Raw genomic sequence first — 144179 nt, 5'->3', positions numbered from 1 at the left:
CCGCATTATTCGTAGCCAGTACTGAACGAGCACGTAAACCGCTTATATTTTTTCTTCGCCACCTCTGCCGCCCCGAAAATCTTCTTTCTGGTCGCTTGGTATTGTTGCAGTTTCACGTGCAATGGCCTCAGAACTGAAAGCATTGGTTTCCTGGACACAATGAGTGCTGGAGTTACATCCAGGTAAGTCATATTTTAATTAGCAGACAGCTTGAACACGGTAACTTTCGGAGTTACCTTGGAAGACTTCGTAATAACTACACAGTCATGTTTGTCCGATACAGGAACGCCCTGGTGACTAAGGCTGGGCTCTGGAGCTCGTGTAACGTGTGTTCGGGATCCCATAACCGTAACAGAGGAGTTTGACTCCCAATTTCGAACAAATGCCCAATCTGCTGGCAATTTCAGCAGACTAAAACAGAACCACAATCTTCAATCTCAGACTAAGGATATGCTGAGATGCACTTTATGTCCACCTCCTTTCCAGATTCAGCACAATAACTGTGGAATTGGTTAGAAAGCCTGCTTGAGAGACGCTCCTCTAAAATTTCGCTCTGATGTACTTAATTACGCAGTTCGCGAACCGTACTAGCCGGAAAATAGAGAAGTTTTCACAGGACATTGGGTCTCAGCCCACACGTAGCAACTCTACCAATTTACCTCTCGTTAAGGTGGTCAAAGGGTAGTATAGGTCCCAGGGCGAAACGTGGATTGGTACCCACGATGCAGCATAAAACCTGGGAAATGCCTGCTGAACCAACACCAACAGCTCTACTACCAAACCCTATCTCCACCTCCACGTGGTGACCGCTGGGAGCTCTTTCTTAACGAAAAGCTGCAGACGGAGAAGGATGAAGGCGAGTCTCCCGCGCCTAAAAACGGGACAAATTGTACCAACTGGTCCTCCAGGTTGGGGGTTGGGTAGGGCTGACAACCCTACACGGAAAACAACTTGTTACGAAGCCACAACAGGAGCCTCGGACAGGACGAATTTTAAAACGACGGACCCGGCAACGACAACGGAATAACGATTTGCGCATTTTCTCATGGAACGTGCGCTCCCTGTACAGAGATGAAGCTGATGAGCAGCTAGCCGATACCCTGTCCCAATATAGGGCTGATATAACAGCGTTGCAAGAGATACGATGGACAGGGACCGGTTTCCTGGAGAAGAGCCACTACACCATATATTATAGCGGTCATCCAGTAAATCATGTGCTCGGAGTAGGTTTCTTAGTCAGCCAAAAAATGAAACCTGCTGTTATCGGCTTTGAAAACATAAGCGAACGGCTATGCACTCTGCGCTTGCGAGGCAAGTTTAGAAATATAAGCCTCATAAACGTTCACGCCCCTACAGAGGAGACTGCAGAGTCGGAGAAGGATACCTTCTACGAGGCAGTAGAACGAACCCTCGAAGCCTGTCCCAGATATGATATCAAAATCATACTTGGGGATTTTAACAGCCAAGTAGGGAAGGAGCCCGTATTCAGGCGATACGTTGGCTCCCATAGCTTACACGAAAAAACAAATGATAACGGACTGCGGATTATTCAATTAGCAGGGTCTCACGAAATGGTTGTTGAAAGTACCTGGTTTGCGCGGAAAGCGGTCCACAAACATACGTGGGCCTCTCCAGACGGAACCACTTTCAACCAAATTGACCACGTGTTGATCGAACGCCGCCACCGCTCAGCCTTGATGAATGGCAGAACATATAGGGGGGCAAATATAGACTCGAATCACTATCTCGTTGGCATGGTGCTCCGAGCTCGAATAACAATACCACCTAGAATCCCCTCTGACAATCAGGTGAGAGTGAATACTGAAGCCATCCACAACACAAGTGTGCCGCCACACCTATAAGAGGGAAATAGATGCCGCAATAACTGCAGTCAACAGAGGACCTGGAGATGAAGCATCAACAAATGATCTTCACAATGACCTGAAGAACGTTATCATGGATACGGCCACAAACATACTTAGCCTCAGTCGCAAAAGGAGTCGGAACGGCTGGTTTGACGATGAATGTAAGCTAGCAATGGAACGGAAGAATCCCGCATACCGAGTAATGTTTCATTCTCAAAGAACGCGGGCACGCGCAGAGACTTATCACGAACTCCGTCGAGTAGAAAAGCGACTTCGCAGACGGAAAAAGGAAGTCTGGGAGAACCAACAAGTCCGTGAACTAGAAAAGTACAGGGAGCAACCGCACCAGGCGCGGAAGTTTTACCAACAAGTTAGCAGGATGAAACCTTATACACCTCGATGCTCATCCTGCCGAGACAAAGAGGGAAATCTGATTTCCGACAGAATGGGCATGTTAGAGCGATGGGTTGAGTACTTTGATGAGCTACTGACCAACCAGAACATCGGCGACTTGGAGGTCCCGCCAACTGAAGACGACGGACAAATACTGCCACCACCAAGTTTAGGAGAAACAGTTCGTGCAATTCATCAGCTAAAAAATCATAAGTCGCCAGGAGCCGATGGAATTACAGCCGAATGGGTTAAATATGGAGGCGACCAGTTACACCAAGTGGTTCATCAACTTGTGCTCAAGGTATGGGACAGCGAATCAATGCCTGACGATTGGCAACGAGGCATTATATGTCTCATACATAAAAAGGGAGATATCAGACAGTGCAGCAATTATAGAGGTATCACGTTGCTGAGTACCATCTATAAGATATTCTCCACTATCTTGCTAGGCCGGATAGCCCTATACGCCCAGAACATCATTGGCTCCTACCAATGAGGCTTCACTCCAGGCAAATCAGCAACATATCAGATTTTCTCTGTGCGGCAAGCGATGGAAAAACTGTTGGAATATGGACAACAGTTGCACCATCTGTTCATTGACTTTAAAGCCGCCTATGATAGCATAGCCAGGGTAAAACTGTACACGGTCATGAGAGAATTCGGTATCCCGACGAAATTAATAAGACTGACTAGGCTGACCCTGACCAATGTGCGAGGCCAGATGAAAGCAGCAGGATCACTCTCAAAACCATTCGACATCAACAACGGTCTAAGAAAAGGGGATGCCCTATCATGCGTCCTCTTTAATCTGGCCCTCGAGAAAGTGATCCGTGATGCTGAGGTAAATGCAAGAGGTAGGATCCTCTTTAAGTCCACCCAACTACTGGCCTATGCTGACGATATCGACATCATGGGAAGAACCACCCGAGACGTACAAACTGCCTTCATCCAGATCGAGCAGGCGGCGATTATCGCGAGCTCTTGGGCTGCACATCAATGAAGGCGAGACAAAATATATGGTGGCAACGTCAGTACCGAAGACGAATCAACCAACAACATCAAACCGCACTGGTCAAACACGAAGAAGAATAAGGATAGGAGAATACAATTTTGAAACCGTTGACAATTTCGCCTATCTAGGGTCGAAAATCACAACCGATAACAGCTACGATGATGAAATCCGCGCACGGTTGTTGGCAGCCAGCAGAGCCTATTTCAGCTTACAAAGACTGTTCCGCTCGAAACGTCTCACCATAGGGTCAAAGCTCTTACTGTACAAGACTATGATCTTGCCAGTCCTCATGTATTCCTCGAAAACTTGGATTCTTAGCAAGAAGAATTGCGAACTCTTTCCCGCGTTCGAGAGAAGAATCCTCCGAAGAATTTTTGGCCCTCTACATGAGGATGGACGATTCCGCAGCCTACACAATGACGAAATCTATGACTGATACCATGACCGTCCGGTTGTGGATAAAATCCGGTTCAATAGGTTACGGTGAGTGGGTCACTTAATCCGTATGGATGAGGATGATCCCACCGGGAAAATCTATAAGGGCAATATCTATGGAAGAAAAAGAAGACGAGGCAGACCCTGCCTAAGATGGAGCGATGGCGTAGGTCAAGACGTCAGACAGCTTTTAAGGATATCGAATTGGTGGACCTCGGCGCAAAACCGGGATGTCTGGAGTTCCTTATTAAGGCAGGCCTAGACCGGATACCGGTTGTTGCGCCGTTGATGATGATGATGATGTTTTCCCCAAGCCAATATTACGATTTATCCGATAGACATGCTATTGAAGCGAACATTGCCACCTCGGTGACATCGGGCTTTAAAGTTCCGTTCACTTCAGTCAGAAGAGGATGCTTGCAGAACAGCATTAGCTAAAACAGGCGCCCATAGTTACTTGACTGGTCTGATCGAAAGTAGCTTTTCCGAAAAAATTTAGCGCCCCAAACCGTTATCAACAAGGTCAATGTTTGAGCTGCTTTGACAATTGTCGGCAACCAAAAGCAGGGTTAAGTGCATATACTCCTTTTGAGTTTTCGAAAAGTGCTACTGCAGCTCAATGGACGGTCAGAGTACATATATAACCAATAATCAACAACGATCTCACTTAGGCGGTTTGAGCGGTTCGATCCCTCACGTGGCATTTTTACAAATTTTCACGTGTCCTTTCCGGTGTGTGGGCCTGCATCGGATAATGAAACATACTCAGTCATGGGAGTTCGCGTGCACCTATCGAAATGAACAACATGCGAGCTAAATCTGGAACTGAAATACAAAAAAGACGGTTCGTGAGAGATCGACGAGTTCAAAGGACCCTCCTCCATATTCCCGAACCTGGCTAGCACAAAGGTGAACAAGCACGTGCTGACGGAGTACTTCAATAGAGCTTCAATATTGACAGGTTTTTGGGTTAACTTTCCCCTCTTGGTCGTCTCCGGGCACTGAGGATGGTGTTTTGACCATCACAATCTCTATTTGTCATTTAAAATGGTTCCTAACGTGGGGTCCGAACAGAAGACCCTGAGATAAAGAGTCTCATGCTCTACCGACTGAGCTAACCGGGCGAAATCAGAAGTCGAACAACTTACGGTGGTTCCGTGACCAATCAGTCCTGAAGCACGTTCATTCAAAACTGTGACATCCGCATACGGGCGAATATCATTACTGAGTTGATTTGTAAGAACGGCTGAGTAGTAGAGATGAGAGAGGTTGCGCATTACTTTTGGAGTTCTGTGGAATGCGTGATAGTATCTACACAGTCACTCGCCCTATACAGGAACCCCCTGGTGATTGGGGTTAGGCTCTGGAACTCGGCATTTTGGACATAGATCTGACGAGTAAGTGTGTTCGAGAGCCCATAACCGCAAAAGCCTACGAAGAAATGCCGATTCTGGTGACAAATGCTGAAATGCACGATATGCTGAAATGCACTTGATGCCCACCTCGTTTCAAGATTCAGCAGAATAACTCTGCTATTGGTTAGAGAGCCTGCTTTAGAGAGGCTCCTCTAAAATTTCGCTCAGCTGCTCTTGATTATGCAACTCGTGAACCGTGCAAACGCGTACTGGCCAGAAAATAGAGTAGTTGCCTCAGAACATCTTGCGTGCGGCCTCACATCAGTTCAAGGATGTTTTAGTCATCTAGAGAATCCCTAAATCGCTGGCGAATAGCTTCACATAAAGAGGTCCATTCGATTCGTCCGACAGACTGGTTGTAGTCCCAGTGTCAATCTGCTGCTCTGTCTTTGAATTGGGTGTGTACATAAGTGAGTGAACTGGTTGATGGAAAGAGATGTTGGTTTGCTATCGAACACCACATCCTAGGATGCCATGATAGTGTAGACACGATCCCTTGAAAACTTATTAAACGGTCATGCCTGACATTCAAAAGGCGAATCGTCATTGTCAGAGTCGTCATAATTATACATGTAGTCAGGTCCGCACCAGTAGTCATGTCCTTCTAAGTTATCGGATTCGTACCTATCGTTAAATCTGTAAAAAATTACGTTATGTTTGTCGTCCTGATTTTAAGTTATGTGTATTTCGTCCATCCTCACGTTTTTGTCCTAAATACGCGACACGATTTGAAGCAAGCTGATGTTATGCATATTTCTTTTCGAGACTCGAAGTGCAGAAATTCGCTCTTGAACCAATTCTTCAACCAGTGAAGCGACATATGAGTTCGCCGTCCTTGAATCCTGCGTGAAAAGATCAAACCAACCTATAGAATCTCTCCTCGTGGACTCATGACACCTTCAATCGTTGCGGTGCGGTGGCAGGTCTAGCTCAGCTGAGCTCCATTAACCTGGAGGCAACGTGAAGGGCAGGCTATATGAATTTTTCGAAGAATAATCACGATATTGAGACATACTGAAGATTATTTAAAATCGGAAGTGACCGAAAGGGACATCCTCCAGAATCATGGCTTGAGTATATCAAGGAAGGGTGGGAACCTAAGAGGCCTTCACGATCAATTTCCACATCATTTTAGCTTTTTGGGTTTGCCCTCCTCTCTTGGTCGTCTCCGGGATCTTAAAATTGTCTTTTGACCATCATAATCTTTGTTAGCCATTGGCCACTGTGCAAATTTAGCAGAGAGATCGTGAAGGAGACCCAGGTGAAGTTCAACGAGGTACTGAGTCAATGCTTTCGGCAATCGAATTCTCAAAAGAATGTGGGGAGACAGTGACTGCTCAATGAGATGTTAAAACGAGTTGTATGTATTATATGATGAATTAGAAGGCGCCACCCATAGTAGGATTCGAAGGCTCCAGGCAGGGCAGGCATTGTAGAGCAAATGAACGTCAAAAGAATTCCTAGGCGCCTACTCAAAAACAGGAAAACTCCGAAATAGATGGTCTGACTCAGTGGACAACCTAAGTTGAACGCTGATCGGTATGCGGTCATTGGACCGAAAGAATGGAGATGAAGACTTCTGGAAGTCAAGTGCTGTAGCTCCATAGAAGAGGAACATGTACTCAGAAACACTTTGACTCGATTGGCGAAATATGCTAGAAGGACGAGGAAAAAAATTGGAAATAAGTGGGATGACAATTTCAGGAAAAATGTATTTGGGGTAAGTATCTCTCTCCGAAGAAACATAAAAACATTCTGACTGGGCCTTTTAATAAAAGATAGTAAACTTCTTAATTTTCTCTCCTGGAGTATGGATGCGTGGTTAACTGCTGATATCAAAGTATTTTTCATATATCATTACCTCTTGATTACTCCGTCCCTTATCCGTCATAGGTACTATGGCTACCGATAAACTAGCTCTTATAGCATATAAAATTGCAAGACACGCAAATAAAAACACACACTGCAAGTGACGACATCCTATGCATACTGAAATGAATAGAATTAGCTTAGCTGATGATTATATAATATTTATTTACCCACCCCGACTACAAATTTGACCGATTATAGGCATAAATCTAGTGTAGAATTAAGAATTTATTTTAAAATAATTACATGAGCTACAAACAAAAACGAAAAATTTAGTGCAAACATCTAAAATTTGGTTCTTTAAAATCTAATTATTGCCGCATTTTTTTCCGAAGTTTAACTAAAATCAACCAGATGAAACTATGCTGTCAAAATTACTGACTTCATTTTTTGACGCAGTTTCCAAGGGTGCAGTTGATAGGTCACATTTTATTTTTTCAGAGTAGCATTTCAAAATTGAGGACGTCTCAGATTTTTCTTATTTTAAATAGCAACATAGATACATTGGTGGTCAAATGATGTGATCTGGTATAGCACAAATCCTGTGAAACGTCTCAAAAGAGGGTGAAGGCAGGCTTTCCGCAACTTAAAATTGGAAAACTATCCAGACCGGTACTGCTGCTAGGCGAAACGCTGACAACGCTTTTTCGGAAAATATCAAAATGTTCAGGAATCCAGGATACATCCTAGGATTAGACGGATCAAAGGGGAACGACTTCGGCAACGTAAAATAGACTACTTTTTTGGGTCTTGGAATGTGGGTTCCCTTTTTCGAACGGGCGAACTGCGGGAGCTTCTCCTAGAAGTATCCCGTAAGAGCATTAGCATCCTCGCGCTCCAAGAAACGAAATGGCTTGGAAGCGAAGCAAATGGTTGCCGATCTTACACAATATTTACCAGCAACAAAGAGTGACGAACCAGAACACATTTAGGGAGCCGGTAACTGATTTCAGACCGATTAATGAACAAATCTACTTAATCCCCTTCAATATGAAGTTCCTCAATGTATGGTATATCAACGGCCATGCACCAACGGAGAACAAAGATGATGCCATTAAAGACGAATCCTACACCCGATTGGACAGAATTTTTGCCGGGTTGCACTTCAATGACATCAAAATATTATTGGGAGACTTCAATCCTAAAATTGGCAATAGACCGTTTCATAGAGGCTAAGCGCCACTTGCTTCCCTATAAAAACATACACGAAATGACGTGGACATCACCAGACGAGCAAATCGACTATGTCCTCGTCAAAAACAAAACGAGCTCCTACAAACATATTGGATGTGAGGACGCTACGAAGTGCTAACTGTGACTCGGACCATTTCCTGGTTAGAGGGAAATGCCGCTGTCGAATAGCCAAAAATAGTCATAGCCACAGGAGCTGGAATTCTAAGATCTGTCAAAGTTGCTTATATATCCACAATCAAGGCTTATTTCAACGCACTACCTCTTCCTCGTCCAAAGAAATTAGTGAGAAAACGTGGCGAAAAATTAGGGATCGTATTCAAAGTGCAGCTAAGGACACGCTAGGGCATGTAGAACGAATGGTGCAATAATGCTTGCCTGGAAAGGATTAACAAGAAAACCGAAGCCTACGGACTACTAATTAAAAGACGAACTCGAGCCAGAAAAGACAAATATCACGAACTAAGACGACACGCTTAGAAGATCTGCAGACGAGAACAACGACTTACGCTTGAAACAGATAAGGATAGGTTTCAAGCCGCGAACCACCCTCTGTAGAGACCAGAATGGAAATATAATCAGCGACGCGACTCAAATAAAAGCAAAATAGGGTCAGTATTTTCAAGACTTCTCAAACCTAACGACAATGCATTTCCACCCCTTGGTCATTCCAGATGATCCAAACGGGGAACAGGTGCCCACATCTTAATCTATGACACCCCAGCCGAGCTTTTAAAAATAGGGGGAACAGAACTCATCAGTCAAACCTAGAAACTAATAAGTAGAATCTTTATAACCGAACAAATACCTGACGACTGGAAGAAAAATGCAATTTCAGGGTTCAGTGTACAAAAAGGTGGTAGTCTGCGTTGTGAAAACTACTGGGGGATCTCATTACTGTGCATGTCCTACCAGGCGCTGATGAATATAATCGAATGACAACTGAGAGAGTATACAGACAACATCATCAGTGAGATACCTAGACTTAACCAATTACCAACAGAGCGAACGCTAGGTGACCGTGTACCAAGTCAACTGCTGAAATGAAGCAGTTAGATGGTAACAAAGTCGGCACCGAGCTGTCACAATCTTTATGGCTGCGGAGGCTCCTGAAGAGAACATAGGCTATCCTGGCATGTGCGGATTCGGGGTCTCTGAACACAAAATCGACGAGGTCTACTCAGGGTTGGTGAGGTGTTTCGCGACAACTCAAGCCAGGTGGCACCGTCCCTGAGTGCGCAGAGGCCATCGGTGCTTGAGCAGAGGCCTCTGTCAAGAATTGATTCCACACTTTGGTGTGCCGGCAATTATAATCAATGGGATACTCGGAATGTAACACAGGACACTGAAAACCGCTATAATGGCCCAAGATGACCCTTCTTGGTCGCAGGTTCTGGTACTCGTTCTACTTGGCCTTAAGACAGCCAATCGAGAAGAATTGGCTGCAAGTCTTACGAAGCTGGTATAAGGGGAGAACATGAGGCTCCTCAGCGACCCTGTTTTTGACATCAGGACGGGACTGAACGCTACCGGTCTTTTGCGACTGCTGAAGGAAGCAATGCCAAAGCTGAAGCTGCACCACGTGCCTAGGGATCTCGAATCCTGCACGCCTCTCGTTCCTATTTTGGATGGACGACCTTACGGGGGCCCCTTCGAAGTCCTCGAAAGCCGAAATCGTTATACCCTCAATATAAGCGGCACGGCTGGCCTTCGTCCACACCATTCTGGGGAATACGAAGGTGGCTTCAGATGGGGATAACCGACAACGAGGTGCTTGAAAAGTGCTAGGAATATGACGTCGATGTGGACCAACTGTTCGTTAACTTCTGTCAGGTGTACGATAGTGTAAATCGTGATGCTCTAGAGAGAATAACGATCGAGGTAAAAATCTCACCGAAGCTAATCCGGCTAGTTAAAGCCACATTGGCTAACATCGAGGGCCAGGTAAAAATCCCAAATTAACTGACATAAAGCTTGCCTATCGTGTTAGGACTTAAATAAGGGGATGGTCCCCACCCCTAAAACTCGGTGCTCGAATCCGTCGTCAGGAAGGTGGCTTAAGTTAATGCCAGAGATAAGTTACTGAGAATATCCGCGCAACTGGTGGCGTACGCAGAATGCGTAGATATTCTTGCCCTATTGATGCTTTGTGCGAAGGACGCAGGAGTCAAGGAAGCAGCGAGTGAAGTGGGGTTCAGGGTTAATGAATCCAAAACGAAATACTTATCCACAACATTGCGATGGACGGACATAATTTGGAACAGGTGGACCAGTTCGTTTACCTAGGAGCTCTATTCTCGAAGGACAGAAACGAAAAACACGAAATCCAAAGGCGGATTACCACTGCTCATAAAGCATTTTATGCGGTCCTCCCCATAATGACATCAAGAAAAGTCTACAAACAAAATAAACTACGCATCTACAATACAAGATATTAATTCATCCCGTGTCTCTGCATGGACGCGAAACGTGGAACTTGATGCAAATGTCGGAAACGAAGATCAATGTCTTTCGGACGAAAGTCATCCGAAAGATTCTCGGAGCCGTAAAGAAAGGAGACGCCTGGCAAATCAGATACAATCATGAATTGTATGAGTTATTTGACGGCCCACCAGCATCGAAACTAGTCAACATCCGGAAGTTGCAATGCGCTGGCCACATCGAACGAATCGACGAGAAATGATCCCTTCTTACTGTTGGGATCCAAACCGACTTAAATACCACACCACGTTGTGGTAATACTTCAATCTTTTTGAACATCGTGACGGCAAACATTTGCCAGCTTTGATACCAACCAGAGCGTCCATGTTTCCTAGCATACTTCAAAAGCCAGGCGAGGCTAGCTGGGGGCCGACGGTACTCCGCATTTACCCCTTCATAGTAGGATCGCAACTTCCCTCTGAAGACAGTACTTTCTCTTGGTATGCTAGGGATTAGCCGAAACAAAAGAAATCCTGAATCTGACACCTTCTACATCACCATGGAGTTGATTACATCCCAATCCTCCTGGAAAGCTACCATTCTTCGGCCAAAATTTCCAGAGAGAGAGAGAGAGAGAGAGTTTTCTCTAGGTTCCTCTTTTCTACCACGAATCTCGGACATTGATGGTATAAGTGCGCACTTTGGACAATCAGGTGAGGCGTCCAATTCAAAACTATAGAGGTATTGACCATATCCTCCATGGGAAATGAGGGTCTGAGTGAGATTATAATTGATTTCCCCATGTTTTCTCGCGAGTCACTCCCCAATGGAAGGGATCACCCTGTAAGTCCAACGACTCTTTTCTGATTATTCCCATCTTTGTTGTCATTTGCTTATGGATATCTCCCTTTCGCCATTTATTCATCTGCGATAAAGAACAGATGCACTGGATGTTATATATGTTCATCGTTTTGTCTGTGAGGATGTTAAACGGAATCAGTTCCGAGGTGGGAAACGCTCCATCATTTGACGTGGTCCTGAAGGCAGAACGCATGGTTAAGGCTGTTCTTCTGTAAATATAGGTATGCCGCGATATTCCTGCGTTAGGCATTAATGTTGCCAGAGTCATACTCGTGGTGGATGCTTTTTAGCAAGTTTGCTCTATGTGTTGCTAATGATACTGGAGCCTTTGCCGATGGTTGGGACAGGATCCGAGCTTGAAGCAGGCATTCTAAACAACAGTCAAGCGACCATTAAGCCTTTAACTTGGTGGTGACCTTCTCCAGGCTGTTGGCGCAGTGGAGGGATTTGCTGAACAGTCTGATCGACACGCTTAAAGTCACCTTTGGTTGATTCTCAGTCATAGGAACATACAGGTTGATGAGCAGGCTTACCGACTGGTTGAAGCAGTTGGCGTCCTGCTGACGACTATAAAGGGTGAAGTCTACTTGCACTGCTTCACAGCCTCTGACTCCAAACAGCAAAGGTTTGACATTCGCAATGTCAAAGAGAATTTGGTCCTCCTGTAACAGAGCCCCCAAAGAGGAGGGAGGGGTCCTTAACTATTTCCTTTATGATAGCCCAGTCCTTCTAATTATGATCGATCTGCGGAAGCTAAGTAGGTAATTCTTTGGTGACCTAAAAGAGATCTCTAATTGTAGGGCCCGGAAGCGGCAATCATTTATGAACATAACGGGCTAGCTCTGAAGGTGTCGCCTCGTCATAAGTGGCACATTGTCCGAGTACAGAGCCTGCCATAAGGTCTGAACTGATCGATGCCATACGAGCAATCAGATGGACCACTTCGCGGTCAATAGTAGATTTAGTAGTTGTCTAACAAGAGAGACGCTGACATCGGCTTCGAAAAGGATCACCATCTGATGGTTGCTTATGTTCGCCACTTCTTGCAGGGTTGTGCAGCTGTGACCCCCTAATGTCAACATAGACCTATCTTGATGATCAGACGTAGATGTACTTAGTAACTAGCTGGAGAATATAGATGAGCATTAAGCTGCCATCCAAAATGCTCTCTTTCTCCGGGTGCTACACAGGTCATCGATCACGTTCCGAAGCGGCGTCATAAGATCTGGCAGACTACGTAATTGTAGAAGCGGATCGATGAATGGAAGTGGTTGACTCTACTGATGCGTGATGTGCTCGGACTTCGATACTGAACAAAATCCCCAGAATTTCAGCATAGTATGCACTGTGATAAGAGCGAATTTGCTCTTGCGCTGATTAGGGAAGCGGAAGATGCGCCAGGTAGCAATGATTTCAGAATTGTATACCGCATCAGGAAAGAGCTTGCAGATGGTCCCAAATCTTTCAATGGTCCTGTGAATGACGTTAACGGACAACATCTGTGGTGATAGACAAGTGAAGAGGTGGAAAGAATACTTCCCCACGGTTCTTAACTGTATCATATTCGGTGAAGTTCCTTTCCTTGTGGATGAAATGGCTAGTCCCGGAACATGTGGTTATGGATTATTCCTCCAAGCAGAAGAGAAATCATTTCGGCCATCGGTGCACTCAAACAGAGTAAAGCTTTTGGGCTTGCTGATCTCCTCCGCAAAGATATTTATCGCTCCACCTGAAGTTCCTGCAGATATGCTACTTTCCCTGATACAGAAATCTTGGGAATCAAAGATCTTTTCCAGAGACTGGAAGAACTAGATGATCGTCAAGATTCCAAGGAAAGGGACCCGTTTTGAGGTATCTGTGTGCTCCTTGCCTTCGCAAAGATAATACCTTATCCTTCGGAAGGATAATAGTCAATCCTGGAACGCAAAAGAGAACATCTTGAAAGCATTATGGACAGCGATCAGGTTGGTTTCCTCTCCGGCTATTCCTGTATTGACCACATCAACACGTTTTCCTCAAACACCTCGACTATCGGTTCATGGACCTTGGCCAAATGACTCTGGATTTAGAAAGAGAGGCAAGTAAGATAAACGCTAACAAAACCAAGGTTCTCAATCTCACGGGCCATAGCTCTCTTCCTGTCTACATTAATGCGAGAGCAATAGAAGGCGTCGATTTGTATATATAGGAAGCGTGATTTCTGCTGATGTGCTGGCGGCGGTACCGAATAAGATACTGCGCGACGCATTAATAGCGCAACACCCGCGATCGCTGTCTAGTTTAACATCTGGAAATGTAGTTATCTTAACGCTAAAATCAAGTTGAGACTGTTTTATGCTTGTGTTCTTTCTGTCTTGCTTTGCGGGAGTAGCTCCAAGTTTTCAGCAATACCTGTCCGCCTCATATTATCGGAGTACGCTAGCCTGGCACTATTCCAAACGAAGAACTTGGTTGGCGCACAGGTTTGGCACTCGTATACGATGTGATCGGAAGATGGAAGTGGCAGTGGATAGGTCACATAGTAAGGGGATGCGACAATTGGATTCCGGACTATGCCAGGCAGTGGAATCTACTCTCCCAAGATAGCGGACGAGTGGATCGCACCAAGGGAACTCAGCGCAGAACAGTAGAGGACGCTTGCGAGCGTCTCGGGAAGTCGTAGAAGGGAACTGAAGCGCATTTCAGGAAATCTTGAACGATGGCGCGGGAGTGTTGTGGACGCGCAATACCCAAGGGGTGAAGGGCAGCCATATATGTCTAACTCGGCTAGATTCTACTGCCTTTGCCCATAGAAAAGGGACGCACCCTTTATGAACTGGGATTCTCGAAGAGGCCACTTATGCCTAATCATCTATCCATGACATTCCTGGAATGAGGTCAACTTTGCATTGCGTTTATGTCAAAAGGGACTGAATTTTCTTTTCTTAATAGCTATGTGGGGCATTAACTAGCAGATTCTTTTTAAACTGAATTATACTATAATCAATGATTGAGAAGAACAAAAGAGGGTAATTGAAAAAGAGACAAGTCTCATCGTCGCCATTGTTTTACTCCGAAGGAAATAAATCGCATGTGACAATGACTCTCTTAATGGAGAAGAAGATCAAAATCATAGGATCGTGCCTGTAACCATATAATAGATAATATCTTTTTTTTTCGTGCGTACACGGAGGTGGAAAATCTTTGAAAGACACGTCCGCCGCAGCTCCGCCGCCTGAACGGCGGAACTACAGTGGGCGCATGTGGGATTCACACCCACTAAAAACCACCCCCGATCTCTCCAGCCCCAGCCCCGCGGGACCACCATTGAGGTATTACTTCGCGGGGTAGGTTTGCTCTTAGGCACTCATCCTTCTCCTATTTGCAGCTTTCCTCCTTCTTTGTTCCTTCAGCAACTCCTCCTGCATTTGGATGATTGCGGAGCCAACCGCAAGCCACTTCTCATCGGACTCCAGCATCTCAGTAACCAAGCTCTCCGGCGTCCCGCTCCTGCTCAGCACCTGGTTTAAGCTCCTTCTCTCCATCGCAAATCGTGGGCAGTGAAACATCACATGCTCTGGATCCTCCGGTATGCCATCGCATCTGGGACAGTTCGGAAAATCATCCAACCCAAAGCGGTGCAGATACTGCCTGTAGCAACCACCGTGTCCCGTGAGGAACTGGGTAATGTGGTAGTTGGTCTCCTCATGTTTTCGCTCAAGCAACACCCTAATGTTGGGAATGAGCCTGTGCATCCACCGACCTTTCGCAGACTCGTCCCATCTGCGTTGCCAGAGATCAAGCGACTCTGACCGTGCCGCACTTCTACGCTGTGCATGCCCCTCCATATATCTTGCATTGTACAGGACACTCATTTCTTTGGCCAGAATGTCAACCGGGATCATGCCTGCCACCACCAATACTGCCTCATCTGATGTGGTTCTAAAAGCACTGCAAACCCTCAAAGCCATCCGCCGGTAAACCGAGTTCACCTGCTTCAGTCCCTGAGAGTTTGCAAGCGCCTCTGCCCACACAGACGACGAGTAGAGCAGGATGGAGCGCACCACTCCGGCTAGCACCAACCTCCGGCAATTTTTCGGTCCATCAATATTTGGCAACATTTTTGCAAGTGTCGTGGTGGCACTGGCTGCCTTTTGGCATGCATACTCTAGGTGTTCCCTAAAACTCAATTTGGTGTCAATTATTACCCCCAGGTATTTGATAGCCGGCTTTGATACGACCGTATGTCCACCGACCTCCACTTTTACAGTGTTATTTTTCCTGCGTTTCGTTATTAAGACCGCCCGTCCTTTTCTAGCCAGGTCTTTACCGCTCTCACTGTTTCCGTCGCGTAAACCTCCACATCTTCTGGGTGTTTTGCTGCAACAACCACAGCTAGGTCAGCAAAGCCGACAATCGTAGTCCCCTCTAGGACGGGAAGAGCAAGCACCCCATTATACATGATATTCCACAATAGGGGACCAAGTACCGATCCCTGTGCTACCCCGGCTGTGACAATGTACTCTTTGGGGCCCTCATCCGTCCCATACCAGAGAGTCCTCTCTGAGAGGTAGTTTTCCACCAAATTCGTTAAGTATCCGGGGACACCTTTGTCAGCCAACGCCCGTTTAATTCTATTCCAGTTGGCCGAGTTGAATGCGTTTTTGACATCCAACGCCACCACGGCACTGCAGCCGCCAGAAATCAGTGCACCTTTTGCCAGGTTTACCACCATGCCAATTGCATCCACCGTAGAGTGGGCACGTCGGAAACCAAACTGGCGTTCCGACAAACCATTGCTGGCTTCGACGATGGGCAGGAGTCTGTTGTAGATGACTCTCTCCACCATCTTTCCCATATCCCATAGGCAGATAGGACGGTACGACGCTGGGTTTCCAGGTGGCTTGCCAGGCTTCGGAAGCAACACCAACTTTTGCTTTTTCCACTGGGTAGGGAATATTCCTTCTTTTAGGCACGCCTCGAAGGTGTTGGCGAAAAGTTCGGGCCTAGTCTTCACTGCCAGTTTCAAAGCTCGGTTGGGGATGCCATCCAACCCTGGGGCCTTGTTGTCACCGAACCTACCACATATTTCCCGCAGCTCCTCCACAGTTACAGGCGGTATTATGCCGTCATTTAGCTGGACAAAAATTTGCTTTCCCCTATTTTCGTGGTGAGGGAACAGAGTGGTAACAATCTGTTTCAGGAGGCGCGGACAGGTCACCTGGGGTGATTTCGGCAGCCTTTTCATCCCCACTCTGTAAGCCTCGCCCAAAGGGTTTATGTCGGCATGGTCGCACAGCTGTTTGAAGCAGTTCTTTTTGCACCTCCGAATGGCTTCCTTTAGGCGGCCACGCAATTGCTTGTGTGCCTCCTCTCGACCGTCGCCACCGGGTTTTCCCCTGAGCCTCTGGCAAAGCCTCCTTGCCCGAAAACATGCGGCTCGCAAACTTGCTATTTCGTTGTTCCACCAGTAGTTGGGTTGCCTACTGGGGAGCAATCGCCTTCTGGGCATGGTAGCATCGCATGCTTCCGTCACCCATCGAGTGATCTGAGTGGCTTTCTCTCCAGCCGTACCATTCAGGGATATGTCGGATTTGAGCACCGCGGAAAACGTGTCCCCCTCGAAAGTTTTCACTGTCCAGCTAAGCATACCACCCGGCATTCTGCGAAAACTCTTTTTCGAGCTCGATCCGCCCTTGATCTCTATGCAGATTGCCAGGTGGTCGCTGTGAATATAGTCCTCACTGACATGCCAAGCGATTCTACTGGCTAAAGTGGCACTCACGTATGTCAGGTCCACTATAGACCCCAGGCCCCTTCCCGGAAAGTGTACGAAGACCCAACATTCGCCAGTACCACGTCCAGCTCCGCGAATGCTTCGAGGAGAACACGTCCCCTGACATTAGTTACCCGGCTGCCCCATTCAAGAGCCCACGCATTGAAATCGCCTCCTATTATGATTGGCCAATGTCCTCTTGCATCCAAAACAAGAGCAGCAAGCATCCGCTCATACTCGACGAGTGTAGCGCTGGGTGGAGCATAGCAGCTGTAGATGTGGATCCCCTTCACCTTCGCTCTGATGAAGCCCTCCTCCGAGTGCTCCATTATTTCCTGGAAGGCTTGTTCTCCACAAGTCCACAGCGCTGCTTGGCCCGTTTGGTCTTTGACCCAAACGCTACCACCGCGGTTTCGGTATGGTTCACTTAGTATGGCCACATCGATGTTTTTCTCGCGGATGGTTTGCGCGAGTAGATCCTGCGCCGCCTTGCAGTGGTTGAGGTTGATTTGTATCAACCTCATCTGCGATTTGTGCTAAGGGCTCTCCTGTATTCCGGGCACCTGTTGCTGCCCCCAATGTGTCGATGGTCCACACCCTCCTTTCCTTTGCACAGTAGACAATTTGGGTCAGCTCCGCAGTCCTTGCTGATGTGGCCTTCCACTCCGCATCTCCTGCATTGCTTTGACCTGTCATTTGGGTTAGTGCATGACTTCGCAATGTGACCAAAGCCAAGGCATCTAAAGCAACGCTTTAACGCCACCTGTTCCCTAAGGCGACATATAACCCAGCCTATTCTCACTCTCCCTGCTGCTAACAGTTTGAGTGTGTTCTCCACTGGTAGGCTGATGATGGCGGTTTATGTTCCCCCATAGGCTTTCCTTAGCGTTTTCACCACTGACTCTTGTAGTCCGGCAAGATCGAAATGTTTCTCCAACGCTTCGCGAACCTCCTCCTTTGTCGTGATTTCATCTATATCTTTGCAGATTATAGTGATCTCCGGCCTGCTAGGTCTTATGTCGGCTTCCTGTCCTAAAGTCTTCCCGATTTGGCATAAGAATTTGTCCGCGGTTACATCCTTGGATTTCTTAAGTTCCAACATAAGATCTCCCTTCTGCGACCGTCTAATACGGCTGACGTTGTCTCCCAAATTGGTGAGTTCGGGGTCTGCCTTCACTTTCCTGAGAATGTCGGCGTATGACCCTTCGCCTCGTTTGGAAATGAAAATCACCTTCGGTCTAATCTTCCTCCGATAATTTCTTTTCCGCGGTTTTACCTTCCTCCAAGCTTCCGTATCCACCTTTGAAGGTTCGATCTCTTTTCTCGAGGTAGCCACTGCCGTATTTTCACTGGTAGCTTCAGACGTACATTTCATGAACTCCGCCTTTTTGGGAGTTGAGTCCTTTTCTCTTTTCGGGGTTTGCTGGCCTGTTGAGTCATTCAGCTTCTCGCGCAGCCTCTTTCCCGGTCTCTCCCCTTTTGTGTTCTGAACCGGCGTTACTTGAATTGCCTGGTTCACTTTTCCAATCGGCGACTTCCCTACTCGTTCATCCTGGGCCTTGCCGTGCGTCAAACGGATGCCTCTTATCATGGCCCTTATATTTTGGTGAATGTTCCTGCGCTCCTTTATAAACTCACACAGCTCCATGATCTTTTTACCGATGGCAGTAAAGGCAGCTCCAGACTGATCATTGCCCAAAACATCGCTCGGGTGAATCGGCGTCAGTGATTCTTCCTCATCGAAGACTCCCGCTATACGCTTACCGCTGGGGGTAGCGATCGTGGGGGCTTGTGCCCGTGTGGGAGGGGATCTGCGAAAAATCGAGCTCCTTCTGAATGGATCCATCACTGGAGCCCGTTCAAGTTCCTCCCGTACGCTTGTAACATTAGATGCCACAGTAGCCAAGGTTCCCACTACTGAGGCACTGCGGTCGTTGGATATCGACGGCCGGGAACCCGCTTGCTCACTCCCAAAAACCGCCGGCACTGGGTTTCCGAAGCCCTGCACCGTAACTTCATTCTTCTTCTGCTCCTCCATGTTTGGTTTTATTTTTGGGTATCCTTCCCATAGCCAATTTTTATCCGCGGGTGGGCGTTTACTTCCCACCTACCCGGCCTGCGCATAAACATGCCCATACACGCACATCTCCGGATGCGTGCATGTGCATGGCCATGACACATTCGCCGAGCATTCCCTTATCCGCACGAAGGGACGCGCCTGATAGGAGATTTGGCAACTCCACACATAGATAATATCTAGGATAGCGTTTAGGGTACTTACTGCAATAATAAGCATTAGGTGAAAAAGAGCAATAATGGGAGGCTAGTCATCGAAACTACCAAAGGAAGACCCCGTATTTTTTCAGGATACTGATTTAATCAAAGCAGCTTCAAAGAGGGTGTCGCAGATTGTCCAACGAATATATCGGTGTGTGATACTTTCAGTGCCAGTGCTTAAGGACTAAATCCAACTATTTGTGATACACGGAACCCAAGCAGTGCGTGAAATATTTGCCTGCAGTTTAAAAGGACACCTTCATAAGTTCAAATATACTTGTACATGCAAGAAGTTGTGATGAACCATTGAAAGGAGTAAATAGATTGCTTCAAACACTTTTGTGAAGACGCAGATTTCATCCGATATAGAGAGGCACATACGCGTCGCAATCTATAGGTCAACGGTACGTCGCAGCAATGGGTTGAACGGTAGTTCCAATAGGTAAAATGAATGCTACCTCAGCTGGGTCTATTCGAAGCGCTTACAGGTTTCTGCCAATCTATGGACGCCGCTTGAGTGATCATTTAAGATACAATGATCCACCAGAAGACTTATTCACTACTAGCCATTGAAGAGTGCCATTCTAGATACCTCCGAATTGTATAATGGGGTGCTTGCTCTTCCCGTCTCTGGCCAAAGAAATGAGTGTCCTGTACAATGCAAGACGTATGGAGGGCATGGGCAGCGTAGAAATGCGGCAAGGTCAGAGTCGCTTGATCTCTGTCAACGCAGATGGGACGAGTCTACGAAAGGTCGGTGGACGTACAGGCTCATTCCCAACATTAGGGTGTGGCTTGAGCGAAAACATGGGGAGACCAACTACCACTTTACCCAGTTCCTCACGGGGCACGGTGGATGCTACAGGCAGCATCTGCACCGCTTTGGGTTGGATGATTCTCCGAACTGTCCCAGATGCAATGGCATACCGGAGGATCGAGAGCATGTGATGTTTCACTGCCCACGATTTGCGATGGGGAGAAGGAGCTTAAACCAGGTGCTGGGCAAGAGCGGGACCCCGGAGAGCTTGGTTACTGAGATGCTGGAGTCCGAGGAGAAGTGGCTTGCAGTTGGCTCCGCAATCATCCAAATGCAGGAGGAGTTGCTGAAGGAACAAAGAAGGAGGAAGGCTGCAAATAGGAGAAGGATGAGTGCCTAAGAGCAAACCTACCCCGCGAAGTAATACCTCAATGGTGGTCCCGCGGGGCTGGGGCTGGAGAGACCGGGGGTGGTTTTTAGTGGGTGCGAATGCCACACGCGCCCGCTGTAGTTCCGACGTTCGGGCGGCGGAGCTGCGGCGGACGTGTCTTTCTAAGATTTTCCACCTCCACACAAAAACAAAAAAAAAGATACCTCCGAATCCTGCACTAAGATACACTAACATAGCTAAAATAAAACAGAAACTGGGAGGAGCATTCACATGCAATCCGATGAACTGTACAGTCAGTGTATAATGACTCTAAACTACTACTACTAATACTAGGTGTACCCTTTGAGGTTAGCTGGTTCCACTGGATATGTTCTTCAAAATAAAAAATAAATTGTAACTTTTCGAAAAACATCTTTCATTTTTAATTAAAAAAGGAGGAACTTACAAGAACAGTGTCCACTAATTTAGGATGACCTTATTTCTAGAAAAATGACTTTGCTAGCAACGACCTACTATACTTAATGAGAATTATTTGCTTCCTCGCTGTCAAAATTTGGAACACCTTTGTCCTTTCCTGGAGAATTTGGTTGTGCAGTTGTTTCGACCCAATTTTGATTTTCAAATCGACCGAAGAAAGCGAACACAAATGTTGCAAACGTAAAAAGTCCAGCTCCAATACCGAAAATTATCTGCCATTGCTTCGGATTTCTCTGAAATGAAGTTCAAGTTTTTATGTCCATCCACCGAGCATTCAGCCTAAGGGAGCGATACTAACCTCATCTGTTACTAACCATCCAACGGCCAAAGTTGAAAAAATCCCACTTGAGGTCCCGATGGTATTTGCAACTGCCATGAGTATGCTAGCGTGCGTTGGGCAAAGTTCCATATGATTTACATAGTAACCGAAGAATATCGCTGAGTTAGCTCCATAAGCAACGGTTAGGAGCGATATAGCGACAATAATCGAATGGTCTTGGGTGACGAAACCAAGTATAATCATAGCAGTGGCCGGAACTTCGAAGCCGATTGTGTTGAAAAGTATCCGAATAAATCGTAGCGATAACTTGAGCTGGTTCGTACAAAATTTGGCAAGCACTGCGAAAACGTGGCTCATAATGAAGACTCCAATAGAGGGTACCGCTGAAAGTAATGCGTTCTCTCGGATATCAACCCCAAAAACACCTTTCAAGTAGGTTGGGGTGATTGTATTTATTGTCCAGAAGCTGTAGGTGGAGCAAGTCTGAGCGATCAATAACGCGTAAAACGGTCGAGATCGAAGCATCTTCTTCCAAGGAGTTGGTAGTTTTATCGAGTGCTCATCTTTTGCTTGTAATATGTAAGCTCGCTCTTCAGTTGAAATAGTTTTATGTTCCATAGGACTGTTTGCACCGAAAATCCACCAAGTTATGCACCAGATGATACCAATTGCTCCCCAAATGTAGAAAATCCCTGGCCATCCCAAGCTAGACGAAGCAATTTGTCCACCAGTTGACATCGCCACAACGGTTCCAAGTTGTGCTCCTGGATAAACCAAAACGCTAAATCTCGACCGCTCGTTTACTGGTGCCCAGTTCGCAATAAGACCATGTGTTGCCGGATAGAAAGGTCCCTGGAAGATCCCTTGAGTAATACGAATAGCCAAGAGCGCGTTGGCGCCTCCCCAAAATACACAAGCAGGAGTGAGTAGAGTGAGCAGCGCATTCATGGTACATCCAATTAGTAATATGTTTTTGCAACCAAACTTTGTTATCAGCGTGCCAGCTGGTATTTGAGAACATATGTAGCCCCAGAAGAAGCTGCTAAGGATGGTGGCTCTCGTTTGCTCATTCCATTTGAATTCCTGTGGGTATATGAGACAATTGAAAATAATTTGCAGTTGAGGTCAAAAAGCTGAAAAATAAGCTACTCATGCCACCAGTATCTGTTCCATTGGAGCAACTGGGAAAATCACTGACGACAGTCCTTAAAAGTTGAAGGGTAGTGCGAATCTTAGTGGGTTGGTAGATTTTCAATATCATCGTTTTGCTTCCCTCACCGCATTATCCACAAGAGAACGTGGACCTCACCAGAAGAGAGGACGTTAGTCAGATTGATCATGTCCTCATTACGTAATGAGCTGCATCTACCTTCCTTAACGTACCGTCCACTATTTCGGCAGAGCAAGATATCGATAATGGAACCGGACCCAAGTACCGTGATCGAAAGGGGGGATCCACAACAGATCACATCCTCAGTCGATTCTTCTTCTGCCTCAGACGTGCTATGAGGCGTGGTCTTTGAGGTTCACGGCCGGTCAAGGGACATACTCCAATAGAATGGCCCCGCCTTATAATACAATTGAGGGGGGAGAAGCATCGATTGATCCATCGAGGATCCTAGCTTTTGAACACGGCTCGGCATGAGTGCGGAGTTTTACGGATCCACGCGCGGTCGAGCCGTTATTTTTTTATTTCCAATTCATATTTAGCTCGCGTGTTGATTCATTCGATAGGTACATGCGTGATTCCGCCTATTTCATCAATTTTCTAGTTCCGCTACGGACCCACGCATCCGGAAGGACACGTTAATTTTGGTATAATGGCACGCGAGGGGTCGAAGTATTCAAAGCATCACCACCCCTATTCAGAGCACCAACACTTCGATGGGGCGTCAATATTTGCAGGCGGACCTTTACGGTTAATTTTGACATCTTTCTAGGTTTTCGGGATAGCTCCCTCCTCTTGGTCATCAACCATGATGACTGGAGTATATAATTCGATGCCAGGGCAGTAGGCTAGTAGTGTATCAATCATCCCAGATTGTGGCTTATATGGATGATATAAATATATCGGAACGATCGAAAGGGAGCAGGAAGTAGACTTTGGTGAAGCTTGGCGCGTTACGGCACCGAGATGTGAACAATGAACCACTCTTCTATTTCTTCAGCCTTTGTGGGGTTCACAAGCGGAGCCGGCTCATTGTGATCGGATGCGCTATCTTGTTTTATCAAAACCCTGATCTGGTTGCAATCGAAAGGCCTTCAAATTCGTTGTTTCGGCCGAAGTGACAGTGCCTCTTTCATGGGGATCGGTCGTCAAACGCTTCCACCAGATCCAGAAATTCACTGAAAATTGGGTAATGTTTTTCACAGTATTTCTCCATGAGTACCCGCGTAGCATGTATTGCGGCAATAGTCCCGCAGTTCTTGACAAACCTGGCTTAATTCACTGTCATTTCAATGATTTCGCGAATACGGTTATCAAGAATGCGTTCAAAAATTTTCATGGAGTGAGAAAATAACCGGACGGTAATTTGAACATTTTGCTGGACTCCCTTCTTTTCCATATTGGAACAGTGGTACTTCCTTGCCAGTCAGATAGTGTTCAACCTTCCTCAATAACTCAATTGAAGAATCCACACCACAGTGTTGGGTCCCAGGTCTTCACTTTCCAGAGCTCAGATGCAATGTCATCCAGTCCTCATACTTTCCTCAATCTCATTCACTTTATTTCTTCCCCGACATTGGTTGTGTTGACAGTCACAATTGCTCCAAATGCTTGTGATCAAATTCTTCCGTTGAAATCTGCTCGAAATATTCTCGCCATCTACCCGTCGACTCAACGGTCTGTCAGTAAAGTATCGTTCTTGTCATTAACGCTGCAGAAGTGTTTTGATATTGTGCTTTTGACAAGTTAATACAGATGTTACTCGCCATCCCGAGTGTCCAGTTTATCGTAAAGATCTCTGTAATGGACCGCCATGATGACGGCGATTGCTTTCATTGATTCCCGGTTGGCATTCTTATAAACTTCCAAATTGGTCAGCGATTTATCGTTAAGAAACTTGTGGTAGATGCGTTTCTTTTCACGGAACTTCATTTCAATATCGTCATTTGTCAAATGACAAATGTTTCCGTTGATGTACCGGTTTCCTGCCTTGGATACCTCGAGGGTTGCATAGGCCGCTTTGTGAACCATTCTGAAGAGCAACAAGTCTGTATTTTCGAGCATCGAGTTCCCAGGAGAATTTTAGGCCCAGTTAGGCGACTAAATACTAGAGCGAGTTGTACTTTTTATTCGACGAATCAGAAGCCGCCTTGCATGTTCATAAGCTCAATAAAGGCAAAGTGTGAAGTAAACCCTAAAATAGAGGGAAGAGCACATTGGATGACGCAAGTCAGTCAGTTCCTGAAATTGGAGGGTAATGTCGCTCGACCGCAAGAATGAAGACGAAGACTCTTAGTTAAAAGGTTGTTTGTTAGCTTAGGGTTAAATAAAAGTGAACAGGTTTTTCATGAAGACAAGTTAAGAAAGGCAAATACCATATTTCGGAAACCAACAGTCCAATAACAAATGTCGTCTGACAATCAGTTGTACTCTATTCCGAAGTGGAAGAAAATAGGTAAATGCCCTTTTCCAGGAAGCAGCTATCCCCTATTCAATGTGCTCTTCTCCGGAGAGGAAGAAGAAAGACATGTACTGAATTTCGGAAGCCGGAAAAACTTGCGGTTTGCGCAGATCTTAGATATAATCAGAGGGCAAGGACGAATTACTGGAACTCAATAGTTTACCTAAAAATTAAAGTTAAATCACTTCCAGAACCCGGTCGGTCAAAGTATTATCCAAACTCTAAAATTGCATACCGAACCCCTTGCCCCTTATTGCCAGCGTTTCTTTGTCTCTACAGCAAACTATAATCCGTTATGACCTCAAGAGGATACCCCTTTACCCCCCTACTCTGGATAACTAGCCCAGAAGAGCCTTTGTAGTTGGACTTAAATAGTAATGTCCTTCTGGTGTCGGAGTGGAGCATTTTGATTACATACTCCAGTGCAAAGGTAAAAAGCATAGTGGTCAATCCCTCGCTTTGCTTTATCCAATTTGAGTGAGAAATGGTAAATTGACGTATTCTGAACCCGCACTTGCACTATCGTCCCCGTCATTGCCATTTTATATACCGGACTAATTTCGTTGGTATATCAAATTGCCTCAATATTTTGTACAATGCTGAACGATTAATGTCGCTGTAAAGGTCCTGAAGGGTTCCTGGACTGGATATAGCGCGATATGGACTATCGGAATGGTTTAACCAAAAATCAGAACCGAACTTATTGGGTATAAATTTCACACGTCCGGTTCAAAAAACGTATTCCACTGAAAAAGGAACAAGACAACAAACCTTAAAACTACTGCAATTACTTAATGACACCGTTATTATTTTCCCTGAATCTCACCTCAAAATCAGGATTGGCTTTACTACTGTCTGTCATGGCGACAATAGCCAAAGAAACATTCAGCACTACTGTGTACATCGCAAACTGGCAACTGAACAGGAGAAGGCATTGCTTGTAGCGAACTCCAAATCGAGGGCCTGGAAAGATGCTAACATATAGTTCCTGGGATTCGGCACTCACTTCTATCTATTCACTCACCTGAATCTTCCTTTGTGTCAGTACCCATTGTTCGATACTTCAAAAAGTCCCAATCACGAAGACTGAAAATAAGACCTGAATTAGCCTCGCCTTCTTCTATCGTAGAGTAGTTCCTCTGTTCGAATATTGTTAAATGATGTATTCTGTTGCTAGCTATGTCTGCCCAGATTAGATAGTGATAAGTGAAGCCGTGAAAATTCAAGCTACCTGAACATATTTGACTATTGTTTATGAAGTCACGTATGTACATAGATGCTCATCAGCTTAGACATATTTTCTGCGTGCTCTTAATTTATGATTTGTGCTTTATAAATATTGCACGGGCACATAAGATTTACGGAGGTCTAAACAACTGTAGACTTCATAGACTTAGACTCCCAACGAAGTGGCATGTTTTGGAGGGGTGTCAGCCTAATGTTTACCAAGCCGTTCTTGAAGATTTTTGTTTAATAGTTGATAAACGGTCTAATCGTTAGGAAGATTAAGCACAATTGTTAATGGAAAATTATGAGCTCTCTGTCACTGTAGAGAACATAGAAGTTCCAACCTTTGGCAGTTTCACTAGCACTTTTGGAATCAACTTCCTGAAAGAATTATGCCAACATGTAAATTTATTACTTTCAGTAAAAAGACCCAAAGTTACCGCAATGTTTTCCGGCCTGTCGCTCTCTATGGTTCTGAGTGTTGGCCAACTATAAAATACAATGAACGGCGTCTTGCGGTAATGGAAACGAAGATGTTACGTTAGACTAGTGGCGTGATCCGATGTTTTGATCACATCCGAAATGAGGATATCCGCGATCGTTATGGGGTTGCACCGATCGTGGAAAAGTTGCGAGAGAGGCGTCTTCGATGGTATCATCATCATCATCATCAACGGCGCAACAACCGATATCCGGTCTAGGTCTGCCTTAATAAGGAACTGCAGACATCCCGATGGTATGGTCACGCAATTCGTGCTAACAAGAATTCACTTGCCAAGATTGGTCTGAACATCGAAGTCGATGGTAAACGACCAAAAGGCAGGCCTAAACAACGGTGGCTTGATACGCTGGATGGGGATTTAAAAGCCTCCAGATTACACCCAGATCAGGCATTTGATAGAGCCAAATGGCGAAACCGATCACGACGAGCCGACCCCGCTTGTGAACGGGACAGAGGCTGAAGAAAAAGAAAGTAAAAAGACCCAAAGTACAACAAAAAAAGTCCGATTATTTCAAATCATTTATTCCCTGGAAACACAATAAGATTACACTTAGATTGAGAAGCTATTCCCGTAGAAGCGAAGTGGAGCTGGATCCGAAACGCCTGCTGCTGGATCGTATGAATACTCTAATGGTAAATGTATAGAACAATCTTTTTATTTGAAAAACAAAACTTGTTGTTTCTTTTTCGTTGGTGTGAATATTTATTCTTGCAAATATCGATATTTCGGGAACCACTTGTTCCCTTCATCAGTGCTAACTGATGAGGTTAGCAAGTGGTTCCCGAAATATCGGAATTTGCAAGAATAAATATTCACACCAACGAAAAAGAAACAAAAAGTTTTTATTATTTCAATTAATTAATCGTTGGAAACACCGCATAGCTTCACTCAGAATCTTTTTATGTCTGACACGCAGTATTAGACACGCTAGCTGCTGGATTGTATGAATATTTTCTTTTGTGCTGGATACGCTTGCTGCTGGGTCGTATGAATAGATACTATTTAGACCTTATTACCAAGTTCTGAGGCAACATCGACAGCGAAATACTTGGGGAAATCTGGAAACTCTTTTATTCCCCGTCTTTTAAAGGTGCAGAATGTTCATCCTCCGAAAAGACTTTTCGCGGTATTTCGGTTTTATACCGGAGGAAGTCGCGTCACTGGTTTTTCTAGGCGGTAGTGTTGGGTTTGGGTGTCGTTTTTAAGGTTTTGTCTGAAATGAAACCATATTAGAATCGATTGGTTGGTGGAAACCTTCTAAAGCTACCACTGACTTCTCTGACAGTTAGGTGGGACTACTAAAACCGCCTTTTTCATCGATTCACCTCCGCGTGACTATCATATGGTATTACATCGCGGGACTAGATCAGTATTTATGTTATTCGTGATAGTGTTTCTCTCCCTCTCTTTATACCTTCTAAACGTCTCCTGGCATAGTATTCTGTGGATATTCTTTATTTCTTGTTCCACCGCTTTTCACACTTCAATCGAACTCAACATATCCTCCACGATCCTTTCCGCTACTAAGTGGGTATGGGCTTTGTTCTGTATGACACGAATCGCGGGCAGTGGAAGAGTACATGCTCCGTAACGTACTCACATCTCGAGCAGTTCGAAGAATCATTATGACCAAGTGGGTGAAGGTATCCTCGACAACTTCCATGTCCGCCTAAAAACCGAGTCAAATCATAGACCACGTTACCATGCTCCCGTTTATTCCAGCTTTCGACGTTCGCATCAATCTATGGGTCCAGCAACCTTTCTTGCTTTCGCCTCATTGTTTCTGCCATTCTACCAGTGATAGATCCCTTACCGACTGTCGTCAAACGGCGTTAGGTTTACCAGTTTCATAACTTGGTTTTTGATCCTGTAGGGTTTCAGTCGCTAAGATATCGTCAGGCATCATCCCAGCTATTATACCTGCTACGTCGTCGGATGTAGTTTGGGAAGCGCAACATGCTGGAAGAACCCTAAGTCGATACGTCGCTACTATTATTCTTTAGTGTAATTTAGTCTCCGACTTCATTCATCATAAGCGTATTCTTCATGACCTTAGTGATCAGCACTAATTCTGTTTTGTGTTCTGGAAGAGATAGTCCAGCATTTTCCAACCGCGGCTTTATCTGCCAGATTGCTTTGTTGGCGTATATTTCGACGTTGTCAACGTGACTTACTGCGGTTATAGGTCCAATGTCACCTGCAAATTCAATGGAGGTAACGCCACCCAGCAAACACAACTTTAGCACCCCTTTATACATTATGTTCCACAATAAAGGAGAACTGATACTTGTGGTAGACCGCAGGCCCTCATCTGAGTCTCAGAAAACTCGGCTTACTATCAAAAACTTGAGAACCATACGTATAAGGTACATTGCGGCACCCAACCTGGCAAGCGCCTCAATATTTTTTCATCTCGCCGAGCTGAAAGGGTTTTTTTCCTCGAGGGTTACAATCGCACAACATCTATTTCCTTCAATAGCCCATTTCGCCAGATTTCTCATCAAATTGACGGAATCGATCGTTGATTTCGCTTTCCGAAATCCAAACTGCCTTCCTGATACTGACCGCCTCCCCTTTTTACAATGGGGAAAGGCTCGCTTAAAACCTTCTTTGGTTCCGGGATGAGTATCAATTTTCATTTCTTCCACTGTACAGGGAAGATACCTTTTCTCAAGCATGTAGTAAATACTTGTGTAAAAGTTTTTGGTAATATCCCCATTGCCTATTTGAAAACTACTTTCGGTATGCCATCTAAGCCAGGAGCCTTATTGACTTTCATTTTCTTGATTGCTTTCAATACCTCGTCGTCGCTTATCTCTGGTCCTTCATCGGGGTTGATTTGTACGCTCGGTAGGCCGCCATTAATTTTCTAAGGGAATAGGACGTTAAATTATGTCATTCAGTGCCTTGTGACATATAATGACAGGTGGGAAACACGTTGCCTTGATTGACGTCATAACTGTCATATGTGCGCCACCCCAAGAGACAGAGTCAGCTTCCCTGCAGGGCTGTTTGAAATACATGGTTGTACTCATTGCCATAGCGGTTTTGAATTTTTTTCTAGCAAGCTTGTATAGTTGGTGTAGTTACTCATATCCTGGCCTTCTTCTGCAGCGTTGACTTCACCGCATACTTTGCGATATTCATTGATTTCAGCCTTCCACCAGAAATTTGGAATTCCCTTCAATAATTGCACAAACCACTGCATCTGTTCTAGAATCTATACAGCCATACCCATTGCAATCCCTGATGAATTTGTACCTTGCAGCAACATTCTTGTTTGTTCATTGGAAGACCATCCTATGTCTGGAGTTCTACGCTCCTTTGGTCTAATGATGCACCCCATTTGAAAGACAAACGCTTGATGACCACTATGCATGTAATGCTCGTTAACATGATATTGGAGATCTAGTTAAGTACCTCAGGTATCCCTTTCTCCTCTTTGGAATGTGTTTGATTTTCCTGTCTTTGCCAAAATGATGTTCAGGCGCGTTTGTTTCCCGGCTACCCCTTGTCCAGCCCAGGCATTGAAATCACCCGCTGTAATTTCCGGGTGATGTGGTTTTGCCCATCTTTCGATCAACGATTTGTGCTCATCTCGTGTGAGGCTTGGCTTGCTGTCTTACCTAGAGTAAATCCGTTTCCGCATTCCGATTTGTGTCCTCTCTAGAACGGTTTTTACCAGCCCAAATTTCAGCTTTTCCACTCTTTTCGCTCGTCCATATTGCAGGTCCTTATATTGTTCACAAACAATCGCAACGTCGATCTTGTCTCCATTTATGCTCTGGCTAAGCAAATCCTGTGCCGCTTGGCGATCGTTAAAATTAAGTTGTCTGAACTTCATTTCCGCATTGCATGTAGTGCCTACTTAAACACAGAACTCTTGTCCCTGTGACATGAGTCATTATTGTTTGAGCTTCTACAGAGCAGACTCTTCGTAGTCCTTGGGAAAATGTCCTACTCCTCGCCAGGTTTCTTGCCTTTCTTGAGGTGGCTTCCCTGAGAGTTTTTCAAGCGCTTTTCTTTTTTTTCTCTCCGAAGAACGTTGAGCTTTGTCAGTAGCCTCCCTAATCGATTTGCGGTACTTTGATGTAAGCTTATCATTCTGAGGCCCTTCTTCGACCGCATTATCGAGGAAGAGATTTACTTTTTTTGTTTGGGTTACGGATTCTACCGTCTTCCGCTAATGCTTCTCTGCTTATCTCTTTGTCTGTCTGCCTATCTGTCTGTCACACCGATTTACTTTCAAACGACTCAAGCTATTGTCAAATCTGGTTTATGAGTGGCATCATGTGGCGCTAGGGGGTGTTTAATTTTTTTTTACAGAATGTGTCCTTGTGGGGTATGAAAGGAAAGGACTTGATTCGTACTTGTCGAAACTGATTTTATTTTTGATACCGAGTGAAGCGTGGAGGAGTGAGAGCTCAAAATTTATGTGCGAAAATTGTAACACATCCCGTTCTCAGAACGTATCCAACCGAAAAATCTGAAAAGGTTCACAATTCACAAATCAAAGCCTCAAAGTACATCCTATTCCAATATTATTGCCTGCAGACAGTAGTTCAAATTTCTTCATTTAGTCACGTAATTTTTTTCGATTGTGCTCTGCAGAACAAATTAAACAGTGGGTAGACCTCTCTGGTCCCACCGTTTTGAAGCCAGACTTCAACTTCCTAATTTATCGGCTTTCATTACCAACGTAGCAAACGGCATTTATTATATATCAGGAATATCTTTTTGGATTAACCGACAATTCCGTACCATCTAGCTTGATATTTCTTGGGAGTAGGGTAGGGTAGGGTACCAACTAAACACCTCCCTGTCATCAGAGAATTAGTCCTCCCGCTATCAATGCATTGGGAGCCTTCAAGCAAGGGAATTCCTTTCACCAAGGGGAGGGGAGGCACGGAGGGGGTTGTTAGTTCAGAGAACCCCTTGCCATCCGGTCCTTCTGCCGGTTGAGCTCAATATTCTTTGCAATAGAAGAGCCAGAACATAATGCACAACACGACTCCATGTGCCAGCGCTCCTCAACATCTCTCTGACAATGTTGTCTGGAGAGAGCTCCCCTGTGTCTGCATAAAGCTGCTGACAAAAGCAGTCCTACCTTTCACAACAGAAAAGCTGTATTCATCATCGTGTGCGACTCCATTGCCGAATGCACAATCAGGAGAACGTGCCTTTCCAATCTTATGCAGGTAAGACCGAAAACCTCCATGAACATCCCAAAGGCTGAAGAAAATGAAGAAGGATTCTGCTATTCGCGCCCTAGCGCTTCCTGGTTCCGCCCAAAAAGATTGAACACCGTCCGGCACCCACATTGTTTGCGACGCTCTCACTAGACACGCCATGATCCCTGCAGAGAACGCAACTTTCGCTTTCATTGCAGGTCTTCGCTTGGTAACCCACCTGGCCGCATCTGCGGCATGCCGTCCTCCTGCTGGCTCCCTTGCAAGTTGCTGCACTTGATCGGGATTATCCGAATTCGTACCCTGGATAATACCCATCCAATTTTGATTTTCCCGTTGCCAAGGAGTTTCCTCGCATATTGCTTGGGGACTCCCACCATAGAGAGTTTTTGGCCTCGTCCATTTATAGAGCGGATACCTATCCAAGCATTGGTTACCTCTGGACATTCGCGGTTTATGGCCTCCTCCATTTCGACGTTTTGCGTGAGGCAGTCAATATCTTGGATTTCTAGAGAGCACATAGACGCTAGACTAGAAACGAGAGCCTTCTCACCCAGTAACCCCTTGACTGCTTTGCAAAACGTAAGAGTACGTTCTCGGTTGTTTTCAGGACTCCGCCAACCTTCGTTTTCCGTATGGAAGAAATCTAGTTTGATATGGTGTTGGTACTTGGTGCAAGTAACTCCACTTGATTTTGGAAAGTGACACGTATGGTCTATTCCACTAGTTTTGCCTCAAGCTTTCTTCTGCTGCTTTTAAAATGGCATGTGTTTTTGCCAAAAACATGGTCATTTTTTTCCTGAGGACTGATTCAGGTTCATATTCGAAGTTTCTAAAAATTTCTGAAAGCAATCTCCTTCCACGACTGAAATTTTTGTGTCCATAACTCCAAAAACTTCTGTGACGATTAGTCCTTTCTCTCGGCGATTATTACGGAGTATATTCTCTCAAATTTGAATCTGGAAACCATGTGATTTACGGACATCAGAGCCACCCAATCCTTAACCAGGTATTTCTAAGTGGATGCTCGATTATATGTTTGATTCGGTTGTCTCCCTAAGTGTCAATAGTACTCAGTTTGCGTGCATTTGTAACTGCTTTCCGTGTTACCTCCAAGTGAATGGGGGATGGATCTGGGAGAGTTTCGTGTGTCGCCTTTCTTCATGCATGCATACCTCAAAATGTAGTCCATTAAAAATTTGTACATCCACTAATCGGTTCCAATGAATGCCCCAGGTTTTCCCTATTTTTTTTTTTTTTTTTTTGGGAGTAGGGTAGGTGAATGCGTTTACGCACAGAGTGTTGGACTCTCGCAACAGCACGCTGGTGGACTACCAACTAAACATCTCCCTGTCATCAGAGAACTAGCCTGGAACCGTTTGACACATTACTTCGGGCTAGCCCTCCCGCTCTTCCGGCTTTGGGAGCCTTCAAGTCAGGGAATTCCTTTCACCAATGGGAGGGGAGGAAGGGAGTTGTTAGTTCAGGGAACTCCTTACCGTCCGATCCCTCTGCCGGTCGAGTTCAATCTTCTTCGTAGTAAGAAGAGCCCGAACATAATGCGCAATACGATTCCAGCTGCCAGCGCCAGAACACACAATCAGGAGATCGCGCCTTCCCAACCCTGTGCAGGTAAGACTGAAAACCTCCATGCCCACTTAGAGTTGTGAGGGGAAGTTGGGTAAGGAAGTAATCAATCTCACCGTGCTTTCTGTTCAGCCATAGGTCTAATTTGTCGATGAGCCGCGCAGTCCACTTGCCCCTTGGCTCATTTTGCCAAGAAAGTTGCCACTCGTTAAGGGTGCGTTGACGTTCCTCACGGGCAACCACTTCTCTTAAGTTAAGACTCGCAAAGCTCCCCGCCTCTGCACTTGAGCGAGGCGTTTATGATGCACCTCCTTGTCAAGGGCATCAGTCCATACCTCCGCACCATAGAGAAGGACGGACTGCGTTGCTCCCATGAGGAGACGTCTCCTAGTTGATATAGGGCCGCCGACATTCGCCATTAGCCGACTCAATGCCGCGACTCCTGCTGCAGCCCTGTTCGCGGCTGCTTTGATTTGCTCAAAGAAGCTCATCTTCGAGTCGAGCATTAAACCAAGGTATTTAATCGCTAGTTTTGACTCTGTAGTCAACTCGCCGATCAATATGGGACGCAGGGTCGGGATTCTCCTTCTGGTCAGGATGACTACTTCGGTTGAAACCGTGAGCAGTCATCCATCCGCTTACCCGTCGCATCAATATGCCAAGTCTGCTTTGCGCCTGTTCAACAGTGCGTCCGGCAACAAGTGCCGCAACGTCGTCTGCATAACCGACCAGGCGCGACTCTTCGGGCATATCGAGTCTCAGCAGACTATCGTAGTAAGCGTTCCAGAGGTGCGGCCCTAGGATGGATCCCTGCGCTACTCCCGACGTGATTTCCATCCTCCTCTGGCCCTCTAGCGTCTCATAGAACAGGGAGCGGTCTTTCAGATAATCCCTCAATATCCGGAAGAGATAGCTTGGCACGTGAAAGGAGTTCTCTAGTGTGCCTAGCATATCTGTCCATCTTACGGAATTGAAGGCATTTCTGACATCAAGCGTTATGAGGAGCACTATCCGTCGAGATCGGTGGCTGTGTGCCCCGGCTCGATTAAACGCATCTACGACCTCCGTAACAGCAGGTTTTACCTATAGCAGTTCTTAATTGCCACAGCTTTCTAAGCTTAATGCCAATACGGTAATGCAAGCCGAAGATATTGATCTGGGACTACAACGCTTTCCATTTGTTACTATGTAGATGCCAAGTAGATTATGCAGAGATGTGTCATGGCAACCATTCTTTTTCTCTAGAAGATGATCCTTTCGGTGAAAAGCCATAAATAGTATCAGAACTGTCAGCATAATCTATGTATACTCACTCCCAAAAGGAAAATATCTATTTGATAAATCTAATCTTCCGCTTAAAAAATATTTGTTCATAAATATTATAAAAACGTCAACATATCACATTACATAGCAAACATTTCACTTTTCATTGTTAAAGTTATCTGAGTCTTGGATTCTCTTTTGTGTGCTTGACGCTTTTATTGTCGTCACCCAATTTTGATTTTCGAATCGGCCAAAGAAGGCAAACACAAATGTTCCAAGCGTGAAAAGTCCGGCTCCGATACTGAAGATTATCTGCCAATGTTGTGGGTTTGTCTGAAATTAACAAAATTAGTCGTAGCTGGTCAACTACAGACGCCAATGCTTCACAAACCTCATCTTTAACAAACCATCCAACTGCTAGGGTTGAAAATATTCCGCTCCCTGTTGCGACTGAATTTGTCACAGCCATTAGTATACCAGCGTGCGTAGGACACAGGTCCATGTGATTTACGTAGTACCCAAAATAAATTGCAGAACTCACACCATAAGCAACGGTTAGCAAAAATATCGCCAAGGCCGGGTGATTTCCGGTTACAAAACCCAACCCAATGAGAGCTGCAGCTGGTATCTCGCTTCCCACAGTATTGAAAAGTATCCGAATAAATCGTAATGGCAGCTTGAGGCGATCCATACAAAGCCGAACTAGCATTCCGAAAATATGACTCAAAACAAACATCGCGATAGGTGGTATAGCGGAAAGTAAGGCATTCTTCTGGATGTCTAGCCCGAACACGCCCTTCATGTAAGTCGGGGTGACTGTAGTTATGGTCCAAAAGCTGTAGCTGCAGCACGCATGGGTGATTGTCAACGCATAAAATGCGGGCGACCTAAATATATTTTTCCAAGGCGTTGGCAACTTCTCTGTATGTGCATCCCTGGATTGTAGAATATAATCCCGTTCTTCAACTGAAATAGTTTTGTGTTCGCTAGGACCATTCGCTCCATAAAACAACCACACTATGCACCAAACTAAACCACCCGTGCCCCATATATAAAATATCCCAGGCCATCCTAGACTCGATGAAGCGATTAGTCCTCCAGTTGATAGCGTTACAACCGTTCCAATTTGCGCCCCGGGGTAGACCAAAACACTCAGCCTTGACCGTTCACTTAATGGCGCCCAGTTGGCGATAAGACTATGACATGAAGGGTACAAAGCTCCTTGAAACACTCCTTGCAATATGCGAATAGTTAGCAATGCAGTCGATCCTCCCCAGTGGGTACACCAAGGAGTAATTAGGGTGAGTATAGCGTTGCTTGCACATCCAGTTAACAATAAATATTTACTGCCAAAATAGGTGATCAACGATCCACAGGGTATTTGGGAGACTATGTATCCCCAGAAGAAACTGCTGAGGATTGTCGCTCTGGTTTGTTCGTCCCATTCAAATTCCTGCATGTGTAATTCAGCGGTTAGTTTGCGGTTGTTGGTTTCTTGTCACTGCATCTCACGGCAACTCACCTCGAAATCAGGATTAGCCTTACTCCTGTCTGTCATGGGAACAATAGCTAGGGACATGTTGATCAACACCGAGTACATCATAAATTGGCAACAGAAGAGCAGAAGGCATTGCCTATGACGTACTCCGAATCGAAGTACTAAAGAAACAACATTGTCAAGTATTTTCCAATAGTTTTCAATGGAATGTATCTGTATCTACTTACCTGGATCTGTCTTGATAGGAGTGAGCATCTTGATCGACAATGGAGTTCTGGCAAGCGTACGTGAAGCGCCCCATCTAGAATCACCGCGGAAGCAGTCTCAACTCTTCATAAACGGAGGCGCTTGTTTAGATTTAGATGGTAAATTATTTGCTTCCAAATTTGAACAGATAAAATTTAAGATAAGTGGGGGCAGATTTTGTATCTGCTGGATAGCGGCGTTCTAGCGTTGAATGAACTCGGATTCTCCTACTCACTGTTTCGGTGTATTTCATTGCGTTCTAGTAATGGAAATTTTTCATTGCGCATTTACCCCACTTACAGTTTGCTAGTGCAAAATATCTCAAAGTCTCATCAATTCGACCCACATTCCCGAAGAAAAAATCCATTATTCATTGATTTCACTTTTTATTCAAATCGCGGTTTACATATCGAAATCAATTTGGGTGAATCTTTGCATCTGAGTGGAGCGCAAAGAAAAAGTACACAATTCCCTTATTAAGGCCAGTGTCTGGCAGGATAATATCCTCGGTACGTCTTATGACCTTGATCATTCAGAATTAAATCCCCAAAAAACAAACTTAATGATTGATTCTTGGACGATTTTGAAAATAGAATCCCTTACTCCTGGTCACCCCCTCAATGAAGTAACAATTGGGAAGTAGTGGCCATCAGCAGGGTTGAGGCTGTCAAAGAAGTCTTGGGTTCCTGATTCTGAGGGATCCCAAGACCACATCTACTTGATATGGACACTAACTTACCCTCACGTTTTATGGTCGAGGTACCCCCCGTTTGGGCAATAGCACCCAGTTTAGTTTAGTTTAGTTAACTGGGGGGAGCCGAAGCTCGGAGCACTCAGGCCATTATTAGGCCCATTGTATTATACCCGTAAGTTGCCTATTCAATGGCTTCCCGCCTACGATGTTCGCAGGCTTTAGCGAATCTGAGAACATTCTCAAGAGGCAGAGAGTGTGCAGATTCTTCATTGAAGAAAATCTTGCCAGGGTGTCTTCGTCTGAGATCTGAGGATGCTACTAGGGTTTTCATGTCCCTCTTCTTAAGGGACAACAAAAATGCCGCTCTAGTGGCCCTAGGCTCCTTCACAAGGATTTTCGCTTGCCGGCAAGAGTCCAAATTTCTCCACTCAGTTGCGTGAATCCTTGCAATTTCACCCTTCAAAGTAGACTTGACAATAGATGGTCGCATTCCAAGAGCTGATTCTGGCCCCCCATTGTGGATCCAGACCCTCGGCGAGCCAGTCTATCAGCCTCCTCATTACCGGCGATGTTAGAGTGCCCCGGCACCCACATCAGGAATGTTTCGTTCAGTCGGCCAAGTTTCAGCAGCACCTGATGACAACTCCACACCAACTGGCTTGCTATGTCGTTGCCATTTAGTGCTGATAATGCCGCCCGACTGTCGGAACAGATTCGAATGGTGCGACCCCTCCATTTTTGTCGCAGACATTATTCTGCTGCCAATGAAATGGCATATATCTCCGCCTGGAATATGGTCATGATTTTTCCGAGGGGTCGGGCCACTTCTATAATCGGATTCTCCGAGAGTACACCTGCACCCGATCCATCCTCCGTGACTGACCCGTCGGTGAAGATTATTAGGTCTGTAATCTGAAAAGACTCATGGCCAACTTGTCGACCATTCTTCTCTTTCGGTGATTACGATAGTGTATGTCTTTTCAAAGACGTATCTGGAAACCATATGGTCTGTCGGCAACAGGGCTACCGGATGTTTTTCAAGGAATTTCCAGATAGACGCATGACCGTTGGATTGGCCGCCTTTCCACGCCACAATGGTATCGAGCCTATATGCGTGGTTGGCTGCTTTCCGTTTCACCTCCAAGTTAATGGCGGGTAAATTTAGGAGAGCTTCAAGGGCCGCAGTCGGCGTAGTACTCATTGCTCCAGTAATACTTAGACAACCAAGTCTCTGAATCTGCGTTAGTAGCTTCCTGTTGTTAGCAAAGTTCAGTCTTGGCCACCAGACGATGCATGCATACATCAAAACGGGTTTTATTCTGGATGGATACATCCAATATATCCGTTTGGGTGAAAGTCCCCAGGTCTTACCTATCGCATTCCTACAGCACCAGAGCAATCTGCAGGATTTCTGATATTGTTCCTGGATATGATGCTTCCACGTTAACTTGGAGTCGAGATGTACTCCTAAATACTTGATTGTTTGTGCCAGCTTGATTTCCGCCCCTGCTAAGGTGGGTAGCGTATAGCTGCCCCACCTAACGTTCCTAGTGAACATAACTAGTCCAGTCTTCCTAGCGTTCACCGTGAGTCCATTGCGGAGGCACCAGATTACATGCAGAGTTGCATTCAAGCGGTCACATACTGTGTCCGCAAACTTGCCGGTAATTATTACGGCTAGGTCGTCCGCAAATGCTTGCGCGAAGACTTTTTTGTCCTCCAGGAGCCACAGCAGGGTATCCATCACCAAGAGCCATAACAGTGGAGAGAGAACCTCTCACTGTGGGCAGCTCCTGAGACATCCTGCTTCAATAGACTTCTGGCCGACCGATATGTGGATTTTTCTCCACTTTAGGATGTGAAGGATCCAACTGATTAGCAGCGGTTCGATTCCATGCTATCTTGCCGCATCACAAATTTCCGCAAATGAGGCACAATTGAAGGCACCTTCGATGTCCATGAATGCGCCTAAGGCGTATTCTTTTTCGGACATCGCCTTTTAATTTTTGCCGTAAGTTCATGGAGTGTTGTCTACGTGGATTTTCCTTTCCGGTAGGCGTGTTGCCTATGGTGAAGTGGCCACTTAGGAATGTGTGTGTCCCTTATGAACCGATCTACTAATCATTCTAGTCCTTTTAGCAGAAAGGACGCTAGGCTGATGGGTCGAAAGCTTTTTGCGTCTGTGTAGGTGGGTTTTCCTGGTTTGGGAATGAACAACACCTTCACATCCCGCCATTTAATTGGAATATAAGCATGTGCTAGGCATGCACGACATATATTCCGAATGTGTAGACCTAGGGCATCCATTCCTTCTATTACTAGCGCAGGAATGATGCCATCCAGACCTGCAGACTTGTATCTATGGAACGAGTTAAATGCCCATTTCACTCGCTCTAGTGATACTACTTTGCATGCCAGATTCCAGCCTCTCGGTTGAGGGCTGTATGCACCTGTTGGCCCCGAGATTAGATTTTGGATGCTGCCTGGGAAGTGTACTTCAAGCAAATGATTTGCCGTTTCTTCATCGCTTTCTGTGTACTTCCCATTCTGTAAACGTAAATAACCCAGTTTCTGGCTACGTTCTTTGACCAAAACCCGCTTCAGCTTTGAGGTTGCCTCAAGAGAGTTAGTCTCTTCGCAAAAGCGTCTCCAAGATGATCGTTTAGCCGATCTTATGCTTTTTACTTTAGAGCCTTCTGTGCCTCTTTATAGCGATTCCAGCTAGTGCTTGATTCACCCTTCAGAGCACGATTAAGCAGCATCCTTGTCGTTCTCCTGTGTTTTGCCAAATCCATCCATCCAATCCATGGTGTTTTACCCTTCTTTGGCATCTTGAGTGGACAGCTTTCTTCGAAAGCTTCTCTCATGCTAGTTGTGATCATCTGGGTTGTCTTCTCAATTCCAGCAATGGATTTGATGCGCTTCCCAGGGATCGTGACTCGGGCGCTCAATTCTGTTTGATACATTACCCAATCTGTCTTCCTCGGATTCCGAAATGGAGTGGGTGGAGGTGGATCCATGCCCATAACGAAATCAATGCGTCTGTGATCCGAGAGTGTAATATCGTTTGATACTCTCCACTCTCCGATCAGAGCTGCGATGTCAGGAGATGCCACCGTGATGTCGATGATCTCTCGCCTGACCACGTTGGAGAAAGTGGGTTCATTACCCACATTTAGGATCTGCAAATCGGTTTCTACTAGATACTCCAGTAGTCTCGATCCTCTTGCATTGATGTTCGAACTTCCTCAGCATATGTGGTGAGCGTGGACATCACATCCTGCTGCTACCTCCATGCCTCTACTTTTGGTATATTGGATAGCTCTGATGAATGTTCCACTGGGAACGTCTTCTGCGTCGTAGGGGAAATATGCAGAGCACCATAGTATCTCTTTATCTCCCTGTTGACTTTTTATGGTTAGCTTAACCGATGTGGTGTCGCCATCACATACGTCGTTAACTAGGTTAGCCTGGAAGTCTTTGGAGACTACCATGTAGGTGCGGGGTCGATCTGACTGCCCCACCAACAACCCACGGTTCTTGTATGAGGTATATAAATGTCTAGCAGCTATTGACCCGACGACTGATAAGTGCAGTCGCCGCTTTACAATGCTGCAAATTTACTTGGGAAATGTGGCACCTCATTTACGTTTCAGATGAAGATGCCGGGGGCTGCATGTCCCCTTCAATGGTTTTAGGAGCCGACACTTGTAACGTGACGGTCCCCAGCCCATAGTAGAGCCGGCAACTCGATTTTTCCCGAACTTTCTTAACATCAGGTTCGGGAACGCCGATAGTGAGAAAACTTCCCGGCCTATCGGTTCACTCTCCTGTTTTGCTGCCTAGCAGCAACCAGGTGGAAGTGTTAAGGTTGTTCTGTACACCAAGTTGTTCCAGAACCTCGACACCATTTCGCTCTTCTTCTCGAAGCCAGAGAAAGCTCTTTTTGATCGATGGTAGTTCAGAGACCCTTTTCAAGGTTAGTCGCGCATCCTTCCACACATCGGTAAGGGAGGGGTAGTACTGCCTGAGCCACTCGTTCGTGTCTTCGTCGGCAAAGTTCAGCCGTAACATTTTACGGTATACACCTACCGACGCAAAGCAAAGCTTAGTGCCTTGCGCGGACGCAGCCCTTACAGCTAGGAGGAGTTTCCTCCTAAGCTGTTCGCACTGCTCAGTATCGTAGCCGGATGGATTAGAGTCGTCATATAGGACCATCCGTCGGCTTCGATAGCCTTGACTGCAAATGAAGGCCTAGACGTTGCCGGCCGAGCCCTCTTTGCCGCCTTTTGTGTCGAAGAGTTAGGATCGTCCGAGGACCGCTGCCGCTTCGGTTTCCCCTTAACCGCAGGTGCCCCGAACGTTCCTTTCCCTTCAACCTTGGCACAGCTCTTTGGTTGTTCGTTGCCCGGAGGTGGTTTACCCGAAGGCGGTTTGCCCGTAGGCGGTTTGCCCAAAGGCGGTTTGCTCGGAGGCTGTTTGCCCGAAGCCGGTTTGCCCGAAGGCAGTTTGCTTTCCGTGGACAGGTGCTTACCCATGGGCAAGACTTTAGCCTCAGCAGGTGGCGCCGATTGGAGCCTGGGGTCAAGAGTATTGACAGAAGGGGCCTGCTTCGGCTCGTCCGTTAAGGACTGGGTCCCAATTGAATTGGTTCCCACTTGAATAAGTGAGGAATCTGAGTCTAGACTCAGCTCATCGATGAGCTCAGAGTTGCCCCTTCACTCGGGGTTGGATCGTCTCGATCGAAGTTTAATTGTGATTGCTTAGTAGGCTTATGTTTTTGTTTTTTTGTTTTTTCATAGTTGGCTGCCATGGCCTCAATTTTTCCGGGGAAAGTAAGTCGATCTCGGCAGATCCCCTTTTTGCCGAGGCAAGGCTAGTGGACACTGGGGGTGGCCTGGTACCCAGAGTTCACCGTTTACGGCCACATCTTAACCCCTGTGACCATTCAGCTCTCGGCACGGTGGTCACACCTTGGCTTGGGGTTTTGATTACCGCTTGGCTTCAGGTGTCACCTCCCGTTTCCTGGAGGATCTTCTTTACTGAGCTCCCTCACCACGTCAAGGTAGGTAATCGTCGAGGGAGGCAATAGCACCCAAGTATACAAAACAAAGATGACTAACAGTTTTGTCAGGGCAACTCATCAGACCTGCCTCATCTCTGTTCTGGTAACTGCGTGACCGACAGTGGCGACAGGTGAAAAACGCTCCTTTTTATATAATCGCAAACAACATACTTGGGTGCTATGCTCCAAACGAGGGGTCCGTGGACCATACAAGATGACAGTAAATTGCTCTCCATTTGGTCTGCTCCAATATCAGGTAAATGTAGATTTAGGATCCCTTATATTCCAAACAAAAATCTAAAAATCTGAAAGATCTAAAAAATCCCAAGATTTTCTGAGAAACATGCAATCTCCTTTCGCTGTTCTGCTTTGAGAAGTTTTAGTGTGGCCCAATTATCTATCATCTTGTGACTGTGAATTCCAGCGGATGACATAGTTAATAATTGAAACACCACCGATCTCCAATGGTTGACCTATTCATTGCTCCTCTCGATTTCAAATTAACATGTCCACGAGTATCTGACCCATACACTGGCTTAGTTTTCCTTCCCCTTTTCCTCGGCCTAGGTAGCCGGTAAAATAAAGGAAACACGAATCATTTGATAATACCTTGGTCCTCTCACGTGACAGTGTTTCAACTTGATATTGCAGTTGTATTTCCAATGTGTCAATGCGGTGAACAACATAGAGTTCGGTACCGTCGCCGCCAAAGCCTACACCCGTCGGTGCAGATGAGCATGACGATTTGTCAGACATAAAATCCGACACTTCTTGTCTCTTTCTCTAAACGCAGAGCCATTTACGAAGGTCCAGAAGTCGGTATGAGTGCAAGGAGATGTCATCAGCATACTCGAGGTTTTGGAAGAAGTGCATGCGTTTATTAGGAACTTCTCCACTTTCTCTGACTAAGGCAGCATGGTCGGTTTTTGATTAGTTTCTGGAATGTGCGAACGCTCCTCGAAAGCCCCAGAAGGATCGTAGATATAATCAGATTATCGTCAACTGGCAGATTTTTTTTTTTTTTTTTGGGTAGGGTAGGTGAATGCATTTACGCACACAGTGTTGGACTCCCGAATCGGTACGTCGTCGGACTACCAACTAAACACCTCCCCATCGTCAGAGAGCTAGCCCTGGAACCGTTTGTCACATTACTTCGGGCCAGCCCCCGAACTCTCCCGCCTTGCGGAGCCTTCAAATCGGGGAATTCCTTTCACCAACGGGAGGGGAGAATAGGAAGGGAATTGTCAGTTCAAGGAACCCCCTGCCATCCGGCTCCTCCACCGGTTGAGTTCTATCTTCTTAGCAACGAGAAGGCCCCGAAGGTAATGGGCAACACGGTTCCAGATGTCAACAGTCCTCAGCATCTCTTCCACAATGGTGTCTGGAGAGAGATCCCCTGTGTTTAAATAGAGCTGCTGACGAACCCCATCCCACCTTACACAAGAAAAAAAAGTGCGGTGGGCATCGTCCACAACTCCATTGCAAAACACACAATCCGGAGAACGCGCCTTTCCAATCTTGTGCAGGTAAGACTGAAAACCTCCATGCCCACTTAAAAATCGGGTAAGGAAATAGTCAATCTCACCATGCTTTCGATTCAGCCACGCACTTAAGTTGCCGATTAGCCGCGCAGTCCAACAAGCGCTGCGACATCATCTGCGTAGCCGACCAGACGCGACTCTTCTGGCATGTCGAGTTTAAGCAGACTGTCATAGGTAGCGTTCCAGAGGTCCGGCCCTAGGATGGATCCCTGTGCTACTCCCGACGTGACCTCCATCCACCTTTGACCCTCTAGTGTTTCATAGAGCAGGAAGCGGTTCCTCAGATAGACCCTCAAAATCCGTAAGAGAAAGTTCGGCACGTTGAAGGTATTGTCTAATGTGCCTAGAATGTCTTTCCATCTTACGGAATTGAAGGCGTTTCTGACGTCAAGCATTACGAGGAGCACCACCCGTCGAGTTCGGGGGCTATGTGCCTCTGCTCGTCGAACGGCGTCCACGACCTGCATGACAGCATCAATTGTCGATCTCCCTGCCCTAAAACCAAACTGCCGGGGAGATAAATCTCCGGCAGCGCGTATCGCTTCAGCGAGTCTACTTCTGATGAGCTTTTCGAGCACTTTCCCAGCAGTGTCAAGCATACACAGTGGGCGGTATGAAGACGGCGATTCGGGATCGCCTTTCCCTTTACGGATCAGCGCAAGCTTCGCAACTTTCCAACGAGCAGGGAAAATGCCCTCTTTCAGGCAAGCGTTGAATACGCCGAGCAATAGGTCTGGCCGGTGTTGGAATACCAGTTTGTACACCTCTGCTGGAATACCATCGGGTCCTGGCGCCTTCTTGTTTTTCATAGAGAGGATTGCCTGTTCCAACTCTTTTACAGAGAAAAGTGGACAGTCCTCTGCGCTCTCCGCGCCGACGTCATCATCCCATACGGGGTGTACAGGGAAGAGTGTCCTCACGATGCGGTCCATCTGTTCGGCCTTAAGTGAACAGGGTTTCCGCAGAGCCCCGATTTTTCGGGTTACAAGTTTGTAACCGAGTCCCCACGGATCCCCATTCACCTCGTCGATCAGATCTTGCCAGCAGCGAGCTTTGCTCTTGTTTATTGCGCTGCGGAGTATCCTTTTGGCTGATTTGTACTCCATCATTATGGTACATGCCTCCTCCCGGTCGCCTAGACATTGTGTTAAGCGGCGGAGCCTGTGACATTCCTTCCGGAGCTCTGCGATTTCCACTGTCCACCAATACATGGAAGGTTTGCCGCGCCTCGATGTCTTCCTGGGCATGGAGGCTCCGCAGACCGTCGTTATCAGGTTCATAACTGAATTTACGACAGTGTCAGCAGCGGCGCTTGTCAACTGGCAGATCGGAAACATATATCATGCAGAAAGATGGCCCTGGTAGGATTCTCTGGGGGACATCTGCTGTGATAGGATCATCTTTGGATGTGAAGCTTAATCGGAACGACCAACTTTTTATATAGCACTTGAAGATATCATACATATTTTTCGGTAAAATTTTTTTTGATCTTGTACAATAGTTCTGTGAGCTAGACTCTGTCAAAAGTTTGGATAATATCGAGAAAGACGGTGGAACAACAACATGAACAAAAATTCCAGGAATGAAGACTGGACTTTCTGGGAAACCTCAGATGGTCAGAATCCTCTCTCTTACAGCACTGAATTTTTTGTTCTCAGGAAAGTTCATTGATAGTAAACCGGAATCCCTGCCGGATTGTTGCTTACCGCTCTCGGATGACACACTCTGATGACCTGAAGACCGATGTTTTATAGGATATTGATTGGGAAAATCCGGTCTGGGTTGGAAAGCATTACAATTTTGCGCTGTTATTCCCCATTTGAGATCCTGGATATAGAGTAGAAGAATACTTTCTGTGAGTAACTGCTTGATTTTCTAAAGATGACATTGGGATCGTTATGGTTGATCTGAATGCCAAGTTTAGCCCTGGCAACATCTAGATCAGGCATATAATTATGAGGCACAATCTTGGGAACAGCATTAACAAAAGAGAATAATTTCTAGATTTCCGTAACTTTCACAGACTCGTCGACCGCGGTACACTATTTGAGTACAGTGAGTGTGTGCGTATGAGATGGGGGGGGAGGCAAGATCGCTCAAATTCCAATGGAGCATTGTACTGTAGCATGTCCAGGTAATGAATTATAGTCAGTCAGAATTGCATAATACTTCTGAAAATCGCACTGAGTTTCGACAGGTTAAACTTTGCAGTATGCTTGTTTGGTGCTGACAGGAAAAGTTTGGTGTGTCTAGCCCCACTAAGGCCACCTGTCACTATGGAGAGCTTGTTTCAGAACTAATCAATGCTACTGGCACTCCAATTGCTAACTCCGGTCCGGACATAGGGGAAATCTTTTGCTAAGGCACTCCTTATTTTATTTCCCTCTACACCAGAGAGACCAGGTACTCATAGTAGTTCCGACGTATAGAATCTAGATATAGGGTATCGATATCACCCCTTCCAGAAAGATTTCTGTCGTCTTCAAAGCACTGCTAAATGCCCTTGGTGGAGCTTGGCTATCGTTGCAGGTTACGATACGCTTCCTCTTCAATGACATCCTCAACAATCACCCAGGTTACTGCCAATCCAGCCTGAAAAACATTATTCCAAAGGAAAAGTGATCTGTCAGTCAGTCCCCTATCAATTCTGATAACCTTGAAGTGGATTGTTAGGTCCACTACTTCACTTCTTCTTGACCTCGCTCGCGATCATCAGCCCAGTGGAAGTGATCAAATCAAATAGATTCTCTTCTCTTGGATTGCATTTGCTACTGTCCCAACGAATATGTTAAGCGGTCGCATTACAACCTATTAAGAATTCGAGGCCGCTTGGTTCTGCAAACACAGCCAGATTTCTTAGTTCTTACGTGGGCGGAGGACAAAAGAATCAAAGCTAACTTGGTTTTAAAAGATGAACGAAACTAGGTCCTGGAAATAGAATTATCTCAGCATGCTTGCCTGTTACAAATTTGGTATCAATAAGCAGGTTCTCGATCTCGAGGATCGCTCTTCGTCAAAAAAAACCCCAGTCCCCTTTGCTGATTCAATACCACAGATTTTGTCAAAACGAATCCATGGTTCTTGTACCAGAAATATATAGTGGTAGTCCTGTAGCTTTGCGGCTAATAAAAAGGGAGTGGCTTTGGTATGCTACAGGCTAAGTTGACCAACCTTTATGTTTGTAGACAAAAACGTAGTCTAATGTCTAATGTAATCTAACCGCTACCTGAAGAGTCTGCTGCGTGCAATACGGATCTCATCGGGGGTAACCAATTTGGCATCATCTTTTGGTGAAAGTTCTGTGTTCTTACGTCCCATTCATCTGAATATTGCACACTTGGTGGTGCAGCAATGCCTATATCCCCATTCCCAAAAAGTTGAGCCTTTTTTCGCAGTACGTACCACTGTCATGAATCCGTTTCCACATACCGGTATTAGTTGCAGTAACGTTCACATCACCAGCTTCCCTTTTTTCCCTTTTCCCGGTAGATGCAGAAGAGAAGGCTCTGACAGCCAACATTTAGTCTGTATTCCACTTTCCTTTACCGCTGAAGTTTGCTTCTGTTGGGTCTTCCTCTCCCTTCTTCTGGAGGAATTAGGCAAGAGTGGCACCATCAGGCTGGTCGTAGTCAGGTTTCTGCATCCTCTCTTTTTGGGAGTGGCTAGAATCTCTGAGTGCAGGTCCTTTGAAGTGAAGAGCAAGTCTTACATTAGAGCACAGAGATTTCAGACAAAATTGTTTGGATTTCTACTGGCCAGCGAGAAACATCAAATCAGGTCGACCATATAGCAATCAGCGATAGCATTTTGAATATGAGCCCCTACACATTGTTGTGAGAAGTGGTTAGACATCCTTCTTGCGCAAACAATACAAATTCTAAACCATCCACCCGAGAATATTGACTAGCACTCTACGCTGCTATATGAGGTATCTTGTGCAATGGAATCCACTATGCCACTCTGACCTATGAGTCGACCAACCTAGAAACAAGTAGTGTAGAATAGTCAGCCTGATCGTGTTTGGAATTCCGTTATTTTTATTCCCTTCTCTTTTGCTGTTTTCAATTTCCTTCGGATGTCAGCATCTCTGAGACGACATTTTGAGAAGGCACTGGGGGAAAATTACTTAAACTTCTAAAAAATGTGCTCTCTAGGTCTTCCAACTTGCCTAAGTATTTTTGGAAATATCCGAGCCTAGAAAGCAAAGTCGACTTCGCCAGAGGTCCTGCTTATCCCGCTGTACAGTTCGAATAGGGTAAGTAGGTATATAGGGGACCATTTTGGGGAGCGCAATTAGTGCTGCGGTGCGCAGATGGCACAAACTCTTAAAACTGCGACTGATATGGAAGAACTAGGAAAGCAGAATCCAGTCATCGCGGATCTTCGGAACCAGTCCGTAGTGTTCGCGGGCACAGTTCGCGTCGCTGACGGGGAGTGTGTTTGGACTAGTAGTTTCAAGGTCTCACCAAAAGTTTCCATCCAGGACCTCTCCGATTTTTTAAGAAAGGATGGGCTCTTACATGTCTGCAATGGCATTCAAACTGAGAAATATCTAGTTGTGATCCGAGAGTCCCTAATTAGAAACTTTCAAGTCCTCTACCCCGAAAGTCCTATTGATGGTTAATAGGCTCGTCCTTATTCGTGCGGATCTTCTGCAACCAGATTCGAGCAATATGTCTTCTCGGAACCTTGTCATATTGGATAATCTTGAACTTTACACCTTTCCATTGGCTAACTCAAGACCTTTGTGGTGGTGCATGTGACCCCATATATAACCCATATATATATATGTGTCAGGAAACTTGGATCAGTGCTATTAATCGACGGTAAATAGCCTTATAAAATTGCTTCACGCAACAGCGCCGGTCAGATAAAGTAGAGTTCCACAACTACCATTCTTTGTGATCGACGTATCAACGATCGTTTTAAATCCAAAATTTATCGTAGTGGCGTCCGTCCTGTCACCCTCTATGGTTCTAAGTGTTAGTCGATTATAAAAGCCAATGGACGGTGTCTCGCGCTAATGGAGGCAAAGATTTGTTATACGAGGATATTTGTGGTCGACGTAGAGTTGCGCCGATCATGGGAAAATTCCGAGAGAGGTGTCTACGAATTTATGATCATGTAATTCGCGCTGACAAATATTCACTTGCTAAGATTGGTCTGAATATCGAAGTCGATGAGAAACGACCAAAAGGCCGGGGGAAACAGTGACGGCTTGATACGTTTGATGATGATTTAAGAATCCATCCAGATCTGGTCTTTGACAGAACAAAATGGGGCGACCGATCAAGATGAGTCGACCTTGATTCTAAACGGGATAAAGGCTGAAGAAGAAATCAATTAAAATGTCAGAAGCAGCCTTGCCAGGTGTTCTACTTTGTGAGAGATGAAGCTTTCCCGCTTGAACATAATATAATTCGGCCCTTTCCAAAAAGAGTATTAAATGATGTTAGAAGAATATTCAATTTTCAACTTGTATAGGGCAGAAAAATGTGGAACGCAGTTTTGGTATCAAAACGTCAAAATTTCGACAGACTTTTATTTTAAAATTAAGAGAGCCCTAAGTCCCCCATCCATTTGATAGCGGACCGAACCTCTCCCTTCTTTTGGCCAAAGGACCCCTCTTTTTGGGCTACGACCCAATTTTTAAAAACAAACGACAAAGGCAACTCATCAGAAGCGGTCTTATTTGAGTCCTGGGAGCAACGTGACCAAGGTTATTCCTAGAAAAACAACAATTTTTTTCGAAAAACAACAATTTTTTATTTACAAAAAGGATGACTATAAACTTATGACTAATCTTAGAAAGACACGTCCGCCGCCCGAACGGCGGCACCACAGCGGGCGCGTGTGGGATTCACACCCACTAAAAACCACTCCCGGTCTCTCCAGCCCCGCGGGACCACCATTGAGGTATTACTTCGCGGGGTAAGTTTGCTCTTAGGCACTCATCCTTCTCCTATTTGCAGCTTTCTTCCTTCTTTGTTCTTTCAGCAACTCCTCCTGCATTTGGATGATTGCGGAGCTAACAGCAAGCCACTTCTCCTCGGACTCCACCATCTCAGTAACCAAGCTCTCCGGGGTCCCGCTCCTGCCCAGCACCTGGTTTAAGCTCCTTCTCTCCACCGCAAATCGTGGGCAGTGAAACATCACATGCTCTGGATCCTCCGGTATGCCATCGTATCTGAGACAGTTCGGAAAATCATCCAACCCAAAGCGGTGCAGATACTGCCTGTAGCAACCACCGTGTCCCGTGAGGAACTGGGTAATGTGGTAGTTGGTATCCCCATGTTTTCGCTCAAGCCACACCCTAATGTTGGGAATGAGCCTGTGCGTCCACCGACCTTTCGTAGACTCGTCCCATCTGCGTTGCCAGAGATCAAGCGACTCTGACCTTGCCGCATTTCTACGCTGTGCATGCCCCTCCATATGTCTTGCATTGTACAGGACACTCATTTCTTTGGCCAGAATGTCAACCGGGATCATGCCTGCCACCACCAATACTGCCTCATCTGATGTGGTTCTAAAAGCACTGCAAACCCTCAAAGCCATCCGCCGGTAAACCGAGTTCACCTGCTTCCGTCTCTGAGAGTTTGCAAGCGCCTCTGCCCACACAGGCGACGAATAGAGCAGGATGGAGCGCACCACTCCGGCTAGCACCAACCTCCGGCAATGTTTCGGCCCACCAATATTTGGCAACATTTTTGCAAGTGCCGTGGTGGCACTGGCTGCCTTTTGGCATGCATACTCTAGGTGCTCCCTAAAACTCAATTTGGTATCAATTATTACCCCCAGGTATTTGATAGCCGGCTTTGATACGACCGTATGTCCACCGACCTCCACTTTTACAGTATTATTTTTCCTGCGTTTCGTTATCAAGACCGCTTCCGTTTTCGCGTCCGCCAAGGTCAGCCCGGCCTTTTCTAGCCAGGACTTTATCGCTCTCACTGTTTCCGTTGCGTAAACCTCCACATCTTCTGGGTGTTTTGCTGCAACAACACAGCTAGGTCATCAGCAAAGCCGACAATCGTAGTCCCCTCTGGGACGGGAAGAGCAAGCACCCCATTATACATGATATTCCACAACAGGGAAACAAGTACCGATCCCTGTGGTACCCCGGCTGTGACAATGTACTCTATGGGGCCCTCATCCGTCCCGTACCAGGGAGTCCTCTCTGAGAGGTAGTTTTCCACCAAATTCGCTAAGTATCCGGGGACACCTATGTCAGCCAACGCCCGTTTAATTCTATTCCAGTTGGCCGAGTTGAATGCGTTTTTGACATCCAACGCCACCACGGCACAGCAGCCGCCAGAAATCAGTGCACCTTTTGCCAGGTTTAGCACCATGCCAATTGCGTCCACCGTAGAGTGGGCGCGTCGGAAACCAAACTGGCGTTCCGACAAACTATTGCTGGCTTCGACGATGGGCAGGAGTCTGTTGTAGATGACTCTCTCCATCATCGTCCCCATTGTATCCAACAGGCAGATAGGACGATACGACGCTGAGTTTCCAGGTTGCTTGCCAGGCTTCGGAAGCTTTTTCCACTGGGCAAGGAATATTCCTTCTTTTAGGCACGCCTCGAAGGTGTTGGCGAAAAGGTCGGGCCTAGTCTTCACTGCCAGTTTCAAAGCTCGGTTGGGGATGTCATCCAAACCTGGGGCCTTGTTATCACCGAACCTACCACATATTTCCCGCAGCTCCTCCACAGTTACAGGCGGTATTATGCCGTCATTTATTGGTGGTGAGGGATTTTCGTGGTGAGGGAACAGAGTGGTAACAATCTGTTTCAGGAGGCGCGGACAGGTCACCTGGGGTGATTTCGGCAGCCTTTTCATCACCACTCTGTAAGCCTCGCCCCAAGGGTTTATGTCGGCATGGTCGCACAGCTGTTTGAAGCAGTTCTTTTTGCTCCTCCGAATGGCTTCCTTTAGGCGGCCACGCAATTGCTTGTGTGCCTCCTCTCGACCGTCGCCACCGGGTTTTCCCCTGAGCCTCTGGCAAAGCCTCCTTGCCCGAAAACATGCGGCTCGCAAATTTGCGATTTCATTGTTCCACCAGTAGTTGGGTTGCCTACTGGGGAGCAATCGCCTTCTGGGCATAGTAGCATCGCATGCTTCTGTCACCCATCGAGTGATCTGGGTGGCTTTCTCTCCAGCCGTACCATTCAGGGATATGTTGGATTTGAGCACCGCGGAAAACGTGTCCCCCTCGAACGCTTTCACTGTCCAGCCAAGCATACCACCCGGCATTTTGCGAAAACTCTTTTTCGAGCTCGATCCGCCCTTGATCTCTATGGAGATTGCCCTGTGGTCGCTGTGAGTATAGTCCTCACTGACATGCCAAGCGATTCTAAAGTGCTCCATTATTTCCTGGAAGGCTTGTTCTCCACAAGTTCACAGCGCTGCTTGGCCCGTTTGGTCTTTGACTCAAACGCTACCACCGCGGTTGCGGTATGGTTCACTTAGTATGGCCACATCGACGTTTTTCTCGCGGATGGTTTGCGCGAGTAGATCCTGCGCCGCCTCGCAGTGGTTGAGGTTGATTTGTATTAACCTCATCTGCGATTTGTGCTAAGGGCTCTCCTGTATTCCGGGCACCTGCTGCTGCCTGCAATGTGCCGATGGTCCACACCCTCCTTTCCTTTGCACAGTACACAATTTGGGTCAGCTCCGCAGTCCTTGCTGATGTGGCCTTCCACTCCGCATCTCCTGCATTGCTTTGACCTATCATTTGGGTTAGTGCATGCCTTCGCAATGTGACCAAAGCCAAGGCATCTAAAGCACCGTTTTAACGCCACCTGTTCCCTAAGGCGACACATTACCCAGCCTATTCTCACTCTCCCTGCTGCTAACAGTTTGAGTGCTTTCTCCACTGGTAGGCTGATGATGGCGGTTTGTGTTCCCCCATAGGCTTTCCTTAGCCTTTTCACCACTGACTCTTGTAGTCCGGCAAGATCAAACTGTTTCTCCAACACTTCGCGAACCTCCTCCTTCGTCGTGATTTCATCTATATCTTTGCAGATTATAGTGATCTCCAGCCTGCTAGCTCTTATGTCGGCTTCCTGTCCTAAAGTCTTCCCGATTTGGCTCAAGAATTTGTCCGCGGTTACATCCTTGGATTTCTTAAGTTCCAACATAAGATCTCCCTTCTGGGACCGTCTAATGCGGCTGACGTTGTCTCCCAAATTGGTGAGTTCGGGGTCTGCCTTCACTTTCCTGAGAATGTCGGCGTATGACCCTTCGCCCCGTTTGGAAATGAAAATCACCTCCGGTCTAATCTTCCTCCGATAACTTTTTTTCCGCGGTTCTACCTTCCTCCAAGCTTCCGCATCCGCCTTTGAAGGTTCGATCCCTTTTCTCGAGGTAGCCATTGCAGTATTTTCCCTGGTAGCTTCAGACGTAGACTTGTGACTAACTTAGGGACTACCTTAACAGTTAAGCTTAATCTAAGGTATATCATGTACCTTAACCTAACTTATCACTAATGAAATAAATGTGTGAAAATATTTACAAATCATTTTCGAGGAAAAGTCGAAAAAAACCTCCACTCGTTGAGCATATTTAAAAACAGGGTGGGACGGGGAGGAAAAGAGGATTGGGGTAGGATGGGTGACATGCGGGAGAGGGATGGGAATTAAACGCTAGGAGGGGCGCTAATGATGGGTAGGTTTAAAAAATTGGGAGTCGGAGAAATTACCTGTGTAGAAGACTACTCTACCTTGGGGATCGAAAAGACGGTTCTGTGATTGGAGGGATAAGAGGATCTGGGGAAACGGATGAGTCCGGAGAAGATTATTTTCAACGATCTCTATCTGCATGACTTTGGAGACAAGAGGATTGGGATGGGATTGAGACTTGACCAGGAAGTTGAGGGCATGACGGGCGAGGAAGGCATAGATACGTGCAGTTTGGCAGGACTCGTAGAGGATCTGGTTGGAAATGTACTTGGAGCGGTCTTCTTTTTTAAAAATGTTGGCGCAGTGGCGAAAGATCCAGCGCTCCTTAAGGCGGAGTCGTTCCATTTGGGATGGGGAGCAATCAGACCAGAAAATTTATTTATTTATTTAATTAATGAGGACAATACACAGAAAGCAAATTTCTTATTACATATTGTCCTCAGAGGGAGGAGCAAGTAAATGGCATATTTTGCGCTTAAAGCTAGAGAGGGACATAGAGCCAAAGGAACCAAGTTGTAGGGCATTGAAGGACCGGCAAAACCTCGGGTGAAAGTGAAAGTAAATCTCGAGCTCGGCGAAGGGTACATCAAAAATGTCCGCATTACGTGTGTTATGAGACGAGGCGATACGGAGAGTAATATCCGAGTTGGCGGAGCAGTCCATCAAAGCATTGCAGAGTTTGAAAAGAGTACACATATCAAGGAAAATACAGCGTTGCTGTAGGGAGGGGAGATTGAGGGTGCGGAGTCGTGACGGACAATCAACCCGTGGAAGGTTCTTTTTGTAAAAGAGGGTCTGAGTGAATTCGCGTTGTATAGCTTCAAGAGTGCGCCCGTCACGGATGCGGTAGGGGGACCAGACTACACAGCAATATTCAAGGATGTTTTTGGCGAGGGAATTGAAGAGTGTTAAGGAGGGCTGGATTGAGGTAAAGTCGGACGAGGAACGTAGGATAAAACCAGACATTTTGGAAGCTCTATTGATGATGTCAACGAAGTGGGAATTGAAACGAAGTTTGTCGTCGAATATTACACCCAGGTGTTTGAAGGAGGTCAGTAGTGAAAGGGGTTATCCACTGAGAGAATAGGAAAAGGATGATGGGGAGGGTTTCAGGGAATAGCGCATCCAGTGGCATTTGTTGACAATTAGTTTTAGGTTGTTGACCGAACACCAACGGGCTAAATTATCAAGGTTGGATTGTAAGAGAGCACAGTCCAATGGAGACGAAACAGAGGCAAACAATTTAAGGTCGTCTGCGTAAAGCAAATACGGACAAGTGAGGATGGAGGCGAGGTCATTGATAAAAAACAGGAAGAGTAGAGGGCCAAGTGTAGAGCCTTGGGGAACACCAGAGGAAGGAGAGAAGGAACGAGATGAGTGACCATGAAAAGAAACTTTGCAGGAACGGTATGAGAGATAGGAGGAAAGCCAGGAGATGACTGAGGGAGGGAAGTCTAGCGAAGAAAGTTTAGAGAGGAGAATGTTATGGTCAACGGTGTCAAAGGCTTTGGAGAAATCAGTATAAACAGCATGTACCTCCTGTCGTGAATTCAAGCGTTTAGCAACAAAGTTGGTAAAGACCAGAAGATTTGAAGCCATTGATCTATGTTTCACGAAACCATGCTGCTCTTTGACAATGAGGTGACCGAAGTGCGCGGTCAACCAGTCGTTGACGTATCTTTCTAGGATTTTGGAGGAAGAGGAGAGACGGGAAATGGGGCGGTAGTTCACAACAAGGGAAGGGTCTCCGCTTTTGAGGATAGGAATGATAAGGGCCTCTTTCCAGAGACGGGGAAAGTAGCATTCGTCAAGACTTTTGTTGTAGATTATACACAGGGGGAGGGAAATGTGTTTTCTGCAGTTAAGGAGGAAGAGATTAGGAAGCGCATCGGGGCCAGGTCCGACATTGGGGTCAAGGTTACCAATGAGGAACTCAACCAAGGAAGGCGTAAGGAGAGGAATGGTTAGTGATTCGGGGGAGTCTGTGGTTATGAAAGGTGTAGAGGGTGAAGAGCTCGAGGGAGAAAACACTGAAGAGAAGTAGGTGCCGTCGCAGGATTGTTGTGGGGAGTTGGCAGTGGAGTCAGTGAAACTGATAGAAGAAGGGACAGATTGAGTTGGATTACGAGAGTCGCGAGCATGAGACCAAAAGGGTTTTAAGTTACCGCGGGCAAGGGCGGCTTCGACGCTCAATAGATACCTTTAACGCGCTTTTCTGACCATTGACTTCACAGTAGATCGTATAGCCTTAAAGTGAACAAGGTCGGCGTCATTTTTAGAAGCCCGAAACTTCTTCCGCAGTGTATGTTTCAAGCGAATGTTAATATGAAGTTCCGTTGTGAACCAAGTTGGGTACGAACGTAGGCAGGGAGGGGAAGAAGGGACATAACAGGAGAGGAGATCAGAGAGGATATTGTAGAAGGTGTTAAGAGCTTGATCACACGATGAATTACTTATTATATGTACCCAGTTGAAAGACGCTAAAGCTGAGTTCAGATCGTCAAAATTGGCTTTGCGGAAGTTGAACTTAGTGGGTTTACGCTTGGTTTTGGGTTTTGAACAAGGGAGTTCCGCTTCAAATTCAACCGCGGGATGGTGAGCGTCGGTTTTTACATACGGGGATGTGCCAGGAAATAAAGAGAGGTAGTGCTCGGGGAGGTTGGAAAGGAAGAGATCGAGAATGGGGTCAAGGAAGTTTTGGTGGTATTGAAATTCAGGGCAGAGCAAGTATACATAAAGGAAGAAAGTGGGGGGAAGAATGGGAGAGGTTGTTGGAAAGAAAATGAAGCCGAAAATGAGGAGCGGGCGGATAAGCTGTTTATAACAGAACAGTTTAACTTTTTTTGAAGTGGCGATATTGCATTTAAAGATAGGGTACAAGGACATGAAGGCACCAGTTGCACGGCCTAGTGCCGTCGTTATATGAGGGACGTGGAAGAGGCGGGCGTTCATTGTCACTCCGAGGTAGGTGACTTCCTTCACAGTAGGAATGGGATCGTCGTGGATTGTAAGTGATAAAGATCTAATGTCGCTCCACATTTTTGGCGTAATTCTCATATTACCATGGAAAACAATGGTCTCGCACTTGTCAGGATTTAAGGAGAGTTTCCAACGGGTGAAATAATGGTAAAGTTCGTCTAAATAAGCATTCAGACGCGCTTCACCGCGGGAGATGTCTTTGGTGGTGTTATACAGGATTAGGTCATCCGCGTATTGGAGGATCCGGACAGGACACGGGTGGGTAGTTGGCTTGGGGATGTCTGCGGTGAACAGGGAGAAAAGGGTTGCAGAAAGGACTGAATCCTGGGGAATGCCGGCAGGGTAAGTATAGGACGCGGAAGATGCTGTTGGATGTTGACTGAGGATTTCCGCCCATCTAGAAAGCTAAGAATTAGCTTACAGAGGTGCGGATGGAAATTGAGGATTTCGGAAAGCTTATACGTAAGTCCATATTGCCATATGGAGTCGAGAGCTTTCTTAAGGTCAAGGAGACAGGCAATGGTGGGTGTCTTCCGATTGATACCTAGAAGGATATCAGTCTTGAGGTCAAGAAGTGCGTGCTCAACCGAGTGTTTAGTTTGGTTGGCGAATCGGGACTCGGGTAGAGTATTGTTGGAAGTACAGTGCTCGTCTATGAGGGATTTGATGACCCGCACGAAAATTTTTGTGGAGGAAGATAGGATAGAGATAGGCCTGTAGCTATCGGGATTAAGTGGATTAAGCTTCTTCTTTGGGATGGGTACAATGCGAGCACTTTTCCACTCGGTGGTGAAATGAGCGTTGAGGAGGCAGTGGTTAATGATAGAACCAAGGTTATTTCTAGGGGTTGATCGCTCCATTTTATAGAGCCACAAACACCACAAAGGAGCGAATCATTTTAAGACAAAATACCACCTGGTAGATTAGGCCTAATTCGGAAGAAGAAAAACTGATTTTTGTTTTAAGTTTGACGGAGTCGTGTGTTCGCGAGGTGAGGCAGCATCTGAAGAGTTACCTTTGCCCAGGACGAAACCGCAACTAGTCTTTCCTTCGCCGACTGAGCTTAGAACTATCTTTGATACTTGCAGTAGGTAAAGATAAGTGTAAAGATTTACGAAATGCATAGTTCGAAAAGTGAAAGTTTCTGAGTTATTACTCGAATTTCATCTCTAAGCGTGCACAAAATATATCTAAGATAAACCCAGAATTTATTATTCCTTGATAATTAGTTAGAAAATATTCTCGTGGGTGTAAATTAATGACACTGTAATTGTAAATTTATGGAGATTGTTTACTCCTCTTAGTCGAGATTTATGGATGGGATGCATATGCAAATTTCAACGTTTTACGATGATGTTCTGATCGTATTTGTCTAGTAAGCTACATGTTTTTGCTCAGTAATTTTTATGCCTGTTAAAGATTTCCCTGCAATTAAATGATCTCAGCTATAATTAATTAAGTGTCGCTGCATAATGGAAGGTATTAGGTATATCTCAATTTTTAGAAGTTCTGGTCGCTCAGGCAGCTATGTTTCGCGTGCAGTTATACAAACAATATGAACTTGAAATAAACATTTGCAGCTTATCATTCGCCAGTCATCGCTTTCCAACTTATCATCTTTCTTGACAGAGTTCCTTGAAGTCATCTACATTGCAACACGACCTTGAAAGTTCTGTTTTCCGCGATATCAGCCTGGTTGTAAGTACAACATGTATGTATTTATTACATATGCCAATTACCACCAAGTTCACTCAATGGCCTCAGATATTCCCTTCGATTTCAATGACAATCTTTCTTTATTCATACAATCGTTCCTAGAAAATTACTAGATATTCTGGAAGTCCCCATTGCTAGAGAATAGCAATATTGCACCAAGATAAAAAAAAACCATTACGTAGGCAGCAAATGAATACCGAAATCATGTGCATAATTGAACTTTCGCACCTGAAGCTATCATGCTCAAACCGCATTTCCTGATCGGGGGAAAACTGAATTGCATTAGAAGAAAATTAGTCATATTCGTTGCAACTTCCCAACCGTTCATCTATGGTGAGTTTTCACATTAAGTGCTCCCTCGATTTATCATATAAAGTTCAGTATATATTATCAGTAGGAGGCATACATACAATAAATGGATTCATTCGTTGTAATTGAATTTTTTTATCCTTAATCAGAGACACAATCAGAGCCCCGTCATGACTGGCACAGCGGTACTGTTTTATGCTGAGTGCAGGCTCAGCATTCATACCAGTGGATGCAAGGCCTATCTAACACATCTGCCGCAACTAAGGAGTACGGCACCCGAGTAGTACAGCGCAACTCCACGCGATGAAGACATAACCACAACCTCCATGAAACTCGCACAAGGGAGGCCAACAGCAAATAACCGGGCCGAGAGCACATCCTCCAATTTCCTGGAGCATATGCCCTCAGAGGGCCATCCTGGTTCCCATGGTATCAGGTAACTTCCGGTGAGCCTTCGTGCAGGAGCCACTTCAGATGAGTCCCTTGCAGACTCAGGTCTGATCACCCTGCTTGTGTACGTGGGGACGGCACTCCCCAACGGGCTGACTGGAATTAGCTCGAACCTTTACACCAGTCAACTAACGCTCTGCGTACAATGCAACACGAAAGACGTCACAAGACAATACTAGCACAAAACACACAGGACTGGTGGCTGTCCACCACGGCCACCATGGCCATTCACCCATCATACTGCAGGTGAAACAGCGTCGAGGAACTCCCTCCTTCGTAGTAAGGCAGCACGCGCGAATTCATTAACGCATTGAAGTGTATCATTGCTAGCAAGACACTGACTAAAATCAAAAATACCGTTCGCCACGTGAACATCCATGTCGTCTAGATTACAGATTTGTACGCTGGACAGACACCGGGGACATGGAATCAGTCCTCTAAGTCTGCCCAACACAGAAGATAACCCTGATTGGAGGCAATGTTTCGCCAGAAGAGAAACTCATTCAACTCACCATGCACCGTCAGGAAGAAGCCCATCTCAAGTCCGAAGTTCACAACAGAATTTCCTTTGGCAGACACATTTCTGACGTACTCATACGCGACTCGACCTTTCCAACATTCGGTCCATACAAGCTACCACTTAGATGTTACACTCTCGTTTAACACCCTTCTGGCCGCAAGCGGTACTCCTCTCCTGATCCTATAGGCCGTGGCATGTATCCAGATGAAGGGGAGGAACACCCGATACTAACGCTAACAATGCTGCTCGCTGACAAGCGTAGAACCCAATGCCGTCATCGCAAAATCATACAACATAGGGATCCGTACGTAGAACATGCAAAGAAGAGTCCCAAATATATGGATCCAGCAGCTTTCCTGCTTATACCCCACTCACACCTCATCACACGTCTCAACATACACACCAATTTAGTCAACCCTGTCTTGAGCTCGCGCAGGATCCAAGGACACACACTCCGCGATCGTGACTCCCAGATATGTCACTTTCTGCCGGTATTTCAAGGAAACTCCATTTAATTTAACAAAGGGCGAACAACGTAGGTAGCCTTTCAGCATTATCGCGACGGTTTTATCCGTTGAGACCGCGACACCGATTTTAAGTGATCACGCGTTAACGATGCGCATGTACTCAGTGCCCCGCTGCTCGAGCTCAAGTCGACTGTTCCCCTCAACAAGAATAAGGAGATCATCCGCGTAGGCAACACATTCAGCAACGATAGGTTCCATATAAATGGACCTGCGATAAATATCTGTGGGAAGCCGCGCCCCACATTCGCCTACACACGCTCTTCTACAATCTAGCTCGACTAACCCCCCCCCCCCCCCCCCCGCCGCCGGTGTCGTATCTAGAAGCCAGGTTGATGTCGAGGTTGAGCTTGTTTGTCAAGGCGGTGTTGGAGGAGGAACATCGCTTTTCCACTTTTAAAAACCCTCTGATGATGAATCGACTCCAAGCTCCTGTGTCGCTTTCGTCGCAGTTGCCTACTTTGACACTCCGAGCCAGTTCGACGGTTCGTGCTCGAGGCCTGGCAAAATATCGCATATCTTAAACTCCTTGCTTTTTCGGATCCTTGACTCGACAGGGGAGCTTTACTTTATTATTGGAGTATACGTACATACTGTTTGCGGGGGAAGCGGCGGACTGGTACTGGAAGCACCGACACCCGGTGGCCGGATTTGCGGGAAGCTCTCCTGGATCAATTCTGCAAATCTCTGCGAGCGCATCCGAAGCCGAATCCAAAATGAAAGGGAATATTTCGCGGATTTGTATCGCGATATTCGCCATTTAGTGTCAAGACTCCAGTAACCGCCGAAGTAGGCTCAACTAGTTAAGACCCTGCAACGCAGGTTGTGATCGAAAATCATGCGGGCAAGCTTCCCCATTCATATAACTACATTTCGTGAGTTACATGGATGGGTCGAAAAATTTGACAGCCAACAAGACTGCTTGGCCGTACGTTAGATGGTTAAAATTTCGGGTCTTAAGTGTCACTGATTGGAACTGGACGTAGTAGAAACTTCTGGCCAATAGTTCAAACAGAAACGTCATGACATTCAGGAAGCGGAGAACGAAGCAGTTCAGCCTCGTGGTGTGGTTGCTGGAACTTCAGTAATCTGCGCCGCCAGTGGCAACATTACGGGGGGGGGGGGGGGGGGGGGGAATTACGTCGTTTTTGATACGGCTGTTGAACTTCAAATATTATGAAGCCACATGGCCGGGGGCCGCCAAACCCAATTGCTACCACAACCCTAAACGCCCCGACTCTCAGTCCACCTCTTATGTTAAAGCGGACCGACAACTTAAAATTTACCTACCCGGATTTGACCCCACCACTTATTGTTTCTAAGAAACGATGCTTTCGGTTCTAAGGCTGGTGGGACCTGGTAAAGTGTGGCTTTGCCTTGATGCGCGTAAAGTGAACAGTGTCACCGTGAAGGACGCTTATCCTTTACCTTTCATCGAGAGGATTTTCAGTCGTCTCTCGAAGGCTAAATTTATTACGAATCTAAATCTGAAGGATGCGTTCAAGCATTCGTTCGTAGCCACGCCTTTTAGGCTCTGTAATGCACTTCAAACCCCTTCAAACCGCCTGATGGACTAATTCATCCTTGCTCACTTGCGCTTTCAAGACTTTATATATTTAGATGACTTTCATCGCTCTCTGCGCAGAACCTGCAGACAATATCGGCAGCTATCGCCAGTGTCTGGATTGGTGGTTTGAACGCTAGGCTGTCGGACGGAAGGGCGCGGTTCAAATCTCAGTGATAACAGTGGGATTTATATAGTGATTGGAAGCAAATACCAGTCGATTCAGCAGTGAGGTGACACAAAATCAGGGTAATATCACGGGCGGGCGCAATGCAGGCCACATTGTTTTCTACAGGGAATTGTAGTCTCTAGTGTACCATTTATGGTCTTGAATGAACTGCTTTAACACACTTCAACTCCCAGATCCAATTGGATTATCGCGGGAAGGATTATTGTTATTATATTATCTCCAGCATTCCGAGGTGATAATTTAGACTGCAGTGTCCCAGTATATTTTCCCCAGCAATTTCTCTTGTTTCCCTAGTGTTATGGGAATAAACTTCTTTCTTACATTGCTGGCCAACTCACTGTTACCTTATTGTCCTCTAACCCAACATGACTTGGAACCCAAAGTGCCTATGATAGTAAAGTAAAGACGTCAATTGTCGGTGATGACCGAATGAAGTAGCTGCCATGAACCAATCAATCGCCTTACCCCAAGTGGATCAAACAATCTGCGTCCCGGCAAGTTGTTTTGGTCAACCCCCTTCGAGACCCTGTAACATCAGATGAGATATTACTCGAAATCGCAATCGCCAAAAATAATATTTTTTATGATGAATTTGACTTGCTGACAGGAATTTGTGTCCATTGTCGGTTTCTATAATTCTTCCACTGAATGACCGTTCTCGCCCAGAGCCCGAACCGCCTTAATTTTTACTGGGGTGGAAACATTTAGTTATACAGGGCGGCAGATGACCAACGACCGGACAACAGGCTTACTACTCCGTTGGCACGGTGGACAGTTACAATAGTTACAAGTTCAAAAAATAAGTCTATATAAAATGGGAAAACACCTGATCATAAATATTCAAGAAATGTATAATCCATCAACTTAAATCACATGAACTATTATCTTCTTCCATTAAGTTTTATTAACAAATGTTCGTATTGAGGAACAATTAGTTTCGAAAGAATATTGCTTAAACCGCTGCGTAATAAGTTAATAAAAATTTAATGGTTCTCGTTTTTCGTACGTATATACATTGGTGTAATACACGATGTGCTAGATTTATTTATTTTTGTAATCTCAACGTGTAATAAACACTGAAATAAGCTGGATACAGAATCCACTGCATCTTCTGTCTGCCATATCCAATTTACTCGAGAAAGGCGAAAGCTAATATCGTAAAAGCTCTTTATACTATATACTTTACACTAAACTAGACCTCCTTCTCCCTCTCACTTCGTGAACGCCCATATCGTTCAGATTACTGATCTCCCAGTACGCTGGAAAGACACAGAGAGCATGAAACCACACCTTAGAATCTGCCCACAAAGAACACAACCGTCAAAGGAGGGATGGTTTCGCAAGAAGAAAAACTCATGGAAGTTGCATGCCCCGTCAGGAGCAATCCTATTTCAAGTCCAAAGTCCACGACGGAACTTCCTATTGCAGATACGCTTTTAACGTACTCGTATGTGACCCCCCATCTAAGCTGTCACTTAGATTTACACTCTTGTCTAACAACCTTTTGACCGCAAACGGCCCTAAACCCTCAACTTGGTACACCGTAACTAAATCAGTTTGCAGCGATGGTATGCCTCTTTTGATACTGTAGGCCGTGGCAATAATCACCCAACAAAGCCTGCATGACGCCGGTTGAAACCATGGGACACACAGGAAGACACGCTACTCGCTGGCAAGCGTAGAGCAGTTTCCTATTCTGCAACGTAGAACATGCAAGGAAGAGTCTCATATATGTATCTAGATGCTCTCCTGCTGATACCCAGAACATAAAACCACCATGGAAGACGACAGAAGGAGGAAACTTACGGTGCAGGGGCTCGGAACCCCAGTACCGGCAGCTTTTGGGAGTGAGCAAGTGGGCTCCCGGTCGTCGATATGCCTCGACCGCAGTGCCTCGGTGGTGGACAACTTAGCCACCTTGGCATATAATGCTACAAGTGATTTGGATCTGGAGAAGGAAGTATTCAAGCGATGTACGACTTTACCGAGAACACCAATAACAAGACCAAACAAAGATGAACTAAAAGCAGCTTTTTGGACAACAAAAACCGTGACAACACCCACCGCACATGTTCAAGATACTTGACAGCAGGAGGTGCTCCAGGAACAAGGAAGAGATCCATTCAAAAGAAGCTCATCAACTTTGAAATCTCCACCAATGCCAAAGACGATGAAAGATAAAGCACAGGCCAAAACTGAAGGACCATGTAAAAGGAGTAACCCTGCCGGGACTTATAGAGAGCAAAGTCCCGATCCGAAGGAATTACCCTTCACCCAGCTTGGGGCAAAAATAGTGGAGCTGTCCGAGTTTATCAAGGACAAGCACAAACGTGCCCCAAGCCATAAAGAATATGGTGAGGGCTATTAGAGTCCTCTATAATAGATCACAGATGGAGGAAAAGAATAATAAGAACACGCCGAACCCCGCTGTGCCAACAGTATCACAAGTGACCCAAGTGACGCCTACTACCATCGAATCCCAGCGAAATAAGCGAGTACGTGAAAAAGAGGGGATCCTTTAAATAATCAGCAGGCGCCTAAGAGAAAAAAAGGAGGACAGGACATCCTGAATTTCAGCACCAACAGCTCAGAAGGAGGAAAGCATACAGCGAATCTAGGAAACTCGACCAGCGTTGCGAAGCCCAAGACGAACGAAAACAATGGATGGACTAAAGTTACCAACAAAAAAGCGAAACGAAAAGCAAAAGTACGAACTCGTCCAGATACGATTGTTATCTCCAGTAAGGGCAATCTGTCCTACGCGGAGATACTCAAAAAGGTCAAAACAGATTCCGACCTAAAAGATCTGAGCGGAAATGTGAACAGAATCCGAAGAACCCAGAAAGGGGATCTCATTTTCGAGCTGAAAAGATCCAGCGGTGGCAAAACTGATGACTTTCGCACTCAAGTGAAAAACTCACTTAGGGAGAATGTCGCAGTGCGTGCCCAAAAACATAAGATATATATACAATGTAAGGATCTCGATGAAGTGACATCGAAAGGAGAAATTTGTAATGCTCTGAAGGAGCAATTCAAGTTGAAAGAACTTACAGAGGAGTCTGTTGTCGGTCTACGGAAAGCCTATGGTGGCACTCAAATGGCCACCATATGAGTGCCAGCGGAGGCAGCGCAGATGTTGTTAGCTGCCGGAAGAGTTTGGATTGGATGGGTTGTCTGCCGTTTAAGAGAACAAACTTCACTAAAGAGGTGCTTTAAATGCCTCATGTTTGGGCACTTCGCGAAGGCATGCACCAGCAGCATTGATCGGTCCGATCGATGCAGGTGTGGGGAGAAAGGCCATATTGCCAGAGAGTGCAATAGGGACCCCAAATGCCTATTGTGCGAAGCAAAAGAGGGACAGGATAACCGGCGCATTGCCGGAAGTGGCAAATGTCCGGAATTTAGGAAGGCTCAGTGAGAAAATGAGGTTTATTCAAATAAACCTCAATCATTGCAGGGTCGCTCAAGATTTACTTCAGCGGGTAACCATCTAAGGTGAGCTTCAAATAGGAGCCGGGCACCCTTCTGGGTGAACTGTAGTTATACCAACTAGTTCTATGGTTAGAGGAGCAGCTAACACTATACCCGACCAAAGTCTCCGTGCCCAGACAATTGCCAATCCTTTTCAGACGAGGAGTAACGTCTGACCAACCGATGACCGCAACTCTCCTGCAGGCAGCGGGTGGATCTCGTTCAAGGACAGTCGTCACCTTGGCCCAGTACCGGGCCCGATATCTCACACTCGGGCAAACCTCACTGGTAAGTGGGGGGAAGGACCGCAACCTGGAGGAGGCCGAAAGGTGCGGCAACGACTGGAGGGGCGCATACCCCATCTATTCCAGGAGAACGCGTCGAACGGAGAAGACAAACAGCAGATCGAGCGGGACTTTCATGAGGTGAAGTAAAGGCAGAAAGCAGGAGGACTTGCAGCAGTATTGTAGGCATTCTGACAGGCCATAATTCACTAGCTGGACATATGTTCAGAATAGGAATTATTCAAGATGATACGTGTCCCTCTTGTAAAGAGGGAGCGGAATTCTAGGAGCATTTCCTATGTGAATGTCCCGTCTACGGACGTATCAGACATCAGATTTTTGGTGCCGATGTTCTCCAGATGTTACGACTAGCATCACATCCACTAACGGAAATTCTGTGATATGTTAACGAATCCGGAATATTCTGTTGGATCACCATGCACTCAAGCTAAGCTGGTGTTGACATCTCGGAGGAACCGTATGGAGTAAAACCCAGATGATGCTAGTCGCTAACCGTATAAACTTTTAAGCTGGAGATCTAGCAACGATTGATGTACTCCTATGTTTTGGGAAATAGGTCCTGAACTGCATGACTTCAGTACAAAACAATGGTACAATATTAGTTGAAAAACATATTTATTTTTATAAAACTAAGTTTTTTTGAGTGGTCCACACATCGACGTGTACAATAGAATCCGAATAATTCGTACGGTCAAGGGACCGACCGTTTGGTTCGCATTATCGCTATCTGATAGTTCTACCATCACTTTTGAGATTAATCGTAGAGTTTCCGCGATTTGGCAGCTTCCCTCTTGGTAGCTGCAATAATTAGCTGGGTGCTGAGTCTGTCCACCGTCTTGTATATTCCTCCTGTCGATGACTTTTTCATTCGAATTGATAAGTTGATTAAACGTATTTACACTTACGACTTTAGCGCTAACCTTACTATTTATCTTCCTCTTCTTTGGTTTACAAAGTTGAAGGAGTTGCCGTTCCCTGCTTCATCCTTCTGAGGAACATCTTAATGGCACATGTGTTTAAGTGCTGATGTCGGTTATTGTTGATTATTACTTCAGGTGCTTCATGCTCCTCTTCAAGGATCCTTAACTTCTCTTGTAGAGCTACTATGGTGCTCAGAGGCGGCGGCGAGGAAGATGGGGCGGCAACCCTATCGGCCAAACCAAACACAAGTGGCCGAGGAGAACCTCCATAGTGATGGCACCGGGAGACGCTGTAATCACTTTTGTTTGCCGGCCGTGATTCAGTAGGCGAATGCTCCAAAGACCTAATCAGGGCGATCAGACCCGAGTCTGCACGGGGACTCATCTGAAGTGGCAAATTGGTCACGAAACCTTACCAGGGGTATACTGGTACCATGGGAACCGGGAAAGCCCCTGGACTCACATACTTCGGGTGAACTCCTGTTGTATGTGAGGACAGCTCGGTTATTTGCGGTTGGCCCCCCTAGTGGGAGTTTCATGGTGATTGTGGTTATGCTCAAGCGAGAAGAGACCTTCGGGCCTCGACGTGGTGTTGCGTATTAACACGGGTGCCGTACTCCATAGTTCGGTAGAGATTTAGGTAATTCTTGCATCCACCAGTATGAATGCTAAACCATGCACTTGGTATAGACTGGTACCGTTGTTGCTTGTCTCAGCGGGGCTCTGCTTGTGGATTAAGTCTCACGACAGGTGCCTACGTAAAACACTATGGGCTTCACTGTAGAGCTACTATGAGTATTTTCTGTAAGTAGGGTGTGCAATGCTCGCTCACTTAGAATAAAGTCCATTTTATCTCAAGTTCGTCTTTAGTTATCGCTGCATAGCCTTTGCCCTCTGGTTGATTATTTTGTAAAAAGTGCGTGCTTTTTACTTTAGAAATACAGTCCCTTAACAATTTTGATTTTTTTTTTTGGAATAATACTTCTTTGCAGTGATTCTCAGATTATCGTTCTCTCTCATTTGTTTTTTTTTCTTTAATTTTCTAAGATAGATTTTGCAAGTCAAATTCAGAATTTTCCAAACCAATTCAGAAATTTCCAAACTAATTTAAGAATTTTCCATTTCAATTTCAGATTTTTCAATTTCAAATTCGGTTTCCTAGTTAGCCGGACGTAAGCGAAAGGTTAAATACTCTGCGTCTGCGAGTCAAATTTTCAGATATCAATATTCACACCCTTACAGAGGAGACTGTAGAGCTGGAGAAGGATATCTAACATGAATTTCGTTGAGCGGGGAAGTGTTCCCACGGACATAAAAAGGATAATTGGAAAAACCAATAGATTTTATAACTCGAGAACTACAGAAAACAGGCGCAGCAGAGGGTGAGGCGATGCTGTAGGACACCAAACAGCTCTAAGGGCTTTTTTTACAGACGACTACGGTTTCGTCCAGGGCAGAGACAACGACTGATGAGTTGCAGCAACGGCCAATTGAGAGAGTTAATTGCCAAAAAATCATAGATATGCATCAAATTTGCATTAAGCTAGAATTAGAAAAAGACATGGGTTCCAAATGAAAGATTTTGGTAAGTGCGTTAGGCGGTGACGGCTTTACAGTTTCTTACCAGGGCAGAGGCAAATCGTTAGATGCTGCCTCACCTCTGCCCTGGGAGCAGCGTCACCGAAGCGGCTCGCAGATGTTAAATGCTCCTTTATAATAACATTCCTACAAATTATATTGAGCGTAAATCCGCCGTATTGACCAGAGCTTGGCCAGAGCTGAAAATAATTTTTTGAGAATTGCGGGGTCCTAAGTCCGCATCAACTTGATGCCGGACCGGACCAAGTGGAGAGCAACTTACTCCCTCTTTTTTTTGGTTTACGTACCCCTCGTTTAGGGCTCAGTACCCAAACTTTCAAAATTTTAGGCGATGACGGCTTTAACATCTACGAGCCGCTTCGGTCACGCTGCTCCCAGGGCAGAAGTGAGGCAGCGTCTGATGGCTTGCCTCTGGTAAGAAACCAAAAAGCCGTCGTCGCCTAATATTTTGAAAGTTTGGGTGCTGAGGGGACGGTGGATAAAAAAAAGAGGGAGTAAGCTGCTCTCCATTTATTCCGCCCGGCATCAAGTTGATGCGGACTTAGGACTCCGCAATTCTCAAAAAAAAATCTTGATAAGTGCTTTCCAAAGCTGCCATCGATTTTAACATTTAATGGAAGGGGGGAGTACAGGGGCTCGAAAGTGATCATTTCTGTCACGGAGCCATTGTCCAACTGAAAACTCGGAAATCTAGGCTCCGAATCTGCTCAAATTAAGTTAACAATAGTATTTCACTAAATTTTTTAGAAATTGACTAAGACGCCTCAAAAATGAGGTGCAATATATTTTAAGTTTGCTTGCCTCAATTCTCGACAAATTTTAAAAAAAAATGTTTTTATATGTGCCTTCCTTTTCTTTAAAAAAAGCAGCAAATTTTTTTTAATTTTTTAACATTCATAGTTTATCTATTCATTCTTTATCCATCTTTATTGTTTATGGTAATATTTTTATAGATATTCAATTTTATTAAGGACAAAGAGTGTTGTATTCAAGACAATTAATTTTACTATTTCTTAAAAGTTCATCAATTCCCGAAAATGAGTTTTTTTTAAAAACTTTAGTCTTACCCACGTTATTAATCAAAAATTTTTAAACCCAACGGGTTGGAGGTTGCAAATTGATTTTTAAGATTCTAGACGAAGAACCCCCTTAAATCATTCGAATTGTTTTCTAAGCTGTGCTATTGAAGCAGTGATTTTCAGTTTTGCTTCTCAGGAACTCTCCTTTCAAGTGCATATTTCCTGACTCGTACTTTCATTGTCCGTGATTTTCCTTTTTTGTGTGACTCATATCGCATTCATTTCCAATCACTGGCAGATAAACAATTATCTCAGTAATTTCCCATAGAATCGCTAACGCAATTATCAATATATCGTATCGGATAAGAGAATATTTCCACAAAACCTTCGGTTACCCAACGCTCGTAGGCAGATATGTACACTTACGTGCATTTGTCCGCCAATCATTCTAATAGAGATAATAAGAATCTAATCAAGACGATTCTCAGATACTATGTATTTACCAAGCAATTGACGGGTTTACCTTATTCATAAGCACCTTACCAGTTTATCCACCGAATATGAATATCTTTAGTCCGTTGAGAAATCGGGACCAGATACTGAACATTAGGATAAAGCGCCTATTTATGCCCCTAGCACCTTTCAATCATTTTTCCATCCCCACACTTGCATAACTTGCTGGTGGCGCCCCGCTATCAAACCTCACGTGAATGTTTTCCCACTTATACATCTACATTTATTCTATTATAAAAATTAATCTTTTTTAGTAAAATTTTAGAAAGCCGCAATCGACAGATTCAGGTTTAAAAACAATAAACGCGACTGTGGAAATCTTCAGTCAGTTTTCAGAATGGCGAAGAACAGGCGGAACAGTGAGCCGGGTAAAGCACGATTTGTTCAGTTGTTTTATTCATTACTTTATTATCAGTTATTTTACTTAAGAATATTACGGTTGCATTGAGGCCTATATGTCATAAGTTTTGTGAGCGTGATTTGTGGATAATATCAATAACGTTTTCAGTTGAATGAACTAGTGTGTGTGAAATGTATCTTTTTATTCTAGATACAATTTGAAAATTTGGCGGCCAGAATGCATCCGTTCAATTGTATTCTGAGCATTTATCAGAATTTAATGCAATTGTGGTTTAGATAAACGGAGTAGTGATGTTTTTAATAGAGGTTTTATCTATACCAATTTACTTTATTCGAGATCAAACTGCTGGTGTGAATAACCTAAACCTAATTACATACGTATATTACGCAAATTGTTCATATGATCTATATTTGCTGGGGCTTGCGAGTGTAATAAGCTAACAACGCGTAAATTTGTACTTCGCAGGTACAATCACTATATTCTTCGGGCATATTTAATATCAAATGCAGGTCACTTTGATGACCCGCACATTCCAGAAAGTATCTCCGATTACCAAAAATCAAACTTTTTTAGACTTTTTAATTCCTCAGAGGTACAGATATGGCTAGTGCTGAGAATCAGAAAACATGTTTGAGTAATACCAATAATTTATCAATTTTTTTGAACTCCTAAGTTGCATTAATATTAACACTTCCACTGAATTAGATTGGGCCTATCTATTCATGGTATTACGTCCTGAATAGATTGACATCTTCCATCAAGTAATTTTGCACTGATGAAAGAAGCAACTGGTTCTTGAAATATAGTATTTGTAATAGTAATAATCAATGACCCAAAAGCCCAACTTAAATTTTGGCGAAATAAAATCATTTATAACCAAAAGAAAGTGATGTTGGTAAGAGGTGGCATTCGATTTGACTATCACGAAGGTAGTGGTATCTTAAAATTTGGAATGGAGGCGAAAAGTAACCTTGAAGGTTCACCAGCAAATAGGTGTAGATCCACTAAAATGATTGATCATCATCAATCTGAACCATCCATCCATCATTCTATCTAACCCCTACTAAAATATTTATTACAAACGGCGCCCAACGTGGGACCCAAACGTTTGATAAGTTTCGGAACAGTGAGCACCTTAAACTTTAGTTTTGGCTCGCCAGATAGAAGAATACCATTCCCTGAAGTTCGTTCCTATTATTATTATTCTGTTAAGGGAAAGTCGCACCGCGTCCTTGAAGAACTATTGTGCCCCTTTTACTGGTTATAGTGTACCTATTGATCATAGTATCTCAAGCAGGCCTGTAACCGTTAGGAACTTTAGTATGCTCCCCACTTCTAGATATTTCGGCTTTGCATCTGGTATTAAGTGTTCTCCCAGATGTTTCGACCTACTTTGCACAAGTGCCGGACACTGTCCCAGGACGTGCATAGAGGTTTCGTCCTCCTCCTCACAGAACCTGCAGGCAGTGTCCGTAGATATCCCTAGCTTCCCTAGGTGATAGTTCAACCGACAATGACCAGTGGGAATTCCCACTATGATTCGGAGGTTCTTTTTGGTGAGGTTTAAGCAATCCTTTGTGCGCATGGGTTCGTATCCCCCAATAAGCACCCTGGACTGCTCCATCCCTGGTAGGCCCGCCCAATATAGTTCCTTCTTAGATTCATGGCCATGAAACCGTTTCCGATTCCACAGAAGGGTTCTGGCCGGTGTAAAGGCATCCCTGTTCCCTTCTTGGCTAGTTCATCCGCTGCCTCATTGCCTTCCAAACCAGCATGGCCTGCAACCCAAAGTATCCACACCTTGTTGGACGAGCCGAGTGTATTCAGTCTCTCAAGGCATTCCCATACCAGTTTAGAGTTCACCTGGTTGGACCTAAGTGCCTTGATCGCTGCTTGGCTATCGGTGAAAATAGCTATGTTCTGCCCCCTGTAGTTCCTTTGCAGATTAAAGGAGGCACATTTGTCTATGGCGTAAATTTCTGCCTAGAACATGCTAGTGTACCTGCCCATTGACTCAAAGTACATTTTCCTTGGACCAATGACACCGGCACCCGCTCCCTCTGCTGTGAGGGATCCGTCAGTGTACCAAGTAATCAGTTGCTGGTTTAAGTCGATTGTCGCAGCCACGCTCTCCCAGTTTACCTTGTTACTCCAACGTGTTTCAAACTTCTTATCGAAGTGAAACCTCATTGTCATGTTGTCCCTCGGTATCAGTAATTCGGGATACCGCCTAGAAAGGATATCAATCTTCCTTCGATTTAGGCAGCCCCCGGCCTCACTCATACTACCGGCCGTCCTGAATATTGATCTCCTTGCCTGCACCTGTATGTGCAGATGGAGAGGGGTAATCCCAGAAGGACCTCCAGGGATGCCGTTGGGCATGTCCTCATTGCCCCATTGATACACATGCCAGCCAGCCTTTGGAGCTTATCTGATTCCCTGGCTTGTGTGCTGAGTTCGGTTCTTTCTGCCCAGATTACCACTCCATAGGTAATCATTGGCCTTACTATTGCAGTATATATCCAAAGTAGTATCTTCGGGGTGCAACCCCATTTTTTTCCTGCTATGGATCTGCAAGTCATCAGAGCCCTCGTGGTTTTCCGACAAGTAATTTTTTATCTACCATGATTCCCAAATATTTGACCTCTGTTTCTCGTTTCACCTCCATATCATGTAATGTTATGGCTTTCAGGTGATCCAGGTTACGTCTCCTAGTGAATGGTACTATGGTGGTTTTGGTTGGGTTGATCCACAGTCCCACCTTCCTGCACCAGGAACTAGTAACCCTTAATCCAGTTTGGATTCTATCACATAGGGTATCTTCATATTTGCACCTACAGATTAGAACAATGTCGTCCGCGTAGCCCTGGACTTGTATTCCAGTATTAGTTAACACGTCCAGGAGTTCATCCACTACCATACTCCACATCAGCGGCGATGGTACTCCACCCTGTGGACAGCCTTGAGTGGTGTTCATGATAATAAAATTTGTACCTGTCGGTACCTCTATTTGTCTGCATTCTAGTATTTTGCCCATCCACAGTGCCAGGGTGTTTCCCACTCCTTTGCGGCTCAGGGTATCCTGTATCTCTGTGTGCGATGTATTGTCGAATGCTCCTTCGATATCCAAAAACGCGCACAGTGCAATTTCTTTTATTTCTATGGCGTCCCGTAGTACCTCTGTCAGCTGATACAGAGCAGTTTCAGTTTACCTTCCTGCCCGGTAAGCGTGTTGACAGTGATGTAGGGGGTTATGCTTTAGAACGTTAGTTCTAATATAGTTGTCTATGACCTTCTCCACCATTTTGAGTACGAACGATGTTAGGCAGATTGGTCTGAAAGATTTAGGGTGAAAAGGATCCTTTTTACACGCTTTCGGAATAAAGACCACTTTTACCCGTCTCCATGCCCTTGGTATGTAACCCGGTGCTATGCTCCCCCTTACCACCCTCAGAAGAGACTCTAAGATAATTCCTAGGCCTCTCTGGATAAGTGCTGGGAAAATGCCATCTACTCCGGAAGATTTCATTGGTTGGAAAGTTCCCACTGCCCATCTTAGCCTAGCTTCTGAGTATACCTCTTTTGCTAGTTTCCAGCTCTCTTTCCTTCCTCTTTTATTCGTTGTTGGGGTGTCAGGCAGATTATTGTCGCCTGCCGGTTCATCATACACCCTCCAATTCCTGACCATCCCGTTCATTAGGATATTTCCTAGAGTTATATCTAATACCTCTTGTCTGGTGCTGGTCACAATTATTGGAGTGTTTCCTACTTTGTATATTTCTAACTTATTACTAAGAATAAATTCGAGAAGGTACTCACCTCTACGATTAGTGTCGCTGCTTCCCCACACTTCGTAGTGGGCGTTGGCACCGCAGCCGAGAAGAAGTGGTAACGCCCTCTCCTCGCAATACTCCGTCAGCTTTGCGAGTTGTTCCGGTGGAGCCCGGCTCTCGTCTCCTGGGAAGTAAGTAGGATGCTACAACTACCTCTCGAGTGCTCCTCCCGGCTTCCAATGAGACTTGGATAGCCACAAGGTCCCCGGTTAAGAACTCTGAAAGACATATGTATTTTAAATTACGTTTGAGAATTATGCAAGCTCTTGGTTTTTCACAAGAGGAGTCCCAAATTACCTGCATGTCTCCTCCTTGCAGACCGCGAATCTGCCCCCGGTACACCCAGGGCTCCTAAGCCAACACTATTCCAATGTTCTCCTTGGAATTTACCCTTGCAGTCACTGCAGATGCAGATCTCGCATGGTGGAGGTTTACCTGGGCTATCGTAGTGCTGGCCATTGGCCCCGTTATTGTTTGGAGCTGTTCTCTACTGTCGGAGTGTCACCCTCCTCCTCCGACATGGCGCTTTCCTGCGCGTCGCTGTCCACCCCGAGCCCTAGGAGTTCTAGGTCTAGGTCGTCCAGCTTCTGTTCTTCACTGGGCAGCAGGTCGATTTCCCTGGTTGATCCAGTTCTTTCCGCCTCTATGGCTTCCGCGACTTCTTCAGGGACCTCGGTAAGTTTTCCACCCGATGCCTCCTCCGAGGTCTCTTTCCTTGGCTTTTCCTTGTGCACATGCACGGGTATGTTGCCAAATCGGTAGTTGATATGACAACTCCGACGTTTAATTGCCTCTAGGGATCGGTCATCTACCCCGATCGTGAGGAGTTTACCCTTTCCCTCCACCTTGCTTCTGAAGGCTCTCCATAGTCGAGTATGGAGATCTTCGTTCTGAGCAATTAGGAGTCTCATAAGGTCTTCTGTTACTATTGCCGCGGCCTTTGGGAGAAAAACTGTCCCCATGTGGGCTCCGGATATATCATCTCCAGCACATGTTGACAGTTCTACCCCTTCCCAGCCTGGCAATCTAGGAATTATGGTTCTGAGCCATTCTGCGGTACCTTCCGTCGCGCAGTCCACCAGTATAAGGCCTGGTCGAAAGCGTATCCCGGTGAACACCAGTTTCGACGTCCAACCCTTGATCATCTTCTTCAATGATTTCCTGTTCTTCCCGAGTGAGTATTTGCTCGGGAAACCTTTTTGGCAGTATGGCCAGTCGAATGCCCTTGACCGCACTAGCATAGCTAATGCCGGGCTTCCTGGGTCCTGCCTTCACTCCTGACCTGCCCGGGTTTTCTCCTCCCGTGGGTTCAGGTCTGGGTTTTTTGGGAGCATTCCCTTCATGCTGCTGCTCCCCGCTTTCTCGGCTCCGGCAGAGATGGCTTAGGTCTGTCCTGAGCCTTCTTAAGGGCCTCTTCTGGTTTCAGGCCTTCCTTCAGATAGCGCAGGTACCATTTAACCCCGGCGCCACTGAGACCTGTCTCCTTCCTGACGTCTGTTATATTTATCTCAGACGTGCTTTTGCTGGTCCCTGCTCTTTGAGCAGTGGTGTTCGTTGGCTGTAGTCCATGCAGTATACCAATGCTCACCTTGGATCCACTGCTTGACGTCCCAACTTCTCCCTTCTTGGGTGTAGTCACATTCGACCATATGTTTTGCCACCATAGATTTAGTGGGTTTTCGGGAGTGCTTTACAGCCAGCTCTGCCTCCTTCATGTGCTCCCTAAATCTGGTGGTCGCCAATCTTTTTCTTTGCCCGATATATCATCATCATCAACGGCGCAACAACCGGTATCCGGTCTAGGCCTGCCTTAATAAGGAACTCCAGACATCCCGGTTTTGCGCCGAGGTCCACCAATTCGATATCCCTAAAAGCTGTCTGGCGTCCTGGCCCACGCCATCGCTCCATCTTAGGCAGGGTCTGCCTCGTCTTCTTTTCCTACCATAGATATTGCCCTTATAGACTTTCCGGGTGGGATCATCTTCATCCATACGGATTAAGTGACCCGCCCACCGTAACCTATTGAGCCGGATTTTATCCACAACCGTACGGTCATGGTATCGCTCATAGATTTCGTCATTGTGTAGGCTACGGAATCGTCCATCCTCATGTAGGAGGCCAAAAATTCTTCGGAGGATTCTTCTCTCGAACGCGGCCAAGAGTTCGCAATTTTTCTTGCTAAGAACCCAAGTTTCCGAGGAATACATGAGGACTGGCAAGATCATAGTCTTGTACAGTAAGAGCTTTGACCCTATGGTGAGACGTTTCGAGCGGAACAGTCTTTGTAAGCTGAAGTAGGCTCTGTTGGCTGACAACAACCGTGCGCGGATTTCCTCATCGTAGTTGTTATCGGTTGTGATTTTCGACCCTAGATAGGAGAAATTGTCAACGGTCTCAAAGTTGTATTCCCCTATCCTTATTCTTGTTCGTGCTTGTGTTTGACCAGTGCGGTTTGATGTTGTTGGTTGATTCGTCTTCGGTGCTGACGTTGCCACCATGTATTTTGTCTTGCCTTCATTGATGTGCAGCCCAAGATCTCGCGCCGCCTGCTCGATCTGGATGAAGGCAGTTTGAACGTCTCGGGTGGTTCTTCCCATGATGTCGATATCGTCAGCATAGGCCAGTAGTTGGGTGGACTTGAAGAGGATCGTACCTCTTGCATTCACCTCAGCATCACGGATCACCTTCTCGAGCGCCAGGTTAAAGAGGACGCATGATAGCGCATCCCCTTGTCGTAGACCGTTGTTGATGTCGAATGGTCTTGAGAGTGATCCTGATGCTTTTATCTGGCCTCGCACATTGGTCAGGGTCAGCCTAGTCAGTCTTATTAATTTCGTCGGGATACCGAATTCTCTCGTGGCCGTGTACAGTTTTACCCTGGCTATGCTATCATAGGCGGCTTTAAAGTCGATGAACAGATGGTGCAACTGTTGTCCATATTCCAACAGTTTTTCCATCGCCTGCCGCAGAGAGAAAATCTGATCTGTTGCTGATTTGCCTGGAGTGAAGCCTCTTTGGTATGGGCCAATGATGTTCTGGGCGTATGGGGCTATCCGGCCTAGCAAGATAGTGGAGAATATCTTATAGATGGTACTCAGCAACGTGATACCTCTATAATTGCTGCACTGTGTGATATCTCCCTTTTTATGTATGAGACAGATTATGCCTCGCTGCCAATCGTCAGGCATTGATTCGCTGTCCCATACCTTGAGCACAAGTTGATGAACCACTTGGTGTAACTGGTCGCCTCCATATTTAACCAATTCGGCTGTAATTCCATCGGCTCCTGGCGACTTATGATTTTTTAGCCGATGAATTGCACGGACTGTTTCTCCTAAACTTGGTGGTGGCAGTATTTGTCCGTCGTCTTCAGTTGGCGGGACCTCCAACTCGCCGATGTTCTGGTTGTTCAGTAGCTCATCAAAGTACTCAACCCATCGCTCTAATATGCCCATTCTGTCGGAAATCAGATTTCCCTCTTTGTCTCGGCAGGATGAGCATCGAGGTGTATAAGGCTTCATCCTGCTGACTTGTTGGTAAAACTTCCGCGCCTGGTGCGGTTGCTCCCTGTACTTTTCTAGTTCACAGACTTGTTGGTTCTCCCAGGCTTCCTTTTTCCGTCTGTGAAGTCGCTTCTCCGCTCGACGGAGTTCGTGATAAGTCTCTGCGCGTGCCCGCGTTCTTTGAGAATGCAACATTACTCGGTATGCGGCATTCTTCCGTTCCGTTGCTAGCTTACATTCATCGTCAAACCAGCCGTTCCGACTCCTTTTGCGGCTGGGGCCAAGTATATTTGTGGCCGTATCCATGATAACGTTCTTCAGATGGTTGTGAAGATCATTAGTTGATGCTTCATCTCCAGGTCCTCTATTGACTGGGGTTATTGCGGCATCCATTTCCCTCTTATAGGTGTCGCGGAGGGTTGTGTTGTGGATGGCTTCAGTGTTCACTCTCACCTGATTGTCAGAGGGGATTCTAGGTGGTATTGTTATTCGAGCTCGGAGCACCATGCCAACGAGATAGTGATCCGAGTCTATATTGGCCCCCCTATATGTTCTGACATTCATCAAGGCTGAGAGGTGGCGGCGTTCGATCAACACGTGGTCAATTTGGTTGAAAGTGGTCCCGTCTGGAGAGGCCCACGTATGTTTGTGGACCGCTTTCCGCGCAAACCAGGTACTTCCAACAACCATTTCGTGTGACCCTGCTAATTGAATAGTCCGCAGTCCGTTATCATTTGTTTTTTCGTGTAAGCTATGGGAGCCAACGTATCGCCTGAATACGGGCTCCTTCCCTACTTGGCTGTTGAAATCCCCAAGTATGATTTTGATATCATATCTGGGACAGGCTTCGAGGGCTCTTTCTACTGCCTCGTAGAAGGTATCCTTCTCCGACTCTGCAGTCTCCTCTGTAGGGGCGTGAACGTTTATGAGGCTTATATTTCTAAACTTGCCTCGCAAGCGCAGAGTGCATAGCCGTTCGCTTATACTTTCAAAGCCGATAACAGCAGGTTTCATTTTTTGGCTGACTGAGAAACCTACTCCGAGCACATGGTTTACTGGATGGCCGCTATAATATATGGTGTAGTGGCTCTTCTCCAGGAAACCGGTCCCTGTCCATCGCATCTCTTGCAACGCTGTTACATCAGCCCTATATTGGGACAGGGTATCGGCTAGCTGCTTATCAGCTTCATCTCTGTACATTGAGCGCACGTTCCATGAGAAAATGCGCAAATCGTTGTTCCTTTGTCGTTGCCGGGTCCGTCGTTTTAATATCCGTCCTATCCGAGGCTCCTGTTGTGGCTTCGTAACGGTTGTTTTCCGTGTAGGGTTGTCAGCCCTACCCAACCCCCAACCTGGAGGACCAGTTGGTACAATTTGTCCCGTTTTTAGGCGCGGGAAACTCGCCTTCATCCTTCTCCGTCTGCAGCTTTTCGTTAAGAAAGAGCTCCCAGCGGTCACCACGTGGAGGTGGAGATAGGGTTTGGTAGTAGAGCTGTTGGTGTTGGTTCAGCAGGCATTTCCCAGGTTTTATGCTCCATCGTGGGTACCAATCCACGTTTCGCCCCGGGACCTATACTACCCTTTGACCACCTATATATACCTTCGGGCAATCTGAGCAGGCGATTTTATAAATGCCGCTCATCTCTTCTACCGTTTTTTGATCTTTTTCCCCCGCCAGCTGGATTTTTATCTGGTAGATACGGCTTGATCCTACCAGTTGTATGTCAAACCTTTTCAATGTCCTTTGTATGTGTTTGGACATATTTGAGAAGGTGACACTTGATCTTTTTTGAGTAGTTAAGGTTAATTGTTGGCCATAGAGTGTAGTAAGATTACTACGTTCTAACCTTCGGGTGTGTTTCTTAATCATTGTTTCTATGGTGGCGCTGGGGTACCCGTTCTTCATAGCCGTGTCCAAAATGTAGAGTTTTTCGCTCCGGTAGTCCTCCTCAGTGAGCGGAATTGTTAGGAGGCGGTGGATCATGGTGCCATAAGCAGCCATTTTGTGTTGGTAGCTGTGGAACGAAGTGGCCGGGATTGTACGTGCTGGTCAGTTTCCTGAAAATAGAAAAGGTAACTTGTCCGTTTTGACGTTTGATAGTCAAATCTAGGAAAGCCAATTGATTATTCGCTTCAATCTCGTGAGTGAAGGTTATTTTAGGGTGTAGCGTGTTGATTTCATCCAGCATATTTTGGATATTTGTGTCCGGGATCACTGCCAAAATGTCGTCCACGTACCTGAACCATTTATTTGGCAATAATCCATCCTCCTCCATTTTTTCCTCTAATGATGCCATGAAAATTTCACTTAGGAGTGGGGAGAGGGGATTGCCCATCGCTACACCTGAGGTCGTTTTGAAGTATTTTCCCCTGAATGTGAAATAGTTCTCACTCATGCAGAGGGAAGCCAACCTCGCATATTGTTTAGCCTTTTTCCTCCATTCTGGTGTCGAATCAAAACGTAGTAGCCACTCTTCAAATTTTGTTATGGTTTCTTTTACAGGCGTGCTTGGGAATAGAGCTTTGACGTCAAATGACACTAGTCGTTCATTATCCGCCAAAGCCCCCACTGCACTCAATCTACCAATCAATTCTTTCGAGTTTTTTACGGATTGGTTTCCGTTAATGGATCCCAATTTTTGGCATCCATCGACTAACCATTTAGCAATGTTGTACGTAGGGGAGTTAGAATCTGCAATGACCTCCCTCATCTCATTGCCTGGTTTATGAATTTTTGGTTGGCATCTAATTCTAGGTAACGAGGGGTTTGGCATCCGCAGCCTGGCGGGGTTACCAACCACTAGAGAGCATTCTTGGAGGGCCTTCTCTACTCTTTTTATAGATCCTGATAGCGGGTCATTCCTTAGTTCGAAATAGTTTCCACCAGTCAACTTTTCCATTACAAGGTTATCGTAATGTTGCTTGTCCATAATTACGATCATGTTACTCTTATCCGCTTTTAAGTAGTATACCGGCTTCTTCTTCAGTTCTCGTACGATCTTGATTTCACACTGGTTAGCAGACTTCCGAATCCTGTTCTGGTGAGCCATGGCTTTTGACATTTCATGCCGGATTTCCTCCTTTGCTTCATTGCCCATGAATTTTATAGCTCCTTCTACATCTACTACAGCGTGCTCAACTGGCAGGTCGGTTTTTACAGCGTAGTTCCAACCCTTGTTTAGGAGATCCATTTCATCCTTGTTGAAACTAGTAGAGGATTTGTTAATAACTTGATTAGGAATAGTACTTACCGTTGGTTTTTCATGGCTAGTGTGCGGGGAGTTTTTTATCAACAGGCTTCAGTGTGGTAGAGGCTAATTTTGCATGAAGCTTTTTAACACTAGTCCTAATTAAGGTTTCTTCTACTGATCTAGTAAGATTAGAGGGTAAACTTAAACCTGACTTAATACTAACCACATGGGACTTAGGCGTGACACCATACTTCAGGCATAGTTTGAGAAATTTGATGTCTTCACCGCATAATTTCACTCTGATGTCATACGCAGTTCAGGTGCAGTAAATTTGCGCCAAATTGCTAAGCTTGAATTTTGCGCTAATGGCCGGATTTCCATGAAATTTAGCATGTGTATGCGAGATATTGTAGTACTCCTAGGGTGAACTCAAGGGGACTTTTTCAGTCAATTTCTAAAAATTGTTAATATACTATTAGTAAGTTAATTTGAGCAGATATCGAAATGGGATATATTTTGAGGCCTAGATTTCATAGAAACCACCAAACCGTTTTGATTTTTTTCAGATTTTTGGGTTGGGTAGCTTCCGAAAATGAGTCCTACCTCGCTTTAAGTGTTTACAATTTGACTCCTTGATGATTTACGTTAAAACTAAAAGCAAATTCGGAAAGTGCTAATCGAGACTTTTCATTTGATATCCCACATTGCCATATTTAAAGAAAAAAAATTTACAGCCCCCTCTTTCATGTATGGACAGCCTTTCTTTAAAGTCCACGTAAATTTATGTCACTCACTGTATGCGTGGGATTTCATAGTTCCCATATGTCCACCAAATTTCGTTCGGATCGGTTTAGCCATTTTGGAGAGAAGTGCGTGCGACAGACAGACAGTAAATCGATTTTAATAAGGTTCTGTTTTGCACCAAAATTTCAAAAGATAATTAAGCTTATAATTAAGCCCGTTGAGGCGGTTGGCCATTTTTTACTCCAGGTAGCTTTGAATGCGTCGAGAGATATCAAGTTTTCTGTAGCATGTGGCAGAAGCAATGCTACCTAGGTATTCAAAGTTGTTGTTACTGTTCAAACTGCGACTCCTTGTTTTACCGATGTTCATTTTAGACCAACTCTGTCTGCTTTCCTTTCCAAATTTAAACCCATTCTGCCAAAGTTTAGGACTCGTTGATAAAGCAAGCATATGTTATGTCATGACCGTAGCCGAGGTGTCTCCCGTCATTCTTCAGCCAAGATGACATGTATCGGACTTTTTTTCATAGATTGCCCTGATAATAGATACTTTGCTTCTCTGGAATACGCCTTCTGCATACAGCATTTGAGATACATGTCCTGTTTATGAAAGTTTTCCGATATTCTATACAAAGCAGGCGAAGGAGACATCCAAACTCAGCATTCTGTCCAATTATGATACGGAGGTTGGTAATGTAGTCGATACTGGAGTATCAAGAACGGAAACCTACCTGCTCTTTGACATGTTTCAGGATAATTTCAGTTAATATTTTGGAGACAGCAGGAAACGCTCAAATACCCTTTCAGTTGTTGCAACTTCAGACAGATGCTTTTTTTCGGAATTCTGACAAAGATTTTCGTATAGATGGAAGTAGCAGCGGAGGATGCAGGGGCTACAAGTAGAAGTTTCGCAAAGATACCATCAAGGCCGGCGGCTTTCCTCCGGTTCAGCGCAACGGCGGAAACAACAATTTATGTTTGGAGTAACAGTATGTATCTGAATCTTATGGTAATTTGTTGGAAGTTTGCTGCTACTTCACTGGATGCTAAGTGAATCATGGTGAAATTGTCCTTTCACCTTTTCAGGTGCTAATTATCGTGAATATGAAACCTACTATCATACCATCAATCAACCAACCGTGCTGCAATATATGGTTGCGAAATCAGTCGCTATATTCAACAGTGTTTGCTTTCCACACGCTATGGTGAAATTCCTTCACCCTCCGTACTTATCAACGAAGATTTCAGCACCCTATGTTCATGGATTCTCCCCCACGTTTTCGTACTCATGCAGGTCCTCTAATATCCTTTTGAGATATTGCTGATAAGATAAACACACTTTTGATGGCGGCCTATTTTTGCCACTGCTGGCTGACTGACTGATCGTGGAAACGTTCCATCGGAGCTCACCATAGGCATTTTAATAGGATATTAATCTTTACCCAATCGTCGAAACATATAAAAGTCAAGGTTTAATTATTTGCGATAGTTACAGCAGAATCACATAAAATCACCTAACGGACGCATCTCAATAATGTTAAGGGTTAAGCAAGTATCGCTTTGCTTCATTTCCATCACAGCAGGTAGAGTTTTTTACAACCATAAAGTTTCGCCACTTTCGATGTTTTGTCTTCATTGTTTCTCCAGCACAGAAGATTGAATTTTAGCTAAACCTTCCTTTTAAGGGTTTGACAAAATAAAACCTTATTAAAATCGATTTATTGTTTGACCGTCTTTTTTTTTTGGCCGAAAGGAAATTCATCATGGGTACCCATCTACAATCGAGGGTGCACATATCGCACTGTTACTGACTAAAACCTCCCATATATTCTCCCCACTCTCCCTGCGGAATCACCGTTCTGGGATTGCTTCAGGTGGCTGTTCAGTTGTCAACAGTAAGTACTAGACGAATTAGCGGTGAAAGATCCTTATTTTAGGAATCTGTACGAACATGCTTAGTATCGTGTTAATTACCAGGTACAGCGCCTTGTTGAGGAATCCATCAATACCTGGGACTACGGACTCTTTTCGCTGTGTTCAGGACTTTGCCTGCGGTTACAAACTCGATCTTAAATCCGCCACCTAACTTTTCAAAGGAGCTGACGCTTTCGCACATAATACAATCTGAAGTGACCAGAAAACGAATCGTTGGAACATCAGAAGTGACGATACACAAATGTGGTCACTCCATACTTTGTCCTGCGGTAACATCCCGTGGATTAATTAAAAAAGCGAAAAAATTAATGATTTCAAAAGAATTACCGAGTGATCACTCTACAGTAAACAAAGCTCTATTTCTAACCAAAAATTTGATACTAATTTTATGAACTTGGTTTAACTCATACGGGACCCTTTTGGGCCTTGTTCCACTTATTGATTTTTAGTTAGATTCATGACAAGTCTAGATCTCAAATATGCTTTCTGGCGAGTCCCTCAGGATAAGGGGTTCAAGAATATGGAAGCCTTTGCAGTTCCAGAGCACCAGCTCTAACAGTTTTTGATCACGCCAGTAAAACTTAGAGAATGTAGTAACGTACGGGCCAATCATCCCTATAATTTTATCCCCTCATGCTGCTCTTAAGTAAAATCGTTGGACTGATATTAAACATCCGCAGTGAAGTCCTCGGTGTTTTACGTAGACACCTGTCGTGAGACTTAATCCTACGGTCCTCTTCAGACATGGATTGATTTTGTGACCACAATCAGAGCCCCGCTGAGACAAGCAACAACGGTACCAGTCTATACCAAGTGCATGGCTTAGCATTCATACTGGCGGATGCAAGAATTACCTAAATCTCTACCGAACTAAGGAGTACGGCACCCGTGTTGAAACGCAACACCACGACGAGGCCCGAAGGTCTCTTCTCGCTTGAGCATAACCACAACCACCATGAAACTCCCACTAGGGGGCCTACCGCAAATAACCGAGCTGTCCTCACATACAACGAGAGTTCACCCGAAGTATGAGAGTCCAGAGGCTATCCCGGTTCCCATGGTACCAGTATACCCCTGGTAAGGTTTCGTGACCAATTTGCCACTTATGAGTTCTCGTGCAGACTCGGGTCTGATCGCCCTGATTAGGTCTTTGGAGCATTCGCCTACTGCATCACGGCCGGCAAACCAAAGTGAGTACAGCGTCGCCCGGTGCCACCACTATGGAGGTTCTCCAGGGCCACTTGGGTTTCGTTTGGCCGATAGGGTTGCCGCCCCATCTTCCTCGCCGCCACCTCTGAGCACCATTAAACATCCGCAAAAGTAAGTCCGTATTGAAAGAGCGCATCATCGGAAATGGAATGATTTGTGCTGATCACACTTCGGATTTTCCGCCGGAACTATGCCGATTCCTCGGAAGGTGGTATCAGCGATCTGTATTTAGGTCAGCTTCGCTAACTGTACAATGGGCAGTCATACTTCAAAAGAAGCTCTAGTTTTACTAGTCTCAAAAGGCTGTTTCACCATGCCATTTTAAAATCAGGTCTCCCTTTGGCTCCGATCAACGCACAATCCCAACATCTCTAAACTTGGAGTGATGAATACAAAAGAGGAAGATGAGATTTCAGTTCCTTACTCAGGCTTAACTAAACTACATGGTTGTTGAACGGGAGTCCTTAGCAGCGGTGGGACATTGCTTAAATTTCGAGCGCAAATTGAAGACATACCATTCGAAGTGGTAAGGGACCATTTCTCACTCAAATGGCTGGTGAATCAGTCAGACTTCCACGGCAAACTTTCCAAACGGATCCTTCAGCGAAAATCCTTAGATTATTCGTTCAAAAACTCAACATGTGCCAAATCCTCCAGCTTGCATGTGTTTAGAGAAAATCGAAAAAGGACTGGAAACTGAACGCGTTATAATATTTCGATGTTGTAATTTACGTTGAATTTACTGCACACTAAGGCATTATATGACTTTACCTATGTAGTCTTCTTCAGTATTCGATTTTTTATGATCATATAATGTGGAAGAGGTTGCTCCCGAAATATCGAAATATGCTAGAAAATAATCACTACTAGCGACGGAGAGGGTGTTACGTTTTAATTCATTTGACTGTGATTACCGGAGTTCGAAAAGAGATCATTGAGGATAAGCGTTCTAAAGAGTTATTAGTTTTTAGATGGGGAACACGGGGAAATTTTGTTTTAATTTCATATCCGTTTTAGTTAAATATGGAATGGATTCATACAAAATCCTACTATTATTAGCGAATTTATCGTTTAGCTTCCTAGTACACAGCCATCTGTTTGACAAATTGTTTCCAAGGACAATTCACGTGTTTACCGCTCTTGGTATGACTTCACCCCATTTAGAGCATTGAAAGATCGGTCCTTTAAGTCAAGTGGAGTTAGCCCACATTCTGCTGTGGAACACAAGCGCGTAGCGAGTCGACTTAGTGGTGATGTTATGCCGCCAAGTCAACTACGCCGAAATTTGGAGATAGTAATCCGTATCCGCTGGAAGTCTTCCTGATCGGTGTTCATCTACGGCAACATTACGAATGGATATCCCAATGAAGGGATAGTGAATATATTCAATGCGCTTATTTTGTTCTTCCCCGAAAAATGCAATTTCAGTGCCAGCGTCACACATCTCAGGAATTTGGACAGCAGAGCATCCTTCAGATTACCAACTCAAGCTTGGGTTCCTTGCAGAATTCCTAGGTATTTGTAGAAGTCTGTCTCGGTTATAACTTGGACGTAGAGGTCACCAATTCTATGTCCGGCATTCGACTCGTGATGACATTTCCAGATAGCCCGGTTTCGACACTTGTCTAATCCAAATTCCATCCGAATTACACGGCTGAACATGTCTACTATTCGCAAAAGACTTCTAAGGTTATAATGACTACCAGCATACAACTTGAGGTCATCTATGTACATCAAGGGTGTCAGCTCGTATTTAGCACCTAGGCCATATTTGATTGCGAAGCCACATGCTCTAGCATCATTCAGTAGCCATGAATGTACCACGCAGAACCAAAGGGGACTCAACGAATCCGCCTGGAAGATTTAATTCGGTATAAGGTACTGATATCCTTCCATGACGGCCGCCAAAAACTTTATTCGTTTTCAGATCAATGTGATACAGACGTAGGACATCGATTAGCCAGGTATGCGGTGCGCTGTAGAAAGCCTTGGAATAATCGATTTAACAACTAAGGAGGTTTCGTTGCTCTCTTTTGCTGGACGAACAACTTCCGAGTCGATAATGTGTTACTCTTTGCGACCCCTTGATCCAAAACTCGGTACCCCTTCTGCTCCTCCCATTGAATGTTGTTGGTCTGAAAGTGCACATCAACCCTTCCACTAATAATGGACAATACCAATTTATAGAGGGCTGGTAAGCAAGTAATCAGTGTTATATCCGCAGGCTGCTGCATTGTGTCCTTTTTAGGGACAAGGTAGTTCATTGCCGCCGTGAGGAAGGGTAGAAAGTCCTCTGGCCGACTGATGACCTGATTTATGATATGCGTCAGCCGGCTGTGTATACTGGTACCGATGTAGTGGCGCGACGGGTACCTTCGGCGGTGATCCACTCAGCATGCAGCCAATGCCGCTTTGATTCAGCCAAGTCATGCCCCGCTTTAGTAAGTCTAGCCTAGGTTCCAGACGAATTTTGCATGCCGGATCTCTTCGATCACTCAAACCGTACAATCTGACAGCTGTAACTGCACCACCATATACAAGTGATTGTATGATTGATTAGATATAGAATTCTCGGAGTAACTGAAGATGCTTAGAGATTGGGAGTACTCAGTTTATGTAAAGAATCCATTTCCGAAAATTCTGCACGCGCTTTTCGAAATTTTTCCCGGACTTCAGCGGGGACTTAAGCTGAACAGTGAAAAAAAGTGCTTTGGTGAGTACTGAAACAGTTGCCAGCAGTGGGGGGTGATGCCTCTGTCCCATCGCCTCTCGGTCACCGGTGTCCGTGGTGACTTCAAGTCGATCACGCTCCCTGATTATGGCCGGGATTTCGATGCTGTGCTGTCCATTACGGGAGCCCGACCCAGCCACCAAGTCAGACGACTCCCACCTGTTATCCGTACCGGATTTAAGATTTCTTTTTCTCCTCATCTAATGGGTTTACATTTAATCCCTAACTGTCAGGTGTGGTGATAGGTTCCTCTGCAAGGTCCCTGCACTTTCCTCATCTATCGCCTGAGACGCTGCCGTGGCGTACAGTCATTCAGACTGAAGCTATCCATCTTTCCTCTTTTCACAACCGGGCTAGGGGCTACAGCGGAATTATATTTGATCAAGGTTGTCTTCCCATCTGTCTGGGGTAACAGACGAGAACGTTTTATTGTCGTTTTCAGATCTGTTGTGGCTAATTTAAACAAGTCGGAAAACTGGAAGTTAGACGCTTCAGGTATGAAAGGTTTTGTGTATTTCTTTTATAAAGAGATTTGGGTGTGCATTTGTCCCATTAGCATGTAGCACGTAAAATATGCATATATTATGTGAAAATAGCCACTTTCAAGTGATATTGACATTCACAGTCTTGAATTTGCAGAGGAGCGCAGATTTGACCTAGTATAACTTTGTTAGTAATAGTGCGATTTTCACCAAATTTGGCAGAATCATGATCTATACTGTAGCCTACATTGCTGCATTTTGTGATTCTACGGTGAACTTAAGGGGGGTTTTCCTGTCAATTACTAAAAATTATGGTAATATACTATTATTAACTTTATTTGAACAGGTATCGATATGGAGGGTATTTCGGAGCCTAGACACCATATAGTGGCAGCCCCCTGATTTTTTCCAAATTTTTCGGTTTGGTAGTTCCTGAGAATGGGTTCGTTAAAAAAATGACCACTTTCGACCCCCCGCACCTTTTCAGCAAAAGTCAAAACTAATACCGGCTTCAAAAAGTACTAACCGAGACCTTTAATTTGATACCCCACATGACTATATTTGATGAAAAAAAAATGTACACCCCCCTTTTGCATGTATGGGGACCCCCCTTAAAATCGTCGTAAGAGGATGTCACTCACTATATGCGTGAGCGTTCACAGTTCCCACCTTTCTACCAAATTTGGTGTCAATCGCTATAACCGTCTCCGAGAAAAATGCGTGTGACGGACAGACAGACAGACAGACAGACAGACAGACAGACAGACGGACAGACGGACAGACAGTAAACCGATTTTAATAAGATTTTGTTTTACAAACAAAACATTAAAAAGATTAGATACTCGAAGAGGCCTCAATTGAAAACAAGGACGGCATATACATAGGCGAGTTTCATGTCCTAGGGGGCGCCAAATGCTGGAACTGGAAAAAATGTTTTTGTCAAATTTGTCGAAAATATATTTCCAACAATATTTTTCTAGCAAATAATTGTTGGTAACTTTTTTTGTAAAGCTCCAGTAGACGAAACTTCTCTCGATCTACAAGGGCAACGGCATACAAAATGAAAAGGAGCTTATCTAGTCGAGATAACTTGCAGCTCCCATTTTCAAATTCCATTGAAGCTTTTCTTCAATAATGGAAATAATAAAATTTATTTGAAATAGAAAAAAGCAATGGGAAGACCTAGTAAAATTTTCGCTCTTCCTTGAAGCAATCCTGATCGGATAACAATTGGAAGCAATAAAATAAATATACAATTCTCTGACTCTAAATTGCATAATTTCCGCAGAAATCGTGTTGATGTGGGCGAGAGGTTTGTCAGATAAGCAACGATAAGGCCATTTACGATTCTTTCTACATTTATTAACGGAATAAAAAAGTATCTCAAGTTGAAACTGCCTCTATAATTTTTAGTAGTCTAAAAAAAATATTCGCTTATTTGCTAAAATTTTCCAAATATGAGTAAACGCGTGACTGGATCCATAAACTCAATAACATTGAGCATGTTCGTAATAAAACTGTATGAAATGCACGTGATAAAAGCTATAATATATATAATATATAAAAGAATCTATTTATAGCGCCAAACCGAATTAGCGATTATAATAGTAAAATCTTTCATTACGATTATCATGGATGATGGAAGTGTGCAGTGTTCGAGAGCCATCATTGGTAGATTGCAAACTCAGAGCTTCATACTGTTAGGCGCGTGTCGCGAGTTGTGGATAATGACATGACCCATAACACATAGGATCTGCTACGAATATCGCAAGTATATTTTGAGGGTAAAGCTATATTCATACTTAACAACACATGCTGTGTACAGTACGTAGCGTAGTGGACATGTGCACATACAGCCTTCTATACGACGTTCTTCCTTTCGAGGTCAACGCCCAAATTAATTTAAGCAACGCGACACTCTATGTCAACAGCTCTTTTGTAGATAGTTCCTTGATTGGTCTCTATTGTCAAGCAGTACTCAAGACCATTTAGAATTGCTCGACAACATCAACATGCCTTTCCCGCCTTAAAACTTTTGACAATTATACCATCATAGACATTATATGGCTTCAGTGAACTAAGTCACAGATTTAGATCGGAACCCCGGAATTAAGTCATCTTTTAAGACAACGCCATCAATATGGAGGATAGTGAAAAATAACAGAATTACCATGCTAGAGAACACATTTTTCATTTCCCTCCAATATTTTTGAAAATGGCATTGGAAGCTCGTGAAAGGGCAGGATGGCACCAGGAATTTGCACAATTGACAATTTCTAACAATACCGGTTCAAGAGCGCTCACAGGTCTTTGGCAAATCATTTGAATGAGATGATTGTTGATCCAAACCGGGTTCTTGTAAAACTAATCTTATAACCAAGAAGGAAAGCGATCATTTAAAAATAAATACGAAGGTGGTTCCATCCAGGACAAAGGCAAATCATCAAATTCTGCTGTAAAGTATACTGTCTGCTCAATATCTTGGGAGAGCACATCAATTATAAATCGACTTTTGATACTTTCAAGGAAATTACGATTATTACACTTGCACAAAGTCATCCCGAATGTGGTATTTCCTTATCCTCATAAATATCAGGAGAAATCCCAATTATCATCATCAATATGTGTTATATTGAGCAGCAGTGTTCTATTGATCTTAGGTGATTTCACGTACCATTCCTCGAAGATTACGACACTCCACACTGGTGACACCTGATCCTTTTTTTTTTCCGATGGAAGGTGGAAAGCTTCAAAAAGCTACCGCAGGCTCCAGCCACACGGTTATGTGGGACTCCTACCCACTAAAACCACCTCCTTCTCCTTCTACTCTCCCCGCGGGACTCACATTTGGTATTACATCGCGGGGCTGGATCAGAATTTATTCTGCGCTCATGTCAACATTCGTGTTCCTCTCGCGTTCATTCTTTCGGATGACTTCCTCCTGCCTAAGCTTCTTTCCGATGGCTGTAATCACTTTTCCAACTTCGGTCCATATCCCCTTGACTTTCACCATAGCTCCATGATATTTTCGGGTGTAAAGTGCTCCCGGTTGTAGCTTCTAATGGAGCCCTTTGGGTTTCGAATCTGGGGCAGTGAAAAAAGACGTGTTCTGCGTCCTCTGGAATGTTTGCACACTGTGGGCAATATGGCGAATCATCACGCCCAAATCGATACAGATATGCTCGATAGCCTCCGCGTCCGCTCAAGAATTGAGTTAGGTCGAAACCTATTTCGCCGTGAGATCGCTCGATCCATTTCCGGATATCCCATATGATTTTGTGAGTCCTACGGCCTTTTTCTGACTCGTCCCACTTCTCTTGCCATTCCGCGACAGTTTCAGCTCGTGCGAACTGCCCATACTAGCGCTGCATACAGTAGGATCGAACTAACCACCTTCGAAATAAGGAGTCGACGGCTCGGCATTGGGCCACCTATATTTGGTAGAATTCTCGCAACCAGCGCTCCGATGTTATATGCCTTGGTTGCTGCACCCTCCACATGCAATCTGAAATTCAACCTCTGGTCAATCATTACACCTAAGTACTTAAGTGCAGGCTTGGAATAAATTGTTTGCGTTCCAACTTTGATCTTCATGGAAATGCACTTTCTCCGCTTGGTAATAAATACTACTTCCGTCTTATGCTCTGCGAGCTGTAGACCAGCATTCTCTAACCAGGATTTAATCTCATAGACTGCTTCATTTGCATAGATCTCGGCTTCCTCGAGAAGGCGTGCAACAACCGTCACACCAATATCGTCCGCGAAACCAATGGAGGCCACACCAGTAGGGAGGTCTAGGGTCAGTACCCCGTTATACATAATAATCCACAAGAGTGGCCCTAGGACAGACCCTTGTGGAAGTCCGCATGTCGTTTGGTAGGATTTCATTCCTTCATCTGATTCGCAGCACAGAATCCTATCGATTAGGAAGTCGGCAAGGATACGCACCAGATACTTCGCTACGCCTAAGTTAATTAGGGACTCAAGTATCTTGCTCCATCTAGCGGAATTGAAGGCATTCTTCACATCAAATGTAATCACTGCATAACATTTGCCCTCGTCAAGTGCGGTCTTAGCTGCGTTAGCTACTAGGACAAGTGCATCCGTTGTAGACCTCCCATTTCGAAAACCGAACTGATTTTCGGAGAGACTGCCATCCTTTTCGGCAATTCGAATTAATCTGTTATTGATTACTCGTTCGAATAGTTTGCCAGTATTACTTAGAAGGCATATCGGCCTATAGGACCAAGCTTCACCCAAAGGTTTGTTTGGCTTGGGACTAGAATTAATTTCTGCTTCTTCCATTGTGTAGGAAATACTCCTTCTTTAAGGCATGTGGTGAACGCCTCGGCAAACATATTTGGAGCTATTTTGACTGCTGCCTTCAGAGCTTTATTGGGGATGCTATCCAAGCCAGGTGCTTTATTTCCAACAATTTTATCCGCAGCTTCGAGGACCTCCTTTTCGCTTACCATGGGAACTTTGGCGGTGTCTATCTCGACAGTGGGAAGGTTAGCGGTACTCACATTATGTGGGAAAAGATCCGTTACTATTATAATATATTTCATCAAGCAGAGTAGGGGAAGAGATCGGTGGGGAGCGTTTGCCTTTAAGTTTTGATATTACGGTTTTATAGGCGCCACCCCAGGGGTTCGTGTCGGCTTCATTACACACTCGCTTAAAGTGTTCGCTTTTACTTTTCATGATGGTCACATGTAGTTGCTTCCGAGGGTTTTTATATTCTTCATGTAATTGCTCATATCCAGATCGGTTTCTATTTCTCTGACTGCGCCTTCTGGCCTTGAGGCAGGCCTTGCGGCATTCTCCGATTTCAGAATTCCACCAAAAGTTCGGAACTCGCTTCTGTGATACAACGTACCTTGGCATGGATGCGTCACATGCTCGTCGCAACTTCTCGCCAATCTGCAAAGCTTTATTTTCTGCGCTTCCTTCAAGCGCTGTATTTTGCTGCAGAACCTGTCCGAAAATCTCCTCGTCAAGCCTATTAGCTGCCCACCTTTCAGCTCTCGTCCGAGACCGTTTCATTCGTTTTCCATGTCTGATTTCAAAAATGATGGCCTGGTGGTCGCTATGTGTATATTCGTCACTGACATACCACTGCAGATCCTTAGCTAAAACATCGCTAACAAAAGTGACATCTATCACGGACCCCATTTCTCTCTTACGGAAAGTGTTCACGCATCCAGTGTTAGCCACTATAAGATTCAGACGAGAAAGAGCTTCGAGTAATATTCGTCCTCTTGCGTTCGTTTCTCGGCTACCCCATTCTTCAGCCCATGCATTGAAATCTCCAGCCACTATCTTAGGACTATGGTTTTGTGCGTCTGTTGCTAGCCTCTCCACCAAAGAATGGAACTCCTCTGTCGTAAGGCTTGGAGCTGCATAACAGCTGTAAATATATATTCCGCCTATTTTTGCTCTAGTGAAGTCATTCTCGAGGATCTTGGTGGTTCCTTCTATGGTCCGATTTCCGCATGTCCATATCGCTGCCTTTCCGCTCTTATCCGCGCCCCATACTCCACTGTCTAGGTTTTTGTACTGCTCGCAGATAATAGCAACGTCGATTTTGTTTTCGAATATCGTCTGGGAGAGCAGGTCCTGAACCGCTTGGCAATGGTTCAGGTTTAGCTGTAGGAACCTCATTTGCCTATAGTGTTGATCGCTTTCCTATACACCGGACATGTGCTGCTGCCTGTGACATTGGCGCTGTCAATGTCGTTTATTTACCTGCAGAACAGACAATTGGGTTTTTCTTCGCAGGCTTTTGCAATGTGGCCTTTATTTCCGCATTTACGACACAGGTCGGACCTATCGTGAACGATAGTACATTTCTTCGGGACGTGCCCACATTCCAAACACCTGAAGCATCTTTTCAGAGTTATCTGCTTTCGTAGTCGGCAGACGACCTAGCCAATCCGAACTTTACTGGCTGTGATAGCCCTTTTGGCCGCTTCAAGTGTTAGGCTTATGGACGCAGTTTGTGTGCTGCCATATGCCTTCGTCAGCCGTAGAATATCTCGCTCCTGGACCGATCGTAGCGCTTGACAAATTTCTTCCTTCGTTGTGATCTCGTCCAAGTCTTTACACTCAATAACCACACGATTTTGACGGAGCTTCACTTCTGCTGCCTCACTCAGTGACGACTCGATTTTTTTCTGCAAGTCTTCTGACTTGTTTTCGCCTGGTTTGAATTCCAGCAATAGGTCGCCCTTCTGTGTTCGCCTTATGCGGTTCACACTTTACCTAGCTCCATTAACGAGGTGTCTGTTTTGATCTTGCACAGAATATCAGCGTACGTAAGCTCACTTGTTTTTGTTATTATTAGTGCATCGGGCCTGCTTCTCTTCTGCAGCTTTTTCTTCTTTTCCACCTTAATCCAAGTGGAACCCTGATTACAGTTACCGTCTTTCGCCGTAGGGTCTGGTAGTCTTTCGCGAATTTGCCGTGGAGGCGTTTTCTCCATTTTGCGTTTTTGGCTACGTCGACACCTGATCCTGTACACCACCCTAGGCTGTAGTCATGACTACCAAATGGTATCTCCTGTTCGTTGCCTTGATGTCCAAGTGTTTGTTGCGTTCCTTAATACATCCTCAGTATTCCTTCCTATCCGGGGTGTATATTGCGGGTAAGAGGGCCTATTTTAGTAAAGCTACCAAGCATACGGTCCTTCGTTATCAGAGAGTTCGACACCATTGTATTGCCTTCAATCATGAAGAATACCCGCACGAAATGAGAACTACATGCATCCTATCGTCGTTATTCTCAGAAAGCAGTTTTGTGTGAAACAAAACCTCATTAGTACTGAGTCAATGTCTGTCTGTCTGTCTGTCTGTCACACACGATTTATTCGGAAACGGCTAGATTGTCACGAAATTTAGTGAGAACATGTGGTCTTTGCATTCTTTTACATGCAGCAAGTAGCGCTATTTTATGTTCAGTTTAAGGCGGGCACAATTTTTTTCACAGAAAGTGACTCTGTGGAATATTAGAGGAAAGGGCTCAATTACTACTTTTTGAAACTGATTCGTTTTTAGCCATATACGAATGGCAAAATGTGCGTAAAAAATGTCTCACATAAGATAAACCTTTATACCTGAAGCACAAGCTTGAAATAGATCTTGGCAGACCTTGCATAGCCAGGATGTTTCCGTGGTTTGTTCTTACAGTATTTCGTAGTTATTTCGGCCATAATGTTGATGTCCGTCGTCAGAGCATTGAAGGGCTTTGTATCTCAGTGCTCCTCTTAGCTAAGCTGTAGTTTCACCAGGGGTCATTCCTAACCTGCAATTTTCTCCAACGTTAGTTTATGATAAAGAAAGAAACTTGTTTTCGAAAGATAGCCAATTTACCTCTGCATCATCATTAGGGATACTAAAAGAAAATATGTACTTTAGGCCTCGTAATAAAAAAAAATATAATTATAATAATAAATTAGCTACGGACTGTTCCTATCTTTCGACCAATATACTGGTCCTTTTTCAACAAAAAGTGTCCAGTCTGGTGTTGAAAAAATTACTGAGCTAGGTTTTAAGGTCTTCTGTTCGTTATTCTTGGATCTATAGGGAGCGGGAATGATGTCGCAAGATAGATGCTTAAGAACCTCCCGTTCGAGCTCTTGAAGTACGCCTTTGACGACTTGGGCATCAAGAGCCTTACGGTTGTCGTGAAGCAATATGGTTTGACCTTGTCGATCGGATCTCTCCAGGTGAATTGCTTGGCAAATTCAGAGCTAATTGTTGACCTCATGGTTTTTTTCCAATTATTTCCACGTCCTTGCACGCCTCTGTGCTAGCCAGGCTCGGGAATGTGTGGGGGCTGGGGTCCTTTGAGCGCTTTGATCCCTCACGCTTCATTACTACAAATCAACGTGCGTGGGTCCGCACTGGATTCCAAAATAGACATTAATAGGGACTTCGCGAGGGCCTATCGAATGAAAATCAGAACGCGAACTAAAATTGGAAAGTAGAAAAAAAAACGGCTCGACCGCGCGCGTGGAGCCGTAAGTCTCGGGACCCGAGTGCCGCGATCAAGGAGGTGAAGATCCACGACGGATCACAGTCTCAATTATTGCCTCTTCCGCCTCAGATCTTGTATGAGCCGCGGCCCTTGAGGCTCTCACCCTTCCTTGACATCCTCAGGCCAGTTTGTCATGTTTGAGGATGTCCCTTGAAATAGAGGTTCTGCGGGAGCACGGAAGAAAAAAAAGAGGGAGGAAGTTCTCAAATCACGCTTGATTTATACTCGATTCATTTTATATTAAAAAGAAAAATAAATTATAAATATGTAAAAATAACATTAAATTATTTAATTATTTAATTTAAATTATTAAATATATTAAATTATTTTTGTTTTTCTTTCTTATGGTCTCAGTTGTCCTTCCGATTGGTTAGCGTGTAGTGGCGGGCAAGACTCCCCGCAAATTTCACATCAAATGGAGCCGCTTTTATTTTTTTGACTTTCTTCCACTGTTCTCTGCCCAAACAAAGACTTCCCAGCCTTCACTTCCCGTTTCTTTTTTTTTTTAATTCACTGGGCATTTATCCGTTAGTACTCTTGTGAAAGATTTGAACTAGCCTTACTCGCGGGCACCCTTCCACTCCTGCTCTTTTTCGCCCTTTATAGCCGGGCAAGATTATTCTATATCCTTGAAGGCGAACCGCGCACTATATAAAAATAACTTTTATAACTTGACGATTCCTTATCGAACAAAATATGTAACACTTGGCAACAGGCAGGCGTATTGCTTAAATTCTTACAGAAACGATTAATATATTATGCTAGAATCCGCACGTTTCTTAGTTGTTCAAAATCCGTCGTTTCTTACGAACGAAAATTTTTCCGGAATTTCTCCCCAACGTTCGAAGATTCCAACAAATACCGTCTCCAAAAAAAACAAAGCACTCTCGTTTCTTCTCTGTTCCAAAACTCTAGTCCTCTACAAACGACAATTTTTCCCGAATTTGCACCAACGTTCGAAACTTCCAACCATTCCAGTCCCCCAAAAACAAAGCATTCCCGTTTCTTCTGCCCTCCGTTTTTTTCTTTCGCACCGCTTCGCCTCTTCTTTGTTCTTGCCGCAACGCTTCATTTGTCGCTACATTGCCTTCAACTCTCTCTAGGCAATGTTGCGGCAACATGCGCATGCGCCTGCGGATGCGGCAAATCATTCGCCTCTTGTCAAGATCAGTTCGCCCGAATGCATTCAATAATGTACAATCTGCGGCGAACATTAGGGCAATTGCACATTATTAAATGCATTATTTAAGCAAATTAATTAAGAAAGAGTCGGATGAGATTCCGCTCCTGTCGCGCAGCCGCGGTCACTATAATAGGTAGCAAATATATCACTATGTACACTATCCTTCGGCCTCAATAAGCTTCGCAATATCTTTAGGGATCACGGCACGATGTACTTTTCAAAGTATATTTCTCTCATTCTCCTTGAGCATGCCCAATGAACATACCGAATCTAAGATGACGCTTAACTTATTTTACTTAATTGCATCTAACGACAGGTCATCCTCCTTGATCTTGAGAAATTTTCCTTCTCCCTTTGGTTTGTATTTAAACCTTCTCCTCAGTCGCCAGCAATTATGAGGTTTGGAAACTCTTCTAACTCCATCGCTGTGGCTCTGGTAAACCAGACTATTACCGTGTGTACTTTTGGTACTGCGTCTTGGCCTCACAAATTAGAAAGTATTGTGGTAAACCATTATGGGGTGTCCTCCGTCGCACAGTCTATCAGTATTAAACCTGATCGAAAACATATACTGCAGAATGCATGTTTGGTATTCCATCTTTTATATTTTTGCTGAAATATATCTTTTTGTCCTTCAAAAGTGAGTATTTGCGCCGGAAATGACATGGGTAGAAAAGTCAGTAGCCCGTGGAGGAGCATTCCCCTTTTGTGGGCGCATTTACATTTGTTTCTCTTCCTATGATTGACTGCTGAACGCTTGATTCTTCCCTGAGCCTTGCTGGGGTCTTCTTTCAAATAGCATAGATAACATCTGCCTCAAGCGGCTCTGAGTTCTAAGGTATGGTACCATTCACTAGGAGGCGTAAGCTGGATCACCTGAAAGCCATAACATTACATTATATGGAGGTGAAACGAGAAACAGAGGTCAAATATTTGGGAATCACGCTAGACCAAAAATTACTCTGGAAGACACATGTCGGAAACACTTGTCGAAGAGCCAGGAGGGCTCTGATGACTTTCAGATCCATAGCAGGAAAAAAATGGGGTTGCAGCCCGAAGATACTACTTTGGATATATACTGCAATAGTAAGGTCAATGATTACCTATGGAGCGGTAATCTGAAAGAACCCAACTCAGCACACAAGCCAGGGAATTACATAAACTCCAAAGGCTGGCTTGCGTGTGTATCAGTGGGGCAATGAGGACATGCCGAACGGCATCCCTGGAGGTCCTTCTGGGATTAACCCCTCTCCATTTGCACATACAGATGCAGGCAAGGAGATCAATATTCAGCATGGCCGGTAGTATGAGTGAGGCGGGAGCTGCCTAAATCGAAGGACGATTGATATCCTTTCTAGGCGGTATCCCGAATTACTGATACCGAGGGACAACATGACAACGAGGTTTCATTTCGATAAGAAGTTTGAAACACGTTGGAGTAACAAGGCAAACTGGGAGAGCGTGGCTGCGACATACGACTTAAACCAGTAACTGATTACTTGGTACACTGACGGATCCCTCACAGCAGAGGGAGCGGGTCCCGGTGTCGTTGGTCCAAGGAAAATTTACTTTGAGCCAATGGGCAGATACACTAGCATATTCCAGGCAGAAATATACGCCATAGACAAATGTGCCTCCTTTAATCTGCAAAGGAACTACAGGGGGCAGAACATAGCTATTCTCACCGATAGCCAAGCAGCGATCAAGACACTTAGGTCCAACCAGGTGAACTCTAAACTGGTATGGGAATGCTTTGAGAGACTGAATACACTCGGCTCGTCCAACAAGGTCTGGATACTTTGGGTTCCAGGCCATGCTGGGTTTGGAAGGCAACGAGGCAGCGGATGAACTAGCCAAGAAGGGAGCAGGGATGCCTTTACACGGGCCAGAACCCTTCTGTGGAATCGGAAACGGTTTCATGGCTTTGAATCTAAGAAACGAAGAGAAAGGGTTAAGAGAACTATATTGGGCGGGCCTACCAGGGATGGAGCAGTCCAGGGTGCTTATTGGGGGATACGAATCCATGCGTACAAAGGATTGCTTAAACCTCACCAAAAAGAACCTCCGAATCATAGTGGGAATTCTCACTGGTCATTGTCGGCTGAACTATCACCTAGGGATATCTACGGACACTGCCTGCAGGTTTTGTGAGGAGGAGGACGAAACCTCTATACACGTCCTGGGACAGTGTCCGGCACTTGTGCAAAGTAGGTCGATACATCTGGGAGAACACTTAATACCAGATGCAAAGCTGAAACATCTGGAAGTGGGGAACATACTAAAGTTCCTAACGGTTACAGGCCTGCTTGAGATACTATGATCAACAAGTACACTATAACCAGTAAAAGGGGCACAATAGTTCTTCAAGGACGCGGTGCGACTTTCCCTTAACAGAATAATAATAATAAGGTATGATATACCCACCTCAGAAATACTTTTGCTTGTCCCTGCCTTCTATTCACTGATCCTTAGGGGTATTCGATGCTGAGCTTAACTTTTCAGCTTCTCCCATTATAGGGAGGCCATCTGGCTGTTAATATTCCGGAGATATGCTTCCATCTAACAACATAATGCACCAGTTTGCGTGCTAAGTAGGGTTTCACTTTTTTGTTGATTTATTATTATTTTGACTCTTATTTAATATAGTCATTTGGTTCCCAAGAGTAGGGAGCCACCACTTGCATAGTAGACTAGGCTTATAGAACGACTATGTAACACATCCAATTACCCACGACTATAGACTACCCAATGGGCACAATTCGCATAACAACCTCAATTGGGAGAAGTATTTTTGGACTCCTCAGAGAAGATTTAAGGTGTTTTATTAAAATGGGATCACCTTGTATAGAACTTCGCTTATCACCAATTCAGTAGCAGTTTTAAATGACGAGAATATTTGGCTCCTGGAAAGGTATATTTCGAATCAGCCAATCCTCTGGTTCTCTATTTGGCCTTATCTAGGGGCCATACTAGGACCCCAAAATAAAAACCAAATTTCTTTTGTCTTGAGATATTCTGGATTCCCCACTGCAGAACTGGGTTCGGATTGGATTTGGGTGTGGAATTGGTTTGGGTAGGTCTGCGGTGAACAGGCAGAAGAGGGTAGCGGAGGGGACTGATCCTTGAGGGATGCCAGCCGGACTCGTATATGGGGAAGAGAGGTGTTCACGGAGTTAGACTTGGGATTTCCGCCCATCAAGAAAGCTAAGAATTAGCTTGCAGAGGTGCGGATGGAACTGGAAAGCTTGTAAGCGAGTCCTTATTGCCATACGGAGTCGAAAGCCTTCTTTATGTCGAGTAGACAGGCTATGGTCGGTGCGCTTCAGTTGAGGCCGAGGAGGACGTCCGATTTGAGCACGAGTAGTGCATGCTCAACCGAGTGTTTGGGTCGGTTGGCGAATTGGAGCTGTGGGAGTGAATGTTTGAAGTCACAGTGGTCGTCGCTAATGAGTTTGATGATCCGCTCGAATATCTTGGCAGAGGATGAGAGGATTGAGATAGGCCTGTCGCTATCGGGATTTAGAGGATTTTGGTTCTTTTTTGGGATATGAACAATTCGAGCATTCTTCCAATCTGTTGGGAAGTGGGCGTTGATAAGGCAGTGGTTGATGATGGAGGACATAGTGGGAGCAATGCTTGGGGCGCATTTCTTGAGGACTAAGGAGGGGATTTTGTCAAGTCCAACTGATTTCTTGTTTTTGGAGGCGGCGATGGCCGCCCTGACGGAGTCTGGACTGACAAAGTGAATGGGGAGGATATTTTCTCACTGACTTGGGTCGGCGAGGGCGTGGGTGAAGGGATTTTGTCCGGGTTGGTGAATGTGGTAGAAAGGGTGGGCTAGGAGTTGAGAGATCTTTCTGCTTACCTCGTTATCGAAACTTGGTTCACGGAAGTGGAGGGTGTAGTGGTGGGCTTGGAGGAAGTGGTGAGCGAAGACGTTCACTTTTTCTGTGGGAGGGGTATTTTGGGGTTGGATCGTGTTCTATTGGACTGATTTGCCTAAACGCGGCAGATTCTCCTGAGTTTCTTGTATGTACCAGGGTTGAGTTCGGTGTTGGAGAGGCAGTTCTGGAGATATTGGGTGTATAGGGTGAGGATTCTTTCGCGAATGGACTTGTCCAGTTTTTATAGCGGATATCGGTTAGGATGTCTTCGGCCAGGGTGATTAGGTTGCGAGTTCAAGGGACGGGATGGGATCAGATCGTCCCATACTTGTAGAATTGCCTCGGTGTATTGACGGACTAATAGGTCAATGGAGTCGTTGGGAACTCTACAGTTGGATGGGAGTGGGAGGAGCTGCCTACGCCCTGAACGAAACCGTCATTCAACTCTTTCGTTCTTTTTATCAACAGCATTATTATTATTACCCATTGAGACACAGTTTTCACTCTTTCAAATAACCTGGCTGAAGAGATAGTAATAAACTATCTAAATACACAAGCCTTGTTATCGAAAATACATTTATTAGCACCACACTTAGTAAAAAAACTAATGTAATTTAATCTGATTATTTTTAGGCACAGGCCTTGGGATTCGACATCTGCAATGCTTCTTTCTATTCGCCGGCTTATCTGTTGCCTATGCCTTACGTGTTAATTTATCTGTAGCCATTGTTGCGATGACTGACAAAAATGCTACAAATCCAGAATTCGAGGTAAATAAAAATTATTTCACTTACATTTACCAATATTTGATCTAATAATCAACAGGAGTACGAGTGGGACGAGAAGACCAAATCTTTCATCCTAAGCAGCTTCTTCTGGGGCTATGTAGTCACTCAACTGCCAGCGGGACAGATTGCTCACCACTTTGGAGCCAAACTGCCCATGTTGTTCGGTGTGACAATTTGTTCATTCCTGACAATTCTGACTCCGTGGTGCGCAGCTCTTGGAGGTTGGAAAATGGTGTGTGCTTCACGTTTTGTTCAAGGTCTTTGCCAAGGCGCCATGTATCCTTGCACACACGCTCTACTCTCCAAATGGGCCCCGCCTGACGAGCGAGGCAAATTGAATACAATTTGCTATTCAGGATGCCAGTTTGGAACAGTAATCATGCTGGCGGCAAGTGGAGTTATTGCATCGTCCTGGCTAGGTTGGCCCGGGATATATTACATTTCTGGAGGATTCGGACTCGTCTGGGCTTTGTTTTGGTTTTTCTTTGGAGCCAGCACCCCGTCCCAGTACAAAGCCATTTCGCCGGAAGAACGTGAGTTCATTGAGAACTCGATAGACGAGAAGAAGGACGATTCAGAGCAATTACACAGGACTCCATGGCGGGAATTCTTCACGTCGGTCCCCTTCATAGCTCTTATATTTGTGCATTCCTGCCACGTTTGGGGATTCTGGACACTGCTGACGGAAATACCTTCCTACATGAGCAAAATTCTTGGGATGAACATCAAAAGCAACGCCCTGTTATCGGCCCTACCGTATACTGTGATGTGGCTCCTGAGCTACGTCTTCTGTGGAATATCCGATGTTTTATCCAAAAAAAAGTTGATTTCGTTAACCTTCAGCCGACGCATGTTCAACACAATAGGATTGTGGTTACCAGCGGCGGCATTGATTGGGATGGGCTACGCTACCAAGGAAACCACGAACCTGGCAATTGGATTGCTGGTGGTCGCAGTCGGGGTGAACAGTGCCGTTTACTTGGGATACTTAGTCAATCACATCGACCTCTCTCCCAACTTCGCCGGCACATTAATGGGCATCAGCAACGGCTTCGCAAATATTATGAGCCTACTCGGACCACTCGCAGTTGGCGTGATAGTGACAAATGAGGTAATTATCGAAGTATTAATTTAGATAATTTTCCGACAGTTATTTACGTTAATTCATGGTACTCGTATGTAAATGAGGAGGCACTATCAGTGGAACTGCTGGTGGCTAAAGTGATCAATCAACAACTTTATCTTTTTCGCATGTACGGATAATGAGTGGATATTGACTCACAATTATAAATTTCACAACATATCTAAGATAGTAAATTAGAATGAATTTCCCGAGAAAGTTTTATCATTAATTCGGTCGAATTGTGATGCCAATGACAAGGCAAAAAAAAACCATTACTTCGGGAAAACAAATTTATTTCATTGGCATTGTCGGAAGTATAGGCGCAAATGAAAATTCGTTGACTCATTTATTCACTAATTATAAGTAAGATTGAAACTATTTGCGGCATTGTAAAGTGGCGACTGCACTTATCAGTCGTCGGATCAATAGCTGCAAGACATTTATACACCTCACACAAGAACCGTGGGTTGTTGGTGGGGCAGTCAGGGGCCTAAACTTCCAACATGCTGACCTATTGTATGTCAATGGAAGCGATCGACCTCGCACCTGCATGGTAGTCTTCAAAGACTTCCAGGCTAACCTGGTTAACGACCTATGTGATGGCGACACCACATCGGCTAAGCTAACCATAAAAAGTCAGCAGGGAGATAAAAAGATACTATGGTGCTCTGTATATTTTCCCTACGACGCAGAAGACGTTCCCAGTGGAACATTCATCAGAGCTATCCAATATGCCAAAAGTAGAGGCATGGGGGTAATAGCAGAATGTGATGTCAACGCTCACCACATATACTGGGGAAGTTCGAACATCAATGCAAGAGGATCGAGACTACTGGAGTATCTAGTAGGAACCGATTTGCAGATCTTAAATGTGGGTAATGAACCCACTTTCTTCAACGTGGTCAGGCGAAAGGTCATTGACATCACGGTGGCATCTCCTGACATCGCGGCTCTGATCGGAGAATGGAGAGTATCAAACGATATCACACTCCCGGATCACAGATGCATTGATTTCGTTCTGGACATGGTTTCACCTCCACCCACTCCATTTCGGAATCCGAGGAAGACAGATTGGGTGATGTATCAAATAGAATTGAGCGCCCGAGTCACGATCCCTGGGAAGCGCATCAAATCCATTGCTGGAATTGAGAAGACAACCCAAATGATCACAACTAGCATGAGAGAAGCTTTCGAAGAAAGCTGTCCACTCATGATACCAAAGAAGGGTAAAACACCATGGTGAAACTTGGATTTGGCAAAACAGAGGAGAACGACAAGGATGCTCCTTAATCGTGCTCTGAAGGGTGAATCAAGCACTAGCTGGAATCGCTACAAAGAGGCACAGAAAGGCTCTAAAGAAGAGCATAAGATCGGCTAAACGATCATCTTGGAGACGCTTTTGCGAAGAGACTAACTCTCTTGAGGCAACCCCAAAGCTGAAGCGGATTCTGGCCAAAGAACGTAGCCAGAAACTGGGTTATTTACGTTTACAGAATGGGAAGTACACAGAAAGCGATGAAGAAACGGCAAACCATTTGCTGGAAATACACTTCCCAGGGAGCATCCAAAATCTAATCTCGGGGCCAACAGGTGAATACAGCCTCAACCGAGAGGCTGGAATCTGGTATGCAAAGTAGTATCACTGGAGCGAGTGAAATGGATGGCATCATCCCTGCGCTAGTAATACAGGGAATGGATGCCCTGGGTCTATACATATAAATATATATCGTGCATGCCTAGCACACGCTTATATTCCAATTAAATGGCGGGATGTGAAGGTGCTGTTCATTCCCAAACCAGGAAAACCCACCCACACAGACGCAAAAAGCTTTCGACCGATCAGCCTAACGTCCTTTCTGCTAAAAGGACTAGAAAGACTAGTAGATCGGTTCATAAGGGATACACACATCACATCCACATTGGCCACTTCACCATAGGCAACACGCCTAACAGAAAGGTAAATCTACGGAGACAGCACTCCATGAACTTACGGCGATGTCCATCCATCGGTCGATGGACATCGAAGGTGCCTTTAATTATACCTCATTCGCGGCAATTTGTGATGCGGCAAGACAGCATGGAATCGAACCGCTGCTAATCAGTTGGAGCCTTCACATACTAGAGTGGAGAAAAATCCACATATCGGTCGGCCAGAAGTCTATTGAAGCAGGATGTCTCAGGGGCTGCCCACAGGGAGGGGTTCTCTCTCCACTGTTATGGCTCTTGGTAATGGATACCCTGCTGTGGCTCCTGGAGGACAAAAAGTTTTCGCGCAAGCATTTGCGGATGACCTACCCGTAATAATTACCGGCAAGTCTGCAGACACAGTATGTGACCGCTTGAATGCAACTCTGCACGTAATCCACAGCTGGTGCCTCCGCAATGGACTCACGGTGAACGCAAGGAATACTGGACTAATTATGTTCACTAGGAACGTCAGGTGGGACAGCTATACGTTACCCACCTTAGCAGGGGCAGAAATCCAGCTGGCATAAACAGTCAAGTACTTAGGAGTACATTTCGACTCCAAGTTAACGTGGAAGCATCATATCCAGGAACAATACCAGAAATCCTGCAGATTGCTCTGGTGCTGTAGGAATGCGATAGGTAAGACCTGGGGACTTTCACCTAAACGGATATATTGGATGTATACATCCATAATAAAACCCATTTTGATGTATGCATGCATCGTCTGGTGGCCAAGACTGAACTTTGCTAGCAGCAGGAAGCTGCTAAAGCAGATTCAGAGCCTTGGTTGCCTAAGTATTACTGGAGTAATGAGTACTACGTCGACTGCGGCACTTGAAGCTATCCTAAATTTACTCCCCGTTCGCTTGGAAGTGAAACGGAAAGCGGCCAACAACGCATATAGGCTCGATACCATTGGGGCGTGGAAAGGCGGCCAATCAAACGGTCATGCGTCTATCTGAAAATTCCTTGAAAAACATCCGGTAGCCCTGATGCCGACCGATCATATGGTTTCCAGATTCGTCTTTGAAAAGACATACACTGTCGTAATCACCGAAAGAGAAGAATGGTCGACAAATGGCCATGATCTTTTCAGATTACAGACCTAATAATCTTCACCGACGGGCCAGTCATGGAGGGTGGATCGGGCGCAGGGGTGTTCTCGGAGAATCCGATTATAGAACTGGCCCGATCCCTCGGACAAATGATGACCATATTCCAGGCGGAGATATATGCCATTTCATTGGCAGCAGAAGAATGTCTACGACAAAAATGCGGGGGTTGTACCATTCGAATCTGTTTCGACAGTCGGGCGGCATTATCAGCACTAAATGGCAACAACATATCAAGCCAGTTGGTGTGGAGTTTTCATCAGGTGCTGCTGAAACTTGGCCGACTGAATGAAACATTCCTGATGTGGGTGCCGGGGCACTCTAATATCGCCGGTAATGAGGAGGCTGAAAGACTGGCTCGCCGAGGGTCTGGATCCACAATGGTGGGGCCAGAACGACCATCTACTGTCAAGTCTACTCTGAAGAGTGAAATTGGAAGGATTCACGCAACCGAGTGGAGAAATTTGGACTGTTGTCGGCAAGCGAAAATCCTTGTGAAGGAGCCTAGGGCCACTAGAGCGGCATTTTTGTTGTCCCTTAAGAAGTGGGACATGAAAACCCTAGTAGGGCTTTTGACGGGACACTGCCCCTTAAACTACCATATGCAAAATATTGGGGTAGTGGTTTTGGCTATGTGCAGCCAATGTGAGGAGGAGGAGGAGACGGCCCTGCACCTTTTATACAGCTGACCGTCATCCTCAGATCTCAGACGAAGACACCTTGGCAAGGTTTTCTTCAATGAAGAATCTCCACACTCTCTGCCTCTGGAGAATGTTCTCAGATTCGCTAAAGCCTGCGAACATCGTAGGCGGGAAGCCATTGAATAGGCAACTTACGGGGATAACTAACTAAATTACTGAGAGGGGTGTACAAAGAAAATGTGATTACATATGTTGGAGGAAAATTAAAAAAAAAACCTCCACTGGTTGAAATTTTAATAAAACTTTGAATGGGAAAAGGGCTAGGATTAAGGACGGGGCGTAGGATGGAATACATGCAGGAGGGGCTTGGGGATTAGGAGCTAGGTATTGATATTAAGGATGGGTCGGTTTTTTTGAATTAAGACCGGGAGTCCTTTCCGGTATAGAAGACGACTCTATCTTCAGGATCAAAAGGGTGGCTTTGGGAATGTGGGGGTAAGAGAAGTTGAGGGAACAGATGACTATTAAAAAGAATGTCCTCAGCGTTCTCTGCCTGCATGGCCTGGACCATAAGGAGATGGGAGTATGTCTGATATTTGATTAGGAAATTAATGCCGTGACGGACGAGGGCAGCGTCGATGCGGGGAATTTGACAGGAATCGTATAGGATTTAGTTGGAGATATATTTGGAATGGTCTTCGTTCTTGTAGACCTTGCAGCACTGACGGAGGATCTTCCGTTCCCTCTGGTGGAGCCTTTATATTTGAGACCAGAAGATGAAGCTATGATAGAAGGGAGGAGAGGTTTGATAAACTGCTTATAACAGAACAGCTTAATTTTTTGAGGAGTTGAGACGTTGTATTTGAGAACTGGATATAAGGACTAGTAGGCACCATTTGCACGGTTCAGTGCCTTCCAAATATGGAATACGTGGGAAAGATGGGAGTTCATGGTCACCTCTAGGTAGGTGACTTCGTTGACAGTGGAAATGAGCGTGTCATCGATTTTGAAGAAATGGACGGCAGTTTGTCTCCTTATTTTTGGTGTGTGTTGCTACGAAATACAATTGAATCACACTTTTGGGGATTAAGGGGTAAAGGTTCTATAAAGCTCGTCCAAATAAAAGTTCAGACGAGTTTCGCCGAAGGGAATATCTTAAGTGAACGTGTAAAGGATAAGGTCATCCCCGTGTTGTAGGATTTTTATGGGATTAGGGTCAGGACCCGGTTTAGGTAGGTCAGCGATGAAGACAGAAAACTAGGTAGCTGAAAGGACTGAACCTTGGGGAATGCCTACTGACATATGTATGGGGATAAAAAGTGTTTTTATATGTTGACTTGGGATTTCCACCCATCTAGAAAATTAAGAATTAGCTTAAAGAGAAATTAGATATTGTCTGCTATTGGTAGTTTAGCCTAAAATTGATAGACCAGTAGCTTCCTCCAAACTACAATATATTTCGGGAGCAACTTACCGCCTTCATCAGTAGAAAGCTACTGTTAAAATAAAAATTGTAGTTTGGAGGAAGCTACTGGTCTATCAATGTTGGCTTAAAGAGGTGCGAATAAGAGAGAACTTCCGAAAGCTTAAAAGCGAGATTGTATTGTCCTACGGAGTCGAAAATTTATGTTTGGTCAAGGAGACAGGCTATGGTAGGAGTCTTCTAGTCAATACCGAGAAGAATGTCCGTTTTAAAGACAGGCAGTGCGTGGCCGGCCGAGTGGTTATGTCGGTTTGCCAACTGGAAGTCGAGAAGTGTATAATTGGAGTCGCAGCGTTCATCGATAATGGATTTAATTGTCCGCTCGAAGATCCTAGCGGAGGATGAAAAAATGGAGATAGACCTATAGCTATCGGGATTAAGAGGGTTTTAATTTTTTTTTGTTTTTTTTAGATGAGAGTTATACGAGCACTCTTCCAATTGATCAGTGATCATTCAAGTCAGCAAATCGATTCCTTGACCTCGAGGTCGAAAACCTGGTCGGGGATGTGCAATGTTCAATTCTGTACTTGCAGGATGTTAGCCTTTTCAGGTAGGGAGATGGTTTGGGATAGGAATGCGGTTTGTTGGGCTATTTTTCCCAGGCAAGGATAAGTTTTTCTGATTTCCCTGAACGTGCCAGGGTTCAATTCGATGTTCGAGAGGCGTTTGTGGATGTACTCGGTATATAAGGTTAAAATTCCTTGGCGGATTGACCGATCAAGGTTGCGGATTTCTTCACTGAGGTTAGAGGACAGAAAAAATATCTATTTCAAAATAGTCTGCACCGAATAGTCTTTTTTAATTTGATATCGTCGAGGATACCATTGGGGAGAGAGATAAGGTTGCGATAGTTGAGGAGACGAGTTGAAATTTGTACATTGCATACTTGCTGAATTACTTAAGTGTACTGGCGGACTGTTCGGTCGATGGTGCCGTTAGATACCATGCTGTTCGATAGGAGTAGTAGTGGATCAAGTCTGGGCCTAAGGATCCGGTTAATGAGCTTGCAGTTCGCCTTCTGGTAATCCGAAACTGATGGTAGGACGGGACGAATAGCTATTCCAGGAAGTTTAATACCGAGGATTACAGCATCGTGGTCGCTAATGCAGGGGGGATTTACAGTAATGTTACTGCTAACCTGCTAAAGTGATCCAGATATGAGTGATATTAACCTTTAAGCAAGGTGGGAAGGGCTGGGCTAAAGTGGAAGAGGTTTATGTTTGCATGGGCGATTATTAGGACACGGTGGAGTCTTTCCCCATTTTGGTTCGACCGTGCATCAAACCAAGACTGGTACGTGACGTTGAGATCTCCACCTATTATTAGGTATCAGGCTTTACCTTGTGTTCTTGATTGGGACACGCAAAAGGATTAAATCCGTTGGAAATGGAAGAAGAAGACGGCAGCAACGAAGACAGAGGATGATTGGATTTCAATAGAAATGAGTGTAACTTCGGTTGATTTGAAGCGGTTGACGTGTGGGAAGTACTGGTAGGACAGGAATTTCTCAGCGATAAGGATGGATGTACCATCGCCGATGGAGCGGGGATTGGATTGTGGTTGAGTTTGGAAAAATTAGGTTTGTACTTATCGTGCAACCTGGTTTCGCATAGGAACACATCATGGAATACCCCGAACTCGTGTCTGTGGACGATGATGGAGTTGATGTTCAACTCGATGATCCTAACTTCCATTGATGGAAATACTAACCATCGCGTTGAACATATGCAAGAATCCGGATTGGATACATTAATGACGCCTATTGAGTTGGTGGAGTGGTACCACTTCGTACGAAGTCTGCGAAGGACACGGACGGACGGTTAGTAATCGGATGGCTCGATGCTGGTGTGCTTTAAGTGGATGGGAGACGCGAAGGTGTTGCCACTTGGGCATTGTTGCTATAGGTAACGCGGTAACGACATTTTTGTATGTACCGATACGAATTTCATTTCATTTCTAACTAGATTTTCTTTAAATTAAAAAGGTTTATCACCCGTTCCCCACTTGCTCTTTGGAAATATAAAAACTATAGCTTCGAAAATATATATTCTTTTCTTCGTTATCCAATTATGCATGGAATCAAATCAAAAACCTACCTTAATTCATTTTGGGAACCAACAAATTTAAATATACTTTAACCACTTTTTATTCCTTTATTTTAATCCTACTTTATTTTAATTCAAATTTTCCGATCCTTCACAGCGAGATCCCGCACAATGGAGGATTGTGTTCTTCATATCGGCTGGAGCTTATTTTGCAGGCAATCTTCTGTGGTGCATTTTCGGGAAAACAAAAGTACAGCCTTGGAATACACCGCAAAGCACTAACAGGAGAGAAGAAAATGGCTACACAATGGTGGATCCTGAAAAGCCAGTGTAGTGAACATAAAATAAAACTTTAGCAATTGTACCTGTTGCATTATAGTAACGGGTGTGATGTATAATTTATTCAGTATATGCGTATATAGTCATATAAATATAAAATTTAAGACTCAATATGAAAAGGTTTTTTCTTATAGTTAGAAAGAAAGGGGTGGGCGGGTGATGTATCACAGACGTGATATCACATTAAAGTGTAATATCACATCACCATCATCGAGCGCGTTCCAATAATTACCAAACATGACAACATCACCTAATGTCACCGTATTACGTATTAGTGGAATACAAGTGGCGGTAGCAGTTATCGAATGTCGAGCCGATCCCGTCGCCGACGAGCATCACGTTCCGCTTGAGGTCATCGCGGAAACTGGTAACCAAGGGTCGATGGGAGGAGAAACGGCAACACCACGCCGCACTGCTGGCAACAGTTTCAGTACTTGCCGAAACTCTCTCCTCCACCGTCCAGCTGAGGTTTCGGCCGGGGTTCGGGACGAATTCCAAAGACCGTGTATAGAATTCTCGGAAGTGGATCCTTTGCATAGACCAGGTATTGCCAGGCTCTATGCATCTCCAGCAACTCCGAGAATTTTATCTCAAATCAATGATGAGATTGTATCTCGGTTGTGTGCTGATATATCGTTGTTGCAACTACAATCACTTGCATATGGTGGCGCAGTTACCCCTGTGAGATTGCATGGCCTGAAGATTCGCTTTCGCGTTATTGGTTTGAGTGCTCGTAGAGATCCACCATGGAAAATTTGTCTGGAACGTGGGTGAGATTTACTAAAGCAGAACATTGCTAGACTGATTCAGATCAGCACCTCATTCTTCTTCTTTTCTTTTTCTTCAACCTTTGTCCAGTTCACAAGCGGGGTCGGCTCGTTGTGTTCGGTTTCGCCATTTGGCTCTATCGAAAGCCTGATCTGGGTACAATCTCGAGGCTTTCAAAACCCCATCTAGCGTATCAAGCCACGCTTCACACTATGAGTTCAATAATATTAACAAATGTGAAGAAGACAACATACAACAAATACAAACAAGTCGGGAAACCGGAAGCTGGACGCTTCAGCTACAAAAGGTTTTGTGTATTTCTTACTATGTAGCACGTAATAGGTCTGCCTTTTGGCCGCTTACCATCGACTTCGATGTTCAGACCAATCTTGGCAAGTGAATTCTTGTTCGCACGAATTGCGTGATCATACCGTTGAAGACGCCTCTCTGGCAACTTTTCCACGATCGGTACAACCCCATTGACTCGCTAGTTGTAGGAGAAGCAACTAGAGGCCAAAAAAACCTCTTTAGTTGCTATACCGACTATTCCAAGGCAAGGTCCTACATCTGTATTGCATTGATCCGAAACTAATAAAGTTTTTGGCGACAGTCATGGAAGGGTGTCATACCACTTTATCAGTGCCTTCATCTGAGGGAACGAATACCTCAGAGCCTACCCATATACGGAGGGACATCTTCCAGGAGGATTCTTTGAGTCCCTTTTGGCTTTGCATGGCACTGAACCCCCTTTCATGGCTATTGAATGATGCTAGAGGGTATGGTTTTGCAATAAAGTATGGCCTACGTGCTAAGTGCGAGCTGGCGCACTTGATATATTTAGATGACGTCAAGTTGTATGCTGGTACTGACCATCTTAGAAGTCTGTTACGAATAGTGGACATGTTCAGCCGTGATATTCGGAAGGACCTGGATTAGACAAGTGTTGAATCCAAGCCATTTGCGAAGTTCATCACGAGCCGCATGCCAGGAATAGCATTGGTGACCTCCATGTCTCTCAGCTGTGACCGAAACTGACTTCTACAAGCACCTGGGAAATCTGCAAGGAACCCATGCTCGAGTTATTTATTTAAAGGATGCTCTGCTGTTCGAATTCCTGCGACGTGTGAAGCTGGTGCTGAAATCGCATCTCTCGGGGAAAAATAACATAAGGGCGTTGAATGTATACAACGTGAACACGTTAATTGTTTTTGGCAGCCATTTGTCGATTTGCATTTGTCGAACGGGTGGTTGTGTGCTAGGGAGCTCTTTGCTTAGCGAATGCAGTCTCCATCTCCTTAATAGGTCTAAAAGGCATGGTTCTCAAGGGGCTACTAAATAAAATAAAATATAGGTCCTGTTCCACATTGATTTACTATTAAGAATTGATATATTGCAGCCTACATATCACTTTCTAGACGGATGTCTAATAATGGTTTCTCAGCGCACCATAAAAAATCCTATCCACCACACAGATCTTGAAAGCACTGGTCAGGATATTATTGATGATTCCTCTGGTTTGGATGAAGGTTTAAGCACTAATTGGTAGCCGACAGCAACTTGGTCCTCCAAAAAAGCTAACCCAGAAATCCCTTAGACTCTGCCTGCTTTCCATCTTCAAAAAAGGAAACTTTTAAGATCTTCTGACATCCAATTTCCTATCACCGAACAGAGAAAACTCATTTTAGATCTCACCCGCGATTCACTTTTAAGATCTTTTGACTTGGGAATAACTTTTTAGATATTCTAATTTCCAAACTCCTGACACCGAACAGAGAAAACTCACTTCTCAACGGACAAAAACCACCTCCTAACCTGCGTTCAGCTGATCAGTTGCCAACTCATCAGCCGGTCCCGATGCCGCTGATTCCCACTTTTCCTCACCACGACATTGAACTTCAAAATTCAAAGTCGGCGCAGCAAAAGCAAAAACTACAACAATTAGAATTGCATTACAATCAGTCTGCGTATTCGTCCCAACATATTCCAACCGCATTGACTGCATCCAATAATAGTTAATATGGGCAATCGGTAATATGAGCAAGTTCATGTGCGTCAACGAACGATTTGTTCGGTAAATTTTTGTTTCAACCATTGGAAAATGATTAATTAATAAAATTAGGAATTGTTCAAATAAACATGGATTTTAGGGTTTAGGGGAAAGTGACCAGTTGTTAGGTTTTTTTCTAAAGAAATAAAATCGATTATTTTAAATGTTAGATGTTGGATATAAATGTCGGGATGCGAATTATGAGATTGAGAGGGGTAATTGGGAAAGCTAAGGGGCATTAAAATGGAAAAATGAGGCAATATTATATATTATTGAATGCATTCTCTTGTCAAATTAATCTCGGAAAAGGCGAATGAAATACTGCCCATGTCGAATCCTTGTGATCTCTGCAATTTTACTCTTTGGTGAACAACCTGATGAGAAGATTGGTATGTAAATTTAACGATTTTTTTTGCAATTTTTAACAACTCTGTGTTTCCCACTTGGACTTTTGACATATATTTATTAATTGTTGTTTGATGTCTGTTTAAAAAAATCCAATCAGTTTTTCTTTGTCAAAATATTGACAGGGCGGCATTTGTCTTCCAGTAAACCTCCAAACTGTCTCTTTGTGTTCACCTCTCCGTCTATTAGGTTGGAGTGGCCCCGGATGATCAACCGTCGTCAAACAAGGTATAACTTTCCCGCATGGTTGACAGTAGTCAACTCAAGTATTCCCGGTCATTATTCTAAACAAAAGCTGCTAAATTAAATGTCATACAGCAATTCACCTGATTATCAGATACACGAGTATCATTTAAGCCCAGCCCACCAAAGCCGGAATTTGTCCTCTTGCATCCACCGAAAATAGCGAAAAACGTGAACAGCATTGCATAGATAAAGCAGTCAACAAATCTGAACGGACTATATTTCATCATGACCAGCTTTTGTTTGCCATCCACACAAAGTCTTTGAAACAGTTGCACACTCGACCAACAATTATCTGTAAAATTAAATCTTAAGATAAAGTAGTGGAATCAGTAATTCTGTCCGTAAATTGTTTTCTTTTCCACGCCATGATTTGAACTCGGTTTATCCGCGTTATCGACTTACAGGCGGTAACGGAAAACTTGAGCATACGCAAATTATTATCATAAATCTGTTCGCGCAAGATAACCCTAGTATGTCGCCTCGCATCTTTATAGCTTAGTAAACAGCTCCCGGAGACATTCATCACTCACAGGACGACGTTCCTCACTCAATTTTCTATATTTGATCAGTGATGAGTGGAAAAATTGATACGTGATATGAAGAAATTACTTGCAATCTCGTCTAGGCTGTACTATCATAATGTTGATGAATTCAGTACGTTTTAGAGACTCACCCCAGTTATATCTATAATTTCTGTCCGCAATCTGTAACGGTTTAGTAAAATCCACGAGTGTAAATTGTAAATGTTCCAGCTTGGAAGGAGATTTTCAGGCGTGATTAGAACAAAACGTTGAACTACTAAGGAAAAAACATTGTGTAAAAATGGTGAAAAATAGACGATTCGAAGATGTCGAAAAAGGTATCTTGACAATTAGTTCGATGCTAGTGCGAAAAAGTTGATTAGACCGACGAAAATTGTTTGAAAGATTTGTTGTCAATACCCTTGTAAAAAAGTATCTGGAAGTGTCATATGGTTTTCAGCCTAAAATATCGCGACCTAATATTTGAAATTAAATGAGAAAGTCTGAGCTCCCGGTGACACCCCACGCAAACTGAACTACAGTTTCTGAATTACATAGATAGTTCAGTATCTTTAACATGAACAACTTCTTCAGGAAGAAGACAAATTCAAGTATCCTTGGCAGAACTTCATCTTCAGTAGACGATTTGTGCAAGCAGATTTCAATTCAGGCGCTAGAAAAGCGATGTCCTGACAACTACTTTCGACAGATAAGACCCTTAATAGTTCTAGATAATCTAACGACAGCAATTTGTGTGTTAATCTAGGATCTTGGACAGTACCAGCGAGTCCTTTTGCTATCATTGTGAGACATGATAGAATATTTTGTATTTTGAATGAGTTCTCATCGACATACTCGTATTTGAAAAAAAAGGTATTGACAGTTTTCAAATATAGTTTTTCAATGTGCTTGTAAGGACGAAAGACAGTTGGGCCTCGACAATTCGCAATTTGGCATTTTAACTTCTTATTACAATCATCATCATCAACGGCGCAACAACCGGTATCCGGTCTAGGCCTGCCTTAATAAGGAACTCCAGATATCCCGGTTTTGCGCCGAGGTCCACCAATTCGATATCCCTAAAAGCTGTCTGGCGTCCTGGCCTACGCCATCGCTCCATCTTAGGCAGGGTCTGCCTCGTCTTCTTTTTCTACCATAGATATTGCCCTTATAGACTTTCCGGGTGGGATCATCTTCATCCATACGGATTAAGTGACCCGCCCACCGTAGCCTATTCAGCCGGATTTTATCCACAACCGGACGGTCATGGTATCGCTCATAGATTTCGTCATTGTGTTGCCTACGGAATCGTCCACCCTCATATAGGGGCCCAAAAATTCCTCGGAGCATTCTTCTCTCGAACCCACGTTTCCGAGGAACACAGGAGGACTGGCAAGATCATAGTCTTGTACAGTAAGAGCTTTGACCCTATGGTGAGACGTTTCAAGCGGAACAGTTTTTGTAAGTTGAAATAGGCTCTGTTGCCTGACAACAACCGTGCGCGGATTTCATCTTCGTAGCTGTTATCGGTTGTGACTTTCGACCCTAGATAGGAGAAATTGTCAACGGTCTCAAAGTTGTATTCTCCTATCCTGATTCTTCTTCGTGTTTGACCAGTGCGGTTTGACGTTGTTGGTTGATCCGCCTTCTCGGGTGGTTCTTCCCATGATGTCGATATCGTCAGCATAGGCCAGTAGTTGGGTGGACTTGAAGAGGATCGTACCTCTTGCATTTACATCAGCATCACGGATCATTTTCTCGAGGGCCCAGGTTAAAGAGGACGCATGATAGGGCATCCCCTTGTCGTAGACCGTTGTTGATGTCGAATGGTCTTGAGAGTGATCCTGCTGCTTTTATCTGGCCTCGCACATTGCTCAGGGTCAGCCTAGTCAGTCTTATTAATTTCGTCGGGATACCGTTCTCTCATGGCCGTGTACAGTTTTACCCTGGCTATGCTATCATAGGCGGCTTTAAAGTCGATGAACAGATGGTATAACTGTTGCCCATATTCCAACATCGCTTGCCGCAGAGGGAAAATCTGATCTGTTGCTGATTTGCCTGGAGTGAAGCCTCTTTGGTATGGGCCAATGACGTTCTGGGCGTATGGGGCTATCCGGCCTAGCAAGATAGTGGAGAATATCTTATAGATGGTACTCAGCAACGTGATACCTCTATAATTGCTGCACTGTGTGATATCTCCCTTTTTATGTATGAGACAGATAATGCCTCGTTGCCAATCGTCAAGCATTGATTCGCTGTTGATGAACCACTTGGTGTAACTGGTCGCCTCCATATTTAACCAATTCGGCTGTAATTCCATCGGCTCCTGGAGACTTATGATTTTTTAGCCGATGAATTGCACGGATTGTTTCTCCTATACTTGGGGGTGGCAGTATTTGTCCGTCGTCTTCAGTTGGCGGGACCTCCAACTCGCCGATATTCTGGTTATTCAGTAGCTCATCAAAGTACTCAACCCATCGCTCTAATATGCCCATTCTGTCGGAAATCAGATTTCCCTCTTTGTCTCGGCAGGATGAGCATCGAGATGTATAAGGCTTCATCCTGCTGACTTGTTGGTAAAACTTCCGCACCTGGTGCGGTTGCTCCCTGTACTTTTCCAGTTCACAGGCTCGTTGGTTCTCCCAGGCTTCCTTTTTCCGTCTGTGAAGTCCATTCTCCGCTCGCCGGAGTTGGTGATAAGTCTCTGCGCGTGTCCGTGTTCTTTGAGAATGCAACATTACTCGGTATGCGGCATTCTTCCGTTCCGTTGCTAACTTACATTCACCGTCAAACCAGCCATTCCGACTTCTTTTGCGGCTAGGGCCAAGTATACTTGTGGCCGCATCCATGATAACGTTCTTCAGGTGATTGTGAAGATCATTTGTTGATGCTTCATCTCCAGGTCCTTTGTTGACTGCGGTTATTGCGACATCCATTTCTCTCTTATACGTGTCGCGGGGGGTTGTGTTGTGGATGGCTTCATTGTTCACTCTCACCTGATTGTCAGAGGGGATTCTGGGTGGTATTTTTATTCGAGCTCGGAGCACCATGCCAACGAGATAGTGATCCGAGTCTATATTGGCCCCCCTATATGTTCTGACATTGATCAAGGCTGAGAGGTGGCGGCGTTCGATCAACACGTGGTCAATTTGGTTGAAAGTGGTCCCGTCTGGAGAGGCCCATGTATGTTTGTGGACCGCTTTCCGCGCAAACCAGATACTTCCAATAACCATTTCGTGTGACCCTGCTAATTGAATAATCCACAGTCCGTTATCATTTGTTTTGTCGTGTAAGCTATGGGAGTCAACGTATCGCCTGAATACGGGCTCCTTCCCTACTTGGCTGTTAAAATCCCCAAGTATGATTTTGATATCATATCTGGGATAGGCTTCGAGGGTTCGTTCTACTGCCTTGTAGAAGGTATCCCTCTCCGACTCTGCAGTCTCCTCTGTAGGGATGTGATCGTTAATGAGGCTTATATTTCTAAACTTGCCTCGCAAGCGCAGAGTGCATAGCCGTTCGTTTATGTTTTCAAAGTCGATAACAGCAGGTTTCATTTTTTGGCTGACTAAGAAACCTACTCCGAGCACATGGTTTACTGGATGACCACTATAATATATGGTGTAGCGGCTCTTCTCCAGGAAACCGGTCCCTGTCCATCGCATCTCTTGCAACGCTGTTATATCAGCCCTATATTGGGACAGGGTATCGGCTAGCTGCTCATCAGCTTCATCTCTGTACAGGGAGCGCACGTTCCATGGGAAAATGCGCAAATAGTTGATCTGTTGTCATTGCCGGGTCCGTCGTTTTAAAGTCCGTCCTGTCCGAGGCTCCTGTTGTGGCTTCGTAACATCGGTTTTCCGTGTAGGGTTGTCAGCCCTACCCAACCCCCAACCTGGAGGACCAGTTGGTACAGTTTGTCCCGTTTTTAGGCGCGGGAGACTCGCCTTCATCCTTCTCCGTCTGCAGCTTTTCGTTATGAAAGAGCTCCCAGCGGTCACCACGTGGAGGTGGAGATAGGGTATAGTAGTAGAGCTGTTGGTATTGTTTGAGCAGGCATTTCCCAGGTTTTATGTTCCATCGTGGGTACCAATCCACGTTTCGCCCTGGGACCTATACTACCCTTTGACCACCATTATTACAATCGCATTTTCAAAGTCACCTAGATAGGAGGAAGGCATTTCAATTAGTTTGGACCGAGGCTCACCTTCTCAAACTGAACATTAGCTTTTTTTTTCTGTTTTCCTAATTCTAACTGATTTTCTTCGGATGTCTTCCATGTTAGCATGAGCGACTAACAGTTGGCTGATTAAATTACCAAGAAAACATGTAAGAGCTTGGATGACTTAGCCGCATCCCTTAATTAAAAACATCGCCTAGAATGTTGGCAAAAAATATATTGGTACCTTTGAGATGGTTATGCTCCTTAACGATGACCCTTTGTAATACCTTCCACCCGTAAACCATTTTTTTTAGAAACAGCTTTTCTGCTCCAAAATTACCTCTCAGAGGAGACGCTTTGATGCGGGATGGATGAGGGCTTCAAACAGAATATTACCACAATGGGGGTACCACAGGGCACGGTACTGGGTGCTCTGCTGTGGAACATCATGTATATTAGGATGCTTCCTCTTTCCGTCCTAGATGAAGCAACGATTGTTAGCTTTTCATATGATCTGGCTGCAGTTGTTTCAGCACAGCACCCAGGCGATGTGAAGGTCTACGCGAGGAAGACAGTGAGATCACCGGGCTGACCTTGACTTGACGGACGATAAAAGCGGTCTTAATAACGAACGTTTAAAAGTAGAACACGGTAAAAGTTATAATATACGCGGGCTGAAACGCTGTGAGTGGTGCGATCCATTCTGCTTACGCGTCACCTGTGTGGGCAAATGCGCTTGCAAATTCTCAGAGACAAAAGTAGGTGAAAATTTACTGGTTTGAGGGTATGCAGCGCTTTTAGAACACACCAGATGATGCAGTACTGGCAGCGACGAGCATGATCTTAGTCGCATACAAAACGTATGGAGGGATACCAGGAACCCAGATATGCGACATGGTCAGAGTCGAATGACCCCTGACAACACATATAGGACGAGTCTGCAAAAGTTTGGTGGACACACAGGCTCGTTCCCAAAGAGGAAACATGTCAAGACCAACTACCGCATTACCCAGTTCGTCACGAGGCGCCATGGTTTCTACAGGTAGTATCCGCACCTCTTTAGGTTACATGATCCAGTGAATTGTCCTAGATGCCGTGACAAAGGATCCAGACCATGTGATGTTTCACTGGAGAGGAGGAATCTGAACCAACCGTGGGCAGGAGCATGAGCCCAGTGAATATAGTTCCGAAGATGCTAAGATCGCAGGAGAACTGGCTTGGTTTTGGTTTTCTTGGCAATCGTAAAAATATAGCGGAAGTTGCTGAAGGAAGAAAGAAGAAGGAAAGCAAAAGGGAGCAGAAGCACATATGTCTAAAGACAAATTCAACCCACAAAGTAATGACTAAATGGTGGTCCTGGATGGCTGGGGTTGAAGAGACCGCAGGTGGTTTTTAGTGGGTACAAATTCTACACACACCAAGTTATGCATTTAAAATAACAATTCACTATTTAGCAAAAGTAATACGAATGAATATGACACCCTCTTTGCCTTATCGCCTATGTAAATTTCAGCCAAAGTGATGCGTTGAGGTGTTTTAGTTGCCGTAAAACAGCATGTTCCTGTTGTCCCTATCACCTTGTTAAGTACCTGCCCTATGAGGCAATCATTTGTATTTCATCTTTAAATATTTCCTGTGTTTATTTTCCATCCTCTTGTCCGATTTCTCTAATAGAAAAATGTTTTGATATGCTGCTGGATACCCTCTCTATGGGAACTTCGATTTCTCCTCAATTGAATGGACGATGTCTACTGGTTCACTGGTCTTCACCCAATGACGTTCATGAATTACTGCACTCCCTTACAATGTAACGTCCATGACAATCATAATATCCGCCTCCTCAGTCTAGTTTTTCCTAATATTCCTCACCTGCCTTTCTTCCCTGCTTCCATGCTTTGTTCCCATCTTCAGTCATAAGCTCCGTTGATACCCTGTTTGATTTATGCTTTACGACCGAAACATCGGTCTCGACTAAAATCTTGTCACACAGTGCAGTGCACAGTGCAATTGATCTTACCAATTTCAGCGTCCTACTTTCGTCCACAAAAAACTTGAAGGCCCTTTTGAGCGACTTGAATTTACAACCATCTGGTCTGGTGTCAGAACTTCCCGCTAGCCAACGTAGCCAACATAAAATCCGATAATTGTGTTTCAGTCTCCCCAATTCTTCATGTGAGCTTCTTCAAAATTACTCCTCACCAGTTTTGACAACCACCCCACCTTCATACCCTCTTCCGATAAATTTGATAGATTTTTACTCAATACCTCTTCTATTCCTTTTCTGTCTCTTTAGTATTTCCTTTTCGTTCTTTGGTGGAGTGTGGGACATCCACACATAGTCAGATTGTGCTTCAGTCTCACTATCATCACACTTAACACCGTGCAAGTGAGCACAGCAAACAACCATGACGAATAGATGCGAACCCAGAGCAGCGAGATTGGAAGGCCGACATTCTACCCCCTCAATCATCGCGCCGTCTCCTACCATTGTCGAATTTCTCATCGACAATCTTGATATTATTGGCGTTGCTGATCCTGGTGGTCTTCCTTTTCAAAGAAACGTAAACAGCATATTTTCCTTCCTGAAGGTGTTTTCCCACTTCACGCATTAACGCAACCTGGATGAAGTGGCGTTCCACAACTGGTGTCCTTTGTGATCGACGTATCAACGAACGTCTCAAATCTAAAATTTACAGCAATGTCGTTCGTCTAGTCGCTCTCTATGGTTCTGAGTGTTGACCGACCATAAAAGACAATGAACGGCGTCTTGCGGTAATGGAGACGAAGATGCTACGTTGGACTAGTGGCGTCACACGTTTAGATCACATCCGAAATGAGGATAACCGCGATCGTTATGGGGTTGCACCGATCGTGGAAAAGTTGCGAGAGAGGCGTCTTCGATGGTATGGTCACGCAATTCGTGCAAACGAGAATTCACTTGCCAAGATTGGTCTGAACATCGAAGTCGATGGTAATCGACCAAAAGGCCGATCTAAGCAACGGTGGCTTGATACGCTGGATGGGGATTTGAAAGCCTCAAGATTGCACCCAGATCAGGCATTCGATAGAGCCAAATGGCGAAACCGATCACGACGAGCCAACCCCGCTTATGAACGGGACAAATGCTGAAGAAAAAGAAGAAGAAGAAGGTGTTTTCCCAGACAATTCGAAGGACCCACGTATCCTATGGCAGTAGCATAGGTTTCAAGGGGGGCGCTCGACAATAACTAGTTTCTTAAAGTCAGACTAAGATTTATACTTTTTCTCAAAACTTTTAACTCCGTTGATCATATCCTCAAGAAACTTAGTTTGTCGTCTATAGGTTTTTCAAGTCTGATTTAGAATTTTCCAAATCAAATTCCGAATTTTCCAAACAATTTCAGATTTTTCGAAACTGACTTCAGACTTTTACACAATTCAGAATTTTCCATTTCAGCAGTACGGGGGGAGATACTTAAACCCGAGTTCTGTCATTTTCTCCATAACTTGACAGCGCCGTTGGTGTTTTCCATTTTTTCTTGCAGTCCTGCCAAGATTTCTTTGAAGCGGACTGCATCACAATTTCCTTCCTCCTGTTGAGTCTTAGTCGGTGAAACATTCGTTCATTCTATCAACCTAGGCAGTCGCTTTTTTAAGGGTTATTCCCAATTTCCTTCGGCCATTCTGAACCGTCGATTTACTTAAATGTATATAATCCGATGAAATAGCTTTCTTCATTTGCAGCACTGTCCATCAGGATTCTCTTCATACACACTTTCAATGAAACCAAGAATCTCTGTGGTGAGCTTCTTCCAACGTAGACCGGCTCTTTTGCTCTTCTCCAGGACGTCATCAGCCTTTTCATACTTTTTAAATATGCAATGTGGGCTTTCCGTATTCAACTCTGAAATTACGGTTGGCTCCTTGAGCGTACTTCAACTTTAATTAAGTAATTAACTAACTTGCCTGCAGAACTTAACCACCCATAACCAAACCTCGATACTCTATCTCGTTGGTGTGCACAAAATAAGTTGGTTAGTAAATGTTTCACATTAATTTGAAGTCTCCCCGACAGGCTTTACAAAAGGGAGGGTGGAAGGGGGGAGGGGATTCTCCTCGGGCTCAAGATTAAAATTTTTTGGAATTTAATTTGTAATTCCCAATCAAATCTTCTCTTGGCTTCGTTATCTTATTGTGCATTTTCCGAGAGTTATATTCGACTATTTATAAATGTTACTTATTACTATCGTATTAACTATGTACTATCTGCGACTGCGAAGATTATCGAAAAAATGTGGAAGAGATAATGTTATGTATATTTTCGCTGATTATAAGTACTTCACTGTAGAATAACAACTACTTTCAATTGGCGGGGAACATACATAGTTACAAATACATTCATTGCCTTGTTTATCTTGAAATTGATTTAGACAACTTATAACTTGACATAGAAGAATGCCCTTCAATTTTTCGAAATCGGCTTTCTGTTTGGAAAAAGTTGACTGACGGCTTCGTCCAAGGCAGAGGCAACTCATCAGACGCTGCCTCACCTCTGCCTTGGGAGCAGCGTACCGAAAGTAATAACAGATGGTAATCGCTCCATTTATATATAATTGCAAATACGACATGAGTGCAAATTATATTGAAGTGAAATCCGTCGTAAGTTCAGACCTAAACCAGACCGAAGTGAATTTTTTGTTGAAGGTCCTGGGAGTCCTGAGCCGGCATCAACTTGATGACAGGCCGGACCACAAGTAACTTACTTCCTCTCTTGTGGTCCATAGATTCCTCTTTTTTGGGCTAAACACCCATTTTTTTTTTAAAAAAAAGTTGACTGACAGTTTCGTCCAAAGCAGAGGCAACTTATCAGACACTGCTCCACCTCTGTCTCTCCTCTCCCACAAGAGAGCAAGAAAGTTGCTCCCCAAGTTGTCCAGTCTGCCGTCAAGCCGATGCAGACTCAGGACTCCCAGCATCCTTAAGATAATGCAGTAACACTTCTCGCAAATGACGTTTTACAGCCAAAAAACTTTCAATACGGTACAAACACAACTGTTGACACGATAAAGTAATAAGATCAATTGCATTAGAAAGCTGACATATAGCCTTTCGGGTGAAATATTAGCACATGTAAGGTTCAAACCAAAGATATTGCCATCTACCGTCAATGCGAACAGTCATTTTCATACCGCAAAGTGGTAATATAAGGCCGAAACTATATATAATGCTGTAAAATACCGCTGCCTCATCATTCGCCTCTCGTTAGGCCTAGTTATACCAATAGCGCTGGAGGATTTTAAAAATGTGATTGGACGAGGAGAAGTTCGTCGAGGAAAAATTGGAAGGTTAAGCATCTATAAAACCATCAATAACAAGGGCCAGCGTATTATTGGTTTCACCAGCAACAAAGTTATGACAGTAAATGTTATCCGCCCCTATATCGTGACAACCACAAAAGGAGTTGGCTATCATCACCTGACCAAACAATCTCTTAAACTAACCATGTTGTAATCGAAAAAGGGGCTGGAATCACAACAATGGATTTAAGGCCACTCCATGGGGTGAACAGTGACTCTGATTATTTATTGTATTAATATGGATTAAGTTTCAATATCGAGTGACGAATACTTACTAAAAAAGGACTAAATTGTTCTTTAAATGTCAAACTAAAACTCACTGAGGAAGAGGACAATTGGTCCTCGAAATGCCGGTATACGGGTAATTTTTTATTCGGCATTTAAAGAACAATTTAGCTCTTTTTTAGTTCTTTTTTCTCACTATTCAGACATTCTCGGTTACGAATCGATTGGAAACTGTCTACCTTTATTTATTCGCGAAAATATACTCGAGTGTCCGTCGCTGCACAAGAAGCATCTACCAATGAGCCCGACTCAAACTCATAGTGAAAGCAATATCCACCAATATGCCAGCTTCAGAGACAACTAGATTCCCAGTTAAAATAATAAAAACTTGTTGTTTCTTTTTCGTTGGTGTGGATATTTATTCTTGCAAATACCGATATTTCGGGAACCACTTGTTCTCTTCATCCAACTTGTTAGCACTGATGAAGGGAACAAGTGGTTCCCGAAATATCGGTATTTGCAAGAATAAATATCCACACCAACGAAAAAGAAAGAACAAGTTTTTATTATTTTAATTAATTAATCGTTGGAAACACCTCTAATGATATGAGTGGACCTAGGTGATCAGGTCGATCATCCTGAGTCCACTCATATCATTACAATGGCGCCCAACGTGGGGCCCAACATCAGGCATAATTTATTATTTGCAGGTTTCCTGAATCAAGTGGAAGATAGCCTATTCCGGCTCACAACTTCGTTTGATGGTGTCGGATAGAGAATCAATAGATTCTCAATATTGTTCCCGGCTAGGCTCCACGTACACTTGCCTTCAGATTTCTAGTTTTAGGTTTCACGCCTTTTCCCCGGAAGCAAGTGTTCCTAAGCCTTAATTTCCTTTCCCACCTTGTAAGGTAGAGTTTTCTGCCCTATCCTTGGTAGAATACCATAAGAGCTAGTCGTTTGTTGTGTTTGTCTTGAGACTTAACGTCTCGTAGGTGATTGCCTTCCAGAAGCCTCTGGATCTACGGGCCTTTGCGGCTATAAGCTGAAAGGTATTGCCGTCCGAGCTTCTGAGGAGTGTCCTTCCCTACCTTTATGTGAAACGGCTATCTCTTCGTTTCAGATTTGAAGAAAATTAAATACTCTTTCTTCTTCGTAGGGATGAAGTGACGGGTGAGATGAATCCTTGATGGAATACGGAGTTAGTCGGCTATATGCTGTGCCGTTCCGTCCTCAATGATTCATCTTCACTTTGTTCTCTGACTCCAGACGAGGAAGATTGAATTCTCGCGATTCCTTTTTTCTGCTTGTTCTTTTTATCTAATATTCTGCGACGGGGAGCAGCTCGATCTTCTTGGAAAAACACTGTGTGTGGAAGTTTTCTGCACACAGATGAAAAAAATTATGAGGTTGGGATGGCTCTTTGGTCATCCATGAGTTCTGCGGGGGTTGAATATGGAGTGAAAATTTGGGGAGTCCTCAGAGTACATTTTTACTACATTTTTGGTTTTGTTTGGCTATTATTTTTTTGCTCTTGTTTTTCTTTTCGTAGTATTTTCCTTATTTTTGCTGGGATTTTTCGTGTTTTCTGACTGATAAATTTGTTTTTTTTTTTGTTTTGTCATTATTTATTTTTTCTTCTCATTCAAAATGTCCGAGAACGAAGGTGACCCAATGCCGAATGGAGATGAACGAGAAGCCGGGACCTGGGCGTCGACCCATAATCGAGGGGCACGAACAAAGCAGCGTTGGATTTCGGCAACCTGCGAAAACTCCGCTTATCCAGCGACAGACAACACCCAACAGGGAACTTCTAGCACGGCGACTCAAGTTAGAGGACCATATGATGTGACACCGGAATCGCCGTCGGTGTCATATCTAGAAGCTAGACTAATGTCGCGGTTAAGTATGTTTGTAAAGGAGGTGCTGGACGAGGAACAGCGTTCTTCCACGCTTAAAAATCCTCCGAGACTGGTTCGCCCCCCGGCGCCTGTTTCTCTTTCATCGCCATTACCCCCGTTAACTCTCCCATCCAATTCATCGGGACGGCTACGCAGCATGATGTCCCCGGACAAAATAACTCACATCGTGAACTCGTGGGGTTTAAAATATGACGGCTCTGAGCGATCGCTGCCAATAGAGAAGTTCCTTTTCAGAGTCGAATCTTTGACTCATTCGACTCTGCAGGGGAACTTTTCTATTCTCTTGGAGTTCGCCTACACTTTGTTCTCTGGAGAAGCGGCAGACTGGTATTGGGAGTATCGGCAAGGCAACCCTGACGCGCAATGGACGGATCTGCGGGACGCTCTCCGAGATCAATTCCGAGATCGTTTGCCGGACATTGATCTTTGGGAACGGATTCGGAGCCGGACTCAAAAGGATCGAGAACCCTTCAATGAGTTTTATAAGGACATCCGACGTTTGGTGTCCCGACTCCAGCAACCGCCTAAAGAGGCTGAATAGTGGAGACTCTACGGCGCAATCTCAGACCGGAAATCATGCGGGCTATTTTCCCCATTCACCTAGCTACAATTCGTGAATTGCGGGAATGGGTTGAAAAGTTTGAGAATCAACAAGACCGCTTGGCCGTACGCCAATTGGCTAAATTTTCGGGTCCGAAGCGACATTTGTCGGAAGTGGACGCTACCGAACCTTCTGGCGTACGCGGCAGCCCGAGTCGCCATGACATGCTCGAAGCAGAGGTCGAAGCGGTACAGCCCAGGGGTTGTTGGAACTGTGGGGATCTAGAACACCAATGGCAGGATTATATGGGGGAGTTGCGTCGATTTTGCTATGGTTGCGGAACTCCGAATATCATGAAGCCACAATGTCCTTGTTGCTCAGTGCAACATAAAAACTTGACAAATCGCTCCCTCGGGGAAGGGAGTCGCAAACCTCATATGCCACCACAACACTAATCCCCTCGTCTCTCGGTCCGCCTACCGTGTTGAAGTAGTCCGAATTGTGAAAAAAAAACAGATCTGAGGTAGAAGAGGCGATCATTGAGACCGTGAACCATCGCGGATCTTCCCCTCCTTGATCGCGGCACTCGGGTCCGGAGACTTACGGCTCCACGCGCGCGGTCGAGCCGTTTTTTTTCTTTTAATTTCCAACTTTAGTTCGCGTTCTGTTTGTCCTTCGATAGGCCGTCACGAAATCCGTACTAAGGTCGAGTTTAAAATCCGGTGCGGACCTACGCATCGGAAAAGGCACGTTGTTTTGAGTAATGAAGCGTGAGGGATCAAAGTGCTCAAAGGACCCCCCCTCCCCCCACATTCCCGAGCCTGGCTAGCACAGAGGCGTGCAAGAACGCGTCAACCGAGCACTTTGATGGAGCTTCAATCTTTGTGGGTGGACCTTCACGGTCAATTTAGCCAATTTGTTTAGATTTCTGGGATAGCTTTGCCCTCTAGGTCGTTATCGGCCACTCAGGATGATCGACCTGATCCCCTAGGTCCAGTCATATCATTACACACCGCATAATTTCACTCAGATAGATTCCCAGATTTACAAAAATCCAGGTTCCGTCACTGAGCGCGGTGGGAACCGAACGCAAAACAAATTATGTAATTAGCCGGCCTTGCCGACAATATCAAATGCAAATTCCTGGCAATCCGCGCGAAATCTCCATGGAACCGATTCACACTCCACACCTGGCACCTTAGCCGCAGATCCTTGTAGGAATTTCGAATCGGTTTTCCCCCAACATTCCTCTGCTTATATTCAAGGCGTTTTAATTACCCGGCAAGCAAGCACTCGATGCATCCACAATGACCCTTTTTTCCAGAAGACTGCTTAAATTCAATCGAGTAATCTCAATTTCGATTAAATAACTCTTTTCCAGTTTCCAATGAGTGCTATGCCAAAAGCAACCCCGAGTCCAGCTGTTCCGCGGTTTACTTTTCTCGGCCGGGTCAAGCCGCGCAAATTTTCCTTACGTTGACCTTGAACTGCCAATCTAGTAGATGGGTTCATAAGGAATACGTACATTTCTAAGTGGCTACTTCACTATAGGCAACACGCCTACTAGGAGGGCAAATCCACAGAGACAGCAGCCCATGAGCTCACGTCAAAAATTGAAAAGACAATGTCCGAAAAAGAGTATGCCTTAGGTTTATTTATGGACATCGAAGGTGCCTTCAATTATGCTTCATTCGCGACAATTTGTGACGCGGCAATACAGGCAGACATGAGATCGATTCGCCGTTAAAGAGTTGAATCCTTCACATGCTGGCTGATCGGCCAAAAGTTTTTCCTTCTCTGTAAAGGCCACTGGTAATAAAGATCCTGCCTTGGTTTCTAGAAGACCAAAAGATCCGCCATTAACTTGGAGTTGGAATGGAAAGCAGCCAACGATATCATTGGATCGTGGAAAGGCGGCCAATAATACGGTCATGGGTCAATCTGGAAATTCCTTGACGAACATTCGGCGATTCCCAGATTCGCCTTTGAATAGACATGCTCTGTCGTAATCACCAAAAAAGAAGAATGATCTATACAGACCTCATAATCTTTACCGACAGCCTTGGAAGATGGATCGTGCGCAGGGGTATCCTCGGGTAATCCGAATGTGGAACTGGCCCAACCACTCAAAAAAATGTGAAATTTGAAATCTTGTCGGTAGCCGAAAATCCTTGTGAAGAGGAGTGGGAAAACACATGAAGGCAATAGTAGGGTTTTTAACGGGACACTGCCCTTTGAACTTCCACATGGAAAAAATAAATGGTGGGGGCTATATGCAGCCAATGTAAGGAAGGCTACGAGACGACCCTACATTTCATATGCAGCTGCCCGGTCTCAGACGAAGACACCTCAGTAAGGTTTTCTTCAACTAAGAACCTACGCACTCTCGCCCTCTGGAGAATGTCCTCAGATTGGCAGAATTCTGAGAACGCCGTAGGCGAGAAGCCATGGAATAGGCGATAAAGACCTGAGTGCACGGAGCTGCGACTCCTCCCATTAAACTAAACTAACTAAATTAAAAATTTATTTGAGCAGACATCAGCATGGGCGTATCTTCAGGCATAAATATTATAAAGGAACACCATTGCGATTTTTCGAGACTTTTCGTTTGGGTAATTTTTGAGGATATGAGTGTACGCTTTTAGGGTTTCGTTATCCTCCCAATACAATCATCACCGAAACTTTGACTTCCCTTCAGAATCTCAATATTTCCAATAAATTTTGTATTAATAATTGTAGACTTTGTTGTATAGAGTGCTTGTGAATGACAGATAGACGGGCAGAGGCCCAAAACAGGCAAGCGGACAGCAAAGCGATTTGACAAGGTTGTGTTCTACATAAAACCCTAAAAAATTACTTGTCTGCGTTCAATAACCGTCTATTCATCTGTCATTAGGTATCTATCAATGACTTATTTCATCTTTTTTCAGGTCCCGGACTAGGAATCCGACATGTACAGATACTTATATTATTCTGTGGAATGACAGTAACGTATGCACTGAGGGTCAACTACTCTGTGGCTATTGTAGCCATGACGGATGAGAAAGAAGCAAGGGAAGGATTTGAAGTAAGGAATCAACTTGATACATAACATATAGGTAGTCACTTATCTTACATAATTATCAACATTTCAGAAATTCGATTGGAATGAGCAGACTAAATCACTCATCTTAAGTAGTTTCTTCTGGGGTTACATATTCACACAGTTGCCTGGCGGACATTTGGCTCAAAGACTTGGAGCTAAAATGTTTCTTTTCTTCGGAATTTTCATTTGCTCTCTACTCACAATCCTAACCCCATGGTGCGCATCGGTCGGGGGCTGGAAACTAATTTGTGGACTACGATTGATTCAGGGCCTCTGTCAAGGGGTGCTGTTCCCTTGTACACATGCTCTCCTCTCCAAATGGTCTCCTACTGAAGAACGAGGTGTACTAAATACATTGTGTTACTCTGGCTGCCAATTCGGAACTGTTGCAATGCTGGCGGTAAGCGGTATGATTGCTACATCCCCTTTGGGATGGCCAGGAATTTTCTACGTTTCTGGAGCAATTGGAATATTGTGGTCTATAGTGTGGTATATATTTGGAGCGAGTAACCCGGCTGAATGTAGACTTATATCACCAGAGGAGCGAAAGTTCATTGAAGACTCACTAGGACATTCAGATGATACTCCCAAGCATTATCCTGCTCCTTGGAAGAAGATTCTCTCTTCCCCGCCGTTCTATTCACTTCTCATTGTGCATTGTTGCCACATATGGGGATTCTGGACTCTTTTAACGGAAATTCCATCATATATGAATAAAATCCTCGGAATGAATATAAAGAGCAACGCGCTGTTATCTGCACTTCCATATGCTGTCATGTGGCTCCTGAGCTATGTATTTTGCTTTACTGCCGACGGTTTACTCAGAAAAAAGGTGTTAACATTGGCTGTGAGTAGAAGGATATTCAATACGATCGGCTTAGGCCTTCCTGCCCTTGCGTTGATTGGAATGGGTTATGTCACGAAGGAAACAACTTCGTTAGCCATAACATTGCTTGTTGTGGCTGTTGGACTGAATGGTGCAATCTATCTGGGCTACCAAGTTAATCACATAGATCTGGCACCTAATCATGCTGGAACGCTGATGGGCATGACCAACGGTCTCGCCAACATCATGGGTCTGATTGCCCCTTTGGCAGTTGGTTTTATTGTCACTGAAGAGGTAAGTAGGGAACATTTGACTCGTTGAATATCGTCCTAGCAAATTTATTGCATCGTCTCCTACTGAGTAAATTACTTTTCCTTTCAGAACAACCCCGATCAATGGCGCATTGTCTTCTTCATATCAGGCGGGGTATACCTTATTGGGAATTTCGTATGGTGCATTTTCGGGAGCACTCAAGTGCAACCTTGGAATGCACCGAAACATATTCCACACCAGAAAGTTCGAAGAGAGTCGGCTTTCATCGAAGCTATGGAAGCACATGGATAATGATAAAAATAAATAAATTTTATGCCTTATTTATTCGCTAGACTATCACTCATAAATGTAAGAATAAAATAGCACAAGGTATTATTGTAAATTATAGTTGAGAGGATGTAAGTTGCTACTTATGCATGTATCGAGAAAGATGCAATAAAATTTTCTTATCATCTTGAAATTCCCAGCTTTTATTTAGATAAGGATGGAGGCACGGGTGGAATTCTTATCGTAAGGCTAATGACGAGTGGCTTTATTTGCAGTGCCACCGATTGTGAGTGGAAAAATGTTTTATCCAATTTAACTCAACTTATGGGATCAGCGGCCTCGTCGCATTCCAATTTTTCCTTCATAAGCAGCTTCTCCGTTTTAAGGGCAGCAAATAAGTACGTTGATGACTGCACTTTTTTGGTAACCTAGGCCAACGAAGAGTACACAAGATTGCTAAAACAAATAATTTTCAACGACACATTTCACCCCAAATGTACTACAATGCAAGGTTGCGTAAGCTGCATGCACACCCCCATAAATCGCTTTTGTGCAGTTTCGGCGACATGAAGGCGTTTTAATCATGATCTCGTCGCGATAAAAATGTACACCTTTCAAAACACTTCAACGCCTAGAAGATGACTTTCTTAAAATAGCATCTGGAATTTGATAAATCATTTAGATAACACCAAATTCGCTTAGTCGTGCTTGTTAGTGCCACGCGTGATTTATATGACTGGGCAGATTACCTGAATTTCAAGTGAACTTCTGTGCAATGGGTTCAGGAGGATCCGGGTATTAAGGCTTACAGGCAAGGAAAATATAATGAAAGTTGTGTTTGCTCCTCTCGTCAATCGTCATTGCATTCCTAGCAAGGCCAAATAACAAGAATCCAAAGTGAGTTCATGGAATCAAGTGCGTAAATTAGATACAATTCAAACAATAACTGCCACTTTCAGGCGGGTTGCTATCGTCATCTGCTTCTTATCTCTAAATGTGTGCATAACGAATTAATGGGAACCAAATAGTAGTATAACGAAAAACGCAAAGCATATTATTATTACTGAACTTCCTGCTCCTTTATCTCGAGAAAATTTCCACTGGTTTTTCTTGGGGGGCGAGTGTATATCGTATATCGAATAGTAAAGATCCCCATTCTGATAAACTTTCTGATGGTTGGTGCTAAATTTTCGCAACAGTTATCACAATCTCGGCAGATGCCGGATTTTACCTAATACTAGCACTAAGTGCTAAGCATTTAGGCTCGGACGATCCTACCTACTTAAAAACTAAAGGGGCACTGGTGGTGGTGGCCGGTGGTAGGTCAGTGGGAGAATCCATCGAGTACTCCCCGCAACATCGAGCACGTATGCAGAATGGTGTACTTCTGCATGGTTTGAACCAGACTGTGCGAAAGTCCCAGGACATCAAGGGAAGCCGTGAGGGATTTAGGTACAATACCTGTAGCTGACAATATTATGGGAACTACAACCACTACAAACACTACAGCCAGAAATGAGATGGTCCAACGTCTCTAACGCCGAACCACACATTCTGCACTGGTCGTTCTCCACCCGTTCTTTCATGATGAGCTTTTTAAAAGCTCGGGTGGCGACGACGCCATCCTGAATGGCACACATGAACCCCTCCGTCTCAGCAAAGAGCTCCCCAGCACACAGCCATCTGTTCGACAGATGCAAATCGACAAATGGCTGCCAAAGACAATTCACGTGTTTACCGTGCATTGCCTTCGACTTCCATTCATCGATCCGCTCTTGGTCCGACTTCACCCCACTCAGAGAATTGAAAGATCGATCCTTCAAGTTAAGTGGAGTCAGTCCACAGTCTGCCCTACAGACAGCCGCATGCAAAGGACCCACCTGCTCTTTGCTGTAAAAATAAACGCGCAGCGAGTCGACTTGGCGATAATGTTGTCCCGCCACGTCAACCACGCCCCTACCTCCGATGTCACGAGGCAGGTTCATCCGCTCCACGGCAGACTTTGGTTGATGAATTCGGAATTTGGACATAGATGTCCATATCCACCGCTGGACGTTTTCCAGATCGGTCTTCGTCCACGGCAATATTCAGAATGCATAAGCCAGTGAAGGGATAGCGAATACATTCAATGCGCTTATTATTATTCTTCCCCGAGAGATGCGATTTCAGCACCAGCTTTACACGTTGCAGGAATTCGGACAGCAGAGCTTGCTTCAGATCACCAACTCGAGCATGGGTTCCTTGCAGAACTCCTAGGTACTTGTAGGAGTCTGCCTCGGTCATAGCTTGGATGTGGAGGTCACCAATGCTATGTCCGGCATGCGGCTCGTGATGACCTTTGCGGATGGCTTGGATTCGACATTTGTCTAATCCAAACTCCATCCGAATATCACGGCTGAACATGTCTATTATTCGCAACAGACTTCTAAGATGGTTTCAGTACCAGCATACAGCTTGATGTCATCTAGGTACATCAAGTGTGTCAGTTCGCACTTAGCACGTAGGCCATACTTTATTGCAAAACCATACCCTCTAGCATCATTCAGTAGCCATGAAAGGGGGTTCAGTGCCATACAAAACCAAAGGGGACTCAACGAATCCCCCTGGAAGATGCCCCTCCGTATACGGATGGGCTCTGCACCCTCAGATGTACGCACCGATAAGGTGGTATGCCACCCTTCCATGACTATCGCCAAAAACTTTATTAGTTTTGGATCAATGCGATACAGATGTAGGATGTCGATTAGCCAGGTATGCGGAACGATATCAAAAGCCTTGGCATAATCGATATAGCAACTGAAGATGTTCCTTTGGCCTCTAGTTGCTTGTCCTACAACTACCGAGTCGATAATGAGTTGCTCTTTGTAACCCCTTGACCCAACTCGGCAGCCCTTCTGCTCCTCGGACAGAATGTTGTTGGTCTCGAGGTGCGCGTTGATCCTTCCACTAATAATGGACGTGATGAATTTGTAGAGGGTTGGTAAGCAAGTGATCATCGGTCTTGTGTCTGCGGGGTCCTGCACCGTGTCCTTCTTAGGGATAAGGTAGGTAATTCCCGCAATGAGGAAAGGTGTAAATTCCTCCGGCCGACTCATGACCTCATTTATACTGCGTACCAACCGACTGTGTACGCTAGTAAATTTCTTTTACCAGAAATTCTGCACCCGATCTAGACCCGGGCACCTCCAGTTCTTCGAGCTGTTTATGGCTCGTCGAACTTCCTCTTCGGTAACATCCGCAAAATTCATGCCAGGTGTATTGGCATGGCGGGTGCCTTCTGCGGTGATCCACTCAGCATGCTCAGCATGCTGGACAGGTAACCCCCAAAGTCCACCCCAATACTCTTTTGCTTCCGTCACCGAGAACTGTATTGTCTGGACGCTCTGTTGGGATTCGTTGAGAGATCTGAAAAAGCTCCGCTGGTTCCTCGCATATGTTGCATTCTGGACACGTCTGGAATAACTTTCGCCATACCGTCGTAACCGACTGCATATGACAGAAAGTTTCTGTTTTAGTGTGTCCAGAATTTCAACTACGGGTGTCTCACAGGGGATGGCATAGTTCCGGTAAACCCTCTGCACTTTATTTCTCACCCGTCGGCTGGCATTGCCAGTGCTGATCTGAATCAGTCTAGCAATGTCCTGCCTTAGTGAGTCCCGCCGACGTTCCAGACGAATTTTCCATGGTGGATCTCTTTTGTCACTCAAACCAATAACACGAAAGCGAATCTTCTGACCGTGCAATCTAATAGCCGCAACTGCACCACAATACACAAGTGATTGTAGTTGCAGCAGCGACATATCAGCACACAGTCGAGATGCAATCTCATCATTAATTTGAGATAGAATTCCCGGAGTTGCTGGAGATGCATAGAGCCTGGGAATACCTGGTCTATGCAAAGGATCCATATCCGAGAATTCTATACACGTTCTTTGGAATTCGTCCCGAACCTCAGCGGAAACGTCAACTGGACGGTGGAGAAGAGTGCTTCAGCGAGTACTGAAACTGTTACCCGCTCGACGAATCTCTGGTGCAACAAGGGGCGGTAAGATGTTGTACCCGCCCCCGCCGTTATTTCGTAGTAGGAGCGGATGATGAAGAGGTTCATTTCTTCAGTCCATTTCATCCGCTTCCTACGCGAACCTGCTGAAGTGGTCACCACAGATTGTGGCGAAACAGCTACAGCAGGCGGAGCTGTGCTCCTGGTCGTCGTGGCGCCTAGACGTCGAACCACCCCACGACTAGGGGGTTCGACGCCGTGCTGTCCATTACGAGAACCCGACCCAGTCACCAAGTCAGACGACTCCCGCCGGTTATCCGTACCGTACCTTAAATTTCTCCTTCTTCTCATTTTTGGTGGGGCATTTTATCCCTAGCTGCCAGGTGTTGGCTTCCTTAGTGAGTAATATGCAAGACTGCAACGTCCCTGCACCTACCCCTGAGACGCTGCGGTGGCGTACAGCCATTCAGACTGAAGCTATCCATCCCTCCTCCTTTCACAACCGGGCTTGGGACAGGCTTCGGCGGAGTTATTATTATGTTAAGGAAAAGTCGCACCGCATCCTTAAAGAACTATTGTGCCCCTTTTACTGGTTACAGTGTATCTATTAATCATAGTATCTCAAGCAAGCCTTCCAAACCTTCCAACTTTACATCTGGTATTAAGTGTTCTCCCAGATTCCTTGACCTACTTTGCAGAAGTGGCGGACACTGTCCCAGAATGTGTATAGAGGTATCATCACACTCCTCACAGAACCTGCAGACAGCGTCCGCAAATATCCCTAGCTTCCCTAGGTTATAGGTTAGCCGCCAGTGAGCAATGAGATTTCCCGCCATGATTCGAAGAATCTTCTTGGTGAGATTCAAACGGTCCTTTGTACGCTTGGGTTCGTATCCCCGCCCAGTATACTTCTCTCAACCGTTCCTCCTCATTTTGTAATGGCATAGCCTTTCTTTTTATTCGTAGTTGGGGCAGTATGTTGTCGCCTGGCGCCGTGAGGTGTGGTGGAGTTCTGAGAAGCGGGTATACTCTGTCCTCCTTCTGTAAATGCCTCATCTTCCTTCTTCAAATAGCCAGAAGAGATTGCATCGTCTTTGGCTACAACTTTGTAAAGCCTAGTTGCCTCTGTGATTTGTTCCCTGAAACTGTTCCGTTTTGCTTCCCTGATCGCGTTGCAATACGCAGTCAGTGCATTCTCGTACTTCAAACAATCCCCGCTTTGTTTTGCCCAGTTGGAGAGTTTTCGTACCTCTGTTCTCATTCTGACTAGGTTCCTGTTCCACCAGGGTGCATCCCTTGATGACTTAACAGCCTTAGCCTGTTCATTAGAACATTTCCTTCAGTTATGTCTAGTACCTTTTGTCTAGTGCTGGTCACACATGTTTGAGTGTTCCCTAAGTTATATAATTCTAACTTATTGCTAAGAATAAATTCAAGAAGGTACTCACCTCTTCGACTTCGTGATGGTCGTTGGCATTCCAGCGGAGGAGAAGTGGTCACACCCTCTTCTCAAAGTACTTCACCAACCAGCACCAGTGGAACCCGGATGTCGTCTCTTGGGAAGTAGCCCCATGCAACGACTGCCTCTCGAGTGCTCCCCCCGGCTTCCCGTAAAACTTGGATAGCCACAAGGTCCCCAGTCAGGAACTCTGAAAGACATATATATTTTCAATTACGTTTAAGAATGATGCAACCTCTTGGTTTTCCGCAAGACAAGTTACAAATTACCTGCATGTTTCCTCCTTGCAGACCGCGAATCGGCGCCGGTACACCCAGGGCTCCTGAGCCAGCACTATTCCAATGTTCTCCTTTGAACTTGCCCTTGCAATTACCGCAGATGCAGCTTTCGCATTGTGGAGGTTTATCTGGTCTATCTTACTGGCCATTGGGTGCGTTACTGTTTGTAGCTCTTCTCCACTGTCAGAGTATCACCCTCCTCCTCCGACATGGTGCTTTTCTGCATGTCGCTGTTCACCCTAAGCCTTGAAAAATCTAAGTCTATGACGTCCAGCTTCTACTCTTCACTGAACGGCAGGTCTACTTCCCTGGCTGATCCAGTCCTTTCCGTCTCTATGGCTTCCTAGAGTTCCCCGGGGACCTCGGTTTGCTTTCCACCCGGTGTTTCTTAGGAGGTGTGTTTCCTCAACTTTTCCCTGAGCTCGTCACAGGTATGTTACCAAATCGGTAGTTGATGTGGCAACTCTGATGTTTGATTGCCTCCAGAGATCGGTCATCTACCTCGATCCTGAGGGGCCTGCCCTTACCCTCCATCTTGCTGCTGAAGACTCGATAGTTTCCTGCTCCTCACGAGTGAGTATTTGCTCGGAAAACATTTTTGGCAGTATGGCAAAGCGAATGTTCTTCACTGCACTAGCATAGCCAATGGCAGGTTGCATGATTCCTACCTACCATTCAGCATCTGCTCCACTGAGACCTTTGTTGCCCTCGCAGTATACCAATGTTGACCTTGGATCTATTGGTTGACATCCCAATTTCTCTTTTCTTGGGTGTAATTACCTGGCTTTCAGTATTTCGGAGAGGTGCCTCCGCCTGGTTAATCAGTTTATGTGCGGTACGGGGTTCCGCTTGTTTGGTTGTGGCTATCTTTATTTTTGTAACATTACACATTTGATTCCCATGAGTATGGGGGTTAGGAAGTCCGCCGCGCCATAGCCCCCCGTAGCACGGTAAAGTCAAACTTAATCACTGAGGCGAGCAGTTGTCAGTGAGGCTCCGTTCGAATAGAGTCAGGTTACGCCCGACTACAAACTATTCAATGGACACGGTTCCATGACACCGCAGGGCACTACTTGACACCATTTTCATTGAAAATTTTGTACAAGAAATGTTTGCGGGAAGCCTGTTTATTTCTATGCAGTCAATACAATGTTTATATATAGATTAATTTCATTTTTAGTAAAATTTTCACAAATATCAAACAAGAAAAAGGCATTGAATGTCGTTACAAAAAAATTATCATGCAATCTCGATCCAGAGGTTCCAACCTCGCTACCGAAAGGGCAAAGGCTGAACAAGCTAGCTGAAAAGGTTGCAGGAATTCGTGATCATAAAAGATAGGATCAAAACTCCGCCACACTATTTACATAGTATGCTGGTCCCAAGCCCAGGCAAAGGAGGAGAGTTTGCGGCAACGCACTTCGTACTATCCTCAGTAAAACAAAAATAAAATGCTGAAATCAGGAAAAAAGATAAATAAAGTAGATATTCCACTATGCTAAATCCTACCTGATCTCTCTCACTGACAGGTCCCGCGACAGGCCGATCAAGAAAATGCGTCCAATGTCATTAAAAACAACATGATCGAATCGAGTAACAACGAGCTGACCCCGCTTGTGAACGGGACAAAGGCTGAAGAAAACGGAGAAAAAGGATCAAAATGTCTGGAGACACACCATGCACCCAATCCAAGTAGTTCACCAGATCACACCAGTGACCTCGGGATGAAGTTAACCTTCCGAACAAAACAACTCTTTGCCTCCAGGATAGCGTACATTATTTCCGTAGATTAGAAATTGAAGTACATCAAAAGTAAAGATCGCCCACTTTTACCACTCTCGGTATTAAGTTTACAAGGAACGACAAGTTTAAACCCTACGAATACAACTTAATCGCCAATTCCCTTTCCAGATGTAAAGTATATTCATCAAGCCGTATAAACACAATTACCTGCTGATAAATTTCTGGAAAGCCCCCCCCCCCCCCCCCCCCCCCTTCTATTCGTAACACTTGATGGAGGTCAATGGATCATGATATCTTTCCTCAAACACGTCGGATAATTTGATGACATTGTGTTCTCTCACCGCGTTATGGACCTTGGCCAAATGGCTCTGAATTTGGAAAGAGAGGCAGTTTGGGTTGGACTGAAAGTAATAAAACTTAGATTGTCAGTCTGACAGCTTTTCGCGGAGCATCGAGGGCGTCAGTCAATTTAACACATCTAGGGAGCTTGGTTTCTCCCGGCGGTGGCACTGAACTGGATGTCGCTCAACGAATTTACACCACAAGATCTACCTTGAATGCTTTGTCCAAAATCTGGAAAAGGAGTTATCTCAGCACCAAGATCAAGTTGAGATTGTTCAGTGCTCGTATTCTTTCTATATTGCTCTATGGGAGTAGCAAATGAAAAGTGACCCCCATTGTTATTCAACGGCTACAAGCTCTTGTTAACACTTGCCTGTGATGTATCATCGAGGTACGCTGGTCTGATACTATTTCAAACAAAGTACTTGGTCTTCGTACAGGCCTGTCACTCGTACGCACTATGATCGGAAGGCGGAAGTGGCAGTGAATAGGCCACACATTAAGGAGGGTTAGCAATTACATTGCTGGCAATTGTGGAACCTTCTCTTCCAATATTACCGACGCACAATAGCATTTGGCGCAAAACAGTTGTCGAAGACTGCGAATATCTCGGGAAGCCCTGAAGGGAGTTGAAGCGCATTTCTATGGATCGATTGCAATGGCTCGTAGGTGTAGTTGACACGTTATAACCGATCAAGGCATAAGTAGAGACCATGTACACATATATGTAACATTCTACGAAAATCTTACGGGTTTGAGAACTAAACGGAAGCATTTAACCTATCCGCATTGGCACAACAGAATCATGTCATCTATACGATTTCTAACCTGCCCAAGTATTATTTCTACATATTTCCTTTTGCGCCCCCGTATGTCAAACTTTACGGTCACCATCCCGCCCTTAAATTCGAAATGGGACTCTGTCCCTCCAACTTCAATGCTACGCGAAAACATAACTTTAGTATCAATCAATTGTAATCGCATATTAGCCAACTCTTATCCAACTTAGTTCATTACGGGGATCCATTAAACCATTCGCTTGAAACACGCCTTTCAAAAATGTCATTAATTGTACTCATTTCAAAGCTATGTGTTGATGCGTGAAATCAATGATTACAAAGGCGTATAAGCCTTACTTGATGAGCGTCCAGGCCGGAGATTTCAGACAGTCATGATCTCACACACGTTATTCCCATAACCAACCTAATCCCTTCCCCTTTTCATCAATTTTACTGACTCCATTGTCTATTTCCCACAACAACTCCTTCGATGTACTTTGTTTTATTTCTCTTCCATATTTACCTCCCCGCCCTTTACCTCTTCTACACCACTTCTAGGTGCAGACTGCTCTGAATCACTAGCCATGCCTGTCCTTACTCCTTCCTTGGTTGAATACCTCCTTAATAAACTTCACACCAATATCGGATCCAATTGGCTTTCTAACCTTCTTCTATTTAATAACTCCCTCTATGCACAATTTTCAATGGAAATGTTACTTTCCACACTTTGGAAAAATGACCTTGTTATTCCTTTTTTCAAAAACGATGGAACTACCCTAGCTGGGGGCTCACGCGCTATTTCACTCCTCTTCCCTTGTTCAAAAGTCTTCGAAGAATACGTCGACGATTGGTTAGCCGCACCTTTCGGATGACCCAACATGATATTATTAGATATCGATCGTCTAAAAAATTTGTTGACGGTTTCGTCATCAGGGTAGGTATAACGAAACCATCAGTAATATTTTTTTTAAAAAAGTTAGATTTTCGTCCAAAAAAAGTGTGGTTCCGTGCACGGACTAGAAACCCTGCAACTGACCAGCTATTTACGGTCAACAAGGGCTAAAAAAGTAATCAAAATCGATATCCATAAAATATTGGCGAACTTCAAACAGATGTTGTATGACTTGGGAATTCCAGCTACACTGACAAGACTTACCAAAATGACAATGTCTCACACAACAACAGAAGTCAAAGTCAATAACAGCCTCACATACGCGTTTGAGACAAGTGTCGGATTGGAACAGGGAGATGGGAGGAGATGTTCAATCTGGCACTGGAGTAGGTGCCTATGGACACAAAAGCTACGTAGTTCTTTAAGTCCTACCAGATCGACGCATATCTGGACGATATAAACACCAAAGCGTTACCTTACACACTATCGGAGGAGATTCTTTTAAACCTCGATAAAGCAACAAACAAAAGTTGAACTAAGAATTGACGGAAACAAGATGAAAATTATGCCATAAACGAAAATGTAGATAACTTTATGTACTTAGATGTACAACTGACAAAAGATAAAAAGAAAGTGGACAAAAAAAACCGAATTCAGCTCCCAAACAGAACCTTTTACTCGGTCCTGCCGATTTTAGAAAACACCTGCATACACGTGAGACATGAACCCTAACACAAACTTCCAAAAAATTGGTCAACACCTTCGACAGGAGAGTGCTGGAGATAACGTTAGGAGCTCGACGAGAGGGCGAACAATAACCAAGGATAATAATAGGAGCTGGACGAGAGGCCAACCAATAGCAAATCAAATAGAACCATGAATTGTACCCAATATTTGACGAACCTGAAGTCTCCAAATTGAGAAGACTTCAAAAGCTGCAATGTATAGACGACAAATATACCAGACTCGGATACGTAAAAGGGTATTCGAAGACAGAGCAGTAGAGCGAAGACTGGTAGGAAAACCACGGAAGCGGTGGGCAGTTTCTGTTGATGAAGACAGGGTATCACTGCCGGATTTCTAAATTGTAGGACCCAATCCATAGATCTAGATGGTTGGAAGAAGGACATCCCTCAGGCCAGGGTCTAAAATATTCTGTAGAAACTCGGCGACGACAATGACGTGCACTAGAAGGGGGGGGGGGGGGGGGGGGGTAAGTTTCTAACCGACCGTCAGGCTTTCACCGACTACATAACTCGTTTTTTCTGGTGCTTGGTGAATAGATTAACTCTAAATATTAGCAAATGCCATTCGATATGTTACTGGTTCGAATCCTTGCCAGGATCCTTTTAAACCTAATTGGTTTACCTACTACCATTTCTGAATTCCTTTCATGACCTGGGTATAACCTTCGGCAAAATACTTTGTTTCAATTCCCACTTCGTCGACAGTATCAATCACGCTTCCCAAATTTCTGGTTTTATCCTGAAACGACTCAATAGGATTGAACGTCAGTCAAAGCCGGAGTCGACTTAGAGGAAAGAAAAAACTCTAAAAAGTTGCTGAAATTTACGCTGAAATTCAGTCTCCAGATATTGCCGTTTCACGCCAAGGTAAGAAAGACACCCTTCAGAAGCTCGAACGCAATACGTTTCAGCACACAAGCATACATCCAGAAATTTCTGGAAGACGGGGCGCTGCATCCCAAGACGAGCACAGAAAAAGACAAGCAAGGTATTTTCTTAAATTTAGGTTATACGCATTTTGTCCAGAAGTAAGTGCTCCTAAGCTTCATTTTCCCATCCCAAATTGTAGAGTAGAATTTTCTATTCTTTTCGACGACGAAACACCTCAGTGTAGCTAGGATATCCTGCCTTGATGATATATAACGTAAATTCATCCAATTTATCTTCTTTAAAAACAACTTTCTCCGTGTAGACTATCCATCTAGAATGGATTAAAACACCTGGAATTAGAGAACATCATGAAATGTCTGTCAGTTATTTCTATCAGTTGTAGTTATGTAGAGAACACAATATTACTTCCCAAACGCGAAGCAGCTTCCCTTGCCGCATTAGACGGTCCCAGAAGGGGGTTCTTATGCTGGAACTTAAGAAATCTAAGGATGTAACCGCAGACAAATTCTTAAGCCAAATCGGGAAGACTTTAGGGGAAGAAGCCGACATAAGAGCTAGCAGGCCGTAGATCAGTATAATCTGCAAAGATACAGATGAAATCACGACGAAGGAGGAGGTTCGCGAAGCGTTGGAGAAACAGTTCGATCTTGCCGGACTACAAGAGTCAGTGGTGAAAACGCTAAAGAAAGCCTATAGGGGAACACAAACCGCCCTCATCAGCCTACCAGTGGAGAACACACTCAAACTGTTAGCAGCAGGGAGAGTGAGAATAGGCTGGGTTATGTGTCACCTTAGGGAACAGGTGGCGTTAAAACGGTGCTTTAGATGCCTTGGCTTTAGTCACATTGCGAAGGCATGCACTAGCCCAAATGACAGGTCAAAGCAATGCAGGAGATGCGGAGTGGAAGGCCATATCAGCAAGGACTGCGGAGCGGACCCAAATTGTCTACTGTGCAAAGGAAAGGAGGGTGTGGACCATCGGCACATTGCGGGCAGCAGCAGGTGCCCGGAATACAGAGGAGCCCTTAGCACAAATCGCAGATGAGGTTGATACAAATCAACCTCAACCACTGCGAGGCGGCGCAGGATCTACTCGCGCAAACCATCCGCAAGAAAAACATCGATATGGCCATACTAAGTGAACCATACCGAAACCACGGTGGTAGCGTTTGGGTCAAAGACCAAACGGGCCAAGCAGCGCTGTGGACTTGTGGAGAACAAGCCTTCCAGGAAATAATGGAGCACCCGGAGGAGGGCTTCATCAGAGCGAAGGTGAAGAGCATCCACATCTACAAGTGCTATGCTCCACCCGGCGAGCGGATGCTTGCCGCTCTTGTTTTGGATGCAAGAGGACGTTGGCCGATCATAATAGGAGGCGATTTCAATGCGTGGGCTCTTGAATGGGCAGCCGGATAACTAATATCAGGGGAAGTGTTCTCCTCGAAGCATTCGCGGAGCTGGACACTTCGTACACTTTGCGGGGAAGGGGCCTGGGGTCTATAGTGGACCTGGGGTCTATAGTGGACCTGACATACGTGAGTGCCACTTTAGCCAGTAGAATCGCTTGGCATGTCAGTGAGGACTATACTCACAGCGACCACCAGGCAATCTGCATAGAGATCAAGGACGGATCGAGCTCGAAAAAGAGTTTTCGCAGAATGCCGGGTGGTATGCTTGGCTGGACAGTGAAAGCTTTCGAGGGGGACACGTCTTCCGCGGTGCTCAAATCCGTCATATCCCTGAATGGTACGGCTGGAGAGAAAGCCACCCAGATCACTCAATGGGTGACGGAAGCATGCGATGCTACTATGCCCAGAAGGCGACTGCACCCCAGTAGGTAACCCAACTACTGGTGGAACAACGAAATCGCAAGTTTGCGAGCCGCATGTTTTCGTAAGCCTATTTCAGCTTACAAAGACTGTTCCGCTCGAAACGTCTCACCATAGGGTCAAAGCTCTTACTATACAAGACTATGATCTTCCCAGTCCTCATGTATTCCTCGGAAACTTGGGTTCTTAGCAAGAAAAATTGCGAACTCTTGGCCGCGTTCGAGAGAAGAATCCTCCGAAGAATTTTTGGCCCCCTACATGAGAATGGACGATTCCGTAGCCTACACAATGACGAAATCTATGAGCGATACCATGACCGTCCGGTTGTGGATAAAATCCGGCTCAATAGGTTACGGTGGGCGGGTCACTTAATCCGTATGGATGAGGATGATCCCACCCGGAAAGT

General features: G+C 44.9%; 6 protein-coding genes across 8 annotated transcripts in view; 2 read left to right on the top strand and 4 right to left on the bottom strand.

Moving 5' to 3' along the window:
- LOC119661045 (vesicular glutamate transporter 1-like) overlaps positions 1 to 7353 on the bottom strand; it is a 15177-nt gene extending 7824 nt beyond the window's left edge. Inside the window, exons 1-2 of the mRNA XM_038070241.1 lie at positions 7164 to 7353; positions 6982 to 7109 (exon numbers count right to left, since the gene is read on the bottom strand). Of these exons, the coding sequence (XP_037926169.1) occupies positions 6982 to 7109; positions 7164 to 7194 (159 nt within the window). The 5' untranslated portion in view covers positions 7195 to 7353. The remainder of the gene's footprint in view (positions 1 to 6981; positions 7110 to 7163) is intronic.
- A 13733-nt stretch (positions 7354 to 21086) lies between these two features.
- Positions 21087 to 26184, bottom strand: LOC119660172 (putative inorganic phosphate cotransporter). The gene is made up of 4 exons (XM_038068581.1): positions 26053 to 26184; positions 25855 to 25991; positions 21418 to 22482; positions 21087 to 21352 (listed from the first exon to the last, which is right to left on the bottom strand). Exons 1-4 carry the CDS (start codon positions 26078 to 26080, stop codon positions 21161 to 21163), a joined length of 1422 nt encoding a protein of 473 aa, XP_037924509.1. The 5' UTR covers positions 26081 to 26184; the 3' UTR covers positions 21087 to 21160.
- Positions 26185 to 34840: 8656 nt separating this feature from the next.
- On the bottom strand, positions 34841 to 36640 carry LOC119657090 (putative inorganic phosphate cotransporter). Its single transcript, XM_038063847.1, has 4 exons — positions 36523 to 36640; positions 36320 to 36456; positions 35189 to 36250; positions 34841 to 35130 (listed from the first exon to the last, which is right to left on the bottom strand). The coding sequence occupies exons 1-4, from the start codon at positions 36548 to 36550 to the stop codon at positions 34954 to 34956; spliced, it is 1404 nt and encodes a 467-aa protein (XP_037919775.1). The 5' UTR covers positions 36551 to 36640; the 3' UTR covers positions 34841 to 34953.
- A 33133-nt stretch (positions 36641 to 69773) lies between these two features.
- Positions 69774 to 110303, top strand: LOC119653175 (putative inorganic phosphate cotransporter). 2 transcript variants are annotated; one of them, XM_038057726.1, is made up of 5 exons: positions 69774 to 69792; positions 69854 to 69967; positions 101325 to 101461; positions 101517 to 102590; positions 110009 to 110303. In XM_038057726.1, the coding sequence occupies exons 2-5, from the start codon at positions 69937 to 69939 to the stop codon at positions 110183 to 110185; spliced, it is 1419 nt and encodes a 472-aa protein (XP_037913654.1). In that variant the 5' UTR covers positions 69774 to 69792; positions 69854 to 69936; the 3' UTR covers positions 110186 to 110303. The 2 variants fall into 2 exon arrangements, with proteins under 2 accessions (XP_037913654.1, XP_037913661.1); XM_038057733.1 differs by lacking the exon at positions 69774 to 69792 and having other exon boundaries at positions 69836 to 69967.
- On the bottom strand, positions 109971 to 114471 carry LOC119653186. 2 transcript variants are annotated; one of them, XM_038057743.1, is made up of 4 exons: positions 114266 to 114417; positions 114059 to 114211; positions 113737 to 113948; positions 109971 to 110168 (listed from the first exon to the last, which is right to left on the bottom strand). In XM_038057743.1, exons 2-4 carry the CDS (start codon positions 114177 to 114179, stop codon positions 110130 to 110132), a joined length of 372 nt encoding a protein of 123 aa, XP_037913671.1. In that variant the 5' UTR covers positions 114180 to 114211; positions 114266 to 114417; the 3' UTR covers positions 109971 to 110129. The 2 variants fall into 2 exon arrangements, 1 of the variants encoding a protein (XP_037913671.1); XR_005249646.1 differs by lacking the exon at positions 114059 to 114211 and having other exon boundaries at positions 114330 to 114471.
- Positions 114129 to 131007, top strand: LOC119653168 (putative inorganic phosphate cotransporter). The gene is made up of 4 exons (XM_038057714.1): positions 114129 to 114515; positions 129294 to 129430; positions 129498 to 130568; positions 130656 to 131007. The coding sequence occupies exons 1-4, from the start codon at positions 114479 to 114481 to the stop codon at positions 130836 to 130838; spliced, it is 1428 nt and encodes a 475-aa protein (XP_037913642.1). The 5' UTR covers positions 114129 to 114478; the 3' UTR covers positions 130839 to 131007.
- Positions 131008 to 144179: the final 13172 nt, after the last annotated feature.

This window comes from Hermetia illucens, chromosome 1, assembly GCF_905115235.1.
Source record: "Hermetia illucens chromosome 1, iHerIll2.2.curated.20191125, whole genome shotgun sequence".
NCBI lineage: Eukaryota > Metazoa > Arthropoda > Insecta > Diptera > Stratiomyidae > Hermetia > Hermetia illucens.
The sequence above is the reverse complement of the archived record's forward strand: the minus strand, read 5'-3'. Positions and strand labels throughout refer to the sequence as shown.

Coding starts and splice junctions, on each gene's coding strand:
- LOC119657090 (XM_038063847.1), bottom strand. CDS start 36,550: ATGCTCACTCCTATCAAGACAGATCCAG. Junction 36,251..36,319: donor AGGCTAATCCTGATTTCGAG/GTGAGTTGCCGT, acceptor TTACACATGCAG/GAATTTGAATGGGACGAACA. Junction 35,131..35,188: donor GATGGTTTGTTAAAGATGAG/GTTTGTGAAGCA, acceptor TGTTAATTTCAG/ACAAACCCACAACATTGGCA.
- LOC119653168 (XM_038057714.1), top strand. CDS start 114,479: ATGGTGAAAAATAGACGATTCGAAGATGTCGAAAAAG. Junction 114,516..129,293: donor ATTCGAAGATGTCGAAAAAG/GTATCTTGACAA, acceptor ATCTTTTTTCAG/GTCCCGGACTAGGAATCCGA. Junction 129,431..129,497: donor AAGCAAGGGAAGGATTTGAA/GTAAGGAATCAA, acceptor TCAACATTTCAG/AAATTCGATTGGAATGAGCA.
- LOC119653175 (XM_038057726.1), top strand. CDS start 69,937: ATGGCGAAGAACAGGCGGAACAGTGAGCCGG. Junction 69,968..101,324: donor CAGGCGGAACAGTGAGCCGG/GTAAAGCACGAT, acceptor GATTATTTTTAG/GCACAGGCCTTGGGATTCGA. Junction 102,591..110,008: donor GCGTGATAGTGACAAATGAG/GTAATTATCGAA, acceptor GATCCTTCACAG/CGAGATCCCGCACAATGGAG.
- LOC119660172 (XM_038068581.1), bottom strand. CDS start 26,080: ATGGGTACTGACACAAAGGAAGATTCAG. Junction 22,483..25,854: donor AAGCCAATCCTGATTTTGAG/GTGAGATTCAGG, acceptor ATATACCCACAG/GAATTCAAATGGAATGAGCA. Junction 21,353..21,417: donor GATGGTTAGTAACAGATGAG/GTTAGTATCGCT, acceptor ACTTCATTTCAG/AGAAATCCGAAGCAATGGCA.
- LOC119653186 (XM_038057743.1), bottom strand. CDS start 114,179: ATGAATGTCTCCGGGAGCTGTTTACTAAGCTATAAAGATGCGAGGCGA. Junction 113,949..114,058: donor CAAGTTTTCCGTTACCGCCT/GTAAGTCGATAA, acceptor TTAATTTTACAG/ATAATTGTTGGTCGAGTGTG. Junction 110,169..113,736: donor CTCGTGTATCTGATAATCAG/GTGAATTGCTGT, acceptor CTGGCTTTTCAG/GATCCACCATTGTGTAGCCA.